This window comes from Felis catus, chromosome A3 (genome assembly GCF_018350175.1).
Source record: "Felis catus isolate Fca126 chromosome A3, F.catus_Fca126_mat1.0, whole genome shotgun sequence".
Lineage (NCBI taxonomy): Eukaryota > Metazoa > Chordata > Mammalia > Carnivora > Felidae > Felis > Felis catus.
The window spans coordinates 136,337,128-136,481,306 of NC_058370.1; the positions used below are offsets into that span (position 1 = coordinate 136,337,128).

At 49.5% G+C, this 144,179-nt stretch overlaps 2 long non-coding RNA genes across 2 annotated transcripts; both read right to left on the minus strand.

Annotated features, from left to right (window-relative positions):
- Positions 1-12,899: 12,899 nt before the first annotated feature.
- Positions 12,900-25,516, minus strand: LOC109498453. Its single transcript, XR_002155302.3, has 4 exons — positions 24,748-25,516; positions 22,189-24,008; positions 14,777-14,932; positions 12,900-13,538 (listed from the first exon to the last, which is right to left on the minus strand). It is a non-coding gene; the product is annotated as an uncharacterized LOC109498453 (long non-coding RNA).
- Positions 25,517-29,643: 4,127 nt separating this feature from the next.
- Positions 29,644-121,160, minus strand: LOC123384643. The gene is made up of 2 exons (XR_006596058.1): positions 119,146-121,160; positions 29,644-31,670 (listed from the first exon to the last, which is right to left on the minus strand). It is a non-coding gene; the product is annotated as an uncharacterized LOC123384643 (long non-coding RNA).
- Positions 121,161-144,179: the final 23,019 nt, after the last annotated feature.

A 144,179-nucleotide genomic window follows, 5' to 3' on the forward strand; every position in this document is an offset into this window, starting at 1 on the left:
TTTTTTATGAATATAACTTATTGCCCAACTGGCTTACGCACAACACCCAGCACTCATCCCAACAAGTGTCCTCCTCGATGCCCATGACCCTCTTTCCCCTCTCCCCCGCACCCCGTCCACCCTCAGTGTGTTCTCAGTATTTAAGAGTCTCTTGTGATTTGCCTCCCTCCCTCTAAGATAAGAATAGACACTTTTCCAAAGAAGACATCCAGGCAGCCAACAGACACATGAAGATATGCTCTCAGAGCCCACCGGTAGCAACTTCTAAGTTAACTCTTATATAAGGAAGTGCTCTGGGTAAATCATTGGCTTATAGTAATGGCTCCGTACAGATTCGTTATTATTCTGTCATAATTTTCTGTGATTAAAACCTATTAAAAATCTTACAGCCTGGGAGCCTGGGTGGCTCAGTCGGTTAAGCTGACTCTTGGTTTTGGCTCAGGTCGTGAGTTCATGGATTGGGGGATCGAACCCCACATTGGGCTCTGTGTTGAAAGCACAGAGCCCGCTTGGGATTCTCTCTCCCTCTCTCTGCCCCTCCCCTGCTAATGTTCTCACTCTTTTTTTGTCTCTCTCTCTCTCTCTGCCCCTCCCCTGCTTGTGTTCTCTCTCTCTCTCTCTCTCTCTCTCTCTCTCTCTCTCTCAAAATAAATAAACATTTAAAAAATCTTACAGCCAGACTTTCTACCTTTATGCTATACCTCTCTTAGAAGAACATTGAGAATTGTATTTACTGTTATTATTTTAAAGTGTTATCAGATTACTCTGTACAATTCATGGCATAGTAACAAAAAACAGTAAAAAAGAGAATATTAATTCCCAAAAGAATTAATTCCAGCTCTACCAATTATGGGTTATGTGACTTTGAAAATACAACTTATACCATTTCCGAGGCTGGTCCTTCACTGCACGGTTACCTTCAGGGAGACTAAGTGGCTGTATGAGTGACCGAAAGGGTGAGTCCCCGATCGACACACATGCGTTCTCCCCTCACTCCTTCTCGTGGAAACACCTCTGTTGATGTCACTCCTCTGTTTACAAACGTTCCTTGTTGGACGTCACCCATGGGCTGTGCAGTCACCGGTCCTCTGGGTGGGCTGGTTTCCTCTACGGCCCTTTCCATCCCCCACCCCCCAGGCACCCAGCCCCATGGCACCGCAATCCCAATGGGCTCCACCCTTTAGCTGCCTTTACCAAAGCCATTTTGCCCACTAATTCCCAAACCCCCAAAACCCAAATCATTTCTTCATGGCACAACTCAACAGGGGTCTTCTCATGCCGCCTTTGCGAGTTCCCTGCCACCCACCTCTTAAAAAGACTACTCGAATATAATTTCTCTACTGAACAGCGCAGTGCATGTAATGAGCCTCTCTGTTTGCATCTTATGTTAATTTAAACATACATCTTGAGAGGCGCCTGGATGGCTCAGTCGGTTAAGCGTCCAGCTTTGGCTCAGGTCATGATCTCACGGTTTGTGGGTTAGGGCCCCACGTCAGGCTCTGTGCTGACAGCTCAGAGCCTGGAGCCTGTTTCGGGTTCTGTGTCTCCCTCTTCTCTCTGCCCTTTCTGACATATATATATATATATATTTTTTTTTTCTTTAAGATATATATATATATATATATATATATATATATATATATATATATATCTTGACTTTCAGATACAAAGAAATTGGAAACGGATATCTCAGTCCTATTCAGTTCCAAATCAGGCCTGTATACAGCAGGTACTCCAAGAATGTTGCCGAACGAGAAATGTATACAACAGACACTCAAAGAATGTTGCCGAATGAGCAATGTATACACCAGGTACTCAACGACTGTTGCCGAATGAGAAAGGCATACAGCAGGCACTCAAAGAATGTTGCTGAGTGAGAAATGCACAAGACAGAGGGAAGCCGAAAGCGTTTTATTTTGTCGCAGTTTCCACTTACTTGCCTACCTGGTCAGAAGGCAGTTTCGTCGTGAAGGTCACCTGGAAGCAAATGGAGTTCAGCTCAGAGCAATCCTTGCCCACCGGAGTCCCTCCCCAAGCTTCCCCTGGGCTCAGAACCCTCTGCAGGCAATTGCCCATCAGCGCGTGTGTGGGAGGCTGGCGCTCACCGGGGACCACGAGCCTTCCTCCCCTGGGCGGGCCGAGCGGGGCGCTGAACTGTGTAAAGAAACATCTACACCCCTTTGATGATGGTGATGATGAGAGAAAGTTTCACCAAGGTATTTCAGACCGTCTGGGTTATTGCTTTGAAAAACTGCGTGTGTTGGCTCTGATCTTTTCTACTTTATGTCATTTGCTTTTATTATTTTATTCACACTTTATACATTGGAGATCGGATCGGAGCAATAATAAGAAATTCTCTTTATTTGGACCTGGAGGCAATATTCTGAATATATATTCTTCTCTAGTAGACCCTAACCATATAGGCTTTTCCTAGAACTGCTTTTATTAGATTTCTTGGAAGCAAGCAGAAAAGATTTGCTGAATTACATCTCTAACTCATGATCAGACAGAGGGCAGTCACGGGTGCTTTCAAATGATGCACGCACACTGAGAGCTTGCTTTGTGTCTTTCCTGAGACGGCTACATACATATATTCAGTGTGTTCAACTGATCTCTGAAATGACAGTTCGTTTTATTCAAACAGGAAGGCTTTGAGTATGTTAGCGGCTTGTTTTTACCTCTAAAATAATAGTAACAAATATTAATAGTGCCTGAGCATACGCAGATTTCACTCTCGTGCCTGAAAGCGTCGGTCTCGTGGGGCGATGTGGCGAAGGAGGGTCCCGCCACGTGATCTCCCCAGACTTCGCAAAGGTTCAGAAGTGTTGAGCATCTTCTCCCAAATTACGGCTCCTTGGAGATGTGCTACCAGTAGGCAGCGATTTTGTGAATCTCAACCCCTAGTTGTTTCCTTGGCATAGTCCAAAACGAAGCCATTTTTAGAATCAGGAAAACTACAGGCTGTCTTATGCCCTATTGTCCCAAGCCCCTCTCCAAGAATCTGGTCCAACAGTAAGAGATGGACTTCTGTTTCTGGGGAGTTAATTATGTAGGAGGGCCCTTTGTCTTTTGAAACGCAGTCTATTTATAATGTAGTATTACACGATTACCGGTGTTCCTTAGTACAAAGTTCCATTGTAAGAGGCTTTGGTCATTCTTTAATACCAATGTATTGGAAGCCCAAACTTCTCAGAGTCTCTTTAATAAGGGACCCCAGACTTCCCCGGGTCGGCTGAGCCGTCTCCAGCCTCGCCCTGGCACCCTGGCTCTCTCCAGCACACGTCAGCCGGACCGCAGCCACACCTGGCTTCTTGTAGTCACCACACCTTTACATCTTTGCGACTCATCCAGGCCTGAAGCCTCAGATAGGAGGACCGAAGCTGGCATACGTTGGGGTGTGTCAACCCCTGCTTCTGATTCCTGGGATCCCTCTACTGGCCAGGAGGGAAGGGGAAGGCACAGGAAGGAGAAAGGCCAGCGGTATTAGGGTGGTTTCAGAAGCTGCCATCAACGTTTCTCTTTGAGCTCAGTTGCCAAAATACGCTCGATCGGCCGCACTGAGGGGCCAGAGGGGCTGGGAAATGGCTTTATCCCCAGGGTCGACGGGCCTTTCTGTTTCTACAGAAAACTGGAAAACACGTACGGGAATTTGCAAACCATCTCTTCACTCAACCCTGGGGAGAATGACGCCGTGTAGGGACACATCCTCATTCAGGCTTAAGATTGAGGATTCTGCCAGCAACATAAAGAAGACTGGAGGACATACGGCCACGGGAAGGAGACACTATGCCAACTGGGAGAGACGTGAAAGAGACAGAAGACATAGGGCTTGGTGACCAACTAGGGACACGCGTTGAGAAGCAGCGACGTGTAGGAAGACACCCAGGCTTCTGCTCTGGTGATTCATCTTCTTGCTTTTATGTCTTAATAAGTATTCTTTTGGAAAATGGCAGCAGGAGGCAATGGTGCTCAAGGAGAGTTATTGTGGTTTCACCCGTCAGTTCACCCCCGGCTCCTTGTGGAAGACGGTACCGCCACCGCCATGGCTCCAGTGTCTGCCATCGTGTCCTGTTAAAGACGCCACCTGGCATCGCTTACGTCTCCCCACAACTCACCAGTGCACTCGAACGATGCTTGTCGGACCCCCGTTTTGCGACACACACAGTAAGAGTTTGGGACGGAGCGGTGCGCACAAAATGCCCAGCACCCAGCTTCCTCTAGCGTCACGTCGTGGTCAGCAGTGGAACGGTCTCGGGTACCGGCTTCCGGCCACTCTGTCACCTCCCAAAACTGTCCCCATCTCACTCCTGGGCCAGGGCTGGATCTGACTCTCCAGGTGCTACGATGGCTTGTCAACGTATGACGTCGCTTGGAGGACGGCAGCACCTGAGGCCAGCGCGGGCACCGTTCGACGGGTTTCACCCATTTCCGCTGCTTTGCTTCAGAGCAGCGTGAACCCCCTAATAGCGGGGAGTCCAGCAGGACCAATGTCAAAGCCTAAATGAGGACCACACCGATGGGTCATCCCTGATAGCAGCAGTAGGACTTAAAATGGGAACATCTGGGGGGGGGGGGGAGTAAAACTCAGGATGCGGAGTCAGAGGCTGGTTACGGGGCTCTTTTCCCTCCCTGCTTTCTGCGTTCCTCCTCTTTCCAGGTACCCACTTCTTCTGGAAGGCTCTTCGCACAAAATGGCAGCATTGTGTGTTTATTCAGGAGGCTACACCTCAATAAGGTTCTTAGGTTGGAAATTCTGGGAAGGAACAGGTAAGTTAATCTATATTAAAGTGGCAGTGTCCACAAACATCATAGCCTGGTATTCATCCTAAGACAGCAGCATGGTAGCCAAAGGAATGAATCTGTAATGATGGATTTCCCAGTGTCCCAGGGAGAGCAATTTCTCATAACAACACAACCTAGTCATTTTGAACTGCTACTCCTTATTCTCATCTTTGCATGTTTCTGGTCCCTTTATTTTCAACTCCAAATGGTTCACGGATCCAAATGTAAAATTTTCAATGATAAAACTTTTAGAAGAAAACATTAGAGAAAATCTCCACAGGGCGCCTGGGTGGCTTGGTGGGGTAAGCGTCTGACTCTTGATTGCGGATCAGGTCATGATCTCGAGGTCACGATAGTGAGCCCTGAGTCAGGCTCTGCACTGACAGCAGGGAGCCGGCTTGGGCTTCTCTCTCTCTGCCCAACCCCCCTCAAAACAAATAAATGAGCATTAAAAGAAAAGAAAGAAAGTCTTCAAAGTCTTCAGGTAGGCAAAGATTTTATAAAAATCCCAGAAGAGAGCACAGACAGCAATCTCTATATCATCAGCAAGAAACGTTTTTCTAGATGTGTCTCCTGAGGAAAAGGGAAGCAAAAGCAAAATAAACTCCTAGGACTACATCAAAATAAAAATTTCTGCGCAGCAAAGGAAACAATCAATCAACAAGACTGAAAGGCAACCTACTGAATTGGAGAAGATATCTGCAAATAACATATCTGGTACAGGGTTAGCACCCAAAATATATAAAGAACTGATACAACTCAACAGCCAACGAAACAAATAATTAATTTAAAAATGGCCAGAAGACATCAACAGCCATTTTCCCAAAAAAAGACTTACAGATGGCCAATAGACACATGAAAAGATGATCGACATCACTTATCACCAGGGAAATGCAAATCAAAACAACGGTAAGATATCCCCCTCACATCTGTCAGAACGGCTAAAATTAAAAACACAAGAAACAACAGGTGTTGGTGAGGATGTGGAGAAAGGGGAACCCTCGTGCGCTGTTGGTGGGAATGCAAACTGGTGCAGCCACTGTGGAAACCAGTGTGGAGGTTCCTCAAAAAATTAAAAATAGAACTACCCTTTGATCTAGGAATCGTACTACTGGGTGTTTACCCAAAAAGTACAAGAGCACTAATTCAAAGGGAAACATGCACCCTGATGTTCATAGCAGCATTATTCACAATAGGCAAGATACGGAAGCAACCCGAATGTCCACTGATAGAGGAATGGATGAAGAAGATGTGGTATATATAGTGGAATATTCCTCAGCCATAAGAAAGAGTGAAATCTTGCCATTTGTAACAGCATGGATTGAGCTAGAGAGTACAATGCTAAGGAAAACAAATCAGTCAAAGAAAGACAAATACCATAGGATTTCACTACCATGTGGAATTTAAGAAACAAGATGAATGAACAAAGGAAAAAAAGAAAGAGAGAGACAAACCAAGAAACAGACGCTTAACTAAGGAGAACACACGGGTGGTTACCAGAGGGGAGCTAGGTGGGGGGAAGGGGGAAATAGGTGACGGGAATTCGAATTCATGGGAATTAGCATGAAGACAAAAAATAAAAGAAAATAGCAGAAGAAAAAAGGTAGGCAAAGATTTTACAGACAAGAAACAAACACACTAACCATAAAAGACAAGGTGTTGGCCTTTGTCTAAACTCATCAGGGGCGCCTGGGTGGTGCAGTCGGTTAAGCGTCCGACTTCAGCTCAGGTCACGATCTCGCGGTCCGTGAGTTCGAGCCCCGCGTCGGGCTCTGGGCTGATGGCTCGGAGCCTGGAGCCTGTTTCCCATTCTGTGTCTCCCTCGCTCTCTGCCCCTCCCCCATTCATGCTCGGTCTCTCTCTGTCCCCAAAATAAATAAACGTCGAAAAAAAAATAAAAAAATAAACCCTCATCAAATTATGCATATAGAAAACTGTGTATTTTGCTGTAGGCAAATTAGATCTTGGACAAAATTTCTGGAAAAGAGGAAACTAATACAACCACTGTTGCGTAGGGACTCACAAAGTTCTCCGTATTGTTGTAAAGGTTGTCGATGATTCATATTTCTTAGAAATCTCTTAAGGAGAAACTAAAAAAATTTTATCATTAGGTCACTCCTCACTGGAGCCCCACTGTGTCCTGTCCCAGCCCCTGGACCTGCCCTTTATCGCATGACTGCTTCCATACCTGGCTTCCCCAATAGGTGCCATCTTACGCACGGTTCATTTCTGTATCCCACGCATCTAGTACCAGGACCAATCACAGTCAGTGCTCAATATACGTTGAACAGATTGGTTATTAAGAAAAAGTATGCAAATAATTGAATCGTATAATCTGTATGACGATGAACTGACCTAGGCGACCAGTCTCCATCCTCCACTGGATGGATGATTACGGCTTAGAGAAGATACCATTTACATAAAAGGGGTAGAAAGGGAGGAAAGGGGAGAGAATATGAGCTTCAGTTAAAAAGAATTAGTTATTGGGGCGCCTGGGTGGCACAGTCGGTTAAGCGTCCAACTTCAGCCAGGTCACGATCTCACGGTCCGTGAGTTCGAGCCCCGCGTCGGGCTCTGGGCTGATGGCTCGGAGCCTGGAGCCTGCTTCCGATTCTGTGTCTCCCTCTCTCTCTGCCCCTCGTCCGTTCATGCTCAGTCTCTCTCTGTCCCAAAAATAAATAAAAACGTTGAAAAAAAAATAAAAATAAATAAATAAATAAAAAATAAAAAGAATTAGTTATTGAGACTTTGGTTTCCATATATTCGGGACCAGCATACGTGCTCAGCAGTGTAGGGCTTTGAAGACTGGGGAGGGTATAGAAACAGTGGCCTTTCTTCCTATTGAAATCTGTGCATCTCTGGTTATATGTGATCATCAAAAACCAAGAGACAGGGACCCCTGTGTGGCTCAGCCAGCTCATCGTCTGACTCTTGACTTCCACTCAGGTCATGATCTCGCAGTTCTCGAGTTCGAGCCCCATGTCAGATTCGGCGCTGACGTTGTGGAGCCTACTTGGGATTCTCTCTTTCTCCTTCTCTCTCTCTCTGCTCCTCCCTTGCTTGTTCTCTATATCTCTATCAAAATAAATAAAAATAAACTTAAAAAAATTGAAAGTAAAAAACCAAGGGGGCTGGGATGGCTCAGTTGGTTAAGCATCCGATTTCGGCTCAGGTCATGACCTCACTGCTCCTGGGTTCGAGCCCCGCCGTGTTGGGCTCTGTGCTAACAGCTCGGAGCCTGGAGCCCACTTTGAATTCTGTGTCTCTCTCCCTCTCTCTCCCCTCCCCCACCCATGCTCTGTCCCTCTCTCTCTCTTTCAAGAATAAATAAACATTAAAAAAAAAAAAAACAGGAGACTAACAGAACACAGGGATTATTTCCCTTTGCCGCATGGCTTGAAACCCCAGAGCTTTGTGATCTCCGCCCGCCAGTAAGTCAGGAACACTTACTGAAGGCCTGCTGTGTGGGGAGCACATGATTAGCTGCTGGAAATTGATTCATTTGCATATTTATCACAAATTGAGAGTACCATGCCCTTTTCTGTTAGTCAGACAAATTATTTAATTCATGGCCCCACAGACTACTGCTTCAAGCCCTGAATATGGGAAGTCAATTTGTATTTATTAAATAAATACTCTGGGTGGGAACAGCAATGAGAAGGAACAAGAAAATGTTCTGCTGAGATGACCTATCAGGTGAATTTCCATGAAACAGCTGGCGAAAATATAACACACGTCGTGGGATTTCTGAGCTGTTGGGCACACATCCATGCTTTCTCTCTTTAAAGAATGACAAAGGTTGGGGTGCCCGGGTGGTTCAGTAGGTTAAGCCTCCAACTCTTGGTTTCAGCTCAGGTCATGATCTCACGGTTTGTGAGTTCAAACCCCATGTCAGGCTCCACACTGAGAGTCTTGGGATTCTCTCTCTCTCTCTCTCTCTCTCTCTCCCTCTCTCTCTTTCTGCCGCTTCCCTGCTCTCTGTCTCTCTGTCTGTCTCTAAAAATAAATAAATAGATAGATGGATAGATAGATAGATAGATAAACATTTAAAAAATAAAAGAAAAGGGGCACCTGGGTGGCTCAGTCGGTTAAGCGGCCGAAGTCGGCTCAGGTCGTGATCTCGCAATCCGTGAGTTCGAGCCCCGCATCGGGCTCTGTGCTGACAGCTCAGAGCCTGGAGCCTGTTTCAGATTCTGTGTCTCCCTCTCTCTGACCCTCCCCCGTTCATGCTCTGTCTCTCTCTGTCTCAAAAATAAATAAACGTTAAAAAAATAAATAAATAAAAAATAATAAATAAATAAATAAATAAATAAATAATAAAAGAAAAAAGAATGACAAAGGCTACCATGGGCAATGGGTCATCCAACTGATCCAAGTCACACATCCAACTCACACAAGAAATTGTGTGAACATTTGTTGTACTACTGTGTACCAGGTATGCAGGATAACTTGTGTACAGTTGGTTAATTGCATATTTAAGCTAAAAATTCAGATTGTCTTATGAGATGAACATCCTGTCTTTACAGGAAATAAAACTGAGAGGCAGAGAGGTTTGAACACGTAATCTATCATTCTTCAGCCAGTAAGGAACAGCACAAGGATTTGAATGTGGGGCCGTTTTCCATTCGGTGATGATTCTCAGTTCACTGACTAAACAGTCATGGGGTTGAAAACTAGGGCCTCACATCTGGGGAGGCTGGAGGAGACTTTTGTTTTTCATTAGCAAGGGAAGAAACTGTAATAATGGCTGGTTTTGAACAGTGTTGGAAATGGGACCCAGGGAGGATTTGGGTGGGAAGGAGAGGAGGTCTAGGGCTCCAGACTGAAAATCGTGCTGGATGTTTTAAGCATTAGGAGACTGGAAATTCTTAAGCCAGAAAAATGATGCACCGACCCAGGCGAAGCGATCAGACTTAGTTGAGTCAGCACGACAGATTGGTCCGGTATATAACTGAGAGGAAATAAAACTATTTAAGCCATCAGCTAAGTGTTTCCCCCATAAGTTACAGGAGTCTAATTGGAAAAGATCACTGGTGTCATTGGTTTATGGTTCCTCCTATAGTTTCCTGATAATAGGAGTTTCCACTTTCTCTTTTCCTGGAACGAGGGATTTAATCTTTGATGGGAAAGATCCAGCGGACCTTTGACTTCCCATTTAAATAGCCCCCGATTGGCGACCTCTCATTGTCGGTGGAGGCAGAGCTGCCTTCACAATGGGGCATTTGAGTCCCTCTCAATGGGGAATTGGGCTTTCTCAGGTCGGGAGAGGATGAGTCAGATTGCACAGTGCTTAGCAGGCTGAGCACAGCATCACGGCCCAGCTGTCATCCCTCAAGAAGACTGGGGTTAGGTGCCAATATGTACCCGGAGAGCGAGTTCTCCATTAGCCAGATGGAACTTCAAGCTGTTGCCAGAACTTGCCGTCTTAAACCGACGCTGTGAAATGATACTCTGCTAGACAGAGAAATATGGATCATCAGCACAACCCTGGAGAGTTGAACAGACCAAGTTGATACCAATGTGACTCCGTTCTCCAGGGAACGGTGAACGTCCACGGGTGGCCTGCGAGGCCACGGCTAGCCGTCGTCGTCACATGCCTGCCCCCCTAGGTCCTGAGGGGCGAGCTGGAGTCCCAGCCCTAAGACCCTGGACGGCAGCCAGGTGGAAACTGCACATCTGGGACCTGGTGTGAGAGGCACGTTGACAGCGGTAGGGGACAGACGCAGCTTCCGTGGAGGAAATGGAGGGGTGCGTGCTGGCGGAATGGGCAGGAGGGCAGAGGGGTGGGGTCAGAGCGCAGGGAGGGAACAGCACATTTGTGAGGACCGCGCCTGCGAGGGCCAGTGGAGTGGGGCTCAGGGAGGGGAGGGGCTCCTGCCTTCTCGGAGCGCAGGGACCCCGGGGCTGCAGGGATGCTTCGTCCTCCCGCGGGGCCGGGAGGCAGAATCTCAGGTCCCTCCGACTCCCCCCATGCACATGGTGCTGAAGGGGCCTGAAGTGCCCCTCCAATGACAAATGCATCTTATGGTGATGGAGGCTGAGCTGTACCGCCCTTCTTGTTGCACCAGACCTCCCTCTCCTTCGTGTGCTGTGTCTCTTTCACACACACACACACGCACACACGCACACACGCACACGCACATGCACACACGCACGCACACACGCACGCACACACACACGCACGCACACACACGCACACACACACGCACACACACACTCACACGCACGCACACACACACGCACACACATAGCTACCTATTTTTATGAATCATTTAAAAATAAATTACAGATAAGATGTCCTCTACCCCTAATCTTGCAGTGTGAGTTTTCAACAACAAAGAAACATTTCTCAGAAATACGGCACAGGAAATTCAGGCCCCACTTCTGCTGTGTCATCAACAGACCTGGCTCAGGTTTTAGCAAGCGGAGAAACTAGGCTAGGTCCTTTGTAGAATGTGTCTTTTAAAAAAAAAATAAGTTTATTTATTTATTTTGAGGGAGAGAGAGAGAGCTCAAGCAGGGGAGGGGCAGATAGAAAGAGAGAGAGAGAGAGAGAGAGAGAGAGAGAGAATGCCAAGCAGGCTCCTCACTGTCAGTGCAGGGCCCGACATGGGGCTCGATCACGGGAGCCATGAGATCATGACCTGAGCGGAAACCAAGAGTCAGAAGCTTAACTGGCAGAGCCATCCAGGCGCCCCTGTAGAATGGGGCTTAATCTGCGTTTGTGGAATGTTTTCTTGCGATCACTCTGAGTATTCCTATTTGGGCAGGAGCACAGCTGTTGTGATGGGGACCTCTTCCCAGCGCAGACCGTCAGAGGCACATGCTGGCAATCGTTCCCCTTAGTCTGGACTTCTCTGGACCGTGAGCCTCAGACCCATGGCCCAGCCACCAGCCGGAGAGCCATCCCTCAGAGAGCGTTCTTGAAACCCCATTGGAAGTAGGATTCCTCTCCCCACTGCACAGATGTTATCTATGATGGTAACATATTTCATCGTTTTTTAACCCTCATCACCATCTGAAATTCTCCATTTGTTGCTCATGTGTTGGGGTCATGGCGTCTGGCTGCTGCATCCAGAGTGCCCGGCAAAGGGCATCGTTCCCAGCAGGTGCTCTGCACCTCAGCGCAGAACGAACCCCGGGACCACCCAGCCCGGGTGACCATGCACCCAGACTGTGTTCCCCTTCCTTCCTGCACCCCAAACCCTCTCAACACAGGTGTATCTTCGTTCTGAGACCATGCCATGAAATTTCACAGCCCCCCACCCCCCCGAGTTTGACCTGATTTGGCTGCCTGGGGCGATAATTTGTCATTTAACTGCGTGGCAAAGCCCCACTCAACTTTTCAAGTGACAGTGCAAATGTCACTTCCTCTGCGAAGTCATCCCTACCTCCACAAGAGAGAATCAATTTTCCTTATCTGTGATCCCAGAACAATTTATTCGTAATTGTGGACTTGGGTGGCACACAGCCCACTAACAGCTAGGTGCCTTCAGAGCTCCTGAAAGCCAAGGCTGTGTGATATCGCCAACCCCAGGCAAAACACAGGAGATGGTCATTTTTTCTTTTTTTTTTTTGTTGTTTTTGTTGTTGTTCTCGAATGACAGCTTCCACCCAGAAAATCAGCACGAAGCCCATCCAGGTTTTGTATGTTGTCACGGCAGCCACACCCATTACCTGCTTTCCTCATTTGATAGAACAAAAGGTCCGCCATCCCCCCGCCTTGCTCTGGGCTCCCAATAACGGCTCTACTGTTTGGGCACAAAACAGGAAATTCTGAATTTCTCACTCTGAGGCTTCAAATTCCAAAAATGGCCCCTAAGCAACACTCACGTTTGAGTGTTATTTATTTTGAGCTAATGCACTAATGGGCTCAATAGCATATTTATTTGGCTTTTGGCAGGGGACTGACTGCCTTGACCTCAAAGCAGAAGCACCAGGGGACATTCTGGAGGAAAGATGAGCTGTCTTAAAAATAATAAAGACAGAGAAACCTCAAGGAACACCATGGATTCAGCTTCTGGATAGACTCAGGAATATACCTATGCTCACGGTAGGTCACCCCATCTCTTCCAAAGATCAAAGCCCAATGAGAAGAAATCAGAGAGGATACAGACGAGGTTACAAATGAGAGTAAGTATTTATTGAGCACTTTTGTTCCTCTGTGAGTTGGCCTGAGATCCTCTCTGTCGATAGTGGAGAGGTAGTTCTAGGGTAAGCTCCGTGCACGCTCGTGGCTTGGGTGGCCTTTCCTGAACGCTGGTCTATAGACACTGCCACACGAGCCATGGCAAGGGTCATAGGCATGACCGAGAACAGGGTGTGCTTGTTGAATGACTTCATACAGAGATAAGATATAATTGACTCCAGTATGTGCAGAAAACCCCCAGATGTGCTCTTAACTTAAAGCAACCAGACTTTCCAAGGACACACGTTTGTTCTGTGGGCCCTTTTCATAACATGGTTTTTATGTAGGAGCCCCTCCCATGTAGACATGCATTTGAAACATATTTCCTTCTCATGCCTTATCATCGGGGTCTAATTTTACTAGTCCCCTTTCCCTACAAAATGGGTGAGGGAATTAAGAGGTCACAGACTTCCACCAAGAAAATAGGGAAGACATGGGATGTGAGGTACAACGGAGGAAATATGGTCACTCATATAGTAATCATTTGGTACGATGACAGGTGGTCACTAGACTTATCACTGGGATCATCTCATGATATATGGAAATATCAAATCTCTATGACGTACACCTGGAAGGAATAGGATATTGTATGTCAATTACACATCAATCAAGACCAACAAACAAATACAGACACTATTCATTTGAATCAAAAAAACCCTCACCTACTACACGGCTGCCCGCTCACCATTCTGGATCTGCCCCCCTCTCCTTCTGCGGAACTCTTTTCTAGAAGAGCCCACCTTCTGAATTGAAACCCACTGCATACATCCACCACCCTGTCTGATAGGCCACCACCTGGAGTCAATTGCTGGCTTTGAAACAGAAATGCAAAGTGTAAAAGAATGAATTTAAAACTGGCTCGTGGAAGAATGGTTGCCCATGGAAAAGTACCGGGTGCCATTTTTAATTGCGTAGAAAATTGTGTGAGCTGACAAATGCACACAGGGAGGGAAAGGTAACATCAGGTGGCGGCTCCAGAAAGGTTAGTTTGGGAGGTAAGCAGAGGTGGTAGTCGTGTATGCATACACATCAAGCTTCGCAATATCAAGAAACACTGAATGCTCCTACTGAGTCACTGGGAAACATGGCAGAGATTGATTCCAGGAATTTTATATCCATCTGTGATGGCCCTTCCATTGAACATATTCCTGTAGAATTAGGAAGAGGCTAGAAACTAAGGACCGTGTGCACGGCTATATGGGACTAGCGTGCACCCTCAGAGCTCAGACGTCACATCAACACAATGCGTGCACAAAAGCTGTCACCAGCCGGACCCCAAGACCTGACCTTTACAGCTCACCTGCTTGTAGCCACCGGCCTTTGTCCCACATTTTTCCCTCAGCTCTTCTCTCCAGCTCGTCTCCTTACTCAGGCAGGGACCCTAACATCCCATGACGGAGATGGAAACTATCCCTCAAGCAATAACAGCTCAAGGTTCCCACAGGGACAGACCGGCCAGACCAGTTTGGGCATCCCGCCCACCCCCCCACACACTCACGCCTGCGCAGTTGGACCACGGAGAGACAGGCCGGTCCCTTTACTTCATTGTGATTCTAAGTCTCCACCCCGGGAACAGGAGCCTCGTGTATATAACATCATACAGCGTATGCATAGGCGGGTCTCCTTAAGGCGCCTGTGTGACCTCAAGCTGCCTCCACCTGCGGTGGTGAGGCCTCCCTACCTAGGTGTTCCTCCTGACCCCGAATAAAAGAAGCCCAGCCCCCCTTGCCCAGGGAGTCAGCGCTTTGGAAGTCATTCCCCCTGATCTCATTTGCTGCACATACTTTCCTTTGTGCGACAACTCACCTGGTGTGTTTTTGCCATTCACCTCGGAGAGAACTCACGTTGGCTCGGTTACACAGCCGGAACCTCACGGAGAAGGGTGATCATCCCCTCCTCTGGGAGAAGGGGGCACAAGAGGGGCACAGGCATCTTGGACCCCGAACAGGTCCACGACCAGAACTGCAAGACAATATTCACAATGGCAACACGATCCCCCTTATGGAGAACATTCATGATAATAAGATAATACAAAAACTTCATTTTTTAAATTAAAAATTCCCTTGTTTCTCTATGCATTATTTATTTCTTTGCATCCTGAGCTGATTCTTTATTCCGTTGATAATTTCCACGCTGTCTCTGTCACTCACTGTCTTCCTATCTCCTTCCCCCTGTCTGGGGTGGAGAAGTGTCTACACTAATAAAAGCCCATGTGTAAGAATCTTTCAGAAATATGCCGATTTCTCCAGCTCTCATGTCATGAGTGGCACTTCTCATTTTGTGTAAGATCAAGATTATTTTTAACAAAACATTTGTTTTACATTGGCATTGTTGGTATTTGCTTGAGGTCGTATGTGAAAATAAGGGCCCCGTTTCTCTTTAGAGAAGTCAGGATTTATCTTCTGCATAGTGGAACTCCTCAGAACCAGCGCCCTGACCCATCTGGAGGTGTCTCCTTTCCCCCAAGTGTTTTATATTCAAAACAACTGAAGATTGAAAATGTCCTGCAGTATGGCACTGTGAACTTTCCAGACCTTTCTCGGTGAGATGATTACAAACCTCCTGTGGACACCTAAATGTAATGTGAGGTTTGGAATTGATCCAGACCTGGGAAAACATAGCAATGAAGGACATTTCTGCGACAACAGATAACTTTGATCATGGATTTTGAATTAGCTGGTGGTTTTGCATTGTTGTTAAATATCCTGATTTGGATAATTATACAGGGATTATGTAGGAGAATATTCTTGTTCTTAGGATAAACAGAATGAAATATTTAGAGGTAACGAGACATGTCATGTTCAGCTTCTCACCAAATGTGTCTGGAAGGATAAAAGATAATGAAAAATAAGAAGAAAAATAAAACTCAGTAAATACACACACACACACACACACACACACACAGAAAGAAGGTAAGAACAGTGTGCAAAAGGTGAATAATTGTTGGGTCTGTAAAGGTTGTGCAATGTTTGCAGTGGTCTTACAGCCCTTCTGTAAATTGAACTGATATTTAAGTAAAATCCGCAATTTACGAAAAAAAATATCATTTGAGAAGAAAGTCCTCACTTACTGACTGTGTTGATCATTAACATTTTTCCTTGTTTTCCTAGATTCGCGCTTTAAAAAAACCTGTATTTATAAATTAAATAAAATGTTACTAAAACTCCAGGGAGTTGTGGCTCTCGTAGTTTTTTTGTTTTCCTCCCTCAAAGGTTGCATTGGAAAATAATACCCCCCCTCCCTTCAGAAACAGCCCTGCTTTGCAGGAATCTCAATAAAAATATTTAGAAAATAGAGGGAAAATAGCACAATGTTTTGCCGAAGGACATTCTTCGGGTTTGGTCTTTGGCCTTCGCCCCTCTCTCCCTCTGTTGGCTTGAAAACTCATGCCTTTTGGTGTCCGGGTGATGCGGAATGGCAGAGGACAAAAGCAGGGTCTCTGAGCCTCTCGGGTCTGGACTCTGGAGGCCTTTCTCCGTTTGAAATATTCCAGAGACCCGCTCACCATCAGCGAAAACCACGCCGGTGCTGGCGGGAAACGCGGCACTCGAGGTGTGCTATCTGTGAAATGTCAACCTTGGGGTTCAGAAATGCAGAACCGGCCTGAGTGTTTCCACTGGCTGCGGGTGTGCAGAGGAGGGGTGAGGCCCTGTGGGAGGAACAGCGAGCGACTGGACTGCAATTGTGTCTCCTGGAATCAGAGGGCCTCTCCTTGCTGACCTGCCAGCCGGCTCCCTGGAATCCTCCCCCCCCCCCACTGTGTCGCTGAATAGATGGCAGGGGACCCCTCAGCCCGCGGGCCGGCTTAGCTTCAGGCTGGACATGAATTGATTGCGCGGATCTAGCCTGTTTGCTTCCGCAAAATAAGTCAGCAGCCTTGCGGGATGGGCCGCATGGTAACACCCCCTTTTGCGGGCCTGCCCGTCTCTTCCTGTCTGTTGCTGCTGGCTTTACCACTCCCCCCCTCCCCAGTCCTAAATAAGTTCTTACAAGCAGCAGAGACTGCAGGGAGAGCCATTCACGACCCTGGGGGGAGGAGCGAGCGCTTGAACACGGGGATCTAGTGTTTTCTTCCCTTTTCTTTCCCTCCTCTCCTCCCCCCTCCCCGCCCTTTTAAAGAAACCCACCTTCCCTGCTCAAATTCCAAATCGTTTCAAAGTGCAGCAAAGGCTTCTCCTCCCTGCGTGCCCTTCTCCTTTCAAAGGGAGACCATCTGAACAGAAAGCGCAAGTTTATTCAGGTGGCATGAATCAAACAAGCCCCCAAGTGACACAAAGCCGGGCTGCAGACAGCAGCCCCTGTGTGTCTCTCATTGCCTCCGTCCTAAGAAGCATAACAAAACCCCAGAAAAACAGGCGGCCAGTAATCTCCTCGCCTTCGCCAGAAGCAGGGTGATGGCAAAGCTGCCCTCTCATTATCGTCTCGGTCTCAAGGTTAGAATTAGACCCTTAGGGTAAGGAGCTGTCAATTAGAGATAACTCCGGCCAATGCCGGCTGAAAGCTGGAGTTATCTCCTAGCAACCCGCGCATTCAGGGCGCCCGTCCGTCCTAAGCGCTGCCGGCTGCTCAAGAGTCATCCCGAAGACAGTGAAATAACCTTTGCAGTCAGAGCAGACGCGTCGACAATTCTCCTCCCTCCGTCCTCCGTGGAGTCCGGGTGACATTTGGCTGCAAGTGGGTTTGAGTCTGGAAAGAAGGAAGGTTTCCTTGTGGTCCAGCGGCAGATGTTGCAAAGGGAGGATTTAAGAGGGGGAGCTGGCCCGACCGGCAGGAAATCTGAATGCAATCTGGAGGCTAGATACCCTCGGCTTCCAGATAGGAGTCTGTCATGTTTATGTATAAGCGGGCGGATTCTTCCCTCGCGTTGCCTGTTTTATGCTTAGGAGGAATTTGCCAGCACTGCAGTGGCTATGGTTACTGCGGGGACTCAGCCTTCCCTTTCTCCAGCATGGCAGGGCATATAGAAAGCCGACAAGCATAAATCCTATTAAGAAAAGCACATGGCTATGCACCATTGATGTAGGGAACATCACAGAATTTACTGCTAGAATATCTGCTCGGTGCAAAAAAAAAAAAAAAATCACATACATTCCTCAGCGTTGTCTCTTCATTAGATTTGGGGATCGTGTTGTTGATTTTTCTAATCTCAAGCAGAGTGAGGATGACAGAATGCTGGGTGATGACCAGGGGGTGGGGAAAAGCCAGCCTTTGATTCTCCATTGGTATCTACGATAACAAAGGGATACCCCAGAAATGTTGTAAAAATAGCAGAGGCAGAATACCCAGCCTGCTGCGGGGTATAAATTAGGCATTGCTCTTGGAATTAAAGATTTGGCTTCACAAAGCCCTTTTGTAGGATAACGGCCTCCTGGGTTCCTGGAGCGGACCCCAAGCACTGGCCTTTTGGTCGGAAAGCTCCTCAGGGCCCACCCCTTGGTCACTTCTGGGGGTCAGAACTGCTGTTGTGAAATAGGTCTCACTCCTGGTGCCATCTTCGCCGAGGCCCAGGGCCACGCCCACACGCGCCCTGCAATTTATCATCCAAATCATTGTCTTATTTTGTTTTTAATTTTTGGGGGGGGGCTTCAGTCATTCTCCGGTATTGGGGGGACAATGATCAGATAGCCGAGGAACAAACAAAACCCACGCCAAGGAGGCTGACCGATGGGTGTCCGGTGGGAGAACAAAACGCATTCTGGAGAAAGTCAATCTTAGAGCACAAGGGCGCAAATCGTTGTCACGTTGGCGGCTGTGGGTTTATGCAAGGAGAGATCGGTTCTTTATTAGGCAGCACGATAAATAAAAATGTTCCTTATATTCCTTCTCCAACCTGAACTGTTTTGCCGTGGATTTATCTTGACCCTCGTTGCCTGCAGATGAATCACTCATTAAGCTCAAATGCACGTGTGGTTGTGTTACCTCTGGTCGACACCACGGTACCCGGGAAAGATTTGGACGGGGGCGGGGGGGGCGGGAAGATGCTTGAGGAACTTTGAACAAATCTTTTGTGTGTGTGTATATGTGAATGGGACTTACATACGTGTCTGCTTTGGTCGACTCTAAAAATCAAGACGATGGCTTAAAAAAAACACCTAGCCAATATATCAAACACAGCGTGGAATACCCAACGCCTTAAAATCAAGTTATGTGTGATTTGCAGAAATGGACCCTTCCTCACGAGTGGGGAACGTGGATGCAGATTTAGAAATCGCTTCACGAGGCGGACGGACGCACCTTGGCTATTTTTCCCCGTGGTGATTCTACATCACAAATATTCAAATCTAAGCTGTTGTAAGTAAACACAGGCTTGGAGCATTTTTACAAATACTGCCGTTGTTGATGTTTTTAAATCTCGAGTTCTCTCTAGCACGGAGAATATCCCTGCATTTGTAACATGCTACTTGGCGCTGGCTTGAATACAGTGAAAGAAAAAAAAATTGACTCAAAAAAAAAAAATCAACAGCAATCAAAATTTACTTTGTTAAACAGCAGACCAGTAATCTCCCAGGACTGTGTGTCGGGCTGTCACTGCTGGTTCCCTAGGAGATGGTTGAAGTTAACCTCTTCACTGCTGTATGAATTGCATAAATTCTCCGAGCATCATCACCAGGCCCTCAGGCCCGCCTACGGCTCATTAATCTGTGGCCAAGAGCCTCAATTTCAAAGGGTTTTCGGTGTGTAAAGAGGGTCAAAGATCAGGCTTATATCTAGATGCAAATTTGATTCCTTCCGGGCTTTTGGGGTACCTCGCCTTACTAAGTTTCTATTATTTGATGCTGCAGATACAAGAACGCATCATTAATTAATGCTGGTCAGGATTTGATAGCTCTTTAGTACACAGACTTCTCGAAGAAACTGATGTCTCCTGACTTCCACGACATATAAGACCAGACTGTATTTCCAGAACGAGGTTTAAGGGCTACCATATTTCATTTATGTGCATATGTGTATTTAAAAAACAAAATGCCGCTTTGAAAACAATGTGAATTGCTTTCTGATTCTTTACACATGCACTATTTGATAGACATCTGATATAGATGCCATATGTGTATATATAATGATTTTAAAACAGTATTTCTTAATGTGCTCAGCCATAATTTTCGATAGATGTCCATCCAGGGTTAGCTGTTGGGGAAACGTAACGGCACGGCAGAGACCGAATCCTTCCTTGGCTCTGTGTTTGCAAAAGGACCCTGAATAAGTCATCCCCTCGAGAGCCCCAGTTTCTGCCTCTGAAGAAAGGGAGGTTCAAATGAAGTGAAATATTTGCAAGGGAACGATGGCGTTTAAACTCTTAAGCAGAGACGAGGCATCTCTATAATTTCTATTTCTATTTCTGTTTCTATACTTTCATGTCAGTTTTGCAAGACATTAAAAAAATATACCTCAGTATCATTCAGCATCGTTAATCTTCAAAAGCTGAAAAGCAGCATTTACAGGCGTATTTTTTATTACCCCTACGTTGCCCACCCGCAACCGGAAAAACATCCCTTACTGACCACGCTTAACTGAATTAAATTTTCTAAGTGTACAAATGTCCGTGTCTCGTACGTAGTTTGAGTTTCCTTGTCCAGGGAAGGTACCTAAGGTCATTCGTGAGGTGACACCTTTGGCAGGTGGCACTTCTCTTGCCAATTCGTGAGCACCAGTCTTTCTCCTTCTTACCGTCGTCCTTGCCTCGTTATAGCTATTCATGGCTATGTTGACCGATTTTCCTTACCACCATAGGATGTCCCTAATCTGAAAAGCTACTGCCGTGGCTAGAATCAGCCGTCGGAAACTGAAAGGCTCTGATGAATCCGGGCAATATAACAAAAGAAGATGTTTATCCCAAGAAAGCATCTACGACTAGACTCATACCTCTAACCTAGGGGCTTCATCCTAAATGCGTTTGGACTAAATTTTGGTCTCACTTTCGGATTCCGAATTTTCCAAAGAGCATGCTGCTCTGGAAATTTCTCTACTTGTCAAAGCCCATGCAGCCATGGAAAAATACAGTTGGAAGAATCAGGCCAGGTAGAAGAGAGTGTTCTGTATTGAGAAGCGCACAAAGACTCAATTATCAAGGCCTTCGCTGATTTTTATTCACCGTGTTATTCTTTTGCAGGTGTCTATTGGAAAAAGCCGCAGCTTGAAATATGCGTGTGTGTGCACGAATATGCACACGCGCACGTGTACGTGCACACACACATAGCAAGAGCCAACAGATTAACAGCAAACTAAGAGTAACAAAGCTTTCTTAAAAGTTGCACTCGGTTATCCAAATCCGATTTTGCCATATTTTCATAGTCCACAGAGCAGCATGTTTTAATTTATCTTTTCACCATGCCATCACACAATAAGCTCTACCTGGGCAGGCGGAAAGTGGGTACCATATTTACGCGCTAAGGCGTCGCCCCATCGTGTGACAGTGAGAAGGACACAGAAAGGCAACTGGACGGTCCTTTCGCTCCTACAATACCTAATCTGATGAACTAAAGTCATTAGAGAAAAGCCTCGCTGGTCATATATCACCCACGCTTTGAACTTAGCCATGCATTAGCTATTTCCGAGATTTATTCATGAAAACAATCCTGGGTCTGAATTTAGAATGGGTGAGGGGCTGCCGAGTGACCCCAGGAGCCTGCGGGACCCTGTGGCCCACTGCTAGGCAACAGCCCATCCCCAGCGCCTGCAACAGACAGACCACAAAAGGAATGACCTCATCTACAAATCAGCTATTTGATATGCAGATCGGACCGCGGGCCTCTTCAGTAACACAGCACTTCGCAGGCAGCAGGTGCAGGGAAGAAGTGAGTGCCTTGTCATCATTTCAAAAGCTGGGCTGCCTTCCTCTCTCCCTCTGGCCCTTCACAATTTCTGAAGCTCGATTATCTTCATTTTTTATTTAGACGGTCCATTTACACAATCAGGGTTCCTCCTCTGCTCTCGGTTCAGAGGCCGAACCTTAAGCCCAAGACACGAGGCCGGATTTAGAAGCCACACGAGCTATTGAGGGAGGATAACATCATCCCACCTCTTCTGAATACGTAGTAGAACGACACAAAAATACCGGCGAGTCTGGCCACAGGGCCGTTCTGTCCGCCGTCCAGTACCTTGCGTTGCCGATGACATACATCTCGAAGATAATGATGGCTGCCTACGGCAGAAATGGAGGTGGCTTCTCCATGTGTGCTGGAAGCAACAACGTAAGTTAAGAGTGATGTGAAAATATTCACCTCGATCCTTTATCAACAGCTTTCTTTTGTGGTCGCAATGGCATTCAGCGCAGCGGCTGTGGAGGCCTCCGGTCAGAATGACGGCTTGCTGGGTCATAGGATGAAGGTGTTTTTTAGCCAAGAAGGAAAACAAACAAACAAACAAACAAACAAACAATTCATTACACCCCACCCCCACTCCCCAGCCTTCACACCAGCGGTGAGGTCTTGTGTGTGCTTCATACGGCTATAAAGTGCAATGTAATATAATTTATATTGTCTGTGGTTGCAGGTTATATCCTGAAAGTCATAAACTATTACGGTTTTATGGCTCTGCTGCAGCTATTAACTAAATGAAAGAGTTATTCATTTGAAATCTGGAATCTGTACAATGCCCGGGCTTAAGTTCATCAAGATCCACGGGTGTAAAATATATAAAAATATGAGAGAGAAAGGATTACACACAGTGGGGGTGGGGGAAGGGGGGGGTATCATCTTGTTGAATTTCTGCTCTGCATTTATGTTCACATGTCTGGAGGGTCTCATGTTCTAGTCTTGGACTTGAATCCCAACAGCTGGTTTGGATTGGGTTGTGTCTATGTTTTATGTGTATCAAATACGAAGATTGTGTGCATATTCCCACACACACAGGACACGTGTGTGTGTGTGTGTGTGTGTGTGTGTGTGTGCACATGCACGTGAGTGTGTGTGTGTTTAGGTACAGATACAGAGGAACACGGGGGTGCTGAGTAAAATGAACATTTGGCTTTGGCGTAAAAACGTGCCTTGTTTTGCCACAAATCAACTCTTTTCTTTCCAATTGCTTATATACGTATCTCTTTTCAGGGCCTGTGAGTTCACTTTTTAACATTAGCCCTGAAGAAGTCACCAACACGTGCTGCTCCTGCTGACTGGGGGTTGGGACACACAGGCAGCCCCTGCCAGGCACACTGCTGGTCCGAGATATTTTAATCTCCTCCTTAGCATTGGAGGGATCCCTGCATATGAAGAATCATAGATTGCTGCCCCTGAAAAGCACAGTGTGGGGTCTTACCTTAGCAAACACGCAAACAAAAAGGTGGAGGCTTGGAAGGAGTGGTGAATGAAGATTAAAATCCTGGGGATACGCCTTTTGTCCATCAACCCAAGAAATAGAGAAAGGATTGCTGGGGCCCCCACTCAAATTGAGGGCATGCGAGAGTCTGTTTTCAGAGGCTGATTATCACCCTTTGTCACCAGCTGAAGCCTCCTGCCCACGCCTCCACCTGGAAGCCCCAGTGTGGCTAGATTTGGAGGCCTCTAAGAAAGGAATTAAGGTTTAATAGGGTTCTCATCATAGTAGACGGTATTTCAAATGCCACAAAGCCACTTAAAAACAATACTAATAATGAATATCTGTGGCTAAGTACTATGTTTACATTGCCTTCGGAGGCATGTTTTTGGGGTCCCGGTAGTATGAAAGGAGGGTAGGGTCTTGGATCTCAAAGAGGTGCCCTATGGCATGAATTAAAGAAAAATAACTAAGCATAGCTGGGGAAGGAAAGAGCCGAGTAACACTGAGCGGACAACAGGCACTCTGCTGGCGTCTTATTTAACCTCCCTCAAGGTAACTCTCAGAAAGAAGCACGCATCCCCCCGCTACCCAGGTGAAGAAAGTTGAGGGTCAACTTATCCGAAGTCACCGAAGAGATTGGCAGATTCACACCCACGATGCCCTGTTCCAGGGCTCCCCTAATTGTCTGCTCCAGGCTCCAGGTGTGCAGGTGAGAAACGAGGTCTCCCGACTTGACTCTTCAGCCCCCCTTGGCCCCACGTAGATGACGAGGAGGCGGCAGAACATTCTGCGTGAGAAGAAAATGAGCGAACGTAGATTGAGGTCGGAAAAAACACTGACCATGTGGAGGGTATCGGCCAAATTAATTTGGAATCCTATAAGTTTGAACCATGAAAAAGAACGCAGAGAGCAGTAAGCCACAGATTGCGAAGGACACAATTGAGGACAGAGTTTATTCTTCCGATGCTGGTGAGTCATTAGGATCTCTGCAAAATACAGCTACTTGGAAGGAGCACATTTAGAACTCGCACTAGTGGGGGGGGGGCACCTGGGTGGCTCAGTCGGTTAAGCGTCCGACTTCGGCTCAGGTCAGGATCTCGCGGTCTGTGAGATCAAGCCCTGCGTCGGGCTCTGTGCTGATGGCTCGGAGCCTGGAGCCTGCCTGGGATTCTGTGTCTCCCTCTCTCTCCCTGCCCCTCCCCCATTCATGCTCTGTCTCTCTCAAAAATAAATAATTTTTTTAAAAAATAAATAAATAAATAAAGAACTTGCACTATGGGGGCACTTGGGTGGCTCAGTAGGTTAAGCGCCTGACTTTGGTTCTGGTCATGATCTCACGGTTCGTGAATTCAGGCCCTGCATGGACTCACAGCTGTCGGCACAGAGCTCACTTTGGATCCTCTGTCCCCCTCTCTTTTTGCCTCTCCCCTGCTTGTCCTCTCTCTCCCTCTCTCTCTCTCTCTCTTTCTCTCTCTCTCATACTTTCTCAAAATAAATAAATAAAAACTTTAAAAAAAAGAACTTACACTATTAACAAAACTTTGCCTTTCTCCAGGAGACAGGCCCCAAGCAGAGATGACAGAGTATGTCAAATATTGTCTCACTTGTCTTTACTTTTGGTGTGTTTCTGGTTTGATTCGATCCCGAGTGAGGTACCACCTCGCACCCCATGTGTCTCTCTCCTCCGTAGCGTTGGGCTTCTCTGAAAGCCCCATGAAAACGTAAGGTGGCCATTCGTTCAGGGGCGATCGTAGCTCCTCAAGGCAGAGGCCGTGACTCTTCTCTGTAAACTGCAGACCTACCATGGTGCGCACCCTGTCACACAGTAGGTGCTTGGTAGGGATCTGTTCATCAGGGATTTTTAAGGGAACCGGAGCAGGCACAGAGACAAATGTCCTCCGGTGCTGGAAGGGTGTGTTCAAATCGGAAATCTCAGGTCGGTGCCCTGGGGAAAAAGAGTGGCGGTGCGGAAATGAAGGACCGGTGCTCCCCGCAGAGTGAGATTCGTGTTAACCGGGGACAACAGACGGCCAAAGAATGGCTGAAAGTCAGTTCTGATCCGGATGCCCGTGCCCGTTTCATACAAAAAGATATATACATGCTTCACCTGAAGTAGGTCCTTGAGCCCAGGACCAAAGCATTTGGGAGGATTATATTTATTTGAAAGGTATCATTGTTCTGGTTAAAACAAGTAAAAGGAGGGTCACCTGGGTGGCTCAGTCATTTGACTTCGGCTCAGGTCATGATCTCGCAGTTTGTGGGTTCGAGCCCCGCGTCGGGCTCTGTGCTGACAGCTCAGAGCCTGGAGCCTGCTTCGGATTCTGTGTCCCCCCCCCCCCCCCCCCGCCTCTCCCCTGCTCATGCTCTGTCTCTCTCTGTCTCAGAAATAAATAAAAACATTAAATTTTTTTTAATTTAAAAAAATTAAAAATTAAAAATTAAAAAAAAAAAACAAGTGAAAGGAATGTAAGCTCCCGTGTGCAGGCACAACAGCAGAGGAGGTAAAAAGAAAACCGGATGCCGCGGACTGCACGAGAAGGTGTGGCCGCGATTCCTCATCCCAGAGCGTCTCCACCGCCTTCTTGCAGAACGGGACAAGGCAGGCTGTTTGCACACACGTACGCTGTGTTCCACGTTCCATGTTCACTCATCCCTGCTGGACTACTGGTGACATTCAGGCCAAAACTAACGCAGGAGTGCCTCCCGGGTGCCAACAGGCAGGAAGTGTGCGGATTGGCCAACCGGGGCGCAGCGACGGGTCTCAACTTCAGAGTTAAGCCAGCCAGCCGCACAGGGAAGTGTCTTATCGCTGGGTCTTGCCAAAATATCTACATGTTCACCGCAAGCACTACTGATCCACATGCTACATTTCTCTTCTCTCGTGTATCCAGGACAACGAGAGAAATCTTTCTATACTTTTGCGAAGCTGAAATTATTTATTCAAATGTTTTCAAAGTTGGCACCATTGCAAAGCACATTTTTTTTTTTTTGCCAGCCATTTTCTCTCATTTTTTTCCCTAAGCCCATGTGTATTTTAAGCAAAATCTCATCCATATGGTCCTCATTTCTGGTCTCGTAATGCATCTATATGTTGTCCTGTTTGTTATTCGAGATCTTTTTCTTTAGGTTTCTCTTAAGGTTTGTACGCTTATTTTTTTGTTTGTTTGTTTCTTTCCTCCAGAGAAAAGGCTTCCTTAGGCGTTATAGAAAATAGTTATATATTAGCGGTTCTGAACATCTCTTTTTCCGCACCTTAAGTAGGGACAGCGTTCATGGTGGCTTCATGATGCTAAGCCAGGAACTGGCTGCTTGATGTTCTGTATCTCATTCCCTCTTCCCACGGACCCTGTAAAGAAGTTACCGCCCCCATTTTGCAAGTGGACCCACAGAAAAGAGAGCATCCTGAGGGGTAAGATACTTCACGTAAAGTCTCACGATTTATAGCACAGTGGCTTGCAAAGCCCACACTCGTCTCCATTATACTCCACTGCCTGGTACCATATCTAATTTGGGTGTAAGGCAAGCATTATATGAATGTATGTTTATTCATGGTGCAAATAAAATGTGCCACAGTCTCCCTTTGGGAGGATTCCATGGAAGATCTTTGCTCCTCTCTGGAGAGTTCTATATTTTGATACCCTTGTTGGAAAGTCAGCTCCAATATGTCCGTTCTTTTCTCAACCACCCATCGTTGGATACCTGGGTCAACGGATCGCTGGAGTCCTGGAGACCCTACGGAACTGTAGGAAGCTGGACATACAAATTAGATCCTTCTCTTTGTTGTAATTTTTGCTATGTATTAAAAAAACACTAAATTAAGAGCGTGGGTGCTCTTAAAGAGATGCTAACGTAAGTGGTCACTACGGCAATCGCAATAATGCGAGGGCGAGTTTATCCCATGCTCAGGACACAGGAGGCTCTGTGTCTTCACGTCTCACTGTCCTTACCTGCTGCACTGGCCTAATGATAGGTGTTAGTGGTTCTGGTCGCCAACTCCAACGTGCGTGTGTGGGAAGGGTATCCCTACCACCAATCAATTCTTGGACATGAGCTGGACACCAGGTGTCCTGTAATTCCACCCAATTCTGACGCTGTGCGCCTAGAGACAGCCTGAAATCCTGCAAGTTGGGTCTCAGTCCTATGACACAGCACCCCCCCCCAGCCGCCCCCACCCCGACCTTCCTAGATGCTGGCTGCCGGTCCAGGTTGGCACCTGTGTTTGTGACCTACCAGCTACAGATGGGAGGTTCCAACAACCCCCAGCTTGGGTTTGATTCATTTGCTACAGGAGCTTACAGAATTCAGAGAAACACTTGACTTACTAGATCAACTAGTGCACGATACAAGGATAGTACTGAGGAACAATCAGATTGAAGAGACGCTTGGGGACAGAGGAAGGGGAAAGGGCAAGGAAATCACACGTCCTGTCCGGGTGCGCTGCTGTCTCAACCCCCCACGTGTTGCCCAACGCAAGAGTTCTTTGAACCCCACCCTCTTGGGTCCCTCTACGGAGGCCTCATTACATAGACACGATCGATTCAACCTTTGAGCGATGACCGTGGATATTCATTCTCCCCCACGTAAGTCTGCCCAAAAGCGAGGGCTGGCGTGGGGAGGAGTGGGACTGAAAGTCTCAACCTTCTACTCGCAAGGTTGGTTCTCCTGCAGCCAGGGCTCCAAAAGCCACCCCGAGAACAGAACAAAAGTCTTTATCTCTCTCATCACGTAGAAAATTCCAAAGGTTTTAGGAGCTCTGTGTCAGAACAAGAGCAAATACATATTCTTATTGTGAATCACAGTATCTCAGGTCCCTTATTTTCCTTGCAAAGAGGTGTTACGAAATCAACACGGGTGACACGGACACCAAATGCTTTCAGTGGCTGACGGCACGATGCGCGTGTGAATGGTGCGGTGGATGCCACCTCGGGGTTCCTACCAACCCTTGGGCTGGGGGTTCTATGAAGAAGCCTCCCTGGAAAATCATCCTGGAATTCTAAAGTGTTTGCCTTTCTTTTTTTTTTTTTTAATTTTTTTTCAGCGTTTTTATTTATTTTTGGGACAGAGAGAGACAGAGCATGAACGGGGGAGGGGCAGAGAGAGAGGGAGACACAGAATCGGAAACAGGCTCCAGGCTCCGAGCCATCAGCCCAGAGCCTGACGCGGGGCTCGAACTCACGGACCGCGAGATCGTGACCTGGCTGAAGTCGGACGCTTAACCGACTGCGCCACCCAGGCGCCCCTAGTGTTTGCCTTTCTAAAGGCAGGAATAGACCAGAGAATGTGAGGCTTCCGCGGTGAAGAAAGCATTCATGCTCCTAGGCCAGTGAAGAGCTGAGTTCTGCCTCAAAACCAGGTCTATCTCGGTTCCAAATCCTAGCATGCGGCTGCCGTTGTCGGCGGGAAAGCGGGCAACGCGTGAACTGCCTCCGTTGCTGCTTCTGCCGAGGCTTCCCGTGACATACTTGTTGTATTTCAAACATGAACATGTGTAGGTTGGTTTACATAGGAGTGACATTCAATAAAAGAAATACATTCCTTGATCTTTGATTTGCTTAACAAGCAGCTTTCAACTTTCAGTTTCATTAATTGCTCTGAAAACCTACAATTTAGGTAAAACTAATTACATTCGATTTTACCCATTTGGTGAGCTCTCTTTTAATATAGGTGGGATTGAAAACAATCACTCTCGTCTATACGTGTCATATATGATATGACAATAGGAAATACCAGGAGACATCTATCCACTCCTTCAAAATTAGATCTAACTTGATTTCTAATGAAGGGTTTGCTCTTGCAAGAAATTGTCTTGACAAGTCTTTTCTTCTAGGAATCAATTTTTTTTTCTCTTGTTTCTCTTTAAAACCAATCCTTCTGATACCTTTTATAGCTTCTACAAGGAACGGCCAATGTTAATTATACCGTGGATGCATACTATGGAATTCACACTTTGGTCAGGACAGACACGGTAATTGTCACACCAAGAGGTGGGTGGCAAGACTCTGCAGAGAAGTTCATGGGGGGTAGAGAGTCTGGTTCAAAACAAGAAGCTGTTGTGAGCTCTTCCATCAGAACTGAGATTTTGAAGACACTGACAAACACAGTTCTGAACACCCTAATTGCTATTGAAAGTGTGAGTCAGAACTCAGAAATTCAAGAGTGTTGGCCAAGACCTAAGATATAAAGAAGAAACCGGAAATCAAAATGGAGAAAAGGAGGAGATCAGCCACAAGGGGCCCCATATGTTTTACACCCAAGGCTCACCGAGCAGGTCAGGCTTTGCTGGGCTAGCCAGATCAGAACGATTCTATCCACGTGGCATCATACTCCCTAAAGGTCCATCACACGATAACACAATACCTGACATAAATGCAAGATGTCTCCCCGTGCCACGCCTATTTGGTAGGAAAACAAAATCGCGTTGATGGGGAGCAAAAGGCTTAGATTTACAAATCATACTCAAAATATGAGAACCCAGCCTTACTCAAAGCCACTCTGCAGGACGTCTCAAGGAATATGACATATCCCAAAAGGAAACGAACGGCCTTGACTGTCCTTATCCTCAACCTCATCACACCTTCCTTCCAGTTCTTTCTGCAGATGTGGCATAGGATTTGGGCAAGTTGGTTCGCCTCTCCCAAATTCATTCCTTCCTTATTTAAATAGCGATAAACATCTTCTCGCATGCAAGGCGGTTAGAAAGTAGTTAACAATAATAAGGTTATCGTTATCGTGAAGGGCCTCGCAGACAGCAGATGCATACGTGTCGATGGATTCTTTTTCTCCCCCTTTCCCACCGTCCCCTTCTATTCCAGAAGGTAGCTTCGTTGGGCTGAGCCCCGGGTGTTGTATGTAAGCGATGAATCACGGAATCTACCCCCCCAAACCCAGAGCACACTGTATACACTGTCAGTTAGCTAACTTGACAATAAATTATACTTAAAAAAAAAAAGAATCCATGAGAAAATGGCAGAGAAGGGCATTCGTTATTCTGTGGTGTCTTCCTCCGCTTCCAGACAGAGACCTTTGTAACGCAGCTCTCGTACTGCTCTGTGTCTGTTCCAAGAGGAGCGCCTCCGGCCCCTCCTAGCCCCTTCAGACTACAGACCAATACATCCAAGTAGGCCAGCAACCGTCCAGTGCACTTGCCTTCCACCTCCGAGCCCTGAGCAGAGATAGCAGCTAAATCACACTGCATATGTACTCAAGGTGACCGAATCCCATGGTTGCAGACAATAGGTTTTGTCTCAATTTGAGGATAGTGGTGCCTTCACTCCTTCCTCCCTTCCTTCCAATAACACGACGAGGCCCCGTGTGGCCTGGAATCTCTGCATCGGAGGCCAGTAGCAGCTGCCGCTGCAGATCAATGTGCCTGTGGGCTGCCCTGCGCCGGGAATGGGACCCGACGAGCAGAGAAAGCTTGTCACCTTTGATTACTCGCCTTCTCCCGGTGCTAAAGAAACAAGATGTGAAGAATGGCCTCTCAAGAACATTTGATCCAGCCTGCAAAATCCCTGCAACTTTAACCCTTCCCTGCTGGAGATCCATGTATGGTCCTCAGAGGCGTTTTCAATGGAATGTCATTTCCAATCAATGGCCTACACGCAGACACGCCAACATGGCAGACTGCGCCGGGAAACCATCCCGTATTGAGAACAGAGAACAGGCGGAACGTACCCTGCGTCGTTTCCCTTCGGCGACATGTTGTGGTTAGGACGGCACTGGACTGAGCCACGGGCAATCTGGCTTCTGGTTTGTCTTCAGCGAGCCACGTGCGCCAGGCTGCCCCCACCCATCCAAGGAAGAAGCCAGAGGGGTTGGCATCTGGGGGCCCTTCCAGGCCTGAAATCCCCAACATCGTGCAGCAGCCAAGGTCCAGGGCTGGAGACGTGCAGGCATGGTTTACAGTCAGCTCCATGACTGACCTGCGAGTCACCAGACCTTTCTTTGAGTTTGTTAACAAACACGGGGATCCTAAGCGTGCCTAATACGTAGAGTTATTTTGAGGGTTTTAATACGGTAAGTAAGTCAAAGTATTTAGCTCAGTGGTTGTCCTATAGAAGGAACTTAATAAATTAAAAACCATATTCATGATTGCTTAGAGGATCTGTGTAACTGCTGATCACTGTTGATGAATCTACAAACCAGATGGCTTTAAAGTTGAGGGTTCGGTAAAGACAATGAACTCGTCGGGAAAGATGTGAGGGTTTCCGTTTCTGCAAATGCCCCTGCATTACTCCGCCACAGAAGGTACCAGAAAAAAACAAACAAATGGACCAACAAAGAAGCACAGAGCACGTAGAACGTTGCTCCCTGAATGACATCCGAGGTCTGGCCGCTCAAGGGCCCGGCTGCTCTCCTGAGCGCGTGCTGGCTCCTCTGTGCCTTCTCATTGCTAGCGGCTCTGCTCACACCGTGTAAGCAACTCGTAGAAACCCCATTGACAGTCAACCTGCATAGAAAAGCCAAAGGAAAGAGTCAATGCAATTAACCCAGAGTGAAGTCCTGCTTCGAAAAAATTCTCCCACTCTATTCTTGGATTTATAGTACAAGGTTTTCACTGTAATGGCTCTTGTAAATTAATTGCAGACACAATTGTGTACGGGCATCCTCAGAATAAGTGGCAAGCAGTTAATTGCACCCCGAATTAGCCAATTCTGCCCATAATTAACCATTTGAAGACAATTAATTGCATGCATAATATTTGCACCTGCAACTAATTGGAGGCCCTTATATTGTTCCTGGAAGAAAGAAGGAAAGAAAGAACAACACCAACAACAAAAGAGCCAGGGACTACTCTTTAAATGTCGTCTTGCACAGTCCACGGTCTGGGAGCTGGGAGGAGAGCGGAGCTGAGGGGCGACTGGACCAAGCTACAGCTGCCCCGGTGGCAAAGCGACCTTAAACCCTCGGGAGCAGCAAGGTCGGGGGGACATTATTTCTCGCTCGCACTCCCCTTATCACTACTGTCAACTGACTGTACTTAAACTTAATTTCTTCAGCTATCTAATCATAAAATTGGAGGCTATTTAACGTGTGGAACAATTGAGACCAATTTACCTTTTGCAATAGCGCTGTCGTTTTAAAAGAAAGGCTAAGGTCTCTCATTTTTGCTATCGTTTTATCCACGGGCAGCTCACTGCTTGCCACGGTCAAGAGCAAACGCTCTCCCAGGCCTGTGGGCCATGAGAAGAATAATCACATATGTATCATCATTCCAGAGGGGTTATGTTTGTCTGGATTAGCGCCCCCTGTCACGCTCAAAACAAAACATGGCTTATTAGTAATAATGACAGTGGTAGTAACACCAAAAACGACAATCTCTACAATCCCCGTATAGTAAATTCTTTCCCCCAGTGCTGTCCGCAACCTCGCGTAAGTTGTCAGAGCAATTCAAAGAAGGTATTTTATGCCCATTCTGTAGATGAGAAAATTGTGTAGAGAAACTGTCTACTTTAGCTAATGTCGCACAGGTAATAAGTCATTGGAAATATAATTTAAACTGGGGTAATCTAATCCATGTAAAGTGCTTGGTAGAGTGAATACTCCCTCAGTGAGTGATACAGTGAGTACTCAGTTAAGATTAGCCAAAGCACTCATATCCCCATTAAATTCTAAGTTTATTCTCTTAAACGGCCACATTGAGGATGGCGTTGTAATACTTAGGGATAAATATTAAGCACTCATCGTATGCCAGTTACTAGGTGCTTCACGCGAACTAAATCAATTTGAATTCCACAAGAGCATGAGACGATATCATCATTACCCCCATTTTGCAGACGATAAAACTGAGGTGGAGAAATGTTAACTAACTAGCTTAAGAATGTAAAACCATCAAGGGGATGAGATGGAAGATTCCAACACTCGAATTCTGGCTCTAAAACGTGTGTCCTTAACTGTCATCCTATATTACGTCTTTCAACCTGAACAGATGGGTCGGTCTGTAAAAAATGTGTCTGTGGGTACATAAACTTGGGCGCGATGGCTCTGTCTGTTAAAAATCAATACGTAAAACAATAACAACAAAAGACCTGTCCCGGATGACGAATGCTTGCTTTCCAAATGAGAGCAGAACCACATCGTCTCTGCTCTGGGAAGAGGAGAGGAAAATCCTGTTTACTCCCCACATAAGAAACCGGAGCCCACTGGCTACAAGTTGGTTCTAGAAGGAGGAGCTCTCGCTGATGACTCAGAAAACGATTTGAAGAATCATCAAGAGAAGTGGCCGGGAAATGAAAGACAGAGCAGAGACAGAGCGAAGTGTGGACGCCAGCCCAAAGCACATGGCATGGTAAAAGAGGAGGGGCTTGTGCAGGTGATTCGCAGGAAATGAGACACCAACAGGGAGGGGTGAGGTCAACATACAGGATGCTGTGCCCAGCACAGGGGCTGCCGTTGGTGAGCCAGGGTTGGCTCCACCCATGTGGGCTCATCCTGGGCTGTCCTGACGGTCTCACAAGGACCTGTGGCTCTTTAATGGGCAGAATGGTTTCCTGCAAGGGTCTCCTTCTTCGTGGAGGTGGAACCATGCTATACTACAAGCTGAAAGATGCTAATGGTTGATGTACCATTGTGTCAAAGAATTCAGGAGTGCCAGTTAGATACTTTGTGGGGAGTCAACAGAACAGGGTTCACACAAGAGGAGGAGAGGGAGTGGAGGCTCCCAGTGAGGTAAGCAATCACCACAGTTCAGCCTCAGAACTGACACCAAACTCCTGGCAGTTGGGAAAACAAATAAATACAAACATTTTGGTGGGGGGCTGGGTATGAGTTTCCTCGTGTGACCATGATAAGCTGTAAAGGCATCAGGACCCTTTATGGGTTACCCCTGCCCCCCGCCCGGCCCCAGAAATAAACCTACAACATGGCATGGTCGATTTTACTGGTAAACATCTTGAACACAACAAAGCCAATGATAGACGAATAGCTACTCAAGTAGCCTGGTCAGAGTGTGGCCACTGATCCAGTCGCCATCATATTGAGAGACTGGTCTCACAATCAGGTGCAAACCCAAATAAATCTTCCTTCAGCTTGTGTTTTCCCAGCTTATACCCAGTATGAAAGAAAGGGTGTTCTAACATGTCCCTGAATCATGGTGATCCGTACATGAGCACAACCCCACCTTTCCTTCATTTGCTAGTGTAACTCCTGATGCAGACCCAGTGGTGGCAGCATGGTATATCTTCCTTCCTTCCTTCCTTCCTTCCTTCCTTCCTTCCTTCCTTCCTTCCTCCTTCCTTCCTTCCTTCCTTCCTTCCTTCTTCCTTCCTTCCTTCCTTCCTTCCTTCCTTCCTTCCTTCCCCCCTCCCTTCCTTCCGTTTTCTTCCCTTCCTTCCTCCCTCCCTCCCTCCCTCCTTTCCTTCCTCCCTCCCCCACTCCCTTCTTCCTTCCTTCTTTCCTTCCTTATTCTTTCCTTCCTTCCTTCCTTCTTCCTTTCTTCCTTCCTTCCCCCCTCCCTTCCTTCCTCCCTCCGTTCCTTCCTTCCTTTCTCCCTCCCTTCCTTCCTTCCTTCCTTCCTTCCTTCCTCCTTCCTTCCTTCCTTCCTTCCTTCCTTCCTTCCTTCCTTCCCCCCTCCCTTCCTTCCGTTTTCTTTCCTTCCTTCCTCCCTCCCTCCCTCCCTCCTTTCCTTCCTCCCTCCCCCACTCCCTTCTTCCTTCCTTCTTTCCTTCCTTATTCTTTCCTTCCTTCCTTCCTTCTTCCTTTCTTCCTTCCTTCCCCCCTCCCTTCCTTCCTCCCTCCGTTCCTTCCTTCCTTTCTCCCTTCCTTCCTTCCTTCCTTCCTTCCTTCCTTCCTTCCTTCCTCCCTCCTTCCCTCCATCCCTCCTCCCTTCCTCCCTTTCTTCCTCCCTCCCTCCTCCCTTTCTTCCTTCCCCCTTCCCTTTCTTCCTCCCTCCCTCCCCCCTTTCTTCCTTCCCTCCTCCTTTCCTTCCTCCCTTCCTTCTTTCCTTCCTTCCTTCCTTCCTTCCTTCCTTCCTTCCTTCCTTCCATCCTACCTTCCTTCCTTTCTTTAAGTTTATCTATTTATTTTGAGAGAGAGGGAGAGAGAGGGAGAGAGAGAGAGAGCATGCATGGGGGAAAGCCAGAGAGAGATGGAGAGAATCTTAAACAGGCTCTGCATTGTCAATGCAGAGCCTGGTGTGGGGCTCAAACTCATGAGCTGTTAGAGCATGACCTGGGCTGAAATAAAAAATAAGACACTTAACCGACTGAGCCACCCTCGTGACTAAGGGACACCACTAGGCATCTCTAGTATGGGTTCTTTAAAATGCTGTTTTCTACTGGTAAAGTGATCCTGTCTTTTCTCCAATCCATATCTGTCATTTACTTAATTGTCAATATTAATTTGTTTTTTGGTCATGGATTAATGTGAAATGCATGAATCCACAGTCTACCTTTCTCTTTGCCACAGGACAGCATAGCTAGCATTGTAGTAACTCTTGTGTATTACAGGTTATTCACCGTAACCATTTGGAGGTAAACAAGAGTGGCCTTGACCTCCAGGACGCGAACCCTCTGTGTCCTGTAAGTTGGAATACCCAGGTCACCGTGGTGGGCAGCCATTCTTCCTGCTTGCCCATTTTCTTTGTGCACAACATGCTAATGTTGCCTAGTGAAAACACTCCAGCACATACTGCAGACCCTCATTTGCTAGAAGAATCATTCATCCTGAATAATTTGTGGCCTCCCATCATAGTATTCCAATCAGGAGGGCCACCCCATCAGGTCTAGGGAGTCACCACAGTTAGCTAGCATTTATGTATTACACACCTTTGGGGCTTAAGAAAATTTTTTTTAACATTTATTTATTTATGAGATACAGAAAGAGACAGAGCATGAGCAGGAGACACAGAATCCGAAGCACGCTCCAGGCTCTGAGCTTTCGGTCCAGAGCCCAACACGGGGCTTGAACTCACGAACCGTACGATCATGACCCGAGCCAACTGATAGGGTCAGCCCCACATTTTGGGATTTTTAATAGACTTCCAAGGTGTCAAAGTTGTGGTAAGCCAACATCTTCATATTATTTAGGCTTTTTTTTTTTAAGTTTATTTATCTTGAGAGAAAGAAAGAGAGAGAGAGAGAGAATTGAAAGCGAGCTCCGCACTGTCAGCAAGGAGCCCAACGAGAAAGCCGATCTCACCAACCATGAAATCATGACCTGAGCCAAAATCCAGAGTTGGACTCAACCAACTCAGCCACCCAGGTGCCCCTAGACTCCTATCATCATACACATTTGTTAATGCCTCCTTCCCACATTGGATTTTCCGTCCCTATTCCGTCCCTGGACAGAATGTCAGCGTGGAATTAATGTGCGCTGGGGGAATTCATCATCGGCCACCGCGACATCTGTTATACTCTTATACTTTTTCTCCTATAGCCCACAGAAACTTAAATTTAAAGCTTCCTTAACAAAACTGCCAAGCGCCGTGTCAAATGCATGCTCTATGAAGGGAGGTCAGTGTCTGCCAGCTTCCCTGTCCCCAGGTGGGTGCCCTCAGCAGTGAGGGCGTGGCTGCAGGGGAGGGCAGGGGCAGGCAAGACGGCTGGGCAGGGGGGAGGACCCAGGAGAGAGAGGAAAGGCGAAAATACCCCTGTCTGAGCTCAGATCAGCCTTCTAGCCCTTCTAGGATTCCTAATTCTCCCCCAGAGCCCCCACCCCCATATTTATTCCCATGACACCCATCACTGTTCACGGAAACCTAGAGACTCCCCTCCCCCTGCCCCTGCGCAGCCCCACAAAAGCACGCAGATCCAGCTAGGATCTGGGAGCCTCCAGACTAGCCCACGAGCGTGAAGTCATACATGCATAATTTATACAGCCCGATGCCACCACATGCAGAGTCGTACAAAAGCCATGAAAGGAACTGCTCCTAGAATACGAGGCACGAATCAGAAGGCGGTGCTCCCGGTGGCGTCGCGGAACATGGGCCTTCATCGCGTTCAAATGTCTCCCCGGCCTCCGTGGCGCGTCTCAAACTACATCTCTTTCCAGCCCAGCGACAACAACGCCTTCTCTCACATTATTTGCAGGGTGCTCACCTCGCCCGCTCTTCAAACATGACCTAATTGCCACCTGCCAGGCAGTGGCCTGGGCGTAAAATGTGGCTTTTTGTGTAGGAAGGCAGAATCATCGTACAGCACCTCGCATCCGAACAGCCCGATTGGAAAGACGAGGGGGCCGGGGAAGAGGTCAGGATGAGAATTAAGGACTTCTTTCCCATTTACCTAGGAGGCCTCCCCAACCCTCCATACATGCGTTTTCAAAACTGGTTGTTAAAAAAAAAAAAAAAAAATGGAAGAGAACAAAAACTCACAAACTGGATTTGCCAAAGACAAAAAAAAAAAAAATCTCTCAGCGGGAGGTGTCCCTTGTTGGGAGTGAGTCTGAGTGTCAGGTTGGAGCTTCCGGCACCTTCTCCCAGCTTTCGCCAAGCCTGGCCTTCGCAGTGAATCAACCACAGAGGATCCTTTTTATCAAGTTCCCGCCGTTGTTTGCCCCTGGCTTCTGGAGGTCTGGTCTTCAAGATGGAATATTCGTGAAACAGGGAGCAGAAAAGAAAGAAACCTACTGAGCGGAAGAGTGTTTTGTTCTGGGATCATCTCCATGAGAGCGGAGAGATGAAACCGGGCTGAGTGTGCTTGTGGAATCCATTGGGATCTCGCCTGATAAAAAGGCTGGGTTTAAACCCACCAGGCCAGGGGCATTTTCAGCTGTAGGCTGAGGCTCTCTGGTAACTGGTGCATCGTCACACGAGTCCCTTAAAAATACCCAGGGCCAGGGGCACCCGGGTGGCTCAGTCGGTTAAGCGTCTGACTTCGGCTCAGGTCCTGATCTCGCGGTCCGTGAGTTCGAGCCCCGCGTCGGGCTCTGTGCTGCCAGCTCAGAGCCTGGAGCCTGTTTCAGATTCTGTGTCTCCCTCTCTCTGACCCTCCCCCATTCATGCTCTGTCTCTCTCTGTCTCAAAAATAAAAAATAAATAAATAAATAAACATTAAAAAAAAAATTAAAAAAAATACCCAGGGCCAAACTGAGGTAACAACGTGTGTCAGCTCACGCTTCAACAAAAATTAAGAAATAAAAAGTACCCAGACAAAACACTGAGACTTTGAGGAGAGCCTCTACGCGGCACTGTTGCCTTTGCAGGGTTAAAACCAACAGTAAATCAGGGTCACAGTTTATTAAAGATGTGCTTGCTTTATGTGGTATAAAGCCAAATTCTGCCCATAAGGCTTTACATCTAGAATCTCGTTCGGGGCCGCGGCGGAAGACAGGCATTATTAGATTTTTACTGACAAATAGGAGAGAATCCTGTGACTTGAACAATCAGGCAGGGATACAGGTGAGGAGGTGGGAACTTACCTTTTTTTTTGTTTTTTGGTTTCTGTTTTCTTTTTAAGAGAGGGAGAGCGAGCATGAGTGGGGGAGGGGCAGAGAGAAAGGAGACAGGGTCCCAAGCGGGCCAGTGCAGAGCCCCATCTGGGGCTCGAGTCCATGAACTGGGAGATGGTGACCCGAACCGAAGTCAAGAGTTGGACGCTTCACCCACGGCGCCCCCCCCCCACCAGGCGCCCCGAGGGTGCGGAGCCTTGGCAAAGGAAAGAAGCAGGTATTTCAGATTTAAAAGTAAAGTTAAGCTGGGAGAAAAACACCCACTTTCTTAGGAACTGTCATTTGTTTCTGAGAACTTTGGTCTGTATGCGGTTTGGAAAAGAACCGTCTCTTTAGAAGATCACACGCGTGTGGCTACACCATATCCATAACATGTGTAGAGCATGGGTTGAAATCATTACGAAGCGGGTACAGTACTTTGTGCTGAGGAAGTTAAATGCACTTCAGGGACTGGACTGTGCTGGAACCATCTCTGGGCACCTTGGAGGAATGGTCAAATCCAACATTTAACTGAGAGTCGCTTGTCTGTCACTCACCATCCTTACTCCCCTAGGAAAACCGGGAGTGGGGCTGTACCCCTACCTCACGCGGCATTTCCTTTTCCTTTCTCATTTCATCTATATAGGATATATGTGGGTTTTACCAAGACAGAAGCCTCTGAAAATGAAAAAAACAAACAAAAAAAACCAAAAACCGAAAAAAAAAAAAAACCAACCCAGGCTTCGTAACCAGTGAGACAAGGCATCTAAGCTCTGGTGGTCTTCCAGATGCCTTCGAATTACACAGGAACCCGGTAAACACAGGTACCAACATCAGACACGAATGAGGCCACTCGTGGTTGTCCAGACACACTCTGGTGTCGGGTAAGGTCCTGGCTTCCAGACAGTGCCTTTCCCCGCCCCCACCGCCAGACTTGATCTTGACTGGCAGAGCTAAAGTGTTCAGAGCCTTCGGACAAGAGTTGGAAAACTCGATCAGTGACCTTACAAAAACAGACATCATTGTTCTTCAGTTGGCCAGGTGATCTAACACAGGGCTCCTCGTCGGTTTTCTGTGAAGGAGCCAGAGGGTTTCAATTTGTGGAAATGAGCCGCAAGGAGAGGTTCAAGGTGATGCTCAGGTGAGAATGAGCTGGGGTTTTCTCCCACCGAAGGCTTGCCGTTTCCTATACGGGCACACGAAGCAAGAGTGCGACACCCAAGGAAGATACCTACTGGGTACATTTTGGGCAAGAGCATTACATGAGGGAGGCAAGTCGCGGGACATTCAAAAGGAAAGCAGTAGATTCATGCTGCAGGGGACGATATTTACTGGCTTGAAACAAACAGGCTGTCTTCGTTTCCGCAAAATAACATTTTTGGTGTCAGGGAACTGTCATGGCTATCCACTCGGTGGCACAGGCCATCACTTACCACTTTTTTTTTTAATGCTTTCTCCAGAGCCAAACAAAGGCAGTTTAACTTTTTTAATGTTTATTTAGTTTTGAGAGAAAGAGAAAGAGAGAGAGAGAGCATGAGCAGGGGAGAGGCAGAGAGAGAGGGAGACACAGAATCGGAAGCAGGCTCCAGGCTCTGAGCCATCAGCCCAGAGCCCGACGCGGGGCTTGAACTCACAAACCGCGACATCATGACCTGAGCCAAAGTCGGACGCTTAAGTGACTGAGCCACCCGGGTGCCCAAAACAAAGGCAGTTTGAAGGGCAGCCTATGGAAACAAGGCCTGGGCTTAGCAGTTTGAGGCTAACCCCCCAGACTCTCGCTTTGAAGGCCACTTGTGCAAAATGGGTGGAAACAGTAACTTCACAGTGGCACAATTTCTGACTGTGGTTGCTGCTTCCCTTGGGGCACGTCGGGTAGAATAAAGCAGGCAAAGGAAGCCAGGACGTGCATGCTCTGGGGGAAGGTGGCTTAGGCGCTCTGGGAAGTGAAGCAGAGGACAAGGTTTGTCTTCGAGGCCAGAGCTCAACACTCTGCGCACCGGAGGCCAAAGGCATCCCAGCCCCCGAGTTATGGATGAAGCCTTACAGGAACACAGCCATGCCCATTGGTTTGCGTATTGCGTATGGCTCTTTTCAAGTTCAAGTAACAACAACAGAGCTGAGGAGCTGTAACGACATCCTTGTGACTTGCAAAATCGATGTTATTTACTACCTGGCTCTTTATAGAAAAGGTCTGCCGGCCCCTACTTGTAAGCAAGGGACAACTGCTAAAATGCGTCTCTCCATAATGACATGGGATTAACAAAAGAGGCTAGAAACGCAAGGAGTAGGCGTTCAAGGTCATTTTAAATTCTTCCCGTTCCATAAATTTGGGGTCTCTCGCTGATTTTAGAAAAGTTGCACAAGCAACAACAATGTATCGAACCAGCATGCTAGGTAGTAATTGAGTTAAGTTATTTCTTGATCATTGCAATCGATTTTCTTTCATTATTTCTCACTCTTGACTCTCTAAAGAGTTGTGCACCGAGCTAGAGCCAACTAGCGTGTGTAGATCACTGCGTGGTTGGGGCACAGTTGATTCCTGGGACACAGTGGCAAGCAGCACATCCTGTGTTCTTCTCCAAATTGCCAAGGCTTTGTTATTTAAACAGACACCTTTTACATCTTTACCCAAAAGAAGTGAGCCAGGGAGCGTTTCTGGGTCACTTCCTGGGTTTCAAATACTATTGCAATTTACAAAATTGGGGGCGCACCTCCAGAGCCCAAGTAATATGGAATAGGTCATACAGAGCACTGGGTCTGAATATTTAAATAAGAAGCGTGCTCATCCCCTGAGTGGCCAAAAGCCAAGCTTTCGATACGGATTTCCTTAATCGAGAAGACGTGCTGTGTTCCAATTAGACCGTGTACTGTTGTGCGTTCTTAGCACAAGCCAAAGGGACTTATTTTCCATTTGAACATGGAGAGAGCTTCTCCTTTCCCGTGAGATCAGGATCTTCCACTGCAGTTGGCGGGAATCATAATTCTGGGCAAGAGCAGAGCTTGGTTGAGATATGGGTTATTCGTATCTTGTGGCATCTCAAGAAGAGTTTGCATGATGCCAATGTGTTCTATTTTTTTTTATTTGTTTTGTGAGAGAGAGAGAGAGAGAGAGAGAGAGAGAGACAGCACAAGTGGGAGAGGGGCAGAGAAAGGGAGAGAGAGAATCCCAAGCAGGCTCCGGGCTGTCACCGCAATCTCAACAAACCCGTGAGATCAGGACCTAAGCAGAAACCAAGAGTCGGACGCTTAAACAACTGAGCCACTCGAGCATTCCACTCATTTGTTCTGAGATTTAGTCAGTAACCAAAGGGAATGGCCTGTGGGTTTGTAAGGCTCTGAGGAAGTGAATTTATATATCACCCTCTCGAAACATGGAGTAACGCGTTGCTGAATATTCACTGGTCCTCATGCATTTGGTTGGTTTCTTTTCTTCATTTCTTGTCTCAGGTATCAAAGTTCATGAACAAATTGATCCTGGTTTTCCCCTCAGAAATAAGCCTTTTTTTTTTTAATTTCTCACTTTTGTAGCACGTTTTTCCAGCATTTTGGAGAACTCTCATAAAGCATTTGACTAAGAGATGCGGGAGAAAGGGAAAGGCTTTTGAAGGAAGTCAAAATGACACGTGCATCCCCAATGCAAGCCTCACTGGCTGGCATGATCTTGGGACAGTAAACCTCATTTATATCTTTGACCATCTTCTTACCAATCTATAAAACAGGTAGGATCTGAGAATCACAGGAAAAGCAGCAAAAGTAGCTCGATTCTCCTAGGCTTCCAGAAGCCTGCGGTGGGCAGGTAGGATCAGAACAATACTCTCCAGCCCGGTTTCCTCAAGTCATTGAAGCGGGTGCCGCCACGGAGCATTTGGCTCCTGATGCGCCAACACGGTGTTCTAGACAAAGTCACCTGACGAACCTTCCAACCTCTTGCGTATATTGGGGTGACAGACGCCCCTCCTCACCGTGCTGTGAGACGTTCATGAACCATGGCTCTCAGAACCGGGTCACCGTGACCCTGACCCGGCATTCTCCCTCTCCATGCTGACCAGGGCTGGGTTGGGAGGTAGCATCTATGGAACTTCATCCTTCTTTCTCATCAGTCACCATTGAGAAAGATGCTTTACACTTCTCTGCATGTTCCTGTTTTCAGACATTGCACTGACTGTATCACCAACAACCCTCGGGCTGAGGTTCCTCTCACCAATTTTTCTAACACTTTCTGATGTGAGACAGCCTCAGTGCAAAGCTACCGCCCATCTCTTCTCTGGGGGCAGCTTGGGATACTGGAATGAGACAGCCGAGACGGGACAGCTTAGAAAACAGAAGCGTGTTTTCTCCCAGTTCTGAAGACTGGAAGTCCAAGGTCAAGGTGCCAGTAGGGTTTGTTTCTGGGGAGAGTGCTCCCTTGCCGGCTTGCAGATATCTGCCTTCTCGCCGTGTCCTCACGTGGCCTCCTCTGCGTGCGTGTGCAGAGACGGAGAAAGTTCCGGAGTCTCTTCCTCTTCGAATAAGGACATCATCCCTGTAAGATCAGGCCTCGCCCCTGTGATGCCACCGCAACTTAGTTACCCCTTAAAAGTCCTGTCTCCAAATATAGTCACATTGGGGGTGAGGACTTCAGTCTATGACTTCCAGGGGACACATTTCAGTCCATAACAGGGTTTCGGGTTTCTAAGAATCCTAAGAATTGGCCTCACACTGGTTCAAATCTCACGCAACCTGTGGCTGTAGTCATGCGAATGGGTGAATACATAATCCAGGGTGCAGCATACAGAGCCCTGGCCGTGAAGGTCAGCCTTTTCCACTACCACCCCCTCTTATGCTCAAGAAAGTCTAAACAATGCTTTAAGAAATGGAATCTGTTCCTGGGATTTCTTCATGTCAAGAGAGAGTTACTGTTTATAGATGGCTCTGGAATGATGCCCGCTGTTGCCTGGTTACATCGCCTCCTGGACACCAAGCTACTGACACCACTTCATGTGCCAACGACATGATCACCAGGTGCCTTGTGTCCCTTCACCTCCCTTCGAGGATGACTTTTTCCCCATCAGTGTCTGGGAAGGACCTGTGAGGCGGAAGCCAAACCACTCAGGAAAACAGGATGATGCGCTTGAGAAAGCGTGACCCTTTGGCACAAACAGGGGCTCCCTGCACCCGCAGGTGGGACGCCACAGCTGGCCAGCCTGTTCCGGGAGCGCTAGGGTATGGCTTTCAAAGACAGCCATCTCGGGAAGAAGGGCTTGTCTATGTTCAGAACAAGGGTCTGATGATCAGCTGCGTCCACATGAGGGGCATAAAGCTTTAGCTTCAATAAAGGGAGAGATCAAATGCCTACGAAGTCATGAGGAATACTGCGCAAATCAAACTTATAATTAAAACGTAATTCCTGTCCTTCTCCTGATGCACAGAATGCTCTTTTTTTTTCTGGACTGATGCCAGGGTATGCCATCAGAAGGCAGATCAGATGCTCACATAGAACACCCCGATGCCTGCCTGGCAGATCTCCGTGATGTATGTGTTTTCATGGATGGAGCATGAGACCAGGTGAAGAGAAGAGGGACAGGGCACAGGAAAAGGTGCCGACGGCTTCTTTAAACAGTAGTGAAGTTTACGCAAAAGAAGCCACGATTTTTAATCCCCCCAACTCCCTCCTATCACCCACCGCAAGAACAAGGATTTGAAATCAGTCAGAAAAAAACTGGAATGATTATTGACGAAAGGTTCGAAGAAGATATCTCATCAGAGAGCTGAATTTTCAGCATGACGTCAAAATATCCTACCCCAAGGACCCATGCTGGCGGTAAGCTTCCCGAGGAGCAATTTTAGAATGCAAAAATTTACCATGCTGACTGTTAGTCAGAACGCGCTTTTAAAACCAAAGAGTTTTCATTCATTTTTCATTGAAACTGACTGGGGCCCCACAGCAATATTGGCTATACGCCAAGGAGTGGGGACCTGTGTCACCAAATCCAGTCTCTACACTCAATCACCCAGACTCAGGCCAAAGAAAGAGATGTGGAGGTCAAAATTCTCTTTTCTATAAATAGCTTCCTTTCAGAAGAACACGCTTCCTACTTCATTGCTCCCACAGACACCTCCCAGGACTCATGTTTTCAAAACCACTATTCTCTTTAGTTTCAGAATGATTTTGGAGAAACCTTGCAATGCAGCCTTGCTTTTCAGAGACACATGTGCCCAATGCCCGGCCGTGCTCCTTTTGGGCAGGTAGATAGTTCACATTTTTTTTTTAATTTTTTTTCAACGTTTATTTATTTTTGGGACAGAGAGAGACAGAGCATGAACGGGGGAGGGGCAGAGAGAGAGGGAGACACAGAATCGGAAACAGGCTCCAGGCTCCGAGCCATCGGCCCAGAGCCTGACGCGGGGCTCGAACTCACGGACCGCGAGATCGTGACCTGGCTGAAGTCGGACGCTTAACCGACTGCGCCACCCAGGCACCCGGATAGTTCACATTTTTGAGATCGTTCTGCCTTTTTCTTGTTTGTGTCAGACATCCCCGTCCTACCAACTTGGGACCACTCGGCTTCCGCGGGATGGTAAGGAGACAGCAGCCCTGTTGTTCTGGAATCCCGTATTCTTTCAGAACACTCGGTTGAGTAAAGTGATAACGATGTTATGTGCAGGCCTGTTGTCATGTTTCATCAAGTTCTTTACCGAGCTATATAACCTCTCCTAAAACCTACCTGAATGGTACAGTTCAGAGAAACCTTTGAACAGAGCTATTCTGTTGCTTCCAGAATTCATGAGGGTGGAGGTGTTGGGGTGCAAAGTTTGAGGGACTCATATTATTCACATGGAGCGATTCTTAAATTCTTTAAGAAAACACATAACTTAAAAAAAAAATCCTCATCTTTGATTGTGACCGTTTCGCTATAAAACCTCACTCAGGGCATAAAATGATGCCTATTTTCATTTATTTCCAGAGTGAAAAGAGGCACTTGAAGATGGTACCTTTTTTTAATGTTTTTTAAATGTTTTTATTTATTTTTGAGACAGAGAGAGACAGAACATGAGCAGGGGAGGGCCAGAGAGAGAGGGAGACGCAGAATCTGAAACAGGCTCCAGGCTCCAAGCTGTCAGCACAGAGCCCCACACGGGGCTCAAACTCACAAACCATGAGATCATGACCTGAGCTGAAGTCGGATGCTCAACCAACTGAGCCACCCAGGCGCCCAAGATGTTACCTTTAAAAAGTTGAAATGTATCCACTATGTCCCATCTTCCAGGCCCTGTTAGGCCAAGTGTCCTACATGCGTTAGCTCGTTCGATGCCTGTGACAACCCAGGCTATTAATTCCACTCTGGAGATGAGGAAATCAGGGCTTTAAGCAGACTCAATATCATATCCAGGGCCACACAGGAGAGAAAACGCCTCTGGACTTACCACGAATAGGGGCCATTAAGTCTAACCATCTGTCTGCATCGGTTAGAGCTCCGATGGGAGACATGCTTCAAACAGGAGAACTCAGAAAGTTATATCCACAAAGGGGCTAATCACAAAGGTGTGGGCGAGGTGTCGGGGCCTGGAGGCCGCCTTCAGCCCAGCTGTTACCTCCCCGACACGAAGCAGGGGGAGGAGGGGACAGAGCGGCTGCCACAACCTGCAAGGAGGCACAGGTATACAGAACACGGTGCTGTGGGAGGATCTCCAACCTCCACGCCTGGGAACAGCAGCCCCAGGCGACCTCGAAGGAGGGGAGCCAACACACCCTTGTCTGCCTCCCCCACTGGGGACACCCACCACCCCAGCCCTCCCTGCAGCCCAGAAGGCGCAGAGCACTGCTGATGGACCCCCGACCAACCCCCGCCTCCCCTGACAGCTGGGTCTCAGGGTCTGTTCTCACTTCCCACCCACAACTCCCCTTCTCCCCATACGGTTCAGCCACGCTGCCTGCCTGCCTGCCTCCCGCCTGGTGTCTCCTTCTCTCTCCTGGACTCACATAGAGAGGGATTCGGGTGACCCGCGATGATGACAGAGAAGGCACCTTTGTTTTCAGGGGCGGACCCAGTGGAGCGGAGTCCGGAGGAAGCTTGGAACGGCACAGGGAGGCCCAGGAAGGCTGGGCCAGGTGGGGAGCTTCTTGCCCTCAGAGCCGCAGGCCCTGGAGGTGATCCTGTCCCTCCTGGTTTGGGTACCGGCACTGGGACGACTTCCTGGGCCGTTCATTCATGCTGCAGCCATCAGGGGTTAGCACCGTGAAACAGAACTCCTGCCGATGCGCATGCAGGAGGTTGTGCCACACTCGTGAATTACCCACGTGCGTGTTCTCTCACCCACTCGCCCATTCATTCGTTGGCAAACACTGAATGCGCAGTGAAAACTACACCGGCCCCACGCGCAGTAACTCACTCCGTACAGGAGCAGCAAAGGTAATTGCCAGGTGGTGCGCCTTTTAAGAATTTTCAGGCTAAGAGAGTAAGGAAATCCCCAGAGATCACCGCGATTCACTTTGGAAAGTGGCAAAACCCACGGCCGATGAAATCTATTAATTGTCGAGAGAAGGGGAGATTGTTTCTGTCTGTGAATCAGAGGCTCAAGGTTCAAGTTCATCCCCAGTGGACAGTTGACGAGAAACTCGGGACGATGCCGTCCCCGACGTGGGTTTTTGACTGTGAACTCCTTCGGAAAGGGACACTCTGCCCCACGCTGTCCAGCACCAGCGGGCACACCGCCTGACCCTGTCCCCCAGTGGGTTCTCGTATGGCCAGCCGCCTGGTGACACTCCCCTTGCTCTCCCGAGCGATTGTAGTGCCGGGGCCGGTTCTGGCCGGGGCGAGCTCAAAGACAGTTTCGGCTGCCTGGGAGGGGTCTGAAACATAAGTGAGCGAAGCCACGTCCCCGGGTGACGCCGCAAGGCCAGGTCAAGGCCAGGTCACGCGGTGTCCAGTGCGGCATTCTGTCTTCATCATCCCACACGGGGCTACGACTGGCCAAGAGGAAGCGAGATGGCATGACGCGGATCTTCCCTTGTGTTAAGTCAAAATAAGCTCGTATTGGACGCTGACGCTGCAAGGCTTCCGGGTACACTGTCTTCTCTTCTCTTACAACCTCCGTGAAAGTGATCACGACATCTGAGAAGTGTCTCTCTCCATGTCTGTGTTCCTTACTCTCTCGGGAGCCGCCGGGGACCAGAATCGGCATCTTGTTGGTCTTGGCGTCGCCTATACAAGGCGGTGCCTGTCGTGTGAACGCCATCTGCCTACTGCTGCTCCAGAGAGCACTTGCGCTGACCCCGCCCCTTTTTACAGCCTTTATAAACCTGTAGCGACTGCCTTTTACCGATGTCTGTTCACACTGTTTCTCAGGTAATTCTTATTAAGACGCGGTCAGAATATTGCGTCAATTGCCACCTTACAGATAAGGAAATGAAGGCCGTGGAACACTGGACAATAATAGCGAAAACTTCTCCACCCGACTACGTCAGGGACTTTGTAGGTCCTGCCCCACTTAATTCTCACGACAAATCTAAGAGACAGTCCAAGTGTGATCTCCATATTTTAAAAAAAAAATTTTTTAACGTTTATCTATTATTGAGAGACAGAGCGAGACAGAGCATGAGCAGGGGAGGGGCAGAGAGAGGAGGAGACACAGAATTTGAAGCAGGCTCCAGGCTCTGAGCTGTTAGCACAGAGCCCGATGCGGGGCTCGAACCCACCAACTGCGAGATCATGACCTGAGCCGAAGTCGGACACCCAACTGACTGAGCCAGCCGGGGGCCCCACTCCACACCCTTCTTTAACGACAGGCCAAGGGAGCAGAGATGGCCAGCCACAATGCACCCCGCTCTGGTTAACGACTGGCTTTATGAGAAGGTCTCCACCTCTCAAACCTCAGCTTCTCCATCTTTGAGAAGTTGTGCTAACACCCACCCCACTCATACGAGTCTGCCTTCCTAGATCGCCCACCCAGCTTGCCCTGTGTGTAGAACACTTAGATCTATCCGTCTCTCTTCGGTTTTCACAATGCCAGCATCTCTGATTGCGTTCTTTGATCCTCAACCTTTTTTAATACGCCAAGGAAGTAAGCCCACCCTCCGTCCAGGCCTGGACTCAAGAAAAAAATACTTTTTCAAATTTTGAAAGTCAGGAGAATGTTGGAAAAGAACTCACAATTTGAAATCTAAATGCTACCAACACTTCGTGTCTGTGTGACCTTGAGTAGGTCACGTCTTCTGCACATTTACGTTCCTTCATCTGAAAAATAATAATGACAGGAACAGTTACAACAACAGTAATGCCCATCCATGGATTAATATGAAGATAAACGAGAGCCCGGTGAACAGGTTTTAGAAATAATAATGACCAGTTAGATGTAGGATTATTATTATTTTTTTAATGTTTATTTATTTTTGAGAGAGACAGACCATGAGCGGGAGAGGGGCAGAGAGAGAGAGGGAGACCCAGAATCCGAAACGGGCCCCAGGCTCCCAGCTGTCAGCACAGAGCCCGACGCGGGGCCCGAACTCACGAACAGTGAGATCATGACCTGAGCTGAGGTTGGACGCTTCACGGACTGCTTATTATTTATATATATTCATTAGCTGCATTATTGGAACTCAGATGGAAGAATGCTGGACTCCCCACCGGCTCCTCCCAGAAATAATCCTTCCCAGCAATGTGATGTAGAAGAAAGGTCACATATTCTAGAATTAAACCCCACGCTGTGACCTTGGGCAACTTACTTGGCGTTTCAATATATCCATGGATATTTATACTCACAAAATGGGGGTTATAATAATTCTCAGGGCTGCTGTGGGAATAAAAGGTGATGCTAAATATATAGCACTTAGCTCAGGGTTAGACCTGAAGAAATATCTTTCTTCTTCCTCTGGATAGAACTATTTTTATGAAGCGGAGGGAACTCATGGGAAAATGGAAAGCATGTAGTTACCTGGTGTTGCTGTTAACAAATAAAACCACTGGTCCTTCTCTCTTCCCCTTGCCAACACTTTGATCATTTTCTTGATTTCAGACTCCATTTGCAAGACGGGAAGTTTCCAGGAGAAACATCCCCAGCAGAATGTTTGCATTCTTACAAAATAAGAGCTGCCTATTTGATGAGAGGAGAGAGGATTTGGAGTAGTTTCCTGGTAGGAGCCGAATTCTCGCTCCTTCTTCCAAACTACCCATGTACTTGTGTGTCTCTTTTCACACCTTATGTAAGAGCCACCCATATACATAAACCCACGGAAGTGAAATAGGTTTGGGAGCTGAAAGACATAATTTCAGCTCAATGATTTTTATTCCTGATACCACGGGACCATCATTGTGATTGAATGAGCCTCAGTCTAATCATCTACACAAAGGGGATCAGATGAGGCAAAATGTATAAAAGTTCTTAATGCAATATCTCATAGATAGGTAGGAGAAGGTTTATAAATTTCTATCTCCCGTCGTCTTTCCCCACAGGAGCATAATTTGAATTTTACATAGCTGTATAGACCCCATAACGATGAGCAATGTGTCCTACACAAAATATGCTCTTGCTTAATGTTTACAGAATTAAACTGAATTAAAAATACAGAGATCGTGCGAACGTGGTAGAAATGCAACAATATTCTTTGTTATAAAAAGAACAAGCAAAGCACATAATTTCGTGTATTTTGAATGTAGGCATGGCAATTTTAGCTCAAAATCCACAGTGTTCGAACCTTTTTTTGTTGGTTGGCTTATTTCTTGCAGATGATCTTGAGAGAGGAGGTGGCTTCAAGGAAAGAGTAAGCTATTTGGAGTCAGAGTTGAATGTAAACACAACTTGGCGGCTACGTGAACTTGAGGGATTTATAATCTTTCATTGGCTCAAAGGTGCCATTAGTTATAAAATGTATATGTACCCCTGAAATGAAAGAAAACACTGCCATCACACTAGGTCATGATTGCTAATGCATGAACTGCAAGATGAATCCTGACTCAAGGATACATTTTATGGAACTTCTGCGATTCTCAGTTTTTCCATTCCAATAACGAAAGTGATGATCACTAAGAGAGGACTGAAAGAATCACATGAAACAAGAGTATGAATGTCCTTTTCAAACTCGAAAATACTGCAAATACTATTTGTAAACAAAGATGTCTTTTAGTGAAAAACTGAGCTTTGAGACACGAAGCTTCTGTTGCTCTCCTGGTCTATTTTTGTGCTAAATGTTTTTTGATCTTTTTTCCTCCCCCTGGTCATGCCCTCTTTGGCTGTTTACGGAATGTCATGACCAGAAAGCGATACATTTTGTGTTTATTTCAAAATATAAGCATAGAGATCCCTTGAATTTGTGTTATTTGGCTTAGGTGTGGACCTCTGAAAGTTTTTTTTTAATTCTCTTTGTTTTTAGTAATTATCTAAATCCAAAATTTATAGTTTAGTAATTACTCAAGAAAAAGTCAATAGCCTATTAAGATTATTCACTTAAAAGCTTAACATCGAATCCAACCAAATCGAGAAAACACAAATAAGAAAGCCAAAGTCTCTCTCTCTCTCTCTCTCTCTCTCTCTCACACACACACACACACACACACACACACACACACACCAAGAAAAATATCCAGATCAGGGAAGGAACTGGATTACTTAGCTAATGAACTATTTGGGGGAATTTTTATTTTTTAATTTTTTTTTCAACATTTATTTATTTTTGGGACAGAGAGAGACAGAGCATGAACGGGGGAGGGGCAGAGAGAGAGGGAGACACAGAATCGGAAGCAGGCTCCAGGCTCCGAGCCATCAGCCCAGAGCCCGACATGGGGCTCGAACTCACGGACCGCGAGATCGTGACCTGGCTGAAGTCGGATGCTTAACCGACTGGGCCACCCAGGTGCCCCCCCTTTTTTTTTTAATTTTTTTTTCAACATTTATTTATTTTGGGGACAGAGAGAGACAGAGCATGAATGGGGGAGGGGCAGAGAGAGAGGGAGACACAGAATCTTGGGGGAATTTTTAAAGTACATCCAGGATATCGTATATGAACACTTTTATGGCACCCTCAACATATTCATTTGACTTCAGATTTTGGGACTGGGGAGAAAGAGAGAGGGAAGGGGGGAAGGTAGAAGGTTTGTGGGATCTCTGTTACACTCAGGGTCGAATGACACAAGCACAGGAGTGCATGTCATTTGGAGAAAAAAGTTAAATGTTGCATATTCATGGTCTCCTGGGCTTTGGCCAATACCTCTTGATATGACAGACACCGATGCCAAGAAATACTACGATTAATGCCTTGTGAGTCCCTCCTGGGTTTCTGATTTTGTGACTCCGTTCCTGCTGCCGCTGGAAGAGACGGTAAACATTCTCTAAATCTGATTCATTTGGGTAAAGCTCAAGAAGCTAACGAAGCTCACACGTTTGGGGAGTTACAAAGAGCATGGAACACTGTACAATACGATACCATAATGAAGCCGTTAACAACGTCATGATATTTGACAGGAATGATTTTTAAAACTTCGGAAAGAGCAAGGCCACTGTGCATAGTCCAACATTCGCCCTGGGGGTGAGTCAGGTTTGTGCCCAGACTGCATTCAGGTTAGATTCCGCGTCCGCGAGCATCTGAGTCGCGCGTTTCCTTCACCTGGACTATCGTCCTCCCTGCCTCTCCCCTGCTGGGATCCTAAACACGATCCACATTTCGACTTTGCTTCCCTCCTTCCGTAAAATGTTTATCTCCATGTGTCTCTCTCTTAGAAAGCCTCCCACTTAACACATTCTGGAAGCGTTCGCAATAGCACTTATTCCAGGAACTCAGGGATGTAGAGATGTCTGTCTCCTTCATAGATGTGAATGTCTGCGTTTCATTCATATTTATAATCCCGGAGCTTATGCATACAATTCCTCAATATGTGTTGCTTCAATTTGACTTTGCGTTATAGGGAAAAAACCACTGATATCATGGGGATCGGGAAGAGGATGTAATTTAATGCCATAAGACAAGGGTCGTCACAGAAAACAATGGAAGACACCACGCGGTTGCTTCACGCTCTGTGCCCAACGACTGGCCTCTTAAGGCCAACTCTGCCTTTTCACTCCCACTAAAGAAAAAGCACAGCTGAATCCAAATAAGTGAGAATGATGTTATGAAAAGAGAAATCACGAAATCTGCCAACTTAGTATTTTGTTTTAGTAATCGAATACTTGAAACACACCTCAGCTTTGGGCACGCTTGGTTCGGCATTTCTATGCTTGAGAACTATTGCCACGGGGCAGTGCTCACTGAATTTCCCACAGTCACCGTCTCATCCCTCACTCACTGCCTTCCAGTCACCTGACCCCCTCCAGGTTTCAGAAAATTACTTTGCTTCCTCTTTTATCCTTCTAGAACAGGGTTTGTCAACATTGGCTCTATTGACGTTTGGATCAGATAATTCTTGGTTGTCTGGGCTGTCCTGCATATTTGTTGTACGATGTTTAACAGCATCCCTGGCCTCTATCCGCTAGATGCCGGTAGCCATCCCCAAGTCGTGACAATAAAAAATGTCTCCAGGGGCGTCCGGGTGGCTCAGTCAGTTGAGCGTCCGACTTCGGCTCAGGTCATGATCTCGCGGTCCGTGAGTTCAAGCCCCGCGTCGGACTCTGTGCTGACAGCTCGGAGCCTGGAGCCTGCTTCGGATTCTGTGCCCCCCTCTCTCTCCGCCCCACCCCTGCTTGTGCTCTGTCTCGCTCTGTCTTTCAAAAGTGAATAAACATAAAAAAATTTGCAAAAAAAAAATGTCTCCAGACATTGCCAAATCCATCACTCGGAGAGAAGCAGTCTCCTAGGTTTCCAGTGACACAGAGACTCCTCTGATGAAGCTCCCTTGAAAAAGATGATCAAGACTATACAACTAGCAGAGCTGAGAGGAGCCCCAAATCTAGGGGTCCAATCACATATTGAGAGAAGCCCCAAATGATTGTGTACAAGAGTAAATTTCTAGAATATAAGTGTGAGGGGCGCCTGGGTGGCGCAGTCGGTTAAGCGTCCGACTTCAGCCAGGTCACGATCTCGCGGTCCGTGAGTTCGAGCCCCGCGTCGGGCTCTGGGCTGATGGCTCAGAGCCTGGAGCCTGTTTCCGATTCTGTGTCTCCCTCTCTCTCTGCCCCTCGCCCGTTCATGCTCTGTCTCCCTCTGTCCCAAAAATAAATAAACGTTGAAAAAAAATTTTTTTTAGAATATAAGTGTGAGCATGTCACTCTTGTGTTTAAAACCCTCCACTAGCTGGGGCACCTGGGCGGCTCAGTTGGTTAAGCGCCCGACTCTTGGTTTCCCCTCAGATCATGACCTTGTGGTTTTGTGCGTTCGAGCCCTGCGTCGGGCTCCGTGCCGACAGCGTGGAGCCTGCTTGAGATGCTCTGTCTCCCTCCCTCTCTGCCCCTCCCCAACTTGAGCTGTCTCTTTCTCTCTCCCAATAAGTAAATAAACTTAAAAAATAAAAATAACCCCGCCCCCCCCCCCCCCCCCCCCAGTAGCTGTCACTAGAGAGAGAACGTGGCAGAGCATCGGGTCAGGGCTCACGACGTGCTCTCTCAGTATCCTGTCCTCCAGCTCCATTGCCTTCCCAAGCTCCTCACACACACCTGAGTGCACTGTGTCCCTTCGTGCCCACCTTCTTGGAAAACATCTCTTTCTCTAACTGCCGTATTTTGAAGTCTCCTTGTATGAGTGCCTACTCCCCACCGCTAGAGTGTAAACTCCAGGAGGGAAAACAGTTGGAGGACAAAACGCCTTAACTCACCATTTTGTCCCCAGCACCTTACTCAATACGGATGGTGGGAAAATGGCCGAAAATCTTTCTATTCCCGCGAAGAGCTTGGCCAGCCTCGAATTGCCTTCTCCTCTGCCCCCTCATCTATTTGTTCATTCGTGGAACTGCAGTCTAACCCCACCGAGAAGCGTCCAGAGACTTAAAGCCTCCTCTTTGATTTGAACAGGTCCCCTGTGTGCCTCCCAAGGGTCTTAACGTGCTGATTCATTCTCGTGTCAACCAGATGTCCTCCCTCCACACCGTCCATTCCTGAGAGTGACGACCAAGTGGCACAGCCCTGGGAACCCCCGTGTTTAGTGCTAGTGTTTGGTTCCCAGACAATGCTGTATTTGTTTATTATTAAAGGACGCCTACATCATCTCCTTTTAACTTTCCTTTTTTGAGCGCAACATAAGCCATGTCTCATTCTCCTGTGTATTTTCCACAGAAAATACATATAGCAGGACACCTGGCAAAGAGCATACTGTTAGCGAACATACTGGATTGGTGGCTTCTTTACCATTATTTGAAGCTTTGGGAGAACGTGACACTTGAAGTCTTAGTGAAATGTTCTCAGGAGTAGAAAAGATTGCTGCCTGGTGTCAGAGGGATTGGCCTCTATCCTGAAGGCCGTCGGTGCTCCGCCCACACCCGCTCGAGCTCTCTGGATGTTTAGCGTTTCCCATGCCCAGCTTCCAGGCGCTTCTGTCTCCAAAGGTCTGCCCTGTGACCGTTTCCTGAGGATGGCCCTCGGCGAGCGGAGTCCCCGTGACTGAGTGCGCAAACGGCTGGACATTCTTGGGCCATCCTCCACACTCGCTACTCCTGCCTCAGAGAATGGGGACTTGGAATCTCAGCTACTCAGTAGGGTCCAGACAAGTGTGAGCACGACTTACCCCCCCACAACCTCTCAGCCTGGAGCCACCCTCTGGGGGCTTTCTTGAAGTCACATTCTGGTTTTTTGAAGTTTATTCATTTATTTTGAGAGAGAGAGAGAGAGAGAGAGAGAGAGAGAGAGAGAGCATGTGTGTGTAGGTGTGCAAGTGGGGAAGAGGCAGAGGGAGAAGGAGAGAGAGAATCCCAAGCAGGTTCCATGCCAATAACACAGAGCCTAGGGTTTCAATCCCAAAAACTCTGAGATCATGAGCCAAAATCAAGAGTTTGACACTTAAGCAACTGAGCCACCCAGGTGCCCCCTGAAGTCACATTCTTGCTTTGCTCCTTCCATTTTCCTGTCCTGGTTCCCCCAATCCCACACCTGCTTCTCCTTGGAACACTTCCTTTATAAATCCCTTTTACACAAACTCTTGTCCTAGGGCCTGCCCCTGGGGAGCCAATCTAGAACAATCTCTTCCTCCCTACTAATTGCTTGCCCACAGGGAAGGGAAAGAGGGTGAGCCTGCCTACCTAGCTTGTGGGGCCCACCGCAAAATGACGGTATGGGTTTTCTTCAAAGGTATTAAGAGTTTCAAGATTGGCAAATGCAGACCATTCAACTGAGACTCACGAGTTACAGGCCTTGATGTCTGCTTGGCCAGATGAACTTATTCAAAAAATTTTTAATGGTTATTTATTTTTGAGAGAGACAGAGAGACAGAGAGCAAGCAGGGGAGGGGCAGAGAGAGAGGGAGACACAGAATCCGAAACAGGCTCCAGGCTCCGAGCTGTCAGCACAGAGCCCGATGCGGGGCTCAAACTCACAAACCGTGAGATCATGACCTGAGCTGAAGTCGGACGCTCAACTGACTGAGCCCCCCGCCCCCCCCAGGGGCCCCAGATGATCTTATTCAAATGTTCCATGTCTGGCCAGCCTTCAACTGCTAACAACTAACTAGTTAACACAGATGTGCAGAGCCTGGATGAATGCTTCCATGTTCTCTAACCAGCTTTTATTTAAAGTATTATCAGTGCAAAATTAGCTGTGGGGGTGCCTGGGTGACTCAGTGAGTTAAGAGCTGGAATTTTGATTTCGGTTCAGGTCTTGCTCTCACAGTTTCTGGGATCAAGCCCCAAGTCAGGCTCTGCTGACAGCCCAGTGCCTTCTTGGGATTCTCTCTCTCTCTCACACACAAAATAAATAAGTAAGCAATCAAAAACAGCTGTAGAAATGGAAGACATATGGGGACATTAAAAAAATAGGTTCAGGGGCGCCTGGGTGGCGCAGTCGGTTAAGCGTCCGACTTCAGCCAGGTCACGATCTCGCGGTCCGGGAGTTCGAGCCCCGCGTCAGGCTCTGGGCTGATGGCTCAGAGCCTGGAGCCTGCTTCCGATTCTGTGTCTCCCTCTCTCTCTGCCCCTCCCCCATTCATGCTCTGTCGCTCTCTGTCCCAAAAATAAAAATAAAACGTTGAAAAAAGAATAGGTTCAGCCAAACGATTTATGACACATAGGGAATTCCAGGATTCATCTCTCCCGGCAAAATTCTGAACACATAGTAGTCACTCAGTAAATACTCATTGGCTGACTAAGATGTTTAAAGAATTTTTCGGCTTCTTTTTACTAGTTTCCTTTCCACCGGACGCTGTGAGAAGCACGTAGGTTTGGAATCCGTGAGTTAGAAAAGATGATGGACCTTGGTAATCACAGGGAGTTTGCAGATGGCAAACCTGAGGCATTTTCATGAATTCTGCGTGGTCACACACCTGATTTATGGTACCAGAGAATCATGGAGCCCATTGCTTGTGAGGAACAACAGGGTGTGATTTATAATTGTTTGTGGAAATTGTATTAGTGTGAACTTGAAATATTACCAGAGGGACCGGGAGGCTGTGTCACGAGTCTGCACATGCGTGATTAATCTACGCCCGTGGAACGAGTCCCCACAAAATTTAGCAGCTTAAGACCACACGCATTTGGCCTGAGGTGGGGGTGGGGCATGGAGAGATGGAGAAGGTAGGAATTTCGCTGGGCAGGGGCCAGGCGGAGATATGGCGAAGTTCAGGGGCTCGTGGTGTTTGCGTGAGAACAAGTCCCCAGCTTCAGACAAACAGCCAGTCCTCACCTGTGTGACACTGGAAGACGTGTCAGGTGTTTGTGTATGCAAATGGCGTGTTTCGTGGTGTTATTTCCAGGTGACATGAGTCAGCTGCGGGTATGGAAACCTGAAGGGTGTCGAGAAGTTCGCCCAAGAGCCACGCAGGCGATCCTAAAGACGGAGAGGTGTCCGAACGGACAGGACGAGGACGGTGGAGGCAGAAGTGACAAGATTCAGCCTTGGGGTGACCGCGGGATCGGAGAAAGGGAGGGTTATTAGATGACCAGATGGCATGGCAGCTCAGGTCTGGGCACCCTGTGCCCGCTCCTCCTCTCCCCAGACTCCGCAGGAACAAAACTATGCGCTAGGGAACCTGTTTCCAGGATGAAGAGAAAATGTAGAAAGAAGGTTGTTTGAGCGAATCTCTCAGATGCCCACGAGAACCCCAGGCTCTGGGTCCAGGAGGTCGTGCACCGGTTTAAAGATTTGGGGGCCAAGTGGGACCCATTAACGATCCACAATGATCAGTCGTGCCAATGGACGGACCAGTGAAGTGATGTCAAAGGATGAGTCCAGGGTAGAGTAGCCGTCCACGGTCTTGTAACAAAATGCCCCCAAACTTCGCAGCTTAGCACCACACACGGTGTCTGAGGTCAGGACTCCAGGAACAACTCAGCAGGATGTTCTGGCTCAGGGAATCCCGCAAAGTTGTGGTCAGGCCATCGGCTGGGGCTGCCGTCTTCGGGGGGATCGAGTGTCAGCTTCCAAGGAGCCGACTCACATGGCTGGAGGCTGGAGACATAGGTCCCAGGCATGGGAGCCCCTCCTCGGGCAGCTGGCTTCCCCCAAAGCAAGTGATGGGAGACAGACAAAGAAAGACAGAGGGGGAGAGACAGGAACGGGGACAGAGAGAAGAGAGAACAGAAAAAGAAAACTAGAGAGAGGAAGAAAGGAAGAGAGAGAGAGAATGAGAAAGAAGCTGTTGTAGCTTTGTGACCTGGTGTCAGTGTCAGACTCCATCATGTCCCCTTTATTCTATGTGTTTGACAAACGCCCAGCTCACGCTCAGGGGGAAGGAAATTTCTCCACCTTTTCAAGGAAAGACTATCAAAGAATTTGTGGATATATTTTGAAAACTACTGCAGGGCGCCTGGGTGGCCAGTGAGTTAAGCCTCTGACTCTTGATCTCAGCTCAGGTCCTGATCTCATGATCTGTGAGATCGAGCCCCACGTCAGGCTCTGTGCTGACAGCCTGGGAATCTGCCTGGGATTCTCTCTCTCTGTCTCTCAGCCCCTGACTTGCTCATACGCTCTCAAAATAAATAAATAAACTTAATAAAATAAAATAAAATAAAATAAAATAAAATAAAATAAAACTAGGAGCCAATGGCCACGTGCTCACTGGCCTTTGAGATTAGGCATTATCTCAGGCGCCTGAGTGTTCATCTCCTCTCCTCCGAATTGTTCCGGAACCAAACTCCATCATCAGAGAGTAAGGAAATGGTGTGGGTGCTCCTGAAGGTGCTCCTCTCCCAAGACTTTATTTTTTTTTAAGTTTATTTATTTAGTGGGTGGGGGGTGGGGGGATGGGGGAGAGAGAGAGAGAGAGAGAGAGAGAATCCCAAGCAGACTCCGAACTGTCAACACAGAGCCCGACACAGGGTTCGAACCCATGAACCATGAGATCATGACCTTGGGATGCTTAACCCACTGAGCCCCCAGGTGCCCCCTCTCTCAAGACGTTACATTGGGAGATGTCAACACAGACGAGGCACCAAAGTGGGCTTTGCACTCACAGACGTTCTGGAGGGTGGGCCACGCTCATCCCCCGGGGCAGGCCCTCCTCCTCCTCCGTACTCACCCCTTTCTGAGGCTGCTCATCAGACTCGCCCCTTCCCGGGGCTGCCCATCTACATCTGCAGCAGCGTGGCGATCCTACTCCTCCGGGCCAGGAACCGTAATGGACTCACAAAGTACACGGTAGGATGACTAGTAAATAACCGCGTGTAATCTCCTAGTTCCCAGAAGAATCCCACAGCTCATTTAAACTTCTGTGACTCAGGGGCACCCGGGTGGCTCAGTCGGTTGTGCGTCTGGCTTCGGCTCAGGTCATGATCTCGCAGTTCGTGGGTTCGAGCCCCATGTCGGGCTCTGTGCTGACAGATCAGAGCCTAGAGCCTGCTTCAGATTCTGCGTCTCCCTCTCTCTCTGCCCCTCCCCTCTTCATGCTCTGTCTCTCTCTCTCTCTCTCTCTCTCTCTCTCTCTCTCTCTCTATATATATATATATATATATATATAATAAATACAGATTAAAAGAAAGTTTTTTAAATAAAAAAAAATAAATAAACTTCTCTGATTCAGATGCCATGCCGAAACAACATGATCTTATTGTGGCCCCTCCCTGTGAGGCCAGGAAAAAAAAAAGTCAATAACTATTGCAGAGCATTTATCGCCGAAACATCTGAGACCACAAGTTCCATTTCCAGCGGTCGGGAGACAGAAAAGCCGAGACGATGCCGAGGAGGAAGCCTTAGACCTTAATCCAAGCCCGGGTCCACGGGCTTTGCAGCCACCTCACTGCCAGATCTAGAGGGGTAGGTCCCTCGGATCCTGAAATGAGCATGCTCCGTCCTGGGCTGCGGGTCGGTCACGGGCTCTGACTGGTGGTTGCCGATGTCTTGGCCACTCTTGGCCTATGGGCATCTCCCTGTGTTGCAGTTTCTGGGTTGTGCCTCCATCAGCAAGATGGGGAGACTCCCCCCCCCCACTGGAACCTCCAGGGTTGCATGATTATTATTATTATTATTTAATCTATGACATTTGGCTCCCATATATGAACCTGAACCTTCGTTTGCAATCCCTTCTGCCAAGAAACAGAAATACGTCCATGCTGTAGGACGTGCTCCTGCCTTGAGCCCACGGCACACCTCCGGGAGGCACCTATGACCCTCCACCCCGGCCTCCAACACCTCCAAGAGACTTTCCTGCTCATTCCGCTTCTGCTCCACCTGTTACTCCCAGAGGTCTCTGAGGCTGAGCGGTGTTATTGCACGTAGGGTCCACCGCCCTCTGGTTCGATATCCCGGGTCTCCCGGGACCCGCAGGCGGAGCCCCCGCAGAGGTGTGGTGGGAGATGCACGCCGTTCGTAGCTGCTCAGTCTTCACGCCGCCCGAGAAAAGAAAAAATAAAGAAAAAATAGGATGCACGGTGTTCCGTTGGCCTCCCGGGTCCCGAGGCCACATTTTTCTTTTCTGCGGGAGGTTTCTCAGAGTGTCGAGAAACGTGTTTCAGCAAAGGGAGGCCAATTTTCAAAACCACTCATTTGGCAAATACACAAGCTCTCGAGCTGGAAAGCCCTGCTTCTGGTTCCTCGCAGCTTACCTAATCCAGAGGCGGTGGTAATCACGTTGGGAAAAAATTATCAGCTCTGCCAATAGCCCTGGGCTGCGCTTGCCGCGGTAATGCACGCAAAGAGGGAGGGTGATAACAGGTTGCTGATGCAACGGAAAGGCACGGCCATCCACGCAGAACACGGGTGCCTGTTTGAAGAGCTACCGGGCACCAAATTTATGGCGCCCTTTATTTCACAACCGCACCGCCCTCCCTATAAGTGCTTTCATGGGATCAGCCGGTTTATTCCTTGGCTAATAACCCATCCATCCAAGCTGGAACGTCTGAACAAAGGGGTCTACAATATGCAGCATTTGATCAGACAATAATCAATATGTCTCATTTTTCTGACACCGTATCAACATACAGAGTGAATTGCTCGCTGTTGTACGGATCAGGTCCCCTCCGCAAATAATGAATAACCTGGGAGAATGCTGGCACTTTTAAAAATCGGCTAGCGTTCAAAGTCTGCAAGAATCGCTGTAAATCTGCTTTCCAGCATTATAAAATGATGCGTCTTCAGCATATTCTTTTTTTTTTCTTGATGTTGAATTGCACGTGCTTACCAGAGCAGAATCGATGAGGGATAAAAAGGCGACAAGGATATCTTACTACAGCCATTCTCTTCTAAACCATCCATTTGCAAGAGATTGACTAATTAAATCATGCCTTGGGTCTTCCTTTTAGCAAGAAAATGCACTTAGCTAATCTGAGCTCGTATGCTAATACTAGAAATAGGCATTTTTCTCGTAGGACACATTTCCCGAAATCCCACAGAATGTTCTCACGTAGTTGTATTTAGTGCCTATGGACAGGCCCACACGAAAATGGGCTTCTGACCCCTCACATCGTTCAGGGCCTCCATACAAATCACACAGCATCACTCAGCTTCTTGACCTTTATTCATGAATTAATATGGTAGATGTTCATGAAGCACGTAAAGTGCACGAGGCAACATTGACCGCCTGACCTATTTTCTGGCTGTGGCTTCGCGGGCTTACAGTTCTGTCTTGTTCCACACCTCTGGCCCTCCGTTTTTGTTTCCTTTCTCAGTGCTTACATGAAGTCAACTATTTTCAACCAATCTACTGTCTTCCTAAAGAAGTAATGAGACGATATAACTAAAGTGATTGACTCTAAGATACAAGACTGAGTATTTGGGTGCTAACACCTTCTTGACTTCTTGGGGGTGGCGTGGGAGTATAGACGCTCACATCCTGCCCGTCTTGAGGAAGACTTTCCATAGGTAAACAACTAACCCAAAACTAGTCTTAAGATTACGAGGGAGACGCAGGGGACCCAGAATTGCCAGACAACCTTGAAAAAGAACAAGTTTGAAGGGCTCACACTTACCCCCCAAAGCTTAAGGCAATGTGGTCCTGGCAGAGGGATACACAGAGATCAGCAGAATAAAATGAGAATGCAGTGAACCCTTTTTTACAATCAATGAATAGATCAGCGTAACGGTGAACCCTTATTTATCATCAATGAATTTTTGACAAGGTGTCAGGCAAACTCAGTGGGGGAAAGAATAATCTTTTATACAAATGATGCTGGAGAACTAAGTACCCACACTCAAAAGATGAAGTCGGATCCCTATTTCATATTGCATACAAAAATTAACTCAAAATCAATTATACATTGAACCCTAACAGCTAAAACTGAAAGTCTTAGAAGGAAACAGGAGTAAGAGTTTGTGACCCTGGTTTAGGCAGTGGTCTCCTAAACAGGACACCGAAAGTGCAAGTGACAAAAGAAAATATGAATAAACTTGACCTTATCAAAACGTAAACCCTCCATGCACCAAAATACAGCAACAAAAGGTGAAAAGACAATTTTATGACTTGGGAGAAAGTCCTTGTAAATGATTTATGGGATATGAGACTCATATCCAGACTATATAAAGAATTCTTACAACCCTACAATAGAAAGATGATCCAATGCTTTTAATGGGAAAAGAATTTGAATAGACTTGTTTTCAAAGAAGACATACCAATGGCCACAATTCCCACGATGATAATAAACAATAACAAATGTTGGTGAGGACTTGGAAAAATTGGAACACTTGTACGTTGCTAGTGAGAAGCAAAATGGCACAGTGACTTCGGAGACTCAGTGTCAGGTTCTCAAAATGTGAAGGACAGATTTACCTTATCAGTATTCTACCCCCCGAGGTGCACACTCAAGGGGTTTGAAAACATATGTCCACACAAAAACCTGGACGCAAATATTCCAGCAATATTATTCCTAATAGATAAAAAGGAGAAACAACCCAAATGTTCTTCGGCTGACGAATGGATAAATAAAATGTGGTCTATCCATACAGTGGACATTTATGCAGCCATACGCTATGACACGAATGAATGAGCCTCGAAAACATGCTCAGTGAAAGGAATCAGACCCAGACGGGCACCTGTTGTATGACATCATTTACATGAAACGTCAAGAATGGCCGAATCCGAATCAAGACAGAAGGTAGATGAGTGGTTGCTAGGAGGTCACGAAGGGGGAATGGAGGTTGATAGCTAATCGGATGACCTTTCTTTTGGGGGGGGCGATAAGAATGTTCTGAAATTAGTGCACAGATCCGTGCACAGAATGAAAACTACTATATTGTAAACTTCAAAGAATGGATTTTATGGTGTGTAATTTAGATCTCAGTAAAGCTGGCATAGAAAAATCCCACTCATTTATTACCTGGCCACCCTATGAGTCCAAACGTGGCACGACTGAGTTCTACGCTAGGACTCACAAACAAGGCAAAACCAAGGCGATGGTGGCTGGACTTTCTTCTGGATCTCGGCCCCCGCTTCCCAGCTCACTCTCATCCTTGGCAGAATTCAGTGCCCTGTAGTGGAATAGAGCTTTGGGCCCTGTGTCCTTGCTTGCTGTCCATGGCGGTCTCCCACCTTCCTCGCCACTTGGCCCCCTCCGCCTCAAACCAGCGATGGAGAAGCTTCCTGTGGGGTGAAACCCCAGCTCCTGCTTCAAACCTCTTTGTTCAGGACGGGGCTTGTCTCTGTTAAGCGCTCATCTGAATCAGATCGGTGCTGCTCAGGGCAACCTTCCCTTCCTAGAGCCAACTGTACTACGTAACATAACCTTGCCACATTCGCTGTCCCAGGGATAGTTCCCGGTGTGTGTGCACCAGCGGGTTAGAATCTAGGTGGGCAACCTAGAATTCTGCTTACCATGACCCCTGGCTTTAAATGTCCCCGGCCTCATGCTGACCTACCCTGCTGTCCTCTTACACTTCCTCTTACAGGAATTGTTCTGTGGATTCTCTGGAGTACCATCACGTGGCCCAGCACGGAGCAGGAACTTATCAAAAGTACTTTCAGGCTGAACGCTATGGGCGACGGGTGTGCGTGTCCTCAGGGTCAGGGGGCTCTGGGCCACGTGGAGGTCAGTGGGCCCGGCGTCCCTTCCATAAGCACTCTGCGAACGGTGCTAAGTTCCAAAGCTTCTAGGGATGGTCCTACGATTGCTCTAGAAATTGCGATCTTATTTCCTATATTTGGAAACTCAACACTCCCAAGAATTATGCGTGTTTGTGTGTCTGTGATGGAGAGAACATGTGTGGGGGTGAGAGCGACGGAGACGGCTGACGGAACCGTTGCTTTATTGCCGCGATTGCCTCCAGCCATCCTGCTCAAAAATAGGAAATAACATGAAAATCAATAGGATATAATAAAAGTCATCACCGAAGGTGAAGAAGGCTGAAGAAAGACAAGCAGCTTTCATGGAATGCTGGCCATTTTTTGTTTTGTTTTGTTTTTTGGGTTTCTCTCTCTCTCTCTCTCTCTCTCTCTCTCTCTCTCTCTCTTTCTCTCTCTCTCTCCTCCCCACCTTTTCAGATGCTGTGGATTTATCCACAATATGCCCAGATTCTGAAAACCCGAGGGGAGGGGTGAACCTTAATTGCAGCCACATGAAGCCTTGGAGGGACTGGCTTATTGACAAGGCCTCCCTGCAAGCAGTAGAGGGCCGGCCAGATGACGGTAATTGATGCAGACAGCAATCGCAGAGCATTTGAGTTTTGCAAAGTGATTTTATTCACCGCTTGTGATGCAAGAGGAACACTGTGACGCGATGATTTGTCTTTGAAGAAAGGCTCTTATTTATTTAGCAAAAACGTCCTTGGGTTTAGCTCTCCCGTCCACCTAATACGGGGGGCTAATATTGACCCGGGTTTTTAGGAGTTAAATGTTAAGAGATGTGTATTATTTCAAATGTGTGTTCACTTAGATAAGAATCTGATTTCAATAAATAACTTTTTCCAGATTTAAAAAAGAAAAAATTTTTCCTGTGCACCAGTCAGGGGGGTTTTATCTATGATACAATGTGCAAGCCCTAAAATAACTTCTGGAGATAGATTTAATTCTCATTCTTTACGGATCGGAAAATGGCATTGCTACTGATGGAGGCTGAAATGTGAGGAACCCACAAGGTGGCCTGATGCATCGACTGTATTTTTCCTCCTGGAGCACCATAGGTCTCTGTTGCCCCTTGAGAACATGACTCACTGCTTTCCCACACATTTCAAGAAGATAATGCTGCATTTTTTTCCCCAGAGAAACCTTAAATTTTTTTTTTTTATCACTGCACATCTTTTGTCTGGAGAAGTCATGTATAACTAAAGACACCTTGGACCATTTTGTCATGGAGAGTCCTAAACACGTGAATTGAGTCTTTATGTCTTCTATTTTTTCTTTTTTTTTTTTTAATTTTAGGTACGGTCTATGCCCAACATGGGACTTGAACTGATGACCCTGAGATCAAGAGTCCTGTGCTCAACCAACTGAGCCAGCCAGGTGCCCCATGAATTGTGTATTTTTAACAAAATTAGCAGAAGTTGTACATTTTTCTTTTTGCAAAGAACCACCTCAGAATCTTTTCAGGTCAAGGTTTGATATAAATAAATGTAACTGGCTGTTCCCTATTTTTTTCCATTTTTAGAGCCTTGTTAAGGCCATTGAACTATGAAGAAAGGTAACAGTCCCTCATTTTCTAAAAATGGCAGCCAGACTCAGCCACTGCAGGACTTGCTAAGAAGTGGTCAACCTTGTTCTCAGACACTCCCTCGATTGCTCTTCTTTGGACTTCAAACAAGAGGACAAGGGAAACAGATCAGAGCTGGAGCGAGAAGAGAAATCCGGGTGTGCAGGGCCCCAGAATTGCCCGCCATCTTAGCAGCGTGTCGGAGGGGAGCCTTCTCAGAACTGCAGATAGGGAGTGGGGGATGTCTGGCAAGAGAAAAGCCTGAAAGCTAACCTGTCCCTCGGCCCCGTTTGGAAATAACCGAGCTGCCCACACAGTGGGGAACAAGCTCATGGGGACACCCGTCTTCTCCCAAAGTGGAGCAGGGAGAGCTCTCGGGAGGTACTTAGGTTTCACCCGGGGGCGGGGGGGGGGGGGCTGCATCACCTTTGGAGAAGACGTGGTTCCTGTCTGAACTGCCTTTGGAAGGGTCTGCGCTCCTATAGGGACGTGTCTGCGTTTCCACCGGAGGTGAACACGTTAACGTTGGGAAGGGGTCTATGGTTTCTGTCCCAGGAGGTGTACTTTCTGTGGGAAGATACCTACACTATTTCCCTTGGGAGCTCTCTGTCTTTCCCATTGGGAGGCATGGGCACATCCAGATTCTCAAGAGCAAGGATGCCTGGCACTTCCTATGAACAAGAGAAGACTCCCGGTGACAGCTGGGCCAAAGGGGGTTGATCGTCTATACGAGGAAATGATGTACTCTCAGCTATGCGGGGCCAGGAGGGGAGGAGAGCAGACAGTCAATTATACCTCCAGGAAACCCACAGCATGTGGCCCAGGGTGACCAAGCCGACATTTAAGAATGCGCGCAGAGGTCCCTAATCACGCAGAGGCGGTGATGGTGTAGGTGGCACAAGATGCGGGGAGAAAATAAGAGTGGATGACACCTTGCTTTCCCTTTGCGGGCAGGAGAGCCCGAGTCAGACCGACACCCTGGACTGGGGTGTGGGGTAGGAGTGCTGATCTAGACCAGCCTGGGGCTTTCATAGCTGAAAATGACTTTGTTGTAGTGCCTGCGCCTGATCCGGAAGGCTACGATTGCTGCTCATTCGGGGGTGGGGGGAAGAAGACCAATCAAGTGGGTTTGAAGACCGCAGGACACAGGTTCTTAACTTGTGTCTGTCCAGCTCAGCCGGTGCAGCCTGCCACGCATGCGTACAAACGCATTCGAGCAGAGGCCGCGGAAGTACAAACGGCATGGGAGGAATACTGCTGTCAACACTTGGGACTCTATGAGCCAACACCATCCATGTCTACACCCACTGTCCGTACTCCGCCTTTTTGCCTTCCCCTCCTATCCGCTGCGTATTCAGAAATAGGTTACGGAACTTCCAGATGTAGGAGAATTCTGTCCGCTGCGGAGGCAGTGAGAGCACGGCTCAAAATGGACATCACTTCATAAAAATAAGAGATGGGCTGACCATACTCAATGTCTCAAAGATAAGAAACGTCAAATCTTCAAAATTTCTATACAGTCATCATACTGAGGAAACGTGTTTAAGCGCGTGACGAGTTGGGATGATTATGCAAAAAAAAAAAAAGGACGGGGGGTTGGGGGGTGGGGAAAGGTCATTAAAGGGACAGCAAGATAACGAGAAAAATATGCGTCGGTCAATCCAGACTTCTTTGAAAGCTTGATTGCCATTTCACCAGAATAGCGATTTACCATTTTTCCAGCTGTGTGTGGGGAGAAAGGAGAGTAGGTCGAGTATTATGATCCCAGCTCTGCATTAACTACCTATTTGATCTTGAGGAAGTCTTTTAACATCTCCAAGCCTACCCTCTCTATAAGCAGCGGATCTAAATCTCAACACGCATTCCCAGATTTCCAACGTCGAGAAAGCAGTTTTAATTTCCTGTTTTGCAATCTACATATTTGAATGCGTATGTTGGGTCTTTTCCATGACAATTCCAGGAGGTAAGCAAATTCACTCGTATCCAGCCTCCTCGTGCATCTTTTCCAAAAGATACACTGAATTTTAGGGTAACAGATGTTTGCTTATTATAGGAAGACAATGCCATGAAATTCTGGCAGCCTGGTGCATTTGTTTCCAAGCCTGAGAGTTTAAGACACTCTGAACGTCCGTAAGGCTTCAGAGGCTCCGGCCGGACAAGATGTGGTCTCTGTCAATGACCTCTCCGCGGCCACAAAGCCCCACAGAAGTCGTCACGGAGGGGAGAGTGGAGTCAATAGAGGGTATCTGAGGGATGCCTACCACAGTCAGAAAATAGGGCAATTTTTAACGAAGCGCGATCGTTTCATTTGAAGTCGCGAACGGCCAGCAGGGTAACTTTTTCCAGCTTGTTCTGTTCTGGGTTCTGCAGGGCAGCGAGCTGAGCGCAAATGTGATTGGCATGCAGAGCCCCTGAAAACTGTCAGGCCAGCTTGCAATTAGGCAGGATGCCACCCGAGCAGACGGAGTGAATGATGGCATGCCAGACAGCCAGCGCACTTATCGGCATCGAGCATTCGGGGAGAATTTCCGCTCTCGGAATGTCAGGATGTGGGTCCACGGCAGAGCGAGGACTCAGGTATCTCGCGTGGTATACAAATTGTAGAAGGAATAGTGGTGTTTCTCTGTAGGGCTAGATTCCGAACTGGAGAATCATGGACTAATAGATTCCGTGAGTTCAGAGCCACTGTGAAGGCCATGAATTTTGGTGACCCATTTGATGCTCCATCCATTCATCCATCCAAGCCGTAGATGTTGGACATCCATGACGAGTGAGGCTCTATCATCGCCCAGCCAGGCTCTGACCACATTCACTACTGTTACAATATCTATATCACCCTCCACAGAATAACTTTAAATTTGACGGCACCCTCTTAAGATACAACATCCAGGGGCGCCCGGATGGCTCAGTCGGTTAAGCGCCCGACTTCAGCTCAGGTCGTGATCTCACAGTTTGTGGGTTGGAGCCCCACGTCGGGCTCTGTGCTGACAGCTGGGAGCCAGGAGCCTGCTTTGGATTCTGTGTCTCCCTCTCTCTCTGCCCCTCCCCTGCTAGTACTCTGTCTCTCTCTCTCTCTCAAAACTAATTAAACGTGAAAAAAAAAAAAAATCCAGAGCCAAAATTCACTGCGATATAGGCAATTGGTTCTAAGATGGCAAACAATAAAGTAGCTTTAAGTAGGATTGTAACAATTTGGGGTAGTTTTTCTTCAAATATGAGTACGGCTTATGATTCAACGCAATCACCGCCTAACTTCATTCCGTTTTTATAAAACACAACGGGCTTTGTTCCAGGAGAGACAACAAAAAAATTACGGTTTTAAAAATTGTCCCCGATATGACCTTATGTAGCACAGTGATGTTGGAAACCACGGTTTCAGGGTCGGTTACGGCTTACATCTCAGCGCTGGCGTTTCTTGGCCGGGTGATCTTGGGACAGCTACACGAGCGCTCTGAGATTCCATGTCCCCAGCTGCAGAAGGCAGATAAGGCTGTAATATACCTCCCATCGTATACATATACTCCTTTAGTGGCAAACGTATTTTGTAACCACTATGTGCAAGGGCACAATCTAGTAATTATGGAACGGGATGCGTTCACGTTATAATAGGCGAATAGTAAATATTGTTACTGAGCACCGATGAAGCCATTTGGTTGTCCAGCATCATATGCAGAAAATATCTATGGAATGAAAAGTAAACATCGGGCATGGAAGTAACCTTATGATACAACACAGGCATGTCTGTCTATACCTGCAATATGGTGTAAATCTTTGCAGGAAGTTACTGGAAGTGAACTCTCCTACAGGAAGAAAAGGGTGAACCCATAGATCTAAATCATTTGGATAACGGGCTATGACGGATCAGGGGGATGATGGCAAGGAACACAGTAGTCCTCGAGGAAAGCTATGAGGGCTCAAACACCCACATTTTTCCTTATGCCACCGCCATCCTGTGCTACTGTCCCAGAATACAGTAGACTTTGGACAAGAAGGAGAGGAAATTGAACCAAACTCCTGAGGAATTCTGATGGCCCAAAACCATGTGTGTCTTTTCCTCTCCTGTCTACCCTCTGCAGAAAGCAGGCATGGGGAACATTGGGGCCAAGCAAGGATCTCTTCCTCACTAGTTCCTTCTCCAGGCCTGTGGGTCATGCTTGGCTCCTCGGCCAGATGGATGCCTTAAAGTCAAGGCACGAGTGGAAGATGCTGTACGGTCTCCTGGGATGGCTGGACACCTGAGATCTGGCGGCGTTGTGCCAACGGTTTGATGCGTGGGTAACGCCACCCTTGGAAGAAATGTCCAATGCCGTGTTGGCACAGGCATTGGTGGACGTCATCCACAGTGATGATGATGCTCTCCAAGTGGGCTATTGGTAGTACCTTCCCCCCCATTGTTTATATATGTGCTTCTTTGGGCAGTAGCTGGTGTTATGGTTTAAGTTGCATCCCCTAAAAATTCATATGTTGAATTCCTAACGCCCCGTATCTGAGTGTGGGAGCTTCTTTGAAGATAGGGCTGTGGCAGATGAAGTCATAGAGGAGGTGGCCCCAGTCTAAGTCTTATAAAAAGGGGAAATAGGGACATAGACGTGCACACCAGGAGAACACCACACGAAGATAAGGCAGAGATCGAGATGATGCAGCTAAACACCGAGGAATGGCAGAGATTGGAACAAAGCTCCGGAAGCTAGGGAGAAAGCCTGGGAGGGACGGTCCTTCACGGAACCCTACCCTGGATCTCAGATTTCCAGCTTCCAGGCTATGAGATCATCCGTTTCTGTTGTCCAAGCCACCCAGCCCGTGGTAGTTCGTTGGAGGCCCCTGAGGACACTAACACAGGTGGAGAAAGAGACAACCCTCCGGTCGGCAAAGTCGGGCCAGAGGACAATGGCAGAGCCTCCTTGGGACCAATGTTGAGTTCTGCAGTTCTGTGGTCATATTCTGAGACACATGCATATGTTTTCTCAAAGGCCCCAAACAGAAGCTAGATTGTGGCAGTTACCAGTTGGCCGAAGAAGGCATTTCATAAAAAGGGCCACCTTGGTAAGGAAAACGCGGGAGAAAAAGCCAACGTCAGCGAAATTTCATTGCCCTTCACAAGGGCACCAAAGGGATAGAGGATGGCTTAGGGACCAAGCCCAGTCCTGGTACTTGACACAGAAATTTGCATCACACAGCCTGGGATGTGCCTTTCTGCCACGGTCCACGTTCGCCTATACTTCTGGCTGGCGGCATCGATCATAATGATAACTATTTATAAACTGTATTTACGGTGATGATCGCTGTCCCTGGACAATCTCCAATACCGTGACAGATGGGAGCCTGACATTAGGTGCCATATATACAAATATATAAAAATAATATAAGTAAACGGATGCGTATATGAGTTAGCCTCTAGACTAAATCTGAGAGCAAAGGTAGAGGGGGGCATCAAGCTTGGGCCTTTTTTTTTTTACCCACTGTGGTTATGTAGTTCTTTAAACTATAACCCAGCATAAACAATCCTCAAGGGTTCACGCGTACTTAACTCCTTTCTGTATTCTAAGTAAATCCAGGACGAGGCACAGGATAGGCATGAATTCTCAAAGCAATGTCCTAGATCATAGGGCTTCTCTTGTATTCACTCTGATTAATGGTCCATGCAAATATCATGTAAAAAGGCACACTCCAACGATTTAATGAGAGATTAAGTAATTTTCAAAGTGTTACAAATGCAAGTGAAATTCCATCCAAAAAACCAGGTATATGCTGAATTTCTGTGTGCCGATTGCTCAAACGAATAAAAAGAGGTCCCACACCCGCAGGGTCCAGGAATGCCTCGCACGTATTGAAACTGGGGGGGGGGTTTCTTTTGCTCTTTGCTGCGAAGTATCCGCTGTTCCCTGCCCCCTCCCTGCACTCTCCCCCACACAAGGCAGGAGCTGGCTTCTCTGGAGAATGGCTAAAGGTTTTCGGCCTGCTGGAGGGAGGGCATTGATGCCAAGGCCAAGGGCAGGTGCCTACACTCCGTCAAGGCAGCAGGCCTGGTTTCCTGGGAGACAATGAAAAAGCAGAGATTAGCCTGCGGTTTTTCTGTATTCAAAGAAAGAAGTTCTGATTCAAATACAATATGACTAAAACCTGTTATCCCACCACTGGATACAGGTTTCACGGCCTTGAAATTGTGTCTGCTAAGCTCCCCTTTGGATCTCAGAGTCAAACCTCTGAGCTTTCAAAGCACGGCCTGATACCCTCTGTAAGTTACACCTCAATTTTGAAAGCGATTACCTATTTGAAGACAGAACAAGAAAAAAATCTCTTTAAATCCTTTCCCAACAGTATATTGTACAGATATACTTGTACAGTACTGTTTTACTAAAGATAAACGAACATGGACTTATGTTTAAATTTTTTTTTAATGTTTCCTTATTTTTGAGAGAGACAGAGACAGAGCATGGGCAGTGGTGAAACAGAGAGAGAGGGAGACGCAGAATCCGAAGCGGGCTCCAGGCCCCGAGCCGTCAGCACAGAGCCCGACGCGGGGCTCGAACCCACGGACCGCGAGATCGTGACCTGAGCCGAAGTCGGACGCTTAACCGACTGAGCCCCCCAGACGCCCCGGACGTAGACTTCTGTGGAAGCCACGTGTCTGGAGAGTAGCCTCAGAAATCAGCGCTCTGGCTGCACCTCAGAGAAGATAATGCAGCTTACGCCACATTTAGGAACTGAAGGTACGTTTCCAACAACTACAGAGGAGCCGGATGGGTACTATTTTCATGCACTTGTGTGAGGCCTGTCTGCAAATAGATGACAAGGACCATCGTCTCTGACCCCAGTTTGCTCCCCTGGGCAGAAATTCCCGACCAGGGGCAGCTGTCTCCTGACCTCCTGGGTCCTCTTCCTGAGCCTGTCGAGTGACGCGCCCTCCTGCCACCAAATACTTTTCTTCGATTCCCGATTAAACACTGCACCCCCCGGTGGTGGGGGGGGAGCGTGTTTTGCAGACTCTATGCTACACCAGGGTAAATAAAGAGAAGGGTGGAAGGTTTTCACAACGAAGCGAGAGATTCACAGGCACGTGGAAGGCCAAATGTGCCATGTTTGTGGCAAAGGGAAGAGCTATGTGTGGGATCTGGAAGAGGGAGGAAGATGCTCTGAGCCCAACCCAAGAAAAGAGGACAGATGTGGTCAGCAGGAATTAAAAACCAAAAACAAGGGGCGCCTGGGTGGCTCAGTCGGTTGAGCGTCTTGACTTCAGCTCAGATCACGATCTCACGGTCTGTGAGTTCGAGCCCCGCGTCGGGCTCTGTGCTGATGGCTCGGAGCCTGGAGCCCGCTTCGGATTCTGCGTCTCCCTCTCTCTCTGCCCCTCCCCTGCCCATGCTCTCTCTGTCTGTCAAAAATAAATGCACATTAAAAAATTAAAAAAAAACAAAAACCGTCAAGCAGTTTCTATGAAGGATCTCAATTATTCATCCACTCATTTCTTCATTCATTCCTTCATTTCACAAGGATTTACGGGGCAATTGCTATTTTCCAAGCAGGTGTCAGGCTGTGGGGAATCACTCGGTGAATAAGGCTAAAGCATCCTGTTCTCATGGCGTTTTCGTTCCAGCACAAGTGGAAGAAGGGCCAGGAACAAGCAAGCCAGTAGGGAAGCAGGATCCTTTCAGATCATGATCGGTGCTCCAGGAAAAATGAAACAGGGCAGATGAAGCGGGAAAGACACTAGGGAAACCCTCTAGGTCCCCTGGCCGGAGAAGCCTGTCTGCCGAAGGGCAGAGGCCTGAAGGTCCAGAAGGAGATAAATTGAGGCAGGACGGTTCCCAGAAAGGGCAAAACGCGTCCAGAGGTCTTGGGCCAGGAACGCAACGAGTAGTGAGAACTGCCATCAGGGATTTTTCCAAAGGCCCGAGTATACAAAGAGGAGCCTTTAAAATGCTTCTCAGATCCGCATCGGGACCGATTCTGCTGGTCTTTTAATGAGAAGAAAGAGTGGCGCAAAATGTCCTGAGTACCCATTCTCCCATTCAGCGTGGGGTGGCGGGCAGGGCACCCCTACAGAGCAAAGGGCCCCCACTGATCTGAGACCCCACCTCGGTAACAGGTGCGGAACAGTTAGGGGCACAGCCCCGGGGTTTCGGTGCAAACAGCTGCAGATGTGAGAACGGCGCTCAGCCAAACTGCCTTACGCTGTCATCAGATTTATAAGCCCTTTGAACCCATATCCACCTTGTATCTTTCTGGAAGATAATAGAGCGTCCTGGGAGGATGAGGGTGAGTTGGGGGGAAAAAAATCAAAAATCAGTTCCTGGATCTCAAGGGAATGTGAGGTATTATTTTGAAAAGACAATCGGTGGGGCACCTGGGTGGCTCAGTCTGTCGGGCGTCTGACTTCGGCTCAGGTCACGATCTCTGGGTTCATGAGTTCAAGCCCCGCATCTGAAGCCCGCTTCGGATCCTCTGTCCCCCTCTGTCTGCCCCTCCGCTCCTTGTGCTCTCTCAAAAGCGAATAGATATTTAAAAGTCTAAATAAATAAATAAATAAATAAATAAATAAATAAATAAATAAAAACAGAGGGTTAACCACAGTCTCGGGACCCCACACTGTTCCTCGGGAGCGTGAAAAATCATCCCTGCGAAGCTTAGCCTGGTGAGTCGGGCACAGCGATGCCTCCATCAGTCAGCTTGGGTTCACGACTGCATCAGCCGTTTAAGGGAAGTTTCCGCACACATCGTTTCCCCTTATTATACGAACGTTCTGGGAATGAAAGCAAAGAAGTTCATCTGGAAGGGTCTTTCTTTTGGACGATATAGACACCGAACGAGGGGCTCTGATAGGACGTGATCTCCAGCTGCGTCTCGGTCCAGTGACTGTGAGTGCCCCCATCCACCCAGACTTAGTGGCGTTAAGGCCAGACCCATGTTCGTTTTCTCCCTCGCCGGCTGGCCCTGGGTGGGCCTCTGTGGGGACAGCTTCACCCAGGAGGTGGGGAGCAGCGTGTACCCCAGAGCCGCCGGGCCCACACTGGGCTCCTCAGGCTTGTGCACCTGCTGCTGTGTCTCTGGCCGCGGAGCATCGGGACGGACGTCACCCTGGACGCACGTCCCAAGGTCGGTGGGGGGAGCCCAGCCCAGGGGGACGTCGGGCGGCATGGTGTGCGGGTCCCGCACGCTCCTCCTCAGAAGGGAGCCCCCCAAGGCCGGCACAGGGTCACGGGGAGGCCACCGTGATGACAGTCACGCCGGAGGCTGCACACGGGCGTCAAAGCCACCGGTGCTGGAAGAAGATGTTGACAGAGAAAATACACAAATGCGACATCAATAGACATTCCTTCGCTCATTGTGTTTTCTCAACACCCTTTAGTAAACTGCTTTTTTTTCAAAAACTAGTTAAAATGAAGATGGCGATGACTTAGGGAAGTCTTTCTTCAAAGCCTGCCCCTCACGCCTCTCCTCCACATTCTCCCTGACTTCTCTCTTCTCATATCCTGCTTCGGGATCTCCTAAGTGCACTTCTCTCTCTTTCTCTCTCTCTCTCTCTCTCTCTCTCTCTCTCTCTCTCTAATGTTTGTCTATTTTCAGACGGAGAGATGGGGAGGGGCAGAAAGAGAGAGAGAGAGAGAGAGAGAGAGAGAATCCCAAGCAAGCTTCACACTGTCAGCGCCTAGCTCTACATGGGGCTCAAACCCATGAATGGTGAGATCGTAACCGGAGCCGAAATCAAGAGTCGGTGATTGAACCTACTGAGCCCTCCCACCCAGGGGCCCACACACCATCTCTTAGAAATAATATATGATCCACGCGGAACTTGATGAGAGCTGCTAACGACCCTGGAGGAGGCAAAAACATGCAGGGGGGAAGACATAGATTCACATCCTGCCATTCACCAGGTGCATGAACTTGGGAAGTCTGTCCAACTGCTCTGAGCTTCAGACTCATTCAAGGGAACTCAAAATGCCTCGGTCAAGGGGGTACAGTGAGGATGAGCCAGACAATACTTCCAGAACTCTTGCAGAAGGCCGCATACCCTGGAAGGGACTCAGCGACCCAGGCTGGACTTGAAAGTGTCACAGAACACACGGAGGCCCAGATGGCCGCTGTGTCCCTTCAGGGGAGTGCGCGAGAAAGACGGCTCCGTGGGCAGCAGCTTAAAGCTAGCACAATGCTTGCTCTTTGCATTGGGGAGAACACACATGTGAGCACACACACACACACACACACACACACACACAAAACACCAAAGATAAGGCAGTGTTACCATCTTTCCCGACTGGGCTGGAATTTCCAATTTCAGAGCAAAATGGTGTTTTTCTGTCTGTCCAGAGAATACTCATCTCCTAATCAGCGGTTGCAAAAGGAGAAAATTAATATGTAGCTTGCAACAAGCTTGAAGAGGGAAAGAACCGATCAATTAGTCCACGTGGTGCCCCACGTAGAGCATGCCAGAAGCCACGGGAAGCATTGCGTGCAAACCCTTTGTATCACGGCAGAAGCGGGCCGTTCTGCCTAATGACGGGGAAGCCCACTGTGAATTAGCGAATTTCACAAATTAGCAAATAAGGAAAAAAAAACATAATTAAAAGAATTAGGGACATCGGATCTTGGCATGTGCAGCGTTCATCTATTTTGACAAGTAGAATTTAATTTTTCTTACTTAGGGTAATATTTCATAGTGTACTAATGAGTCTCTTGTCCCTTTTGCAAAAGTAATGAAATACCAGTGATATGAAACCTCACCGTTACTCAACTGCTCTCCGTTACTCAACTGCTCCTGACAGGAGGTGAGACCACAGGAGGCTGAGCTCGGTGGCTGGGGTGCGGGAACAGCCGCGGGAAAGGGATTGAACATTCACTGAGGGACTGCAACGAAGGCTGAGCCGTGTTCACTGACACGTGAGTGCACACGAATTTAGAGATGTATTAAGTGACGTGTGGGTGGTAGCCTCCTTCCGGAACTACCTAAAACTGATTCTGGGGGCGTCTGGGTGGTTCAGTCATTGGAGCGTCAGACTGTTGACTTCGGCTCAGGTCATGATCCCAGGGTCATGAGATCGAGCCCTGTGTCAGGCTCTACACTGAAAATGGAGCCTGCTTGGGATTCTCTCTCTCTCTCTCTCGCTCTCGCTCTCGCTCTCGCTCTCTGTCAAAATAAATATATAAACACTTTTTAAAGTAGATAAAACTGACTCTTCTCTGTGAAATCAGAATTATTTTAAAGACATTTTAGGATGCCTGGGTGGCCCAGTCATGATCTCACCACCATGACTCCTGGCTGCTTGGGTCATGATCTCATGGTTCATGGGTTCGAGCCCCGCGTTGGGCTCTGTGCTGACAGCTCAGAGCCTGGAGCTGCTTCGAATTCTGTGTCTGCCTCTCTCTCTTCCCCTCCCCCACACATGCTCTGTCTCTCTCTCTCTCTCTCTCTGTCAAAAATAAACATTAAAATTTTTTTTTAATAAATAAAGGCATTTGATATGCTAAGAAGCAATACTTCTGGATTTACCCACTTCTGCTAATGAATCTCTCTTCCTCCAAGACAAGAAGGCAGAAAACTTAGGCTTCTTCTCTACTTCGGTTCTCCCCAATCATTCATGGACACTATCCTCACGATTCTCATCCAGTCCTCTGCATCCTAATTCTTTTACTTATCCTTATCGCTGGACTGTGGGACAGCCCCGACCTCAAGTCCAGCCTTCCCAACCTTCGTGTCCCTTCCAAGGCACGCTCATTTATGTGAGACTGATCTCAAAATGTTCTTGTGAACATGTCAACCCTCAGCCCAAGGACCTTCAGTGGCTCTATGTTGCCAATGGTGGTAGCAATTAACCCAAGTCTGGATTCCTGGCCTGGAGTTCAAGACCTTCCACAAGACCCTGTGTCTTTCCCTCTAAGCATGTTTTCTATAATCCTGCATAGAAACCTGGGTTTCTGGAATACATGCGTCGTTGGCTAAAAAAGTCATCGGACACCGTCTCTCCATGTACAAATGAACCAGATTAATTAACTTTAGGCTCCCCTCTACCTCCATTTTACCCTCTTGGTCCAGTTTGTCTAGCTTGTCTAGTTTTCAGCCTACCCTTGAATCCACTGACACTCGTCATGCACAGTTCCCCAGAGACCTCTGAGTTGCAAGTCCAGTGATGGGGTCCTCCTATTCTAATGGCTGCTTTCCAGGACATCGCTCCAAGGCAATCTCTGCTGTTCTTTTTTGTGACCTTTCTTCTGGATCTCCTACTGCCTTTCTTTTTTTTTTTATTTTTTTTTATTTTTTTATTTTTTTTTTATTTTTTTTTCAACATTTATTTATTTTTAGGACAGAGAGAGAGCATGAACGGGGGAGGGGCAGAGAGAGAGGGAGACACAGAATCGGAAACAGGCTCCAGGCTCCGAGCCATCAGCCCAGAGCCTGACGCGGGGCTCGAACTCACGGACCGCGAGATCGTGACCTGGCTGAAGTCGGACGCTTAACCGACTGCGCCACCCAGGCGCCCCTCCTACTGCCTTTCTAACCACTTGCTTCCAATCTGCCTCCCTGGTCTCTTTCTTCCTCTTTTCTTTAAATTTTATTATTCCTAGGATTTTACCATTATCTTTGCACTCCTTTTATTCTCATGGTTTATACCCCTGGTTTATGATTGCTCTGGAAAGTTTCTGATTTATGGGCCTACATTTCAGCCCAGGTCTGGGACTCTAGGACCTTGTGGCCAGCTGAATGTCTCGGGGACACCTCAACTAAAGTTGACCCGCACGGAAATCACGATGTCATCTTTAAAGGCTGTGTTTTCTCTACATTCTATGATTCAATGACAGCATCAGCACAAGGTATCCCAACTAGACTCCAAGCCCCCTTCACTCCACCTGATCCCACTAATGTTATCCTTAAATTACCCTAGACTCAACCATCCCTATGTTAGCACAGACCTTCAGTGTCTCTTTTCCTTTGAAAGAGTTCCCTCAACTTGTCGAATCTCACTTTTCTCCCCCATTGAGTCCGTCCTTGAACACAGCCATCAAGGCATGAAGTCATCCTCAAGGTTCCCCTTGGACGTTCCATCTGGAATCCTTTCAACAGTTCCCCAAGTCCTTCGGTGGAAGCCCACGCTTGGACTGGGTGGCCCTCTATGATCGTCTAGGCTGTGCTTCCGGTCCTACCTCAATTCTCTTCATTCTTCTAGCTGATCATCACACAGCTCAAAGGTCACCTTTGCCGATTCCATCCCTCCTCAGCATCCTCAGGGCTCCTGAGAAGGCCTCTCTCCCAGCCCTCACCATATCATCCTCTAATAGGCTACTTTGTCTTTCTTTCCCTCCAGGTTGCGTACTTTCAGAGCAAGAAACATGTCTTATGATTCATTATGGCCCCAATATTTTTTCCAGTGTCTGACACATGGTAGACGAATAAATAAATACATCTATATTATATTATATTATATTATGTTATGTTATGTTATATTATATTATATCATATCATATATTGTATTATCGCATTTTGCACTCCCCTCCTTGAATACCAAGCTAGAAGAATTTGCTCTCCTTCACCACGTATGCTCTGGTTCCTAATCTTACGTTTGGACAATAGCTGTGGCTCAGGGCTGAGCCCGCTAGGGTCTATAACCAGAATGCACCTGGCATGAGTGGGGGAAAATCCAGCCGCGGAGTTCCCAGCCAGTTCCTGAACACTGTCCTTGTTCCCTCCCTTTTGGATTCACTGCCCCACCATTTAACACTTGAACTCACAGCTGCTGAGATTTGGAGTGAGGGGCTAATTAGTCAACAAGACGTGACAACATCCTGCTACGGTGAGATTACATACACCTACGGGTGTTAGCAGACGCAGAGTAAAACCCAGCAACTCGAGAGACGCGAAAACGGTGTTATCTTCCAACAGCACACGCGAGAATGTTCCAGGAGATAAAACACACAAGACAAATGGTGTCTCTAATGGAAATGCAATGGAAGAATGGGGCGCACAGAATTCTAAATACACTCTCTGTTCCAGTGTTCCTCCTATATGGGCATGGTGAACCGGATTAACAAAGAATTGTGAATATTTTTAAACAGCCAGACGATTGTATTCTTTCTAGAGGGGCGTACCTCAGGGACTGTAAAAATCTACAGACATCGCACCACTGTGTTATCATTTCTGCTCCGTTTATAATTTAGTGTTTATTCCTTAATATTAATGCGACATGCATATGTCTTTATTTGGTGAGGGAGAAGTAAGATGTTCAGAGACCCCAGGGGATAATTATATTTCTAATTATGATAGTCCTTGTGATGTAACAGAAAAATGGAGGCCCTGTGGATTCTGGATCGGGTTCCCACGGCCTTGAGAGTGCACAGCTAATCCTCATTCGACCTGGTCTACACCGGGCATGCTCTGTGTTGCTTATACTTTATAACCTTTACATCACCGCCTCCCTTCAGGGACATCCACGTGGGCAGCTGTTCTGGTCAACCGTCAACCATGCTGGCCTGGTTGCGACATGGCTCCCCTCTCCTGGTTCGTGAAACACCCTGTAAGGTAGTCTTCCGCCGTGGTCCTGGAGACCCCGTAGAGGAAAGCGCCATGGGATTTGAGCTCTCCCTGGTTCCTGACCAGACAAACATGGTGGTGTGCCATGCCCAGTCTGTGGGGAGGCGTAATGAACGCTGCCGTCTACTGGGAGAACCAGGGAGGACCGCATAGACAAGAAGACAGATAACAGAAGACAGATGGTACCTAAAGACGAAGAAAGTTTAATAACATAAGAAATGGGGAGGAAGGGGGGCACTGTATTACATGAGAAGATTGGGGAAGGTTTCTTTGAGGAGTGATATTAAAGACAAGGCACAATAAAACAAGTCGCACAAACACCTGAGCAAGGAGTTGTGACGTTAGTCTACTAATGCTCTTGCACCTTCCCCCTCATCCATCCGGCCCAGGACGCCTGCCCGCCTCCCTTCTCTCCTTCCAGGGTCCCTGGGCAGCCTGACAGGCCTTACTCCCAATCTCTTCTCTCTCCCTCTCTCTTTCTTTCCCCCTCCTGCTCTCTCTCTTTCCCCTCCTGCTCTCTCTCTCTCCCTCTCCTTTTCTCTCCCTCTCCCTCTCCCTCTCTTTCTCTCTCCCTCCTTCTTCCTCTCCATCTATCTTTCCTTCTTCCTCTCTCTTACCCTTTGTCTCTCTTTCTCTTTCCCCCTCTGTATCTCCCCCTTGCCCCCTATTTCTCCCTCTCTCTCTCTCTCTCTCTCTCTCTCTCTCTCTCTCCACATTTTCTTCTTTCTCTCGCCAACCCCTATGGACCAACCTGTAGAAAATGCTGTGACCAGATCTAAGCCTTGATATGCAGAAAGGGGGACTAAAAATTTGACAACCTCTTCTGTCTACAAAGCCTGACTTTCAAAACTAAGTCTGGAGAAGGAGATGAAGAAAACCAACATTTCCATTTGGAGTGTATAAGCTCTCTTGGTCCTCACCCGGCTGTCTGTTCTTTCCTTCTCTGGCACCACAAGCCTCACGGCCTCACCTTACAAGTAACTGCCGGAAAGGAACATAATTTCAGGGGGGACTAAAAGCCCATCAATTTAATATCGTCATACGATTTTCTTATGATTCTACACACTTCTACACAGAGATCCATACACTACCAGGCACACTGCCCTCATCTTTGTCCCTAAAAGGTGTTTTTCATTGGAGGGAGTCAGGTTTGATATTCTCTTTGATCATGTGGGCTCCCGGAGTGACCCTCAGCCATCAGTGTCCCCCACGGGGAACACAGGGAAGACACGGCCGTCAAGGGGCAGAGCGAGTGCTGGGCTCCTCCTCCTGAGGAATGAGCACAGAGGTCACTAACCTTTGGACTCTGCAAAAGAGCAGGGACTGCTTACCCGGCCCTTTGGGGCGTCCTCGACAACAACTTGCGCACAGGTAATCAGGGGCCGCCTATCTGACCTCCACCTCCATGAGCACCGCCCAGAAGTCGACTGTCACACCCATTGTTCCTGCAAATACCAACATCTTCCTTTGTACACGGTCTGCTTTTTCTCTCCGGTGTCTTTGAAGATCATTTCTTTGTCCTTGGTCCCATGCGATGTCACTGTGGTGTGGGTTTGTTTGAATGTATCCTCCTAGGACTCGCCGACACTCCTGATTCTCAGACACGAGGCTTTCGAAAGTTGTGGAAAATACGCATTTGTTATTTCTACCCATATCGTCTCTCCATTTGTCGTTGTCGTTGTCGTTGTTATTGTCGTTCTCTTCCCTGGATCCCCTCGCTACAAGGCAGGTTATCTCTAACAGGTGGCAGGTATAACCTCGGAGTTACAGCCCCTAGCTCTTTGCTCCACGCATATGCGACGAATGATTCCAATCTATCTTCCCGGACACGGATTCTCTTTCCGTGTGTCAGATATGCTATTCAACTCATTATAATTTTCCTTTTTTTAAAAGTTTCTTTATTTATTTTTGGGAGAGAAAGAGAGAGAGAGAGAAAGTGAGCACATAAGCAGGGGAGGGGAAGAGAGAAAGGGAGACACAGAAACCAAAACCAGGTCCAGGCTCTGAGCTGTCAGCACAGAGCCTGATGTGGGGCTCGAACTCATGAACAGTGAGATCATGATCTGAGCCGAAGTCGGACGCTTAACCGACGGAGCCACCCAGGCGCCCCCAACTCGTTCTAATTTTCTTAATTCCAGTGATTATGGTTTTTCTTTTTTAGAAGTTTCATTTGTTTTTCTCCAAAATCTGTTCTGTTTTTGGTTTTAACCACTTGTTGTCTTTTCAAATGACTTTCTTTCTTTCTTTCTTTCTTTCTTTCTTTCTTTCTTTATGAACTTTGGATTTGGGGCTGGTGGGCTTCCTGTGGTTGCCCTGGTGTTTCTAGAGTGGCCTTGCATTTGCTTTTGCCAAGCGTTCTGGGTGCTGCACTCTGAATCCCTGTTTGGGCCCCAGCCCCCCATAAGGTGGGCTCCCAGTGAGGGATGTCCAGGGGACTTTGCACCCTCCACTCCTTTCACTGAACCCTCATCTCAGGTAGAGACAGACTGGCATCCTTGTCAAACCCCTGAGCAGGGCGGGCAGGGTTTTCCTGCCGAACTTTTCACTAAGGTGTATCCCGTCCAGTACCCAGCTTTACTGGGTAGGTGGGCCGGGAGGGGAGAGTGAGTTCAGACTCCAGCTTTCAACTTCCGTCTCCTCCGGTCATTACACTCAGGCCCCTTGATGTGTGAACTCCAAGACCGTCCCTGTCACCTGCACTGCCGGGTAAACTCCGAGCGCGCTAACGCCTTGTTCTTCGTTCTGGTTGCGGCGGCTCCGTCCTTTCTTGTGACCCCAGCCGTGCACGCGGATGTGGTTGTAGTCGTGTGTCCAGAATTGCCAGGAGGTTCTGGAGGTGGGGTTTTCAGGCACCACGTCTACCACATTGTGAAAGTTGAAATTAAAAAAAAAAAAGGGTGATACGGATGATTGTCACGGCCTAGAGCGATCGCTGCAAAATTGCCTGTGATAGAGATACGTTAGGAGCACGTGTTTCTCAAACTGAAGAGAAAAACTTGCCTATTTCTCAATGGATTACAATATCCTCATGTATGGGTCATTATGCTTTCCTAAGACATTCACTCTATCATTTGAAAAAAGCAAATTAAATTAAATTAAATTATACGAACACCAATGCACGATGGGTACCTTCCGCTACATGATTTAACCAATTGCGTTAATTGATTTAATTGAATCTGGACAACAGCCCCTGAGGCAAGTATTCTTCTGTATTTTCTAAGAGGAAAATAAAACAAGGGAAACCAAAACTCGAGGTCAAAAATTTCAAGTGATTCTTCCAAAGTTAGAGAGGTGGTATGCGGCCAAGGTCATATCTGAACTCGGGTCCGTCTGGGTGTAAAGTCAATGCTACTCCCAAAAAGGACTTTCAGAGTGAGAGCCCCGTCAACAACGCATACATCAAACCAGCAAGCTGTACCCCTTAAATGTATACAACTTTTATTGTCAATTGTCCAGCCATAAAGCTGGATAAAGGGAAGCGTTGCCTTCACACCCCTGTGACTCACTGCATCACAACCGCTGGAGATGAGGCCAATCGCATTTTTCAAAAAGTCTCCCAGGTGGTTCTTTCCCACTGAAGTCGGACCAATGTTGCACAGTATCACGCTGCATTTGTATCTACGCCTTCCATCAACCCTTTCAATTAGTGATTTTATTTTTTTTTAAATTTTTTTAACGTTTATTTATTTTTGAGACAGAGACAGAGCATGAACGGGGGAGGTGCAGAGAGAGAGGGAGACACAGAATCCGAGCGGGCTCCAGGCTCCGAGCTGTCGGCACAGAGCCCGACGCGGGGCTCGAACTCACAGACCGCGAGATCATGACCTGAGCCGAAGTCAGACGCTTAACCGACTGAGCCACGCAGACGCCCCTCAATTAGTGATTTTAAATGAGTGTCATCAAAACCTCTCGGAAGCATCAACTATGACTATTACACATTATTTCGGTCAAGACGCCAAAAACAAATGTGAAGTCAATATCATATAAAAGGGGTGCCTGGGTGGCTCAGCCGGTTGAGCGTCTGACTTCGGCTCGGGTCATGATCTCGCAGTTTGCGAATTCGAGCCCCGCTTCGGGCTCTGTGCTGACAGCTCACTGACTGCAGCCTGCTTCAGATCCTCTGTCTACCTCTCTCTCTGCCCATGCCCCGCTCGTGCTCTGTCTCCCTCTGTCTCTCAAAAATAAATGAAAACCTTAAAAATATTTCAATATTACATGAAAGGCATGGTGAGTCAGAGTGAAGCTGGTCCTACGTGTAGGTGTGCAAGCTGATAACTCCCAGGGGGACTTTGGAGAGGAGGTCCCTTCTGGTGGCCCACTGGCCTCTGTCTACCTGCCGTGTCCTCATATTTCTGCATTTTATGTCACCTGGCACCTGGCGCCGGTCGGAGGAAGGCATGGGGTGGGGTGAGGGAAAGGGAAAGGTCTCAGAGCAGCTGCAGACGGGGCAGGAGTAGGGAGAACCAGGGGGAAGAGGGCCAAGGGGAGGGGAGAGGCAGGAAGAAAGGAGGCAGTTCTCCAACAAGATAGACGGGGTCGGGGGAACGTGGGGTTTAACCGCTGCCTTGAAAAAGCCCTCCTCTCTGAAGCTCTCTCCCGTCACTTGTGTAATGAGCATAAAACCCACGGTCCTGAGTAAGAAAGTGAAGGAGAAGTGCTTTGAAAGGAACAAAGTAACAATGCTAATTGTGTCGTTACAGCTAATAAGCACGTAGCCTACTGTGGAACAATGGTGGCTGTGCACACACCATCCCCCTGGCAAGAGGAAGAATCTGGACTGGCGCTCGATCCCAGGCCCCGAGACAACAGTCACACAGAGGCTTCTGGAACCATCCCAATGTGCGGCATTTACCTTGAGCCACGCTAAGCTGCACAGGAGAAAGGGGAGGGCATCCAGAGCTGGAGACGGAAGTGAAGGCTCGCGGGGAGACTTTTACTTCGATTCACAAACTCCAACCGCATATTCCATAGAGCATAGTATATGGCATATACCACATAACACAGACCACATAGCATATACTACGTAGAATATACCATATGGCATGCATTAAACAGCGGTAGCACAGATAACATTTAAAGAGGGCTTGGGTAAGTGGGAGCCTACACAGGTACACGACTGATGTAAAAGCCCGCACGCAGAGCCTCGAGTGACAGGCTGAGGAACTTATTCCATATGTGCTGGAAAACTCAAGCTTCAATTACGAACCATCAGTTTGAAGGCAGGGGGAAGACAGACTGGAGGGTGAGGGGCGACCGGAGGTAGGGGCGACCCAGAGCCCAGAAGGCGCCTTCGCAGCCACAATGGCAGGAATGATGCAGACCTGAACTTGAGCAGTGAGTGGTCAGAAGAGAGACCACCTCAATAAATTGAAGGGGTGCGTGCAGGAAGGGACTAGGTTTCCAGTTTGGCTAATCACGGGGATGCCGTTGACTAAAGGTGGGGCGATACGGGGAAGCAGCCGGTGTGGAGGACAAGGTCAGGAGCGGAGAACACAGGAGCTCCATCCGTTTGGATGCTGGAGGCTGAGGGGCCTGGGGGCCCACAGGCAGAGCTGGCCAGTGGGCTTTGAAGCTGAGTGTTCAGGACTCCACAGGGAGATATAAGCGAGATACAAAGGTTTCAGCATCACGATCGTAAAACTGGGAAGGAAAGCCTGAGCTGCCAAAACAAATGCTGGGAAAAGCGACAGAGCGCGAGGTGAAGGGAGGGATAGAAGGAATCATGGGAAACAGCAAGTCTTAACAAGCAGGATTGGGAAGTGAGCGGAGGAGGAAGGAGGGAAGTCCGGGGATCTCGCACCATGGTCTCTGGATGTGTCGCGGGCACAGCAGTCCGGCTGGACACGGGAGAGGGAAGGGCTGGGTCAGGGTCTGGCACGGTCACGCCCCCACACAGCCGAGAGGCCAGCCCAGTGCGAGACCCCATCCACCCGCAGGACCCTGGAGAACCCCAGCTTGGCCAGATGTGGCCCCTTTCCTCCGGGAACCCTCTGTTTGTACCCTCCTAACCTGTGTGTGTGTGTGTGTGTGTGTGTGTGTGTGTGTGTGTGATTTGTGAAATGGAGCCCTCTGTTTCATCGTGGAAAGGTGCAGACCTCTCACAGGACGTAAAGAGGCCCCACCCAAGTGTGAGAAAATTCCTTGTCTCTGTTCTCTCCCTCTATTTCACAGGCCCATTATGTGCCATTTGAGAAGCCAGACCTTTCTTGGTGGATCTCTCTCTCTCTGTCTCTCTTCCTTTCTCCCCCCAGCCACCAAATTGGACCCACTCTGGGAGATGGCAGTTACCTGTGCCTGTCTGAGAGGAGAGATAACAACCATCAGCCCACAGTCTCCAAAACAGTCATTCGTGGCAACAAGGGCTCACAGTCTATTTGAAATGCTAAAAATCCCGAAGCTTATCCAATTTGCAGATTTTCCTGAATACCTTCCATCGAATCATAGTTTTGTTTTCAAGGTCGCATTGTTGCAAACTTGAAATTCAATTTCAAATTGGAATTGCATTTAAGTCTCCCTTTTTCTTTCGACAGCGGAGATCTGAGCCTAGGCATCTTTTCTCTACATAATTAAAACCATATAATAAAAACGCTCTCTCAGCTTCATAGACCCACTGAGCTTTGGGCCGATAATGGAATAATCAAGCGATCAGCGAACAGGGGTCCCCGTGGAGGTCCTGAGCCAGCAGAGCGGTGCTGAATGAAAGGTGACATCAGGGATGACGTAAGGACACGGGCGGAGGGGTGTGTCCAGGGCACGCGTAAGGGGGCGGGGCAGACAGCCGGGGCGGGGCCGGCAGCCTGGAGAAGTGCGTACAGACAGAGGGCCAGCCTTGAAGGAGCAGGTGTCTAATGGGTGAGCCCATCGGGGGGCAGTTTCCCAGGTGGGGAGGAGAACCAGGTCCTGCTGTTCCCTTTATAGCTTCTCAGGGCACAGTCATTTTTCCAGCCAGGGATCTGTGACTTGCACTTTCTCTGCATCCTGCGCACATCAAGAAGGACCTCAGCTTCCAGTTGCTCACAAGGGGAAGCGCTTCTCCACGGGGCACCGCAGTAGGGAAGGGCTGGTCCTCAGGAGCCAGCCGCCACAGCAGCTTGGCCTTTCTAGGGTTCAGCAGGCAAGGGGGAAGCAAGTCGGGCTGGGCTGGGTTTGCAGCCGCCTCCCTTAGATCTGGAGACAGCAGGCCTGTGCGTGAGAGGGAGCCAGCACATTCAGGGCCCCTCCCTGCGAACGCACCAACATCTGTAGGGCGGGGGCGGGCACTGGAACCACGCTAACACAGTTCTGGCAAGGACAAGATTTCCAGGAGCGCAGACAGGTGCATCCTGCCGCCTCCCGGCAGGACAGGGCCTTATGCCCATAGCAGGCCTGGTGAATGGGAACCATTTGCAGAGCGGAATAAGCACCAAACAGCCTAAAATAGCAACCTCCACGGCCCCGGCCAACACAACCGGCCTGTTCCGAAGGTGACACGCCCCTAAGTCACGGGCCCTGAGCGTGTATCACCCGCCGAAAACAAAAATCGTCTGGTAGAGGAAACTCTGCTGTGTTCCAGCTTTCAGGCACAGATGTAGTTTGGGGGATGACACGGAGACTAAGTAAATCGCGGGGACCCTGGGGTTCATGCCTCGCACGGAAAGCTGGTAGCGTGCCTGAGGTTCCCGGAATGAATACTGTTCCCGGCCTTCTTCCTTCGCTGCACGGAGTCGCTTGGCCCCCACACTTTCTAATGTGGTTTCCATAGAATCGTTCCGAGCAAGGAAGAAAGACAAGGAGCGGGCCAGTCTGTGGGCGCCTCCCTCGAAACGTCACCGTGGGCCGCGGCAAAACTCTGAAAGTAACGGCGCGAAGCTACTCGCCCGCTCCCCGTTTGGGGTGGCAGATGGGAGGCAGGTGTGCTTCTGCAGGATGAGCCGGAGACGAGGGGCTTAATTAAAGGACGAGCTAACAGCGTCCGAAAGATCTTGAATTGCCACCGTGTGGGCCAGCCTTTCCCTTCCCCAGAATCTTTTTAACTCCTTTCACGGCGGGTCATTGTCCTCACGGCAGCCCAACACAGTGAGGCCGGGGCTATTATTTCCCTGTGATCAAATGGCCGGGCAGAGACGACAGTCAGGCCAATGGGCCCTTCGCCACCGACTCTGCAATTGAAATGGCTCCCGGGGACGGGGCCTCAGCTGCTGCCCGCTGGGCCGCCTCTAATTATCACTGGGACCCAGCCTGCCGGTCACCTTCAGTCCTGCCATCTACGCTGACTGCTCTTCCTCCCTGGCTCACGCTGCCCGGGCTCCCTTTTGTTCCTTGTGGGATCCGACTTCTGGGTTCCTACGGATGGAGGAGACGGTTCCTCTGCCAGCAAGGCATGCTACCCGGAGTCACCAGCTTCCCGCCTCTCGGCTGCCAGGCTGGGCGTCCTTACTGGCTCTGATTCGAAATGTTTTGGAAGGAACCTGGGGTCTGCTGTCTCCTGTTAAGGGTGTAGGACTCGAGGATCCGGGAGGGGAGTGAGTCGGGGGCCAAACCACAGTGTCAGCAGAGGAATGCTGATTCCCAGGGCCTCAACCGGGGGAGGGTGCGGCCATTTCTGGGAGGTGTGGACTCCTGACCTGGAAGGTAGAGACCCGGGGCTCCAGGTCGAGGGACAGGGCATGCCGAGTGCAGGGGGAGGCATGCTGGACCCAGGCCGGCCACCTCCCCAAGCCTTGGCTGTCTACTCCCGGGGACCGAGGACCTGGACGAGCCCTGCCTTCGATGGCCTGGAGACAAAGGAAAGTTGAAAAGAAGGGCCGTTGCCTCCAGAGAGGAGTGAGGGGCAGGTCTGCAGGAACCCGTGGGCAGAGAGGTGGGCACACAGCCAACCCAGAGGCCTCTGTCACACGTTGCTTCCACTTGCTCCGGCTGTTTAGCATGATCTAGAACACAGCTCTGTTTACAACGGAAAGCCAGGGCGGTGATAGAGCTCGTTAAGCTTCTGTACCTAATTAGTGGCAGAGCTTCGACCCTGCTATCTTATCTCCTTATTTCAAGCTTTGCAGATGTTCCAAGGAAGTAGGTCTCTGGCATTTTATGACCTTTTTCCTCTTTAATCCAGAAGAACGTACTTGCTTTCAGTTAAGATGAAGGACATTACATACACTGATATGCACACACAAGGTCAGTAATAATTGCTGGTCCTTTATTAAGCTTCTATTGTGTGCCACCTGTTTCTCCTACATAAACAGTACGACCCAGCAAGGCGGGCATCGCTGGGCGTCATCGCCCCTGTTCTGCAGATAAAGAAATGCTCCCCGGAAAGGCTGACGGAACAGAGAGGGACAAAAAACCAAGCTCCAGCAGTCAGGGGAATCGGGATGAGCACCCAGGCCTACCTGGCTCCAAAGCCCACCCTCACCACTTCCCTGACGTCCCAGACCTCAGGGAGTGATGAGATTTATTTTCAACAAAGGAGAAACCCCACCGAATCATTTCAATAGGTTTTCCTCTCTTAAGCTAAGGAATGAAGGCGGGGAGGGTATAAAACGTGGAAATGTACTAACAGCAGCGGAGGTCATTAAACCAAGCCACCTTCTGAGAGTGGTCAAGCCTTTCTTTCTGCCCCGACAGGGGCCCTGAGGCTGGGTTCTCCTCGGGAAGGTTTTCTATTCAAATGGTCAGAGGGGCTACTTCCTGGGTAATTGTTCACAGCCGCGGGGCAGGGCTCCTGGAGTTAACTGGGCACAGACACACACACACTCACACACACTCGCGCACACACCCTTGCACCAGGGACTTTATCTGGCTCTCGGTGCGGCCTTCCGGGATCTGACGTCGCAGCCCAGTTAGAGGGCAGGCAACCGGATAATCCGATTTGAAGGGGGGTGGGGGGGAATCATCTGCTATGTACATACTTCTTGTCTTTCTTAACTGTCTTTATTGTCACTCCTCTCTTGCACTCAGCCCCTCCCATTTACACATATAAACAGAGCCAGAGGAAAACTTTTATTACGCAAGGCTGCATTATCTGAGATTTCCTCTATCATTCCCAGGAAGTGCCTTGACTCATGACCACCCCTGAATACACACAATGCAATTAGAGCCCTTTTAGACCCCGGGCTGCATTTCACATGTGCACATACACACAGGAGGGCCGGTCTGCGGTTTTGCCCCCAGGAATAAACATCAAAGGTTCCCATGGTGATGCAAGAGAAGATAAGGCTTTCATACTGCTGCGATTATGAAAGGGATTGTAAATTTGCCTCAATTAATCATCACTACTTTTCGGAGCAGCAGCGACAATGGTGAGTAGTTTTCACTTATTCCCTTAACCTTTATTAAACGCCAACTGGATGCTGGTAGCCATGGAGTTTTTCCCTCTGCATTCCTCCCGCCGCACACATAGGTGTGATGTGTGCTGGTCGTGTTGGTTTGAAAATTTTTGCACGGAAAGCATCCCTCTCTCGAGGACATGCGAGAAGATTCCATTTCGTCCCGAGGCCATTAGAAAGGGGAGCAAATTTTCCACAGACTTAATTTCTTCTCTTTACATCGAGTTTCCTTTGTGAGATAAAGCCTCAAGGATGGAAATTAGCTGCCTCTGTCCTGAGAATCTTCTCGACCCTATTCTTTCAAAGGGATTGTCCGGAGCACTTGGGGACCACCACAATGCAGCCACGCACGGCTGCCTAAAGGCCTCGCTTCAATAGAGAGGCTTTCAAAACGTGCTCCCGGGGTCCTGTCTTCTCGGGGGCTCGGGCTGGGGAAAGGGAGGCAGGAGCAGCATAGATTCTGTGCTTTTCCAGGTAGAAGAAGACCCGAGAGCATTAAAAACGTAGGAAATATAAAAATCACCTTTGCCCGAGGGGTGGGGGAAAGGAGAGGAAGTGGAAAAATAGGCCAGCGAAGGCATCGTCAGGAAAACATTGCCTCTACCTTGTTGTCCTTCGGGGGTTCACCCGAGACACATGCCTCCTCCAGACGTGGGGGCGGGGCCCATTCCCAATCCCCCCTTATTCCTAGAAAAATAAAAACCAAGTGGTTAGCGCACGCCGAGAAGAAAAGGCACATCAGCTGAATCAGCAATCCGCCCCAGGTGCGCCCCGACTACCACCAGAGCCCCAGCGGTGATCTCCAGCCCTGTAGACGGCAGCGAATCCTTTCCCTGCGGCGAAAACCCGGCCATCTCTCGGAGGGTTGAATCGATTGGAGGCCACCTTTTGTGAAAGTGATGCTATCATTGTGGTTGTAATTTATGCAAAGAAATTCTGCAGCCCACGATGATTAAATTATAGCAGACAATGCAGGGTTTCTATAGCCTGCGCCCCCTCAGGGCTTCTCACTTTTATCTACATTAAGATCAGGTCTGGGAAAATTCAGCGCACATGGCTTTGGGTCTGAAAAATGCGATGTTTCCACATGTTTCTGTATGTTTCTGAAGCAGAGAGAGGCGCACCACCCTTTTCACATTGAACGGAGTCCGGGAGGCCAGGGCAACGCGATCCCGTTAGAGAAGCGGCCAGCCAGGGTTCTGCCTGAGACATCCAGGGGTGAGGCTGTGCACAGACTTGACCAAAGAGCCCTGGCAGTCGGCCCCCACCCCTGGAGCGGTGTGCTGACCGCGGGCCACGGGCCGACAGGAGGTGGGCTCGCAAACGCCTGTCCCCGCCCCGCCGTCCTGCCTGGGCCGCAGCCGCCCCTGTCCCCACCGGCCACCACCTTGGCAGAAAGGGGGACAGGGCTGCGGCCGGCTCCCCTCCCTGGGTGACCCTCTCGGCACCTGCCTCCCGCGGAGGGTGCGGGAAGCTGGACAGCGAAGGCTGGTGACACACGGGGCTGGGCTGGGCCCAAGGCGCCTCCTCCTTAAAGCGTCACGAGGTGGGGTTTCAGCGGGCCATTTGCTATCGGGGGATTTTCAAATGTACCCCTTACCCAGTGGGGCTCGTGAATTCCCAGGCCACTGCCTTTCTGCCTCTCTCCCCAGATACATGGCACTCCGGAAGAGGTCTGTGCGAGCGCCCGGCGCCCCAGGAGCCTGCCAGGGGGTGACCGCCGTGCAGGGGGCCAGGGGGCCAGGGGCATCCCCCTCCAAGACCCACGCAGCCCCGGCCCACACCCTGTGTCCTGCCTCGGCCACAAAGAGGGCTGCTTCCATTCAGCGCAGGCTGGAAGGGGAGGCCGCGGATCGGAAAGCCCCTGAGAAGTGATGGGCAAAGGTTCAGGCCACTTCTGGCTGTCCTGGGGACCTTGGGCAAAGAATAGCCCCACATTGATTCCTCAGTGCGCTCTGACCTTCCGAGCATTGGGTCGAGGCTGCGATCTATCACGGCAGGGAGGAGGAGGAGGTGTGTGTGTGAGTGTGTGTGTGTGTGTGTGTTTAAAGAATATTAACTCGGGGCGCCTGGGTGGCGCAGTCGGTTAAGCGTCCGACTTCGGCCAGGTCACGATCTCGCGGTCCGTGAGTTCGAGCCCCGCGTCAGGCTCTGGGCTGATGGCTCAGAGCCTGGAGCCTGTTTCCCATTCTGTGTCTCCCTCTCTCTCTGCCCCTCCCCTGTTCATGCTCTGTCTCTCTCTGTCCCAAAAATAAATAAACGTTGAAAAAAAAAAAAAGAATATTAACTCACACTGAAATCTCAGGGAACGTTTAGCAGCTATGGAGTGTCTATCCCTAATGAGGGCAGACTTGGGACTCAATAAAAGGTTTATATGGCTGGGTCTGCCCTCCAAGCCACACACACCTGCATGCACGCCCCTGCACACACACACACACACACACACTCACACACATGCATGTGTCCAAACCCACCCCTAGTTACTAAAACTAACCGAGGGCCCGAGGAAAAGCTGACCTTGGGAAATGTAATTTTCACACAAAGTAAAGTTCAAACCAGGAGGCCCCGCCCACCCTTCAGCGCAGACAATCACCTCACTCCACTTGAACTTGGATGGGGCGTCCCTACAGACAGCAGCTCAGCAGAGGGGGCTGGCCCAGAGGAAGCCGTTTCTGCGGCCCCGGGGCAAGGGCCACAGCCAACTGGACTTTTGAGAACAGTGAGGAGGATGCCGTGGCCTCCCCTCCCCCACACCTGTATCTCTAAACGCAGATCTCTGGGTGGAGCTGAGATACGCTTTCGTCCTGCAGGCCATGGTCTCCAGCATTGGAGGCACAGCCCCAGCTGGGTCCGTGGATGGGAGCCGCGTGGGCAGGTGGGTTTGCTAAGTCCACACCATGACAGCCCCGGAGGGCATGCTGTCCTCTCCTTCTTCAGGCTTTTTTGGGACCACCTCCTCTTTTCCACGGCACTCAAGGAGAGCGCTCACAGACAAGCCTGCTTCCCTTCTTTCCTTGATTAGGTTCCAGCAAAGAAAGAATGAATTCTTAGGACACAGGCAGCCACAAGCAGAGACACGGATAAAATTATTAAAATGGAAAAAAATTCTGTTATGCGGTCGTCTCTACGCTGTGATTCTCTTATAAACAGAAACCTGTAGAAGGTATAGATCTACAGAACATACAGGAAGACTGTGTGCCAACACAAAAGAGGTAGTTACCTTTTTTAAACATTTTTTTAATGTTTGTTTATTTTTGAGAGAGCGACAGACTGCAGGCAGGAGAGGGGCAGAGAGAGAGGGAGACACAGACTCCGAAGCAGGCTCCAGGCTCCGAGCTGTCAGCGCAGAGCCCGACGTGGGGCTCGAACCCACAAACTGTGAGATCATGACCTGAGCCAAAGTCGGACGCCCAACCGACTGAGCCACCCAGGCACCCCCAGAGGTAGTTACCTTTTGATGGTGTGATAATTATTAATGCTACTTGATGTTCTACACTTCCATTTTTATTTCCTAAATGAAGTTCAAGGAAACATTGTTTCTACAGTCAGAAAAGTATTAACTTCAAGGAAGCAACCTGAACACTATAGTTTAACTGCTGGTTGCCGGCCATCGTAAAAATTAGCAAAAACACCACTCAAAGTTCCACTCAAGTGACATCGTTCTCAGTGGGTTTTCTGTCTTCTCATTTTATATGTTCTAGGTTTTATCTTGATCCCTCTGGACCGTAAGGGTACCTGTGGTATAGACTGCAAGTTGGTCCCCGATAATATTTGCACCCCTGTTTTCTCACAATAGTAGAACCCCCAATAATCAGGTGGCCATGTGGCCAGTCCAAATAAGACTACATTTCCCAGTTTCCCTTGCGGTCGGTGTGACCTTGTGACTGTATCCAGGGCAACAGGATGTGAGCAGGAGTGGAGTGTGTGACTTTTGCACACATAGTGTCAGGAGAAGGCTGTCCAAATGAGACCTTTCCTTTTTCTCTGAAATTCAAGCTTGGGCTATGCCACTCAAAACTCATCTACCGCGAAAACACTGCGGGTCTTGGCACGGTGGACTGCCCGTACCAGCCCTGACTCAGGGCCAGACCCTCCCTAGATCTGGCATACGGAGACATTCGAACCTCCTGTCAATCACTTCCTGGGCCTCAGGGCCAAATGGGCATACTTAATCTCTTAGGTGTCTCTCGGTGTTCCACTCTGGATTATGTGTACCGTTCCTTGAAATTGTCCAAGCGTTCTTTACTATTCAGATCACGAGTTACATATCTTCTTTGTTGGGCCTGCCATAAAATACTCATCTCTGCTTCCCCAGTGCCATTCCTGGAAATCACCTGCTACCAGTCCCCGTAAACTGTGTGGGGTCAACGGTATCCTTCCTCAAGATCTTGTCTTAGATCTTGTCTCTGAGTTACTTCCTTCACTCGATATCCAGGCAAGTGTGTTTATTTCTGCATCTGCCTTAACTTCAAGCCTCGTCTCCCAAGATAAGCTCTTGGGTATGCCCTGACCAACACAATGAATGCAGAGAACAGGTGCGCCGATCACCTTTCAGCAACTGGTGGTCTGTCTGTTGTACCTGACTCTCGGGTACCAGCTGAGGACTGGCCACGCTTGTTTCTCTGAAGGCTTTTTGCTCCCACGATTGGTCCCTGCCTGCCACAGCTGGTGAAACGGAGTCAAAACCTCCTTGCTTCATTTTCCCCTCTTTCCATCCCGTTAGCATCGCCACTGGTTGGAGATATTTACAGAGTTTAATTTTTTTTTTCAACGTTTATTTATTTTTGGGACAGAGAGAGACAGAGCATGAACGGGGGAGGGGCAGAGAGAGAGGGAGACACAGAATCGGAAACAGGCTCCAGGCTCCGAGCCATCAGCCCAGAGCCCGACGCGGGGCTCGAACTCACGGACCGCGAGATCGTGACCTGGCTGAAGTCGGACGCTTAACCAACTGCGCCACCCAGGTGCCCCTATTTACAGAGTTTAAATACGGTTGGGCTAAGCTTAGGGTTGAGGACCTCCCCGGCTCTGTTTGGACCACACCTATTCTACTGAGGCCTAAACCACACCTCCTGCTTTGGTGTCCCCCTGCTCAGAGCCCCGATGTCCTGTCTCTGCTCTCCGAGCAACACAGAGCCCCGCCCCATAAGTATATAGGCAGGCGACCGGCCTGTTTTCTGATTGCCAGCATGCCCAAGGCCCGTTTTAAATTATTCAGACATTCTTTGCATCACGGTCACTGAAGACGAAGTATCTCTGAGTACACAGATACCCTAAAGGCAGAGCCCCTATGATACTCCATTAGCTGACACTTTTCGTGGCCTCAGACACTGACCATTGATTCAACTTCTCAGTAGGATGCCGGTTAAAGCTCAAATAGCTCTATTCTTAGCTCAGGAGTCTCAGCCTTAGGAAACACCTTCGAGATTCGCACAACAAAGGGAACAACCACGGTGTGAAAAGGCGATCTGTGCAGTGGGAGAAACCATATATTTGATAAGGGGTCAATATCCAAAATATGCAAGAAACTACCGCATATCAATAGGAAAACTTTTTTTAATGAGCAAAGGACATGACTAAACATCTCTCGACGATGTAAAAATGGCCAACAGATACACGACAAGGAGTTCACCATCACTAACCATCAGGAAGTGCACTGCAAAACCACCACAAGGTAGCCTCCCACCCCTTAGGATGGTGAGTCCCTAAAGGCAAAGGATCGATACTGGCGAGGAAGCACAGAAAAAGGAGTCCTGATAGAGTGTTGGTAAGTGGGTACAGCCATTATGGACAACAGTATGGAAGTCCCTTAAAAAATTAAAGATGGAACTACTTTATCATCCAGCAAGTTCTCTTCCGGGTATTTACCCAAACCAAATTATACCCGATCTCCAAGAGATACCTGAGCTCCTATGTTCACCGCAGCACATTCGCAATAGTTAAGATGTGGAAACAGCCTAAGCATCCGTCAGTAAATAAATGGATCTGCAATGAAATAGTATCAAACATTTACAGAGAAGGAAAATCTGTTAGTTGTGACAACATGGACGAACCTGGAGGACGTTATGCTAAGAGAAATAAACCAGATTCAGGAAGGTAAATACCACGCGATCTCACTTACGCACGGGATCTGAAATCCTGCAAACTCATAGCAGCTGAGAGTAGAGTGTTGGTTCCCAATAGCTGGAGGAAAAAGGATACAGAGTGATACTGGCCAGAGGGCACAAATTTTCAGTTATGAGATGACTAAGTGCTGGGGATCTGATGGACAGACGGGTGACTAGAGTTAATGATATGGTGTTGCATTCTTGGCATTTGTTAACAGGGTAGATGATTAAGTGTTCTCACCGCCATGCATAAAAAGAAGGTAACTATTTCCACGATGAATATGTTAATGAGCTGGCTTTTGAGAATTAGTTCACAGTGCACATGTACATGAAAGCCTCAAGTTGTATGACTTAAATACATACAATTACTTATTTGTAAAGTATACCTTCATAAAGCTGTAAACAAAACGAAACAAAAGCAATCTTTGGGTTTCAGTGGACGATGGCTTCCATACTGGATGCACCCAGGCACCTGTGCCCCAGGACAGAAGTCCTTACTCTGGCCCCAGGACACCCCATTCCCTCTCCAGTCAGCGGGTTCGGTTTTCCCAGAAAGTCACACAGGGATATGGGGGCCGTCTTGTCACCTTCCACGTCCTTCCCTCTTTCTGGAAACTCATCTCAAGGGCAAACTCTGAAGAACTTTAGACCGTAGAGGAAAACTAATACATGTTGTTCCTTCTCCAAATTAACCAAAATCTGATCCGGTTATCTCTTCAGCCTGCTGGTGCAAATCAATCTCAGTCATGTTTTGAACCATTCTTCCTGGACTTGAACATAATCCCAGAAGGTTCTATATAGTACACACACTCGCAGATGCATTGTTTGTTCTTCGGCACCAAATGTCCCACAGATAAACCCTGCCCCACCTGGTCCTTTTGAGGAAGGCTGTGCTGGAGCTGAGTTGGGTCGCAGAGATACTTAGTTATTTTCCCCAAAGTCACCGCGCTGTGTTCAGTGGCCTCACACTTGCCAACGTCTTTGGTGTGAGGAGGGGTTTCAGGGACTCACTGGACAGCAGTCACAATGACATCATCAAGAAGCCATCCCACTCCTTGTCCCCAGATGTCCTCTGCACCCGCCTGGCCTGCCAGGCCCCGTCTCTGCAGTTTCTTCCACCGACCTCTCCAGCAAGATTGCGCCCAGTAAACCCAGGCCTCCAAGAAGAAGAGTGTGAATCATTTCCAGGCAGCCTGGACGCTCCTGCTTTTGGTCTTGGGATGCAAAACCATAAGCCATCTCAGAGGGAAGAGAACGCACAGTCTGGGGCTGAGTGTTGACTAATGCGATGTCAGCGAGTGGAGCCGGCCAGCAGGGCACGCGGGCCCGGGGACAGCCTGGGCGTCTCTCATCTGCTTGTGAACTTGCGAGCGGGTCGCATGGTCTTAGGTCACGTCTGGGCTCCTCGGTCCTTTCCCTTCCTCGGCAGTGTCGCAGCGGCTACGGAGGCCGGATGAGTGAGACGTGATTCCACGGAGGGTGCTGCCCCCCGGATAGCTTGGTCCTCGTGCCCCAGCAGAGCCGAATGTCCACCACCCCCAGCGGCCAACGAAGTTTGGGACAGTGAGATGTCAGCACTTAGTCTCAGTTCTTGTCCCCAGAGCATTTTCACCACATCTGAGAACCATCCCCGGCGTTACCTACGGAAAGTCTCCTCGGTGGCTTGTGCCTTTTCCACACGGAAACCTTGACCCGCACGTCACACGGACAGAGGCCAGCAGGGGCCGTGAGGATGCAGCAAGGCCAGGAAGGCCCGGCTAAGGTGGTCTGGGTGGCCTGGTGAGCAGGCGGACGCTGGGGGAGGCCTGGAGATCACTCCCTCCGAGGCCAGACCTCTTCAGCAAGAGCCAGAGAAAGGCCTCAGCTACAAATGAGGCGGCCAAGTTGTGTTCATAAATTGCGGCCTGGAGGCCTTTTAATGTGTCAGCATAGGCTGGCCCTTAGCCAGACTTAATTGCTACCTACAGTAAGTTCCGTAGATCATTACCATGCTGGTCATTTTTCAAGGATCCTCGTTAGCACAGGACGAGGGAACACAATAAATGGTGTGACAGGAGAAGGTAGAGCGGGAAGCTTCAGGGTGTCTCATGGAAAGACCTTCTGTGTCCCCACCGGCACCGTGATGGACCCCAGGGACGCACACGAGGTCCCTGAGCCTGCGGCCAGAGAAACCGGCCACGGTGTCCCCCCCCCCCCCGCCATGCAAGGCACGTGCTCCGCTCACCCTGACCTGGGGCCCCACGATGCCTGGCTGAGCTGGAGGGCATCTGGGGGTGGCCGCACCCCACTTCTGAGCACGGGAGGCAGCAGCTCAGGGCGGACGCTCACATCGCCAGCCCTGATGTTTTAGCAGCTGTGTGTATACTGAGCATGTGAGGCCACGGAGATTCCAGGTCCCCTGAGGCCCGTCCCCACTCCCAGGACGTTCCAGCAGGGATAAGACTAACAGAGACCAGGAGACATTCTAGGCCAACCCACTCGCTTTAGCTCAGTGAGTCGGTTTGTAATTTTGTGATTCTCTTTTGAAAAGTCCTCTTGCCGGAATTTTAGCTGGGTTCCTTCCTTTTTCCCTTTAGACTGGGTTTTGAATGATCGGAAGCACATTTGGATTTGTCCATTATCTGCGGCTCCCTGGACATGATCTCTCCTTACAAGCAGTCTGCTGATGTTCACGGCGGTGAGTTTCCACGGGAGCCAAGAGCTCATGTGCCTTAGGAAGTGTCCTCCCCTGGGTCTCAGAAATGGCAAAAGCCCTGGCCTTCCAGCATCCCGTGCCCCCATCTGCGGCAGGGAGGAGGGAGGCTGGCCTCAGAGGAGTCTGGGAGGGTTGATGCCCCGGCAGAGCTCACAGCACAAAATGGCAGTTGAGCGTGAGCCCCTCTTCCAGAACTGTGTTCAGGAAAGCAGTGGTTCCTTCCAAGCCAACGTTAGAGGTTGGGTGATTCAGGTAACTGTGATTCCCCTAACTTTCTTATTTTTGCTTCTGCTTGAAGCAAAACGAGCTAATGTATCAGCCTCTCCATTGGCCAAAATAATATTTTCCCCCAAAGGCACTCACGTACTTTGGTCTTTATTTCTCTTCTATGTAAGTGAGGGTGATAAGCATTATTTCAAAGTGTGGCTATGAGGCAATGCATGAAAGCGTTTCTTTTAATACTCGGCACATAGAAATTCTCAAAAACGTCTATCTGTTCGTATCACTATTGCTATAAAATGATGTCTGTGAAAACAAGAATAATATTGTGAGAAAGTCACAATAACGTGTAGCAAAGGGGACGTAACAGTATACGATGGTCGCCCATGCACCGTGATGAGACCAGAGAGCGTAGAACACGACACAGCTCCTGGCATCCTCCCGGGGCTCAGGGAACACGGCTTCCATGCACACGTAACTCATGGGCTGGACTTAGGTCGGGCCCCTAAGCTCAAGCGATGTGGCAGGTGCCGAATATCTGGCCATGGCGTTGCACAAGTTTGCCCCATATGGGCTGCATCTGTGCTGAGCCCCCACGACTCTCCTGATAGACTCGGTCCCTCTTGTTAATGGTGGTTCACGTGCTTTGATGCCCAAACAGCAGGAAAAGACCGCCGATGGCAAAAGCTCAATTTCACAAGCAAACACCAACAGGAGGGAGTGTTTGCACCCACGCGAAGCGGGCTGCCTATTCGGTGCCGGGGGCAGGTTAAGAGGTGAGCGGCGCCGTGTGGATTAATGAGGGACACACTGTAGCCGAGCGCCAGGAAAGCCCTTGAGGACCTCAGACTCCCCTACAGAGTGCTCTCTGCCCCCGATTTCTTGTGTCTGTACCTGGCTCCAGACCCCCTGTCTCAGCAGCCCTGAGGTTAGAACCTCGTTCTGTGCATTTGGCCCAAAAGATCCTGATTTGGGCTCTCTAGGCTCCAGGCTCGTAGCCACGAATATGCACCACCCCCCCCACCCGTGTACCTGGGACACTGTAGTCAGACAGGTGACGTCACCCGCCCCAAGCTCGTCAGCGGCGGAGCCAGACTAGAATCTGAGCGTTTCGATGCCCGGTCTCACGCAGTGTCCACGACCCGTCTGGCTTGAAGCACCCCAAGAGCGCAGGCTGAGTCCAGCGAGGGTGTAGACCCACAAAGGCTAACGTGCCGGGAGCGAGGAGAACAGGGAAAGGAAGGCCTGCTGGGCTCCGCTTCCCCTTGTGTGGGGGGAGCCCTGCACGTGGTTGAGCGAGGGGCGGCTGGTGGCCGGAACAGGGTTCCTCCAGAGAGCGGCTCGCGGGGCAGCGGGTCCCCTGTGGTCTCCTCCGCCCCTTCCTGCCGGTTACAGGCACATACCTGCAGCTGCCCGCACACGGTCCCTAGACGCTTCATCTCACAGCCTAGTGAGGACTGAAAAAGACCTTCACGTAGGCCGATGTCCCCATCGATGCGGAAGCAGGCTCAGGGCAGGGAGGCCATCTGCTCAAGTTCCATCAGCCGGGGAAGGGCCGCGCTGGACCAGCCTTCACATCTGAGGACGAGACTTCTGTGGCTTATCACCCATGAGATCATCGACACATCCCCGTGTGGCCCAGACGCATCCCGCGGTTACTGAGCACAGACAAGCATGGACAGTGCCCCTCCCCTGAAGCATTCAGTCTTGCTAGGTCCTTCTCTGAGGCTTCCTGCAGCGACCTCGGCCTGGGTTGAAACGCAGACCACGGACGCTCTCAGAGCCCCTGTGGGCGAGGCTGGCGAACCTGGCTTCTCAGGTGCCCTCCATGTCCCCCAAAGATTGAGAAACACCAAGATAATACTTTGGAGCTCTGGGTTACAAAGCGTTACGCATGAGATAGGACACCTGTTTTTGTCTCGAAGAATTATCTGGTGAGCACCTGCTGTAAATCGGACCCTGTCCTCCGTGCTGGGAACCCTGGGCGACAAGACAGCCGGGTCCTGCTCCGAGGGGGCAGATCCAGTGAGGGAGCCCCGGGAAGCCAGACGTAAGTTAGGAGAGCACCAGGCCCCCGAGCTGGGGATATGTGCCGAAGTGGGAATGGAGTGGATGTCGGAGGAGAACACTCTGGACAGTGCCCACAAGGGCAGCTGTCCTCGGAAGCCATGACTGAGCCACATCCACGGACACAAACATCATCTGGTTACTCACAGGAAAGGTGTGGTCAAGGCTTTTCTGAAATGCTTCTGTTCCGAAAGTGGACACCCAGCCAGACCCAACCTCCTCAGCTTTGATGGTTAGCTCTTTACTCCTATGACCTCCGGGGGTAACAGTTTAACCTCAGAAGTATTAAACGAGGGACAGTAAAGAGATCAGTGGTTGCCGGGGTCTGGGGAGAGGAGAGACAAACACACAAAGCACAGAGGATGACTTAGGACAGGGAAACTACTCCGGGTGGCACCATAATGGTGGGCACTTGTCATTATACATTTGCCCAAACCCACAGAACGAACGCCAACAGGGAACCCTAAGTAAACCTGGACTTTGGGCGATACTGACGTGTCATGGGTATAACCGTGGTTTGTAAGGAATGTCCCGCTCCGGTGGGGGTGGTGACAATGCGGGAGGCGGGGGGGGCGGGCAGGGGAATGTGTGGGAACTCTCTGTACCTTTCCCTCAATTCTCTGTGAATCTACACCTGCTCGAATATAATCCTTTAAAAGAGACAAAAATATTAAACATCGCTGAACCGTTTGTTTTTAAAATGTGTTGTCTGTAAAACGGCGATCTTCTCGGGAATCAGGGTTTGAGACAGAAAGGGTCCTACATGGATCGGAAGGTAGGATCGGGCCCTGGGCGTGAGCCGGTCACCGAATGTGGCAATCCCGGGGACACACGGCCTCTCTGTGCCACTCATTGCCTCCCCTGGCAGGTGTTGGGAGGAGGGGTGGGGAGGCTCTGGGGTGGCTGCTTCCATCTGTGATGTTCGAGGACAAGCCTAAAACGCTGCTGGGAAAAAGACAGCAGAATCACGTGGAAAGCAAGAACAGAACAGCACAGAGTTTCTACAGACCCATAAAACTGTGCTTTTTGGGCACCAGCGTGCAAAGCATATGCAGCAGGGTGGGGCCCGCAGCTCAGCGTATGTGAAGTTTGTAAATTAATGTCACAGGAGTCAAGGGAACATCTGTTGTAGACAAGCCAGCACAGGGATTTGGACATTCGAGAAGGACCCTGTGCGGCCACCGCGGTCGGCCCAGGAGCATCTGGGTGGGATTTACAGGGAAAGGGTTCCCGCTCGATCGTGTTTCTCTAACTGAACACATCTGCCAGACCTCTCGGATCGGGGGGGTGGGGGGGGTGGGGGTGCAGACTCTGCCGAAACGAAAGCCCCTCCCCGGGAGGCCGCCTGCGAACGTACTGGGAGAAAGCCACCGGCCCCTGCCTCTGTGCCCCCCACCCCTGCCCCGCCGCTCGCTCACACCACCCCTTCTCCGCCCCGTGACCGCCAAGGGAAATGGCCCTGGCAGGAGCTGCCCCCACAACTGGAGCCACGGCAGAGTCACCATCGGTCACCTCCAGGGTGGGCTCATTCGAGGAACCCTTGCTCAATTTGAGATTCTTTTTCCTCTTCGATCCCCAGCAGCTCAGGGACTGTGCGGGCCGTTAAGTAACTGAACGGCTACTCCCCACTTGCAATGACTTCCTCAGGCGCTGGGCCATGGATCCCTGCTCCGCAATCCGCAGTCACGGGGAGGGGGTTATACAAGGTGAGGGGAGAGTCCAAGTTGGGAGGAGAGCAGGGTGGTGAGGCTGCCTGAGCTCTGTGACCACCGGCCAGAAACAGGGTTGCACCCCTAAGCACGAGCTTGGGCTCTGGCGCCTCTAAAAGCCTGGTGCCCTCTGGTCCTCGAGAACAGGGTGCGGGACCCTGACCTCAAAGGCCACCTGCTGGGGTGCCAAGTGGAAATCTCAGCGGGGGGCTGTTTCCTGGGTATCTTTTCAGGGACGCTGGTGAACGCCTCCCCAGCCTCACAATAGAGCAGTCGCCACGAGGAATGATACGGTTAAGGGGCCAAGGGGAAGCAGAGATCTGGGAGCAAAGTCCATGCTGGCTGAAACTATGACATCAGCATACGGGTCAGTAGGATAGAGTCATTAGAAACGAACACCACTGAATACAGAGACGGAAATGGGACACGGGAAACCCCGCATGGCAGCCACCAGGTGGGATGCCTGCAAATCTCAGGTACAGGGACCCATTGTCAAGTCCCTCCCTCCAGCCTCGCGCACGAGAGAGACACCGCTTCCTCCCATTCACTTTTTCTCCTGCCACTAAAAGGGAAGGAAGGAAGAAAAAAGAAAAAAGAAAAAAGAAAAAAGAAATAGCAGCCGACCTTTGGTACCGAGCGCCGTTCTGGGTACGGACACAGATTTCATTAGTCTTCACAGCACCCTCTGATAGATAGATATCATCGCACTTGACCAATGAACTCCGTTTGGTCAAATGTAAATGGTGACAGAGGCCCAGAGACACGGTGTGAGTTGTTCGAGGACAAACAGCTGATAGACAGCAGACCCAAGACTTAAACGAGTTTGGTCGAAAACCTTTTTCTCGCTCCCCCATGGCAGTGCACCGGTGCTCGAGCTTCTCATTTATTCTTGTTTGACACTAGAATGTTCCAAACCTATGGCTGGTTCATTATCCAAGAGGGAAGTGGGTCAAAGCTCTGCCCCTTACAGACGCCATCCCGGCGTGGCCCAGAAGCATTGGGGTGTCGGGGGTTCACCTCTGAACTCCACCTGCTTAAATCTTATCCTGTCTAGTGAACCTGCTTTCTTGAACTGGGGTGTGTGTGTGTGTGTGTGTGTGTGTGTGTGTGCGTGTGTGTGCGCGCGCGCGTGTGACTGTTTGTACTTGAATCCATAGACTTTAGGCTAACAGAAACATCGAGGGGATACCACAGAGCCTTCCCCTCTATCGCTTCCTGTCCCCCAACAGTTTTCTCCATTACTAACATCAACATCTTGCGTTACTGTGCTCCCTTTGTTACAACTGATGAACCACTACTGGTCCCTTGGTACTAACTAAAGTACACAGTTGACGTTAGTGTTACTCTTGGTGGTGTTCATTCTGTGGGCTTGCACAAATGTATGAGATGTAACCACCATTACAGTAACCTACAGATTAGCTCCACTGCACTCAAAATCTGCTGTGCTCCCCTTGGGCCCACGGCAACCCCTGATTTTTTACCGTCTCCATAGTTCTGTATTTTCCAGAATGTCCTATACTTCGACTCCTACAGTATGTAGCCTTTCCGATTGGCTCTTTTCACTTGGTACAATGCATTTAAAGTTCCTCCATGCTGGGGTGCCTGGGTGGCTCAGTCGGTTAGGCATCCGACTTCAGCTCGGGTCACGATCTCACGGTTCATGAGTTCGAGCCCCGCATCGGGCTCTGTGCTGACAGCTCAGAGCCTGGAGCCTGCTTCCGATTCTGTGTCTCCTCTGTCTCTGCTCCTCCCCTGTTCATGCTCTGTCTCTCTCTCCTTCAAAGATAAATAAAAGCATTAAAAAAAAATTGAAGTTCCTCCGTGCCTTTTTGTGAAAAGCTAAGTGGTATTTTGGGGGCACCTGGGTGGCTCAGTGGGTTGAGCAGCTGACTCTTGATTTTGCCTTAGGTCATGATCCCAGGACGAGCCCTGCATCAGGCTCCATGCTGACCCCAGAGCCCGCTTGGGATTCTCTCTTTCTCTCTCTCTCTCTCTCTCTTTTCCCCTCTGCCCCTCCCCTGCTCACACTCTCTATCTCAAAATTTAAAAATTTTAAAAAGTTAAAAACAAAAGGTTAGAAAAAAAAAAAAAGCTCAGTGAATTTCAAGCTTTCTCTTTTTCCCGTGGGAGGAAATGGCTCTCCTTCCTCCCTCCGACCTCGGATATTTGCAGCACTTTCTGACACCGAACAGAGATGCCCAAGCTGGTCACCATCTGTATAAATGTCTCACCTTTCAGCTTGGAAATATTGAACTCCAGAGCTTTGTGCCCTCACCACGAAGCCTGAGAAAATACCCTTCAAGAGGAGACGTTTCACAGATAGTTTTTTCATAGCTAAATAAAAAATAAGATAAGATAAGATAAGATAAGATAAAATAAAATAAAATAAAATAAAATAAAATAAAATAAAATAAAATAGGACTGGCAGGAAGGCTGGAGGTGTGGAGGCGAGGGGGGGATGGGGACTAACAGCGTGTTTGCTGCAAAACCCACAGAAAGGAGCCGAGCTGTGCCCAGGTCGCCGCGTGGGGGCTGCTGAGCTGGGCTCAGGACGCTTCCTCCCTGAAGTCCTGATTCATGTGTCCATTTTCCCAGAGGACAAGCGGAGGTGCAGAGGTGAGCCCAAGGGGGGAGGCACACAGCCTGCCAGTGATCTGTGCTGGTCCGAGGGTTGGGCTTTGCCCAGGACACTGCGCCTTCCTCCAGAGTTGCCAGGAAACAGCAGGTGCAGGAGGCCCCTGGGGCCATCACTCCCGGCCACTTTCACGCTCATTGTGGAGACATTCACACCCACGGTGCCTGCCGATCTGAAAGGCCTACTATGTGCCGGGAGAAATGGAAGCGTGTCCAATTTCTGGGGCGTCTGGGCGGCTCAGTCGCTTGCGCCTCTGACTCTCCATTTTGGCTCAGGTCATGATGGCGGGGTGGTGGGATCGAGCCACGCAGCTGTGGGATCGAACCCCAAGTCAGGCTCCGTGCTGAGTGTGGAGCCTGCTTAAGACTCTCTCTTCCCCTGCTGCCCCTCCCCCACCTCCGTCTCTCAAAAAAATGGGGCTCCCGGGGGGGCTCAGTCAGCTCAGCATCTGACTTCAGCTCAGGTCGTGATCTCACCGTTTGTGAGTTCGAGCCCCGCATGGGGGTCTCTGCTGACAGTGCAGAGCCTGCTTCGGATCCTCTGTCTCCCGTTCTCTCGGCCCCTCCCCGCTCTCTCCCTCCCTCTGTTTCTCTAAAAAAAGAGTTTCTAATTTCTTAGAAGACAGTCCATAACCATTTATAAAAACCCAGCCAGGTAGACTTCCTTGTTTTAACTTTTCAGATGGGGAAATAAAACTTCCCGAAGTCAAGAGATTGCAGGGCAGAATCCCACCAGGTGTGGGAGAGGGCAGAGGAGCAGCCCTCAGACCTGCAGACGCCCTCCACCCTCCTGGCACGGTGTGACCTCCACCAAGGACTTGGGGCCACCTCACCACCCACTCCGTCTGCTGGGAAGAGGCCCCCAAGGAGCCAGTCCACCCTGGTCTCTGGGGCGGACCCGAGTGGGGCAGCCGATGTCCCCCTGCAAAGAGCACTGTGTGTGACCAACAGGAAAAACTCCGAGCTTTCGATCCACAGTGGACTCCGATGATTCATTCAACAGATATTTACTCTCTGCTTATTAGATGCCACATGCTGTCGGCAGTGCCTAAGAGACAAGCATGCGCGTCCTCCGGAGCATACAGTCGAAAAGGGCATCACGAACAAATAAAGAGCAGAGCATATGGTGAGTCAGATCGTGGTAAGGGCTTTGGGTAAAAATTAAGAGGGAGGTGGGATGGGTTGTGTGTGGAGGGAAGCAGCAAATACTATGATAAACACGGTGGCCGGGAGACCTGATCCATAGTGACAGGGAGGAGGGAGACCACAAAGCAGACGTCCAGGGGAACTGCATCTCCCAAGGAAGAAGTGGCAAGTGCAAAGGCCCCGGGGCAGGAGAGCACTTGGTACATACGAACAACTAGAAATTGCAAATTATTTCAGAAAGAACAGACATCTTAACCTAACTTGTACTAAGGAATAAATATCCAAGGTCAGTTTTTTTTTCATTGTTGATATCACTGTGGGTTTTTTTTAAGTTTATTTATTTACTTTGAGAGAGAGAGAGAGAGAGAGAGAGACAGAGAGAGAGAGCACATGACCAGGGGAGGGGCAGAGAGAGAGGGAGAGAGAACCCCAAGCAGGCTTCTCACTGTCAGCGCAGAGCCCGATGTGGGGCTCGAACTCACGGACGGTGAGATCATGACCTGACCCAAAATTGGGAGTCAGGCGCTGAACCGACAAGGCCACCCCAGTGCCCCTGAAAAGAGTGTTTTTCGAAGGCAAGCATCCTTGCTTTCCTAGGGTGATCTCAGATTGAGCACTGCGATGCACCAGGCGGTCCCCCCGCCCCAGGAGGGTCTCACTGCTCCCTGGGAAGAAGGCCAGCGCAGCAGCACGGGGACCTAGAGTCACCGATGCCGGGAGAGAGGATTGACTGCAGGTGAGGCAGCAGCCCTGGGGAGCCCGTGGTCAGGCTGGCGGAGACGTGCTCACTGCGACCGAAGGCTTTCGAGGACCTCCTTCCCTTCACACCCAACTAGAAAAAGTTACTGGCATCGTCCGCTCTCAGGCCCACGTAGGGGAGAAGATCACGCGTGCAGGTGCGTGAGCGGGAGGCTTCGCACACCGGCATGTTGGGGATGTGGCCACGACGATCCCATTCGAGTCTCAGGCTAAACTCCCAGATGGGCAAAACCGTACGAATTTTACCGAAAGGAAGCAGAGGCCCAGAGGAGCCCGACAGTCTGCCCCAGGACACGTGGCATGGCGCTGAGAGCCCCTGTCTCTCGTGATGCCAACTGGTCTAAAGTCACGTGCAACACCTAAGAAAACGTCATAGTTCATGAGGAGCTTCCGCCAAGGACCCGTGAAAGCGAGGTGAACCCTCAATTCCGGGCCACAAGGTTAGGCTTTTCGGTGACGTGATTGTGATCGTCTAATCAAGCAAACTGGTTCATCGCCAACAACGCTGAGGGTCTGATTCAATTCCCGCCTGCGACTTCTTTTCGGGGGTGTTTACCTGGGAAGCCACGCGTAACTACAGAAAATTCCATGGCAGGACTGGGGTCGGGGCAGCCTTCAGTGTAGTATTGCTCCAAACCAGGGTCCAAAGTCCCCAGGCCCCCAAAGTTTGATAGCCTGCTGTTGCTGGGGTGGGGGCGGGGCGCCTGAAGGGCCCTCCCCCCACGCACGCACACCCCCCACAAGGGACACCGAGGCGGGCAGAGCCTGGGGTCTGCACTCCAGCTGGAACTTGCAACGGGCAATGGAACTTTCACCTTTTCCAGCACATTCTGTGCCTTCCGAAGGGTTAGCTTGCCCTCCGCCCCCTCCGGGCCGAGAAGGGAGGTGAACGGCAATGTTTGTTTCAGCCCAGAGTGCGAGCCAGAAACCCCTCTGGAGCCTGGCAGTTGGTTTTTGTTTTGTGACCAGCTCTTGCCACAAAAGGGGGACCCACCTCCTCCCAAGCATTGAATTAACCCTATGTGAGACAGGCAGAGGATTAAGAAGGTTGGTTCGGTCCCCATTCAGAAGGTTCCGAGGGGGGCTTTTGCACAGGATTCTTTCGAACAAAGGTTCCCAAACTAAGTAGCTTTTTTTTTGTTGTTGCTTCGCCCTGGCCTATTGTTACCAAGGAAAGCGACCTTTTCCACTTAATTGGGGCTTTAGAATTCCACCTCCATTCTGTTTGTATATAAGAAACACTGCTAAGGGGCCATGTGGGTTTATGCATCTAAGCCTTTCTGCATTGAGCGAGGCCAAGGCTGTTTCCCTCTGTATTGGTTTCTACTGACGCAGGCTAGTCTAGTAAAAATAATCCTCATAAAATAATACCCCAAGAATTAGTTCCGATTACATGTCAGGCACTAGAGTCAGTGTCTGGCGTATTTTGGTTCTAATGTCACAACTCACGACGGGTTACAGACCAGAAGTCAGACGTTCCAGGGCAGGGAACCCGTGGTGGACCAACACGCCAGGCCGCCGGGCCTGCGTGTCATTGATAACACTTTGCTTCGTTCCGCCTCGTTACCCGATCTTCCGTCCCAGGTCTCTAATGAGATCGTAAACCCGCGAAAGACGAGAGGTTAGCATGTGTGTCTATTTGTAAACATAGTTAAAGATGTGCAGCCTACAAGGGACAGGCAGGTAACATCCGTGGGTGCAGGGAGCGGTGGGGGATGGGGCGTGCCAGACGACAGGGAGGGGTGAGGTCTGCGGAAAACCGGGCTGACACCTCTCAGAGATGCTCCGTTCACACGGATGATGTTTATTGACTTTCAAACCACTGAGCCAACCGCACAACACAGTTCTGAGTTTGGATTTGGGGCAGGGGTTCCCAGCAAGAGACATCTACTCCCCGCTAACGGTACCAAGCAGATGTGACAACGTTGGGGCCCTCGAGCCGCCTCCAGCCCACAGAGGTAGGGTCTTACGTGGTGTGCCCAAGGGCTGCCAAAGCCAGGAGGCTACATGTTCCGTTCCAGATCTCTGGCTTTCCGTGGAGTCCTAGAACATGGGTTTTCAGCGGTTCCCCGTGGCTCTGCACCTGGCCTGCTTCCCCACTTTGTGCCACCTGCCTTTGCCTGCGTGGCTACTTGAGTTTGGGACCCTCTGTGCCGAAGTGGCCACGTTTCTCAGGGACCACTTTTCTTTGCTCAGGTCTGGGGTTACAGGAGCCCTTGCCTTAGGCTCTTGGCCCAGAAATAATACGCACACCCAATTCACAAACTGAAGGTGACAGGCTTCGATTCAGTAAGCAAGGCGCTGTGCGCAGGGGCATTCAAGCGTCCAGTTGTACAAATTTAGTGCAAAGAAAAACAAAAAAACCCAAAAACCAAAAAGCCACCAGCTTGCACAGACGAGCATGAACATTTTATACCTAAAACATCACACGAACATGTAACTAATGGGCCTATGTAGACAGTATCTTTTGCCTTGGATTCATTAAAATTCTTTAAAATTTATTTTGAGAGACAGAGAGAGCAGAGGAGGGGCAGAGAGTGAGAGGGAGAGAGAGCGTCCCAGGCAGGCTGTGTGCTGTTAGCACGGACCCCGATGCAGGGCTTGAACTCACAAACCGTGAGATCATGACCTGAGCCAAAACCAAGAGTCAGATGCTTAACCGACTGAGCCACCCGGGCGCCCCTGCCTTGTACGTAAATGAAAACAAAAAGAGAAAAAAAACTCGTCTAGCTATCCAGAAAAGGATCACTGGAAGAGCCCGGATGGCCTCTCTGTCGGGGGAATCAGGCCCTTCTCTGGGATGGAGACTGTGACCCCCCACCCTTCCTGGGTGTCTTTTAGCGGCCTAGACCACGTCTTGATATCAAGGGGCTTAATGCACATTGGCTAAGTAAGCAAGTATTGAAACAATTTAATTGAATCTGAATGCTCCATGCCGGTTTATAGACGTTGTAGCTGGGCCTTTTCCCAGAGTCACCTGTTAGTAACATGGACAACGGCCACGAGGTAAGAAAATACGAAAGAATAAGATACAAAGTAAGGATGGGGTGCCCGGGTGGCTGAATCAGTTAAGCAGCCGACTTCTCAGGTCATGATCTCGGTGGCACAGAGGAGGAATGTTGAGCCCACTGGGTAGAGCAGGGAACCCCGGCAGAGAGCTGGGATATTTTATGTCTGGGCTACGAATGAAGGAGGCGGACAAAGGTCGGACGAAGCAGACAGAGGTGTGTGAAGACGGGCCCGGAAGAAAAGTGCCCTGCACGTGCACGTGTGTGTGGGTCTGTGCATGCGTGCCCAGGGCCACGTGAAACTCCCTCTGGTGAGAGTGTGAATTCTGAGACACAGAACGGCAAAAATGAGGCGTGAAAGGCAGGGCCTGGCCACGGGGATTTTATTTCCCAAGGAAAGCAGCTGGGATTCCCCTCCGTGCCTCCTGTGCAACCCCCCCCACCCCGCCCCAGCTCCAAGGCCAGCTGCCCCAGCCCTTGGGTGGGCTTCCCACACCTGTCAGGGCTCGTGCTGTCTAGTGCAGAGCAAAAAGAATCATTCCTCACACACCCGAGGGAGGTTTCTGGAGAGATCCACTCCACAGATAGGGTCCCCATGTTGGCTCTCCCCAGGAGCTACTCATTGGGCCCAGGTTCCCCAGAGAGAGCCCAGAGACCCACATGCTCTGGTGCCCTGATACCCTTTGCCAGCCAGGCATGGGCTTCTCATCCTTGGATCCACTTGGGGACCAGAACTTTCCACGCGATGGCCACAAGTGGGTCCACTCTGGCTGCACATTAGGATCATCTGGAAACTAATAGCACCTATGTGTGCAGCCCAGTTCAATCGGATTTTTGAGAAAGAGGTCCAGCATCAGTATCCCAAGTGCAAGTCCCGTGTGCACGCCGGTTTGGGGGCACTCGCTGTCCACTTGCCACCCTCCAGGCCGGGAGAGCGGCCCCGCCACGTCCCGGCCACACTGGCAGGTCCCCGCCCTGCTGACGCCCGATCTGTTTTACCCAGGGAAGGGGTGTGGTGGGGCGAGACCAGAGGCTCCTTAACTGCAGCGTGCATTCACGTCGCTCCAGAATCTCACCGGAGGGCGGATTCTGATTTGGTAACTCGGGGGCCCGAGAATCTACATTCCCACGAGCCCCTAGGTGCTCTCACACCTCAAGGAGCAAGTTCTGGCTGCTGGAGTCGGGACAGCATTCAGAGGAGGAGGAGGACATGGGAAGAAGTTTGAGAGGAGTGGGCCCACGGGGCTGGAGAGGCAGGGGAGGCTTCCTGGAGGAGGTGTGAGGCAGGTGGGGGCTCCTGGGAAGAGGAGGAGAAGCTGCAAGGGACACAGCGGAGGAGAGCAGAGAAGGGCACACACTCGGGCTCAAATCCGACTCCCAAGGCCTGGCCTACTTCCCCCGCCCCACCCCCGCACGCATCAGTGCCTGGCTTCCTCTAGGGTCGTAAGTTTCGTAACACTGGGCAGAGGTTCCTGTTTTTCCTCCTGATTCCTGCTGTTTTGGACATACTATTTACTCGTTGGTTCAGGCTTTTGCTTGTTGTACAGGATGCAACATACTTCTCTTCTTTTCTGCCTAATGAGCAACTACCGATCCTTCCAGACCCATCTGAAATGACACATTGTCTCCAACCACAGACCTCGGGCCACATTACTGGCTTTCCCCCACCTTGCTCCTGCAGCTGTCAAGCCTTAGATTTGTAACAGATCCCTCACTCTGCCTTAGGAGTTCATTTTAGTGCTTCCAAATTCCCATGGGACGTAAATCTCCCAGGCTCAGGAAACAGATCCTGAAATTTCCAGAAATTCTAACGTATTCCTGAAACCGTAAGTTATTCTGTACTTTTTTTTTTTTACAACACTGTATTCGTGTGGTTTTCAGTGAGTGTCCAAAATAATAAACGGTGAGTCATTTTTCTGTGATTGGGTTATATTAAGAGGGACTTTCTGTTAAACATATATTATAATAAATACATGATTTGTTATTAGGAATCCATATGATGAGAAAGATTATACATTTCAGTAACATGAAAAATGATCTCTACCTAATACAAATGTTTGATAATTAAAAAAAAAAATGCTAAAACAAAGATGCACGAACCCAAAATAAGTGACAAATAAAAATCGCTTTAAAAATGAAAGATGCCACCATGAATATTTAATATTTGATACTGTTATTCTTGGAGTAAAATTTTAAAACACGCAAAGTACCATTCGACCTATAATCTTGACCTTAGTTACATGACAGATATTCCAGATGCAGCAAAATTTTTCACTCTGTGCTGATGTTGTTTAAATTGCTGTGGGTTTACCCCAAAGCGTCATCCTCTTCGACGTGACCACAGCATCTCACTGTCTAAGCTCGCGTCCAGTTTTAATCCTGAAAATACCGTGTCCGCTTGCCCCGGATTTGGTTTCTGGTTGTTGAAATCAACATTGCCTTTGCATATTCTAATTTTAATGAGCTTCTGCTTCTATGGTGGAATATTCCGCCAAAAACGTTCAGATCGCCTCTCTGACTTTCTTGCTTTAAAATAAAGAACTACAACGAGTACACAGGTGCCCACGCACCGCACGCCATGAGCCGCGGAGACCCCTGGGCTCATCTCCAAAGTCCCCAGTGTGGCTCAGCGCCTGCCACCCGCCACTGGCTGGAAAAACAACACGCTGTGCTTTCTCTTTGTGGTGCGTGCACATGTTTGTTTTGTACACCAGAAAGTGTCCCGCCAACTGTAGATGACAGGATTGCGCACCATACAGAGAATAAATAAGCGATGCTGTCGAATCCAGAATCCCCGCCAGCAGGGAGCATGAAGGCGTCAGCTCCCCAGGGACCTCGGCGCAGACCCAGAGCCCAGGGAGGAGGGAGGGCCTCCAGGTGGAGGCCGGAAACTGGGCGTCCGGGAGGGAGGCCGAGGCTGAGCAGAGGGCCGGAGGGGGGCATGCGCTCAGGCCAAACGCCGCCAACCACGGGGCTGTGATGTGAGGCTCCCCCCAGACCGCGTGTCCTTTGCGACACGTAACCTGGTCCCCGTGGGACCGTCTCACAGGCCGGCCCCGTCCCCGGCTCCCTGCTGGGAACCACACGGGAGGAGGTTTGCTGACCGTGACTTAGGATGACTCAAGCCATGTGGGAGCTTTGGTGACAAGTTGCCGCCTGACCCTTCCTCTCCGGAGCGCCCCCCCGTGCATCTAACTGCTCCTTTCCAGCTCATCTTGTGGCCAACAGGAGGTGGGCGGGGGACGTGGGCCACAAGGGCAGGGGCGTCCCTGAGGGCTGGCACCCAGGACACGCAGAGCAGGAGGCTCGCCCGGACAGGACGGTGTCCGCTCAGCCCTTGAGGGCAACGGCTCTCGGATTGTTCCGGCAGCAGATTCCCTGTCGGTCGCACGCAAATGCCGCAGGGTGGTGGTGGCACTGGGCACCAGGGATGGAGTGGTGCCGGGCTCCGCCCCTCAGCGCCTGGGCCCCTGCCCCGTCCGAGCCGCGGGCTTGTCTGAATCTGAACGTCATCCGCCACCCGTCCACCTCTTGCCAATTAAGCAGAAAAGCGGTGGGGCGACCCATAGGTGTCGGGTTGTTGTGAGCGAGACCAGGGAGGGTCTTTGATCGTCCTCTTGCCCTAAACACCCCACCGCTCCGCATCCGGGGTCTGCTCCCGTGGGCTGCGAAACACGTCCGTCCCAGCCACGTGTCCCCGCCATTCAGGGCGCGACCTCTTCCCGCCTGCCCCGCCACGACAGCTTCCCCTCCGGTATCCCTGCTTCCATTCCTGACCCCCCACATCCTTTCTCCAGCAGAAGCCAGTGTGGTCTTGCAAACATGGACCAGATCGTCACGGTGCTGTCCAGCCACCAAACTCCCCAGCAGCCCCTTACTGTAATCAAAACCACACTCTCACTTGGCCTTGCCTGTCTCTGAGCACCGGCCGATCCACAGAGTCCCCCCGCCCCCCGCTTCGGTCACGCTGGCTGGCCTTCCTTCTGCCCCTCAATCAGGCCCCGCATGGGCCGTCCCGGGACATTGGCACTGACTCTCCCCCCTCCCCAGCCCGATGCTCACATCCTAAGTGGCCTCTCCTGACAGCTTAGTCCAAAATCAACTCCCCAGTCTCTATCAGAGCTCTCCGTTTTAATTCCCTGCTTACTATTCATCACCATCTGATCCTTTTTATTTTCCTTTGTTTCTTTGTCTAACATTCTGTCCCACCTCCCCTGCATAGCATGTGAGCTCCCCCAGAGCACAGCCCGTATTTTTTCAGGCTTCTTCTCAACACTCGGAACAGTGCCTGACACGGAGCAGGTGCACAATAAACATTTGTTCAGTGAATGAAAATATGGAGGCAGGAGCAAGATCTAGAACTTTCCCTGCCCACGCACCGCCCTAGAAAGAACGTGTGTTTGCAAAATAGCCTCCACCTTTACACAGGTTAGGAGACTGTAGCTTCACTGCCCCCATTAGTTACCACCTTCTACCTGTCATCCCGGTCAGGCCCCTGACGGGCCCTCTTACAGCTCAGGCAGTCTCCACAGATAGAAGGAGAACCTTACTCTGCTAAGATGTGTCTCTTTGTCCTTCAGTTCTTGAAGTCCCCCCAGAAATAAAAAAAAAAATAAGTAAATAAATAAACCCTTTATCATCCTTGCAGATATGTGGGCAAAAGACGGGAGGCAAATGATACACTAAGAACCTGGATCAAAGGACCCAGTGGCTACAAATCTAGGAAAATTGCTTCCTTCTCCCAATCTCAATTTCCTCACCCATAAAAGGAAGGGATTGATTCCAGGCCAAAAAAGAAGTTTAGATGAAGGTGAATGTTCATGTCTGGGAAGGTCATGTTGTCACTAAAGTATATATATATTTTTTTAAATTTTTTTTCAACGTGTATTTATTTTTGGGACAGAGAGAGACAGAGCATGAACGGGGGAGGGGCAGAGAGAGAGGGAGACACAGAATCGGAAACAGGCTCCAGGCTCCGAGCCATCAGCCCAGAGCCCGACGCGGGGCTCGAACTCCGGGACCGCGAGATCGTGACCTGGCTGAAGTCGGACGCTTAACCGACTGTGCCACCCAGGCGCCCCACTAAAATATATTTTTAAACATTTTTGAGTGACAAAAGAAAATGATTATGGTAAAAGTCAAGACTTTAAACTGTAAATCGGTGTCAAATTATGTAAAAAACATATTTTTTCATTATTTTTTAAAGTTTATTTATTTTGAGAGCGAGACAGAGCATGCGGGAGGGACAGAGAGAGAGAGAGGGAGAGAGAGAGAGAGAATCCCAAGCGGGCTCCCAGCGGTCAGTGCAGAGCCTGACAAGGGTCTCGATCCCAATCCCAATGGAAGCTGAAGTCGAGAGTCGGACACTTACTGACTGAGCCGCACCAGCGCCCCCAAATTACGTAGAAAACGTTGTAAATGGGGAAAGAGTGAATGATGAGAGGTCTTATCTCTACACTGGTGGGGGACAACGCATGGTTTTTATGTTCATCTTTTTCTTCGTTCTCAAAGTTGCCATCGTTAAGTGTATGGTGTTTTCACAGCCCCTTCCCCGCTGAGACACTGAGTTGGGAGAAGCTAACCAGGTAACTGCTAAGCTCCCTTCTTCCCCCACAGCTCGACAGTGAGCTTGGAGTCAGTGGGGGATGGTCTGGGAGTGATTCTCAGCCCGGCAGGGGTGGGGGGGCCTCAAAGCCCACATTCCCTGCACCCTAGCCGCACTTAGCAATGGCCTGGAGAGCCAACGGGGCCAAAAACAGGCCACTGGGATTCTGCTTGGTCTCTGGGGAAAGAGGTCTTTTACTTCCGCATTGGAACTGTTGGAGGTATCATCTGGGCCCCGCCGGGGGAATGTTTCTTTGTGAATGAAATCAACCCAGAATAAAGCAGACTTGAGAAACAGAGAATAATTAAAACAAAACGTCAACACCCACCAATTTCTGTTGACGTCATTGAACCCCCGTATCCAGCTGGCACAGAAGCAAATCCACACTTGGATCCTTTTGGTCTCCCGACCCGACAAATGGCCGGTCTTGTCTAAACCAGTCTGAGACGTGTGTGTCACAGGGCCGAGGTTCTGACTCAGGCGCAGCTTGTGATCCCGCGTTCTAACTTTGTCTTTCCTGCGGGCTCTGCCCAGAGAGAGGGAAGTAAAGTGCATCCAGACGGAGCCGTGGGACAGCTGTGTCCCCTCGGGTGCCCTTGCTCACGAGCAGAGCTGTATGCGTACCCCGGTCCCTCAGGGACAGTCTCCTCGCTGTCCATACGAGGGACGGGGGCAAAGTGAGAGCCATATAAGCTGGTTACAAGGCACTGTCATGTGAGAGCAAAGCAAGGTTGTAATGACTACTTGAAAAAATGTGCTTTATTTCCATGGAGTGCATGACTGCCACTGGCCACCGTACAGCTCAGTCTCAGCTTCGATCTTTAGCTCAGTTCTTTGGCCTCCACCCTCTGCAGTCGGGGACAGACCAAGCTGGCAGTCGTGGGGCCTGGAAGGAGGCTCTCGGTGTCGTCAACCCGGCTGAACCTCTCTGCCCACACCTGTTGCACTCGGCCTTTGGAGCTGAGCCCCCTGACTCCTGGTATCCGAGCCCTGGTTTCCTGCCTTGGTCCCCAGGTTTTACTGTGGTTCTCTGCAGGTTCCCAGTGCCGTGGAGGACCACAAGCCTCTTGGAGGCTTCTGGAGCCTTCTCCAGAAGATAGACACTCCCTTTCTGCCTGCAGTTGGACCAGACTCTCCCTACAGTGTCCCAGATTCTGAGTACAGCAGGTGCCAAAGCCATAGCTCCTCCCGTCCAGTATCAGATTAGCGGGGGTGCAGGTAATTACAATACAAGGTTCTGTAATAGAAATAATACAGGCAGCTTTCAGGGTAAGAAGAGATACCCTTAAAAGAACCTAAAAGGATGCCTTTTGGACGAAGCCACAGTGAGTCTTAACAATGAAGAGAAGTCACACATTTTGCTGGAGGGGTTGTTACAGGCTGCGGGTCCAGCCCACACAGAGCTGGACCCACACAGAGCCCACACAGAGTACAGATAACATCAGGGAACCGGGAGGAAAACAGAAGCAATGATCCTGTGCTGTGGGAAGCGTGAAGCTGGCAAGTCTGTGGACACGAGGCCCGGAGGGCACACAAGTGCAACAGAACAGAGCCCAGGAGGCTGGAATCAGCCTAGAGGGTCACCGAAAGAATCCTGAACCTATCTGTGAACACAGAGCGGAGGCACTTTATCAGAAAACAGTCGCCTTCTGGCTATTGGCATCAGGATATTTCCTTCATCGTGAGCACGTCCTAAGGCCAGAGCCTACCCAATGGATCGGGCATCTTGGAGGTTGACCCCCAGCCGGGTATGGATCCCGGTCTCACACCCATCCAGCCACCATGAGCCACTGGGCCAGGCTGTTTCCAGAATGCCTTCATCCCAAAGCCCGGAGCTCGCTCCTGTCTACTGTCTGTGCCTCAGACCTATCATCCGGGACGCACTTAACCCGACACACATCAGGCCCACGGGGGCCACGGCGCCTACCACAGCGCCCGCATTAACCTCACAGCGGTTCGGACCTTAACCAATGTACTCAGCGGCACACAAAATTCTGCTCTGCTCTTTTAAAAATGCTCTGAAAGGCTAAGAGCTCCCCTGAGGTTATCAGGGAGACTTTGCGGCTTTTCCAAGTTTGGACCCATCTTTTGCTGTCATTGTTTCCGTCCTAAAGCCCGGCCGGTCCATGGACGGTTTGCAGGCGTGCAGAGCACCAGTCCCGGCACCGAAGGCTCAGCAAACAGAGGCAAATGGGGCACAAGGAGCCCAAACCTGTGGCGGCAGATATTTAACCGTCTTTTTCGGAGAGCGGCGACCCCGAGAGGTTGCGTGGTGCTCTCCCCCCGTGCCACGCCGCCCCCTGCTCCCTACAGGACGGGATGTGGATTAGAACCCCGCTCCCTGGGCGCCCCCAGCACACTCCCTGCTCACCAGCGAGCCCGGTGTGGATCTGAGGGGCTTCGGGAAGTCTCCGGGGGCTTGCCAGTGAGACTGCTCCGTGGCTGTCACAGGAGCGCCCCAGCTAGAATTCCCCGGCGGCTAGACGCTCTGGGACAGCGTCTCCCTGGATTTCTAGGCGGCTTTCCGAACGAACGAAGTGCGGGATCAGCCCGCTCCTGCTTCTTACAAAGCAATGAGGGTAATGGCAAAGGCATGCAGCGATCCGGCTGTCTGAGAGCGTCATCTCACCCCGCACACCCGCTTCCCCCAAGCCCACGGCCGAGACAGGAGCCCCGCCAGCAGCTGCCCGGCTCATCTCACCTGCGCAGGCTCTCAGCCGGGGTCCCTTTGTCACAGCCACAGTGGGCTCTCGGCCCGGGGACGTCAGTGCTCCAGCGTGGCTCGCCCGGAAAGCAGCGACACAGCCCCAGTTTCCTTGCATGAGGCAGTTGCCGGAACATCCCCGGGCTGCAGAAGGAAAGCCGGCGTGGGGAGCCTCTTTAGGGCTCCCCGGGGTCCCTGGCACCGCCTGGCATCATCAGCCCCTTCCGCGCTCCAGCCAGACTGTTGACCTGTCGCCAGCGCCGTGTGATAGAACTGGCTCGCACGGGGAGGCTTTAACTGTCTCGTCCCCAAGCGCAGAGCCCTGGCGTCTCTCTCAGATGCTCCCCCTGCCACACCAGGGTTCTGCCGCCCCGGGCTTCTCTCCGCCAGGGCTCCAGCCTCGCAGGGGCTCACAGACCCGGTCCCTTGCAGAAGACGCCAGCCAAGAATTCATCGTTTCTAGCAAAGTAATTATATTAATCCCAGGGCTTCCAAGTCCTTTTCTTTCATGAAACCAATTAAAATACAGTTCCAGCGTTAACACATTTGTAAATATCCTAGTGTTTTTTCCATAAATACCTACGGGTCGAAGTCACTGTAATCTCAAAAAAAAATAAAAAAATCCAACAACCATTCCTTCATTCCTGTGTAACATGCTGTTCTCATTTAATTTATAGGATCTGAAACTCCATATGGAAAGGCTACGGTTGACTGGGGAGACATGGGTATTAAGAAACAACGTAACCGCATAGGAAATTAATAATGCACGGGAGACGATGGGTCGTGTCGTTGTGGGGTGCGAGAGACGGAGGCAGAGGGTGCAGGATTGACACTAGACAGACCTAGGTTGCAGCTGCGAAGCTAATACTCACTTAGCTGTAGGGACGTGTGCAAGTGGCTGGTTCCCGGGCTTCACTCCCCTCCCAGGCTCGCGAGCAGTCCGGCTCGCTGATCGCCTGCGTCCCTCCTGGTGCCAGCCCTGGAGAGTTGTTCTTTCTTTGAGCCGAGGAAAGAAAGGTCATCTACTTGTGCATTTGGAGGCAGGGTAACCGTCAGAGGGCGTAGCGGTTAGAATCGCTGAAGACTCATGGGCTCGGACTCACGGCCCGCGCCTTGCAGCTCCGTAAGTTGGACAAGTGTCCGGGAAGAGGTTGCCTCAGTGTCCTCATCCACAAGATGGGAGAACAGTACCTCCTCCTGGGCTGGCGCCGCTGCTGTAGGAAGTGAGTGAGCTGTTACTTGCAAAACCACCCAGCGCGGCGCTCGGTCCCTGCTTGGTGAACGTCGTTCGGCCGCTGTTCTACCTTCTTGCTAGTGCTGGAGGTGCGGTCTCGGGCACACAGTCCAGAGTCAGAGCCTTGCCGAGAGAGGGTTCCACTGACGCTGGCAAAGATGAGGCCACTTCTCTGCGTGTGGGAGGCAGGATCTCGCCTTAACAAGGCGAAAACAAAACCATTTACTGAGAATTGACCGTACACTGGGGCGTTCTGTAAAGTGCTTTTCCTCCGTTAACCGTTGCCTTTCAGGGCACTACGTAAAGTGCTTTCCTTGCAACAGCCATTTAAAATAGCCCCGATCGTAGAACAGGTTCATACTCGTGTAGCAAGCGGAGACAATTTGCCCAAAGCAATAGATGCGGTCGGTGGTGAGTCCAGGACGGGAGCCCCGGGAGGGAGGCTGGGGCAAAGCCCATCTGCAGGGTGACGTCAGGCATCACAGAAACCTTGGAGGAAAAGTAGGATTTCCAACAGAATGTAGACACTGAGATGAAGCTTCTCTCCGGTCTTTCTGTTTCCACGTGTAACTGTGATCTCCAACATTCCATTGGTGCACGGACTTTAACAAACGTTTTTCAAGTACGGACCTCAGAATATGTATTGTGACATTCAATATGTGGAGATATCTTACACTGGGTAATGATATAAATGACGACAACAACAACAGCCGATGAGGACTGAACGTAGAAGGCACTTTGGGGGGTCCCCACACCGACCCCTCCGGATGACGCGTCACGCCCCAGCAGCCAGCAGAGGAGACACGTGTGCAGGTGCACAAAGCAGGGGGGACGTGTGGGCTCATTACATCCACGTCACCCTGATGGAACTCTTCATTGCGGTCCTGTGCCCTCTAGGGGTTCAACAGCACCCTGGCTCCCACTCACTTAAGACGACCAGAAAAGTCTCCAGACGTTGCCAAATGCCTCCTGGCCCGGCAAAATCAACTCCGTTTGGAAACCACTGCTCTAGGCTGGGTCAGAGCTAATATTTAAAAAAAAAAAAAAAAAAAAAAAAAAAAAAAAAAAGAGTGTTAAAGAAATAGCAGATTATGGTAGAATGCATTCAATGTAACATAACATGTAGCCATTGAAGACTGATATCCCTCAACTTGTTTCTCTATAAAAAGAGCAAACTCTAGGGGCGCCTGGGTGATTCAGTTGGTTAAGCATCTGACCTGATTTCGGTTCAGGTCACATCTCACGGTTCGTGGGATCGAGCCCCGGGTCAGGCTCCACACTGAGCATGAAGCCTGCTTGTGATTCTCTCTTTCCCTCTCCCTCTGCCCCTCCCCTGCTCATGCTCTCTCTCTTTCTCAAAATAAACATTTTTAAAAGAAGAACAAACTACAAAGTCATTCATTAATTTATTTATTAGTAAATGTAATGAATATGCTGAATGCTTACTGGTTGGTGTGTTTGTTTGTTTGTTTGTTTGTTTGTTTTGAGTTCTTTCCTAGCTTCCTAGCCCTGAATGTAAAGTTGTAAGAAAAATAATTGTCTATTTTCACTGAGGTGAGCAGACACTCGAAAAAGTCTCTTGAAAACCCCTACATGTGTAAATACACACACATCCCCAGCAAACAAATGCCGTCATCAATCAGTCGATGTGTTGACTGATTCCTTTCACAAATAACTATGGTTTCTGCTCTGGGTCAGACACCCCGGGGCCTAGTGCAGGGATGATGAAGCCGTATAAGACACAATTGTTGCCTTTAGGCAGTAGTAGTTTGAGAAAAATCTAGCAAACTAATGAGGGCAATAAAATATTATTTATTCTTGCAATAAATATTTAGGCAGAGTGCTGTGTACTGATAACATGACACGGAGCAAAACTGATACCGTCTTGTGCAGCTAACAAGCCAGCAAAGAGACGACACAAAATGAGACCTAAGAAAGAATATTATAGGGGAAGTAAGGAAGGCCAAGGGGGTCTGGGGTGGGTACTCTCCAACTAGAGGAATATTCACGATGACTGTAACATATGCTCCCAAGTGCTTGGACACTCTGTTCAAAAAACGTGGAGTCTAATTCACCTCCCATTAAGTTGGTGTTAGTGACATGCTTCTAAGAGAATGTGACAGAGGTGACACCGTGTGACTCATGACACAAGGGCATAAGGACAATAAAACCCTTTGCCTACTTCTCTCTAGCTCAAGGCCCTGCCCTGGAAACCCACCGGCCATGTTATGTGAACGTTCAGGAGATACAGCTTGACCCATGCTGACACCCAGCTGAGATTGTGGCCAGGGGTCACATTAGTCACTAGACTTGTGAGTGGTGAGCGTTTCAATGAGCCCAGCCTCCAAGTCGCCCTGTCTGGGGCTTCATGGAACAGAGAGGATTTGTTCCTAACAAGTCCTGCCCAAATTGCAGATGCGCAAATAAAGTGAATGCTGTCATTGTTTTGTTTTTTTTCAAAAGTTTATTTTTATTTATTTTGAGAAAGAGATAGGGAGCACACAGGGAAGGGGCAGAGAGAGAAAGAACCCCAAGCAGGCTCTGCGCTGTCAGCTCAGGGACCAATGTGGGGCTCGATCTTACAAACCGTGGGATCATGGCCTGAGCCAAAGCCAGAAGTTCAGACGCTTAACCACCTGAGCCACCCAGGCTCCCCAGTGCTGCCACTCTTTTCAGCCGCTAAGCCGTGGGGCCGTTTGTTACGCAGCCATAGTAACCGCGACACTATCACAGAGATTTGCTAGAAATGTCCGCAGGGGTAAGTGGGTGCACAAATCCACTTTGAGTGTTTGGGGCAAGGTTTCGCGAGGTGGCGATAGGAGTTCTGCCCCGAAACATGAGTGCGTTCTCCAGCAAGAATTAGGCAGAGAGGAAAGCGGCAGGGCTCACGCTTTGAAGCACGGGGAGTCATGTGAACACGGAAACGACGACACAAGGCCAGCGTGTCTAGTCTGTGAAGTGTGAGCGAGAGGCCTGGCCTGCTCACGGGGGACAGGCCTGGGGCAGAAGAATCAGAGGAAGTAAAGCTACACTCAGATACAGAAAGCCTCTAGAACATTTTCTTGTTATTACGTAAATGAACCTATGGCATAAAAAATTACCATTTTAATAATTCAATAGTGTCCAATTCAGTTGTACAACCATCGCCATCATCTGTTTCCAAAACAGCCTTCACCCCCACGTTCCTGGCCTGTACTAAGCAATCACTCCTTACATCCCCTCCTTTCCCCACCCCTGCCTCTGGCAACCACTCATTTCTGTTTCTATGACTCGCCTTTTCTGGATATTCCATTTCAGTGGAATCACCCAACAGGTGGCCTTTTACGCCTGGCTTCTTTCCCCTGGAATCACATTTTCTAAGCCTGGGGGCTCCTGGGTGGCTCATTCGGTTAAGTGTCTGACTCTTGATCTTGGCTCAGGTCACGATCTCACAGTTCATGGGATTGAGCCCCACGTTGGGCTCTGCACTGACAGTACGGAGCCTGCTTGGGATTTTCTCTCTCTCTCTCTCTCTCTCTCTCTGTCTCTCTCCCCACTCACACTCTAAATCTCTCTCATTGACTCTCTCTCTCACACACAAAATAAATAAATAAATATTTTAAAAAATATTCAAGCCTTGTCCACACTGAAGCATACGAAGTACTGTGTTTATTTTTTAATGTTTATTTGTTTTTGAGAGAGAGACAGAGAGACAGAGTGCAAACAGGGGAGGGGCAGAGAGAGAGGGAGACACAGAATCCGAAGCAGGCTCCAGGCTCTGAGCCATCAGCCCAGAGCCCGACGCGGGGCTCGAACTCACTGACTGCGAGATCATGACTTGAGCCGAAGTTGGATGTTTAACCAACTGAGCCACCCAGGCGCCCCACACTGTTTTTTTTTTACAGCTGAATGATATTCCACTGTAAGCGAACAGCTGACCTTGTCGTCGAGAGTCATTTGCACTGTTCCCTCCCTCTGGCCATGATGAGGACTGCTGCCATGAGCAATTCTATGCAAGCTGTTGTTGGAACACCTGTCTTCGATTCTTTTGAGTATATGCCTAAGAGTGGAATTGCTGGACATGTGATATTCTGTGTGTAACGTAATGAGGACATGTAATGAGAAGGGGCATTGCACAGTGGCTTTGATTTTCACCTCCCCAGTGACTAGTGATGTTGACCATCTTTGGATGGCCTTGTTACCCATTTAGATCAACCACATGTATATCTTCTTTGGAGAAGATTCTACTGGGAAAACCTTTTGCATGGTGCCTTGTGGTGGGGACTTCGTCCTGGGAGCAATGGAGAGCCAGTCCCCATGGGAGCCTCATGGTCAGATTTACAGTTCAGAGAACTCAACATGGCTCCAAGCGGGGGGACGGCTCGTATGGAGATGAAGCTGAAAAGGAAGGGAGCACGTCAGAAGACCTGAGCCGTCATCAAAACCAGGCTTCAAGGAGGAGCGAAGAACTGGGTCCTTAGACGGTTCACAGTTCCGTTGTGTGTTACAGTGTCTTACCAATTCATGTGTCTCTATAACTACAATGGTGACCTGTGCCAGGTGGTAGTTTTGGAGCAGATCATCAGGAGAAATTCTGGAAGCTTCAAGAAGAGGGATGTTCACCTTCTAGCTTCCTCCCTGCCAGGGGTCCCCAAAACAGCCAGAGCTGAGTGTCATTTTCCACTTCTCTTGTCAGATAGTACATGAAGTTACACAGCTAAGGGTCAATAAAAACGTCACAATGAAAATTACATGTCACATGGTCTACTTGGAGAACCACATCCTCTGTACAAATTGTGTGAAACAATGATGGAACTGATACTTCACATTATACGCTCATGTTGCTCGTTACTAACTGTATAAATAGGCTGGGGGATATTAATTTGCCATCCTTCAGGGGAAACAGAATTTCGTCCTTGCCCTGTGCTGAAAATCACAAATGATAGTTCGTTTTCTATATATTACTGTCTCGAACATCTTAAAAGTTTTCAGTCGCCTATACTAAAACGTATCTATGTGCATCGTTTTACGAAATAGTATTGTTTACTCTAATTATTAATAAAACACGTTTACTAAGGAATTTTTACACATTAAAACCATTGAAAATCCTACCAGCCACTACCTACCATAACCACTGATAGCATTTTGGCATATTTTCTTGAAGGTAAATACAGAGAGCAAGCCACAACTGCATGGAAATATAGATCTATAGATTTTGTAAACACCAGAGGTAGCTATTAACCTATTATGATTTCTGTGTCTCCTTCTTTATTTTCCTTTTTCTATTTTCCTTATTCATTAGGGAGTTTGCTTGTGTGATCACGGCCCCAGAGGGCTCTGAGTTGCCACCATATACTTCCTTCTTGGATTCTCTTTCTAAATGCCCAAGTCACATTGGAAAGGAGGGGATATACAGTGTTCATAGCAAGTGTCTTGGCCAGGAGCACGGAGGAAGAATGATTTCTCCCAAACAATGAGAAAGAAAGAAAGAAAGAAATGAGGACGGGAGAGGTCTGTGGGTTGTGTGCCTTGATCCTTAACCTAACGACCAGAGCACAGCCCCACTTCTCAGGGACAGGTGACCCGGTGATGTGTCCAACCCGTGCACCCCCGATCTGGGCTCCTGCACATGACCCCGAGCAGCAGAGGGCCCCCTGGTGTGGAAGTCCTGGGTGTTGGGGGTTCACGTGTCAGCCACAGCTTTGTGGGTCAGTGACCCCATCCTCGGCTCTGCAGTTCCCAGCTGAAACCTCGGCAAGGCCGGAGGCTGTGCTCTGTGACCCTGGGGACGTGACTGTCACTCAGATAACAAGTCATGTAACGGGCCGCCAAGAAATTAGCATTTTATCTACATCCGGATTTGTGGCCCAAGATGCACGTAGGAAATATTGTGCAAAATCGGGCACCATTTATGCTTATCCAGCTTAGAGGCCCTATTTCTTTTTATCTTTTAATGTATATTTATTTTTGAGAGAGAGAGAGAGTGAGAGAGAGAGTATGTGTGTGTGTGCGCGCTTGTGTGCATGACCGGGAAAGGGGCAGAGAGAGGGGGAGACGCAGAATCCGAAGCAGGCTCCAGGCTCTGAGCTGTCAGCACGGAGCCCGATGCGGGGCTCGAACTCACAAACCGTGAGATCCTGACCTGAGCCGAAGTCAGACGCTCAACCGACTGAGCCACCCAGGCTCCCCTTTAAGTAAACTACATTGATGTGGGTAACTCAGTATAATTTAAATGAAATCACAAAGGTAGCTAGAAAATTCGAGTTTAAATCCCAGCTCCACCGTGAACTGACTGCACGGCCTTTGGCGAATCCCTTAAACCATGTAAATCTCAGTTTCCTCATCTATGGAATGAAAATAGTAACCCCCCCCCCACACACACACACGTATTCCTGGAGAAATCACGTGCAAAGCACAGAGCTCCACCCCACATTTTGCCTCCTCTGAGTCAGTTTCGTCCCCGAGAAAATGGGAAATCAATATTATTGGTAATAATATTGATAATAATCTTACCAATATTATTTCAACTCCTGTTTCGCCACTTCGGTCAAGAAGGCAAACACTCCTCTAATCTGAATGAACTGAGGTAGCCGTGCTTAAGTGAGCTGTGCAAAGTGGAAATCTGTGTGCGCGGAGTCAGGGAGGACCGTCCGTGGAGGGGGGCCGCCCAAGCCTGTCCGCGTGGGCTCCCAGCTCCACGTGGCTCCGCCAGCACGAAGCACAAAGAAACCTCAAAAAGGCCGCAAGGCGATTTCACTCTGGTACCGCGCGCTCCGTGGATACAAACGGTCTCTGCATTGAGGAGACGGCCTTTGGGAAGACAGGAGACATTGATCGAGTATCTTCCAGAAACTGTGGGCATTCCAAGTGCCGGCCCTCTCTCCTGAAACCACGGACCTGGGAGTGGGCTGCAGGACAAGCCCTGAGTCCCTCCAGGTCCCTCCTGCCCTTGACCGTAGAGACAGAGCCTCCCCGGGCAGATGCACCTTCCGCTTCACGAGGGAACAAACCAGGCAGACCGTGTGGCCGCACAGCCCCGGACAGGGCTTCTTGCCGCCTCGTTCAGGAGCCGCGCTCTGCCCTTGAGGGGACCTTCTTCTGCCTCCAGCCTTCCTCATTCTTCATTCAGTCATCGCCCGCCCTCCCATTGCCCACCTCCAGCATCCAAGCATGTCCACCAGCGCAAGGGAACCTTTCAAAGGACACAGGACGGGCCTTTTCTCCCAGGGTTCCCAGGCAGATCCCCAAGAGACGAGCAATGCCCATGAATATTTAATGAAGTTAATGTGGCAAAGCAAAGCAAAAAAAAAAAAAAAATTGTAGCATTTGGCGGGGTGGGGGGCAGCGGGGCGGGGGGGGGGGGTCTCCAACCAAACCAGCTGATTTTAATTTTCGGTGAGATGGTTGTGTTTCTGGCTGGCCCCAATCTGAAGTCCTAGGTGGATAAAAAGTACTGAACACACATCACCCGGCCGGCACCGCACCGAGTACGATGACACAGTTTGCTCGGAAACATGAGAGCAAGAACCCATGAGGTGTCTGTTACAACATGCGTGTTACAGAGGAGGAAACCAAGGTTCAGAGAGCTCAAGTAAGTTGCCCAGTGTCACACAGCTAATAGGCGCAAGAGGTGGGATTCCAGCCAGGGTTAGCTGCCCTAGTCCCAGAGCTGGAAACCTGGACGTTTATAGACACCCTGGGCGGTGCATGTTCTGTGTATATTTTTAAATGGAAAGCATTCAGTCTGCCTCTTAATTCGTTCACAGCCATCAACCGAATGTGCCCTTTCCTGCTCTGAATTAGAAGTAAGAAGAGAGCCTTCTGGGTGGCTCAGTTGGTTAAAGCGTCCGACTTTAGCTCCGGTCATGATCTCACAGTTCATGGGTTCGAGCCCCGCGTCGGGCTCTGTGCTGACAGCTCAGGGCCTGGAGCCTGCTTCGGATTCTGTGTCTCCCTCTCTCTCTCTGCCCTTCCCCTGCTCACACTCTGTCTCTCTCTCTCCCTCTCTCTCTCTCTCTCTCATTCAAAAATAAATAAACATTAAAAAAAAAGTGAGAAGACATGGACAGAACCCTGGGTTACTCATTGTCACTCATCTGTCACGGACGGTCTGTTCAGAGTTTCGACTACCCACATTATTTTCTTTTTTGAACCGCACAAGCCATGGTCAAAGTGACCTAGGTTATGGGTATACTTGCGTTGCATCCTTTATTCTAGTAAAATTATTGCATGTTTGCCGTTTTAAAGAATAGGTCTCAGAATGATACCGCTTCCTTATAACTTGAAAGACATGATTTTTGAATCCTCCCAGGCTGCAAGTTTCTTCTGGTGAAGTCAGGGTGTGGGGTCCTGCCTCTGCAGAAAGTGCACACATTTGGCGCCTGCTATGTGCAGCGGTCCTTGCTGAAGGATCCCCCCACACCCGCCAACGGGGGCTGCTCCAGGCCACGTTGGAGATGTGGGTTTTGCCTGTAGTGTGAGGCTTTTTTTTTATCTTTCCCCTTCTGTCCTAGGATTTGAAAATCTCTTCTAAACACACAAAGATATTCTATTGATTCCCACGAGGTCCCTGTGAAGGAGGACGGTCATCCTGGGCGACATTTTCATTTCTCAAGCAGACGGGCTCAGTGAGAGCAGGGGGAGGATGTGCTGGCCTCTGGGCCACAGACTCCCAATCCTGGATCTTCTAAGGAAGCCAGGGACCAGGCTGTGCCCATGGCCACCAGTTCTGGCCTCCACTGCACCCCATAATTCTGTTTTTTCACCTCAGAGCATGAAGCAGGGCGTGATGGGTGTCCCTCTGGGCCCAGCTGTTAAGAAGGGACAGAGATTCACCACCCCTACTTTGTTCTCCACTTCTGAAAAGTCACAAGGCCCCATTCGTGCCCTCATCCGTTTAGCTGTTCAGGGGCCTCCGGGAGCCCGCACCTTACGGGGTCACAGCGCTCACAGGGGCACAGAAAAGGGGGCGCCGGTGCCCAGGGACAAGGGACGGGGAGCATCCTTGCAGCTCACCTGCCTGGAAGGCCTGCCAACCCAGCATCTAAGGAGCAGGGGATTCTGGGAAAGAGCTGGCAACTCTAGAAGCATCTGGAAAGCGAGAGAAGAGAGCATGTCAGAGAGCCCACGGTGTCACGGCCCAGGAAGATGGACAGCACAGGCCATTACTGCAGGCAGTTGGGAGGCCACGGGCAACCTTAGCCGTGTGGTGCAGAGAAGAGAATCCAGGGTATCCAGGTGGCGAGGAGAAAAGTGGTTCCCTGGGGCGTCTGAGGCAGGAGACAACCAGTAGCAGCGAGTAGAGGGACAGTGGCCGGGATGTGAGGAAGGAGCGTTGAGCGTGCTTCACCTCTCAGAGGAGTCTGGATTGAATCGTGTCCCCAAGAAAGATAGGGAAGTCCCAACCCCCCGGGACTTGGGAATGTGATCTTCTTTGGAAATGGGGTCTTTGCAGACATGATGACGTTAAGAGGCAGCCGTCGGGATGGGGACGTCGTCCAGATGACGCATGGACCCAGACGCACGGGGACAAGGCATGTCGGCACGGGGGGAGGGGCTGGAGGGGGCAGCGGCAGACCCCCGGATGCCAAGGACCGCCAGCAGCCACAGAACCAAGGACACGGACGCAAGGAAGATTCTCGTGGGGCCCTTCTGTCTGCTGGCACTGCCGTGATGAAACGCCCCAGCCTGGGTGGCTTCCACAGCGGAGATTATGGCCGCTGCGTCATGGACTTTTGCATCGTGCTCTCCACATGTGTGCGTGCGCCCCGAGGTCCCCCTTCCTCAGGACACCGGTCACACCGCAGTCGGCGCCCCCTACCCCAGCATGACCTTCATCGCAACTCAACTGCGTCTGCGGTGGCCTTGCTTCCAAATGAAGTCGTACTCTGAGGAACTGAGAGCCAGGACTTGAACACACGGACTTTGGGGGACGCCATGAAGCACACACCGTTTCCCTGCAGGTTTCGGGGGCGGGGCCACACGGGCACCTACACTGTGGACCTCCTGCTCCCCAAACGGTGAGAAAATAAAGTTCTGTCGTTGTAGGCCACTCGGGGGCCACCATTGGTTACGTCGGCCCTCGGAAACGGATACAACTGCTGAAATGAAAGGAAAACTCAACTGAGATCTTGAACAAGAGGGGTGTTCTGAGTCCGAGGTTACCTTCGGGCGGAGAGGCAGGGCATGGGCCAAGGGCGAGGAGGGAGGGGGGAGGGGTGGCCTCTGGGCTTGTTTCAGTCACATCGTCGTACTGTCACCTGTCTACGCAGGCAGGAGAAGCTAATGCCGGACAGAAATGATAGTAAATGCCCAGGCCCGCGAGCTCCTTCCCCAGCCGGGCGTCCTCAGAGAGGTCTGTGCCCACAAAAGGCAGGCTTTTTGCTTTCTTTCTTTTCCCTACACACCACCCGCAATCTAGAAGGCTCACACACGTATGTGCTACGCTCAAAGCAGTATACCAAAGGGGACTGAACCAAAGGAGCTGTCTTTTTTTAATTTTTTTTTTTTAATGTTTCTTTATTTTTGAGAAAGAGACAAAGCACGGCGGGGAAGGGGCAGAGAGAGAGAGAGAGGGAGACCAAGAATCCGAAGCAGGCTTCAGACCCAAAGCTGTCAGCCCAGAGCCCGACGCGGGGCTCGAACCCACATACCGTGACATCGTGATCCGAGCCCAAGTCAGGCGCTTAACCGACTGAGACACTCAGGCGCCCCCCAAGGAGGTTTCTTGTTCATTTTCCATTATGTGGTCGGTGCAAGGGGTCACTGAGGATCTGGTATATTTCTTTCCATCAGTTTTAGACACTGTTTACGTCTGTTTGCTGAACACCCCAGGACTCCACTATTCCCTCCCTTCCGGCAGAGCCTGACCCCCGGGGCTGCCCCAGGCCCAGCTCTGCTCCCTCCCCGTGCCTCGGCTGCTCCCCCAGGCCTGACTCATGCACCCTCTGTATCCTCACCAGCCCCGCTCCCCTCCCGCCTCCCCACCAGGAACAGTCCAGAAAGGTGATAGCCCATTCACGCTCAGGTCTGGCAGGGTTTCTCTCTTCGTTAATTATTTTGGTCACACTGCATGTGTTTGGACTCCTATTACAAATCCAGCCCCGATGACCGGCGGGTCAGAGACATTTTTACGTACCTTAATTTGCTTTCAAAATACATCAAGCCGAGTTTTCAGGAGACATTGTTTCAATGTACATTTCAGCTGAAATCACCACGGGGTTTCAGTTTCAGGGGACGGTTTTGCAAATTAACGTGGTTCAGTTCAGTTTTGGGTTCACGGTTCAGGTCAGGTCGCGACCCTGAAACATTCCTAGATAAGGTGGATGATATTAATTTCTTATAATAATAATGCTGAAGACAGACATGAAAATAACCCTTTGTCTGCGACCCCACGGTCCTTGCAAATGTACAAAGGAAAGATCTCTGGTGACTTTCTTAAATTAGCCCAAGGCCGCGGCTTTTGCAGAGGTGAGCTATGATAACGCACGGACGGGGAGCACTCCTAAACCCAGCGTCGGTGGCCACTGCCGTCCCTTTGGAGGTGACGCTCTCGCGGCTTCCTCTTAGAGAAGCCTGGCGTGCCCTGTGCAGATAAGTTCCCTCCGGGACTCGATGGCACGAAAGGCAAAGTCAGGTGCTGGCAGGTACCCGCCCCCCTACAGAGGAGTCCTCTGAAAAACCGGGCCCGTCTCCTTGCAGTTTTGCTGAATTGCCTCGCTCGACATGGGATTTTCTTCATAGTTTTTATTCACCTGTACGGCAGCATTTACTCCCAACCCCCAGACTTCCTCAGGGCGACTGCGTGCGCACGCAGGGAAGGCCAGGCCTGGGCCCGTCTCGAACCTGCAGCCGTGCGGGGTTCGCCTGCACGCTGTGCTCCATTCCCAGTGACTGCGGAGCAACCGCAGCTGTGACGGCAGACGGAAGGCCCACCGCCCTGTGGTCCCCGAGCCCCTCAGACAGCAAACGGGGGATCACCAGGGAGAGTCCTTAACCTTCCTTTCCTTCCCTCCCTTTGTATTTCTTTAGACCCAGAGCAGCTCTGAGCCTCTTGGACAGTATGTGACTCAGGCCCTGCTCCTCAGGGAGCTGCCCTCTGTCCCAGACAGACCCACTGTCTTCCTCCTCCCCCTCCTCCCCATCCTCCCCTCCCCTCCCCTCCCCTCCTCCCTTCCCTCCCCTCCCATCTTCCCCTCCTCCCCCCTCCTCCTCCCCTTCCTCACCTGGCACCCCTCTCTGTCTTCCCCTCCCCTCCTCCCCTCCCTCCTCCACATCTTCTCTTCCTCCTCCCCTCCCTCCTCCTCCCATCCCTCCTCCTCCCCTCTTGTCTTCCCCTCCTCCCCTCCTCCTCCTCCCCTCCCTCCCCCTCCCCTCCAATCTTCCCCTCCTCCTCCTCCCCTCCTCCTCCTCCCCTCCCTCCCCTCCAATCTTCCCCTCCTCCCCTCCCTCCTCCTCCCCTTCCTCCCCTGGCACCCCTCCCTGTCTTCCCCTCCCCCTCCCCCTCCTCCCCCTCTTATCCCTCCTCCCCTCCCTCCTCCTCCTCTCCTCCTCCTCCCCTCCTCCCCATCTTCTCTTCCTCCTCCCCTCCTCCTCCTCCCCTCCCTCCCCCTCCCCTCCAATCTTCCCCTCCTCCTCCTCCCCTCCTCCTCCTCCCCTCCCTCCCCTCCAATCTTCCCCTCCTCCCCTCCCTCCTCCTCCCCTTCCTCCCCTGGCACCCCTCCCTGTCTTCCCCTCTCCCTCCCCCTCCTCCCCCTCTTGCCCCTCCTCCCCTCCCTCCTCCCCATCTTCTCTTCCTCCTCCCCTTCCTCCTCCTCCCCTCCCTCCTCCTCCCCTCTTGTCTTCCCCTCCTCCCCTCCTCCTCCTCCCCTCCCTCCCCTCCAATCTTCCCCTCCTCCCCTCCCTCCTCCTCCCCTTCCTCCCCTGGCACCCCTCCCTGTCTTCCCCTCCCCCTCCCCCTCCTCCCCCTCTTACCCCTCCTCCCCTCCCTCCTCTCCATCTTCTCTTCCTCCTCCCCTCCCTCCTCCTCCCCTCCCCCTCCTTCTCCCCTGCCCCTCCCCCTCTTCCTCCCTCCCCATCCTCCCCTCCCCCTCCTCCCCAGCACTCTCTGCAGATCTTCATCTCCAGCCTCACCCTCCTTTTCTTCAATCACTTGCTTCTCTTCATTTCTCTGTTTCTTGCCACGAAAGCTCCAAAGCAACGCAGAGTGTCCGGAGTGGGTGGTGGGTCTGCAGGCCTTCCGCTAGCATTGCTGAGCAGGCGGGTCTGCACCCCCCCCCCATCCCCACCAGGGTCGGTAGGGGCATTTCCACCCTGGGCCAGCCTGGCTTCCCCCCGGGGGGACTCCCAGCAGGTGTCACAGCCCCCCCCCCCCCGCCCCTGTCCCTCTACAGCTGCCCAGCACAGCTGTTTGTCGGCCAGCAGCCCTGCCTGGGAGCCCAGGAAACCCTTGTAACCCTAAACAGCCTGTGTCGGGCCCACCCTCCCCGGACTCGCAGGCTGGGCCCCGGGGAGGAGCATGCCCGCCCCCCCCCCCCACTGGCTGAGTCAGGCTTCCCCTTTGGGCCTGGAGACGTACCCGAGCGCCGTCCCCGCGGGCAGCGCCCAGCCAGGTCCCCACGCAAATGACACCCTGCCCGGGCATCCGCGGGCGAGGGGGTGCTGCAGGCTGGCGGACCCACCCTGTGGCTTAGCCAGTGCCAAGAATGCCCTGGAACCAGACGAATTAAACGGCCCTGGTCCCCGCCTGTGCTCCTCAGCCTGAGGTTCATTTGGCATCCTGGCACAGCTGACCTGATTGTGCGGGTCACACGGGTCCCTTATGTTTACAGAGCACTTTCCAGCTTACCGAGTGGGGTGAGTCCCCTGGTGGACAAGATCCTGGGGACTGCGCCCAAGCAGGGGGAGCTGTGCCCCGTGTCCCCGTGCCCTGCTCCGGTCCTGCTTCCTGAGCGCCTCCAGGGGACCGCGGACCTCCCGGTGTGATTGCCCACGGGCCTGCCCAGGGGGAGAGCAAGGGCTTCACAGCCAGGGGTCCCAGCCCGAGTGGCCCTGGTGCTGCCCCTGCCCTCGCCAACAGCCTGACGTAGGTGGGTGCTGGCTCTCAGGCCCGATGCCCCGGTTCCTAAAGGTGGGGCTAGGCGGCTGCACCCCTCGCCTGCCTGGCGGGGGTAAGGAGTGCAGATCAGACGCCTGAGGTCCAGGGACTAGAACTCGGGGACCCCACAAACACTGGCTTCTGTCCTCCCCAGGGAGGAGGCTGGTGACTCGGATGCCGGCCCCACACTTGACTTTCACACGCCCAGAGCTCCGCGCGAGACCCGGTGCATGGCTGAGCTTTGCAAAACAAGAAAGACCCTCAGCTTTGAGTGAAGGAACGAATCCTGCTTTACAAGCAGGTGAACAGAAGCCCAAGGTGGCTACGTGCTCGTCCGGGCCGGACCTGGGCTTCTAGAGCCTTGCCTGTTGTTCTCCCCAGGGTCTCATGTTCTCATAGATCTGCTGTTAACCTATCCCATTAGTCAATTTACCTTCTCCAAGGGGAACCTTTGACTGTGACCACGCCGTAACAGCCATCACTCCCAGATTTTTTCCTTTTTTTCCTCCGTGACCTCAACTTTGCAAGGAAATCAAAGAGGCTCGTTTCTACAAAATGGCCAGGAAACCCTGGTTGGCAGCACGCACTGGGTCTAAGCAACTGGGTCTAAGTGTGTGAATTACCCTGGTCACTGACCTGTGGACTACACACCAAGCAACGAAGAAGGTGTTTTTGAGAATTGTCTACTAAGGGAGTATCAATCGGTGTGAATTCAAAAACTGGCTTTGTCTGGTTGTTTCCAGGTAGGCAGATGCCAGATTGAGGCTTTCCAATTCAGATCTAATCACGTTAACCTCAGCCGATAAACCCTCCATGCATTCCACGATCTGGAAACTCAACCTGGCCTCAGAGTCCCCAAGGGCCCCTGCACGAGGACACTTCCCTCAGAGCGCCCTGCCTCTTTCTCCTCTGACCACTGTTTTCTTTTTGTTTCACTTTGTTTTAATGTCTCCCTCCCTGGGCATAGCTGTGTCATCTCCAGAAACCCTGACCCCACCCCTTTTCTAGTTAACGCCCCTGTTTTTTAGATTTGGGCTTAAATCTCATGCCCAGGAATCCTTCCCTGACTGTCCAGCCCTCCATTGTGCTGTGCACCGAACCATTGTCTTTTCATCCCAGCATCTTACGCGTCCATTTCTGCTCTGGATATTTAAATAGCCTAAACTGTAAACTCCCTGGGAGCAAAGATTTTGTTAGTTTTTCTCGCTCTTGTATCCTGAGTGCTTATCACGGGGGCCCGGGCTCCTAATAGGAAGTGGGTATTTGTTGAGCAGAACTTTGCTGACCAGAAGAGTATTGATCTGAATGACTCAGAGGGCTGGTCCTATCCGGATATTGGCATAGAAGTAAAATTAGGTGAGGAGCATTTGTGAGGCTTTTGGAAGCGGGGGACCTCTCGTACAACAGTAGTCTCAGAGTTAAAAGAGATTTTAGACACCATTGAACTGAAAACTCCCTCTCTTTGCAAACCTACTAGGGCATATGCATTCCACTTGATAAGTGGTTTTCCAGGCTTTGCTTGGGCTCATTCTGTGCAAGAGAGCTACATTAATGGATGATAAAGCTTCCATCACCCCCCCAAAGAGTGTGTGGGACAAAGAGCGAATAAAATTCACCCAGAAGAAATACAGCCGTATTTTAGAATAAGCTCTTTTAAATCTAATAAGCAAGGAAAAATGTACATACAAAATCATAGAAATAAACCAGTCTAATTGGTGTTTTACTATTCACTTCCTATTCCTCCCCACTGGGGAATCGGTCTGTTCTTTAACCTGGGTACCCGGCAAGAGTGTGTCTTCTCCGGCTGGCTCCAGATTTCTGTTGCCCTCGATCTCTCTCAGGTTTCCACGGTCTGTGGATACATGGTGAACTGGCCCCGGTTCTTGCTTTTCGTGTAGACATCCTAACCACCGAGCATCTCAATACCCCTCTCGTTTGCTTAAAATTCGGTACCTCACCTACAAAAGTCTTCTTTAAATTTCAAGGGGTGCTACGTGTATATTTCTATTACTTTTGCTGAACTCCTGCGATTCATTAATTTCCATGTGTCTGGGATCTGGTGCTGGGACGCTATTGAATTTCACTGAATCATTGCTGTTTCTGGGTCTAATTTCTGCCATTAGACCCACAGATCGAGTAAATCCGCGTCCCGTGGGCACAGCGACGCAGGAGGAGAGCCCTCCCTCTGATAGCTTCTTGGAGTGTTGGTAGGTGTCCACTGTGGAGAAGAAAGTTTATAGGCTTCACAAACGATTACTTTCAGGCTGAGCTTAGCCAGGAAGCACTCTTCTACTTTTCATGTGCCCTTTTCTGTTTTCTTTTCCCCATTCTTTGCTAGAGTCCCTCGACAGAGTCCCCATGTTGCAAATACACGCTTGCCCCCAGGCCTTGAGTGAATTCGCTGTCTGTTTAATACCTACTCCATATGGGATAGATTAACACAAAAAGCTTTAGCCTTGTACAACACTCAGATGCTTTCATGTAATGGCCGTGAGGATGGGGGCGGGACATGAACACATAAGTGGGTGCATGTACCAAGAACAGAAATCCATTGAGTTCCCCCAGACCAGACGTCTACATTCTCGAAGGCTCTCAGCAGCCAATAAATTTGACTTGAACTTTTTTATTTCATGCATTCTGCTGTTAAAGCAAACCCTTCTTTCTAAACGAAGTATAATTGCAAGATACTATTCTGAGTGCCAAAAACGTCAACTGTAAGTTGCAAACATGGACACATTTAAACAGAACCATATGTTCGATTGAAAAGGAAAAATCAGAAACAAACCAATCGTTCCACCTTTTACTAAAGAGATAAATTGCAAGAAAGCAGCCATGTCAGAAAAAAATGAGGGAAACAGCGATCATTATGCAATTCTGTATTCGTGTATTTTCGTCAGAAGAAGTTACCAGTGCTCTACGGACATCATCGGCAAGATACAGCCTTATAAAAACCTAATGCTTTGGAGACAGAGCGGAAGGCTAGTGAACTTTATTCGGCATCTAATTAGCTTATTTCGTTCTGCACCGAGGTCATTGCACTGAGTTACAAAAGCTTGGTTTTGTTCAGGGTCTATCAGTAACTACCTCTGTGGCCTGAGGCAGTGGCTCCCTGTGTCATTCCGAATACTACCTACAGTCCTGACCAGGTCACACACCACCTGTCACCATGAGTCACCCCACCCCCGCCGCCGAACCGTGCTCTTTGGACTCCTTTAGGGCTCAGGAACATCTGATGAGCACGTCGGTGAATAAACTCCAGTTCTATGTGTGAGAAAACCGAGGGCCAGGGCTTTTAAGTAACTTACCCAAAAAAGGTAGAGTAAGAAAATGCAAGGTAAGGATTCTAAGATGTATTTTTTTATTTATTTTTTTTTAAATTTTTTTTTCAACGTTTTTTATTTATTTTTGGGACAGAGAGAGACAGAGCATGAATGGGGGAGGGGTAGAGAAAGAGAGGGAGACACAGAATCGGAAACAGGCTCCAGGCTCCGAGCCATCAGCCCAGAGCCCGACGCGGGGCTCGAACTCCCGGACCACGAGATCGTGACCTGGCTGAAGTCGGACGCTTAACCGACTGCGCCACTCAGGCGCCCCTAAGATGTATTTTTTTAACCCTGTAGTTTTCCACTGGGCCATGGGGTAATCTTTTCTTTATGTTAATAAACACACTGAGCGAAGTTTGGATCCTATGTCCACACCTCTAGTTGTAGTATGTGTATGAGAGATGTATAAACCATTTCAGGTGGTTGTAGACGAACTTCAGGAAAAAGTAGTTACACACGGGGGTATGTATGTTTTAAAAGCATGCCACGAGTTTAATAAATACGAAATTCAATGGCTATTATTGCTTCAAGTGAGACTTTTTTATTTTTATCATTTTAGTTTATTTTTTATTAAACATAAAAAGTGATTTGATTTTAAGTGATACTTAGACTAGTACTGTATATGGGGATTTAAGTCATGGCAAAAAAAAAAAAAAACGAAGCTAAAACCCAAATACTTGGAAATCATAAAACAATGAGGTAGATCATCCCAACAGTTCCTCCAGCTCCCATAGTTCAGAAATCAGTGATTTTCCTTATTTCCCTACCCAGAGAGAAAATGTATGATTTAAAAAGTAAGCCTAAATGTAGAATAACTGAATGATGGAAAGGCGGAAAACCACTAATATGTAATAATCAAAATAATCGTACAATGGGGATTAACGCTGAGTTTCAGAGGGTTTCTAACACTTTATGTTTGAGAATGGCTTCATCTTGTCCCTGTGAGCATGTGTCTCCATTTGAGTGGAATTACAAAACATTAGAATTCTCCGGGTCAGTCCACTTATCTGTGGTATTTTTAGGATGACACCCAGCTGTCCCACAAGGGAGGCTTTCAGGCCAGGCCTGTTAGCAATTACACCGGCCTGAAACTCAGTCACCGTGTAATTCAGCCCGAAAGTCCAATGGCTACATGTTTTGAATCAACTCGATGCTAGGTGATGCTTGAGGTGGCAGCCCGTTCTGAGGCAGGAAGGTATGACAAAGAGAAGCAGACAGGGAGTTGTTGACAAATATGCTGCCTTTTCTGGAAACGGTGGCTTTCTAACCTCTTTTAAGGTACCCGTATCAATGACGCGGACTCCATTTTTAATGAAGCGTGCAACTAATCTCAGTGAAATTCACAACAGTTGGTGCTTTTGAAGTTGAATTCTCTGTTAACAATCGCACGGAAACCTCTCTGGCTAGGATATGAATAAGGCAGGAGAGTGAGTTTGCAGAAAAATCACCGTTCAGCGACTCAACATATGGTAGAGAGTGTTCCCCAGCCCAAGGTTAATTTCCTTCTCCTCTCATCATCTGTTTCTGTCTGTCTGTCTCTCTATCTATCCATCAATCATTTAGCTGCAGACGCATACAGACTGACTACATAATTCGTAGTCCCCAGTACAAGATATAAACATTGGTCTTGGTCTTTTTACAAAATGTATTAAGAGTTTCAACGTGGGGCCAGCAGATCACGGGCTGCGTGACTGACTTCACAGCTTGTAAGCTCAGACAGGTGACTCTGTGTGTGTATATATTATTATTAGTGGTAGTTGGAGTAATATTCTCAGTGTTCCTGTAAAATGTCATGCATGAGCTCAAAAACCTTAACTTCATATGTTTGGGTAGCATTTTATCCCACATGTGTGAACAAAGGCTAAATCAGCCATACTGCGACTGCGAAAGAGGAAGAGAGGAAGCAAGGAGTCAAGGGAACTCATCACATATAACGTCTTTTTTTTTTTTTTTTTGAGTCCAAATTACGTAGGTCATGTATTTTTTTAAAAATTTGTTTAATGTTTATTTATTTTCAGAGAGAGAGACACAGTGTGAGCAGGGGAGGGGAAGAGAGAGAGGGAGACACAGAATCTGAAGCAGGCTCCAGGCTCAGAGCCTGAAGCGAGGCTCGAACTCACGAATGGTGAGAACATGACCTCAGCTGAAGTCGGACGCTTCACCGACTGAGCTACCCAGGCACCCCATGGGTCATGTATTTTTACACCGAACATCCATAACATCCATTTTTCTTTTGCCACAAAACCACGTAACTTGGTTGCCATTCATAGTAGTCAGCGCCTTTCCTGAGTCATTTGTCTAAGAGCTTTCATATTGGCCAATCTGAGCTTCTTTCGTGAGTCAGTAACATACAATATTGTATTAGTTTCAGGTATACAACATAGTGATTCAACACTGATGTGCAGTATGAAATGATCACCAAAGTCTAGTCACAATCTGTCGCTGTACAAGACATTATAATCAATCTGAGCTTGTCGTCAGTTGGTTTGCCTCCAAACTGTATGGCTTGCAACTTTTTTAAAGTGTCTTTGGGGCTGGAAGACCTACGTGGAAACCTCCATGAAAGGTTGATAGAGATACAAGCCCATGTGGCCACAGCAAGGTAGCCACACTGGTTCCATTGGGTCTTCTTGGGGTACTTTGGACGTCTCAGTCCAGCCACATTGATTTCAGCGTTCCAGATTTGCCCACTCTGGCCAACCCATACCTAAATGACCGGCCTCAGTGTTCCGGCTTCTGCTTCTGATTATTTTTCTGGAACACACAGCCTTTCTCAATAGGAAGTCAATTCGGCTCTGGTTCTAGGTGGTTTCTGACTCAACTCTGTCCCTCTGCAGAAAAGCACTCTCCAGGGTGATAGGCTGCCTCTCTTGTTTGGTGCTCCTCAACTAATGATCTTGTGGGTTTGTAAAGTCTTGAGCTAAAGAACTGCCTTCAACATGGTTAGGGAAGGAACCTGAAGCGAGTAGGTCCTACTGATCATTACAGTCATTTATCATCTTGGGCTCAGATGCGGCAGACTAGATGAGGAGAACCCTTTCCAAAGCCCCTTCTATGTGTGCTGGGCCAGCCAGCCGGGCTCTACAGCATAGGTTACAGGTCATGGCGGACCCTGGAGATCACGTGGGAACATAACCCCTTTAACTGACATACGAGGAAACAGAAGCCCAGGGAGATACTTTCCATCTTGATAATGTGTGTGCACGGTGAAATTGCCCACAGAACGAATTCATGAAAACCTTAGCCTGGTCCACAGGATATTTTCATAAAGTCTTAATCTGACCTTCAAAGCTTTTTGCAAATTCCTCTCAACCTAACTGTACCTTAGCCATATTGGTCTGATTACACTTCTGAAACACAAAAAGTACATTACCTTCTTTTCATATTTTTTCATAGTATTCCTTTCCTAATAGTCCATTTCCTATCTACCATACATATTTCTGAGAATTCTTCCACGTGGTTACTTAAGTTTGTCATTGTTGTTGAAGATTTTTGTTAATAAATTTTATCTAAACTTTCTTTCCATACATTGACTATGATTTCTACGATGGGCTGCCCATTAGGCTGGGTATTGGGCGTACAAGGGGGGTGTGACATACTCATTGCCTTCAAGGGACTCAAAATGCAGAGCATTGCTCTGACTCAAAGCATTGTTTTTTGTTTTGTTTTTTTTAATTTTTTTTCAACGTTTATTTATTTTTGGGACAGAGAGAGACAGAGCATGAACGGGGGAGGGCCAGAGAGAGAGGGAGACACAGAATCGGAAACAGGCTCCAGGCTCTGAGCCATCAGCCCAGACCCCGAAGCGGGGCTCGAACTCATGGACCGCGAGATCGTGACCTGGCTGAAGTCGGACGCTTAACCGACTGCGCCACCCAGGCGCCCCAGACTCAAAGCATTGTAAAGACAGCGTGGAATGACTGATATGTGCTTAGGGGAGCGTGGGAAGGTATGTCAAAGCAAGGCCCGGATACCAGAGAATACCTCCTCAGGCAGGTAGGGCCTGAGTGGGATTTCCACGCCATCAGAAATTGTCTGGATTAGAAAGTTTGAGCTAAAGCATCAGCCAATGGAGAGAAGAACCCCAAACATGGTAACACTTTCCAGATTTGTTAATATTCCAAGAGTGCATTCTAATGCTTGCACACTTCTTTGTGATGTAAAGATAATTTGAGCTCTAATTTCTTGTTCTTACACACGATTACATTTCTTGCTTCCCGCAACATGAAAGAGACCTCTACGGGATCATGCGCTCCCCTGTTAACAACTGAGCAGAGATACTTGAAGGAAGAGACAGTGAGTATTGCCAAAGAGACACGAGGAATTCTGAGAGCATTCTCAAGCAATGACCACGTTTCAAGCACATTAAGGAGCATGCTACCCTCTCAAAGAAATATAGAATCTGAAAATATTAACATCATCATGACCCTTATAGACTGTCTTTACCAATTGCTTCTCTGTCATGAGCCTGTGAGATCAAGGGGAGAAAAGTGATTTCTTTCACAAGTCACAGAGAACCGTGAACGCAGATGCAGAAGCGGTCTGTTGTCCTAACCTGTACCATGCTGTTCTGTTCATGTGCCCAGAATGACACTTTTAAGGCGAAATTCAAGAGCATTGTTACCTAATGGCAAAAAGCACTGCTCAAGCCAAGTAATGACAGATGTGCCAGTAATTTATGGAAAGCCAGAAGCAGCACGCGTAGGCTTTAGCTACCTGGCGCTCTGTCCCAGGCAAGAAATGATCGATAAAGGTCTAATACGGTCTCTCCTTCCACTGAAGGAGGGGAAAGGATTCTCGTGAAAATTGCACGAAGACAATAATATCGGGGCAGTGGCAGTGAAGTCACTGTGCACGGATCTGCCAAGCAGCCAGGGTACAAATGCAATGGAACTGGTCTATCGATCGCGCTCACTTGGGGTCCATGGGAGAGCTTTTTACTCAGTATGGGTACAAGAGAGAGATGTAGCAAACATCTGAGGGCTAATGAAAGCACTCGTGCTGTCTGGATGGCTAATTGGCTGGTATTTTGCAATCCTGGCGGGGTGGATTTTCTGAACCGAAGTGGAAATATCGTCATAATTCAGCTGGTAGCATTTTTAGAAGGCTTTGGAGGACACTCTCAGGGATGGATATTTCTTCTCTTCCAAAATCCCTTAAAGGTTATCTTTTCATCAATAGAATGCTCGTACCTTCTTTTTCGAAGGTCTCCAGCGCCCGTAGAAGGATTGAAATAATACAACCCTGGAAAAATAGGCTTGAACAACAATGGTGACATTTCTCTGCAAACAACGGACAGTCTCCTATCCTACATTTGGTTTCCCTCCAATGGTAATCAGTTGACTGTGTTTAACTTGGTTCACCTTTGAGGAGGTTGTCACGATAATGTAACGCTATTGCCTTTTAATTATTTTAATCATTAAAACTTTGCACTGCCGCGTTCTCATTTTGGGGGAGGCGGAGCCTGTACGCACAGAGAGGGAAAGCACATGGAAGCTTGCAGAAGAGCAGTAAACTTGTGAGTTCATTAAACAAACCCTCACTGAGCACCTACCGTGTGCCGGGCACTGTGCTTACATCTGCCGAGACGTACAGAGGAATTAGCCGTGGTTAGCGCCCTCCAGAGGCCGACAGACACATATAACGAACTACAAACCATTTGCTAAGGGATGTATAGAAACCGAGCGTTCTGAGAACACGGAAGGTGGAGCCATCTATCCTGCCTGGCGAGATGGGCAAAGCGTATCAGTGAACGTTCTCCCAGCGGAAAATGGCCAAAAGCCAACACCCCAAACTTGCTTAAAGAGTAAGGGCATGTGGATGAAACAGAGAGGCCAATCCCCGGTCAGGGGTGAGGTTGAGGTCAGGGGCTCAGCTGATTTCACTTGACTCTACCTCCCTCGTTCTCTCTCGGGTGCATTCCCCAGCTGGTGGGGGTTGGGGAGGTTGGCTTCATTTTCAGTTCACGTGCTGGGGCACGAGGTAGCATCAACTCCAGCGCTGTTGCGTTTCTTCCAAGTTCAAGTACAGCAGGCATAATAACACCTGCCGGTTTTGCAAAGAGCCAGCACAAGTCCGAAGACATCGTGGGACGCGTTCAGGGGACTGTATTCGTCTGAGCAGGCCAGTTGGTGTTCACCCGCCGCAGAGGCTGGAGGTGAAGTCGAGTGCATCAGGCCCACGTGGGTTAGGAACCTTGAAAAAACACCCCAGCCCCCTACCGCCCAAACCCCCACTCCCGTTTCACTAGAAGGAGTCCGAATAGATGTTGGGCGGCAAAACACAAACGATGTGCGAGCTGGATCTAGAAGCATGAAGACGGAAAATGAGGGTAAGCGAGTAGAGCGGTTTGCCAGGCAGACAGGTCACCAGGAGGGACGCGCCCCACTGTGTGAAGACA